This window comes from Phyllobates terribilis, unplaced genomic scaffold (assembly GCF_046119375.1).
Source record: "Phyllobates terribilis strain yellow unplaced genomic scaffold, ASM4611937v1 Scaffold_1__5_contigs__length_1240528914, whole genome shotgun sequence".
Taxonomy (NCBI): domain Eukaryota; kingdom Metazoa; phylum Chordata; class Amphibia; order Anura; family Dendrobatidae; genus Phyllobates; species Phyllobates terribilis.
This window is the reverse complement of record NW_027362761.1, coordinates 1,035,896,461-1,036,040,639: the sequence shown is the minus strand read 5'-3', so window position 1 is coordinate 1,036,040,639 and position 144,179 is coordinate 1,035,896,461. Positions and strand designations below refer to the sequence as shown.

The window sequence follows — 144,179 nt, the reverse complement described above, 5'->3', positions numbered from 1 at the left end:
TTCAGGTGATAAATGATGGATGAGGTAGTGGCAAAGGAGAAAGAGCAGGAGGAACAGGGACCATTCACATAAATATCAGGGCCGTCAACCACATATGTCTTGTAGGATATGTTTCTGTAACAAAAGGAGCGGTTTCGGCTACACAGTTATAGTTCATACAGTGAGTGCAATGCCTACCAAAAATTTTGAGGCACTCCAATGCCCCTTGGAAATGACATGGAGGTCAGAGGGCCTTAACTAAACCGTGATTTCCATTTATAGCAACTGAGTCTCCTGTACACTGTTGGCCTAAGCAGTGAATGGAAGGCTTTCCAAAAATTATGAGGAACTGCAATGACCTTTGAAACAGACGTGGATTACAGTGTACTAAAAACCTTCTACCCATTATTGGGGAGTGAGTCTCCTTTAGTTTTCGCCTTTGCGTTGAAAAAGCTGACTAAAATTAGGAGGAAATGCAATGCCCGTTGGAAGAGTCGTGGAGGTTAGAGGTAATTAAAAACAACATTTCAATGTCCCTTGGAAGAGCTGTGGAGTTCAGAGTGGTTTAACAAGATGTTTTTAATGCCCCTCAGAAGAGACGTGGAGGTCCCAGTAGCTTAACAAGACGGTTTTATTGCCCCTTGGAAAAGTGGTGGAGGTCCCAGTAGCTTAACAATACGGTTTGAATGCCCCTTGGAAGAGACGTGGAAGTCACAGTAGCTTAACAAGACGGTTTTAATGCCCCTCGGAAAAGTGGTGGAGGTCGCAGTAGCTTAACAAGATGGTTTTAATGCCCCTCAGAAGAGACGTGGAGGTCCCAGTAGCTTAACAAGACAGTTTTAATGCCCCTTGGAAGAGACGTGGAAGTCACAGTAGCTTAACAAGATGGTTTTAATGCCCCTTACAAGAGCCATACAGTACAGAATCTTAAAAACATTATTTCCATTATTGGGGAGTGTGTCTCCCATAGTCTTTGCGTATGCCTTCCAAGCAAAAGCTGCCAAAAACTAGGATGGAGGAACTTGCAATGCCCCTTGCAAGAGCCATGCGGTACAGCATATTACAAACATTATTCCCATTATTGGGGAGAGGGTCTCCCATAGTATTTGCTTATGCCTTCCAAGCAAAAGCTGCCAAAAATTAGGAGGAAATGCACTGCCCGTTCGAAGAGTCGTGGAGGTTAGAGTTAATTAAAAACAACATTTCAATGCCCCTTGGAAGAGCTGTGGAGTTCAGTGTGGTTTAACAAGACGCTTTTAATGCCCCTCAGAAGAGACGTGGAGGTCCCAGTAGCATAACAAGACGGTTTTAATGCCCCTTGGAAAAGTGGTGGAGGTTGCAGTAGCTTAGCAAGACAGTTTTAATGCCCCTTACAAGAGCCATACAGTACAGCATCTTAAAAATATTATTTCCATTATTGGGGAGTGGATCTCCCACAGTCTTTGCTTATGCCTTCCAAGCAAAAGCTGACAAAAATAAGGACGGAGGAACTTTCAATAATGGCAACATGGACCACGGTCACTCTGGTGGTATAGTGGTGGTGGAGGCTGAGGATAAGGAGAAGAACATAAAACAGCCGCAATGAGGAAGCGTATACCCATGTGTGGGTGTGAAGTGGTGCATGTGAATACACCTCCCGAAATAACACAGTGGATTTGACTTTATGTTACTCTGCTGTCATTTGGTGGTGATGGGAAGTCTGGCCCAATCCAGCCCTTGTTCATTTTGATAATGGTCAGCTTGTCAGCATTGTCAGTTGACAGGCGAGTGCGCTTATCAGTTATAATTCCCCCGGCACTAAAAACACGCTCCGATAACACACTAGCGGCAGGGCAGGCCAGGACCTCCAAGGCGTACAGAGCGAGTTCATTCTAAGTGTACAGCTTGGATACCCAATAATTAAAAGGCACAGAGGAATCACGGAGGACGCTGGTACGGTCGGCATGCTACTCCCTCACCATCTTTTGAAACTTTCCACTCCTTGTGAGGGTACCCCACGCCTCAGGGTCTGTCCGAAGGGAGGGTCTGAGAAAACTGACCAAGAACGTTGACAATGTTCCCCTGCATCTGCTGGATTGGAGTTGTGTCTCTCTCGCACTGTGACCTCTGCCGCTAGCGTGTTCAGATGGGAATTTTTTTAAGAGTTCTGCAGCAAGGGCCTTCTGATACTGCCCCACTTTTCTAGACCTCTCCACCTCAGGAATAAGAGAGTGAAAGTTCTCCTTGTAGCGGGGGTTTAAAAGTGTCACCAACCAGTATTGACTGTCACCCAACATTTTGACAACGCGAGGGTAACGGTTAAGGCAGCATAACATAAAGTCAGCCATGCGTGCCAGACTGGTAACGGGCAAGACTTCCGTGTCCTCACCAAGATGATAACTGACCACGCTGAACCTACGGTATGACAGTTGTATAGGTACTACCGTCTACAGCGCATGATACAAGCTCCTGTTCTTCCTCCTCCTCCTCTCCCTCATTGTCCCCCAATGCACGTTGGGATGAGATGAGGCTGGGCTGTGTGTAATTGACCGCTACAGCTTCTTGATCCATCTCATCATACTCTGGCTGCAATTCCTCCTCTTTAATTCTCTGCAGAGAGCATTGCAAAAGACAGACAAGTGGAATGCTGACGCTAATGATGGCGTTATCGCCTCTCACCATCTGGGTGGACTCCTCAAAGTTTGTCAAGATGGTACATGTGTCAGACATCCAGGTCCACTCCTGAGGTCTTATGTGTGGAGTCTGACCTGAATATCGACGGCCTTGTAGCAGCTGGTACTCCACAACTGCTCTCTTCTGCTCACAAATCCTTTGCAACATGTGGAGGGTAGAGCTCCAACGTGTGGGGACATCACACACCAGTCGGTGTGATGGAAGCTGCAAATGCTGCTGCCACACAGCAAGGGCGGCGAAAGCTGTAGCCGACTTGCGAAAATGAGCTGACAGGCGGCGTACTTTGATGAGCACATCTGGCAACTCGGGGTACGATTTAAGAAACCGCTGAACCACGAGGTTAAGCACATGAGCCAGGCATGGTAGGTATGTGATCTCGCCTCGCCTCAGAGCCACCACCAGGTTACGGCCATTGTCACACACGACCATGCCTGGATGTAGGTTCAGTGGTGTCAGCCACAGATCTGCCTGCTCTTTCACAGCTGTCCACAACTCACAAGCAGTGTGAGGTTTATCACCTAAGCTTATGAGTTTCAGCACAGCCTGTTGCCGCTTGGCGGAGACAGTACTGCAGTGCTTCTGACGCGCCCCTGGGCCTGTGTCGCGCTGCGTTGCGCACGCGGGAGCCTACCCGGAGCCGGATCAGTGGAGGGTTGTAGTCTCGTGGCGGTGACCCGGTCCGTGCCCAGGGAGTCAAACTAGACGGCAGTCTATTAGTAGTAAATAGTTCATGACTACACCACCCGTTGAGTGCAGCCAGGAAGCTGCTGCTGCAGGGCAGACCGCTGAGGCCGGTGGTAGGATTGTGCAGCGTGATAGTATAACCCCCAACGGGAGGGGTATGGCCTCAGGGCAGCCGACGTGGATGATGGGGGTAGCAGGAACCACTCAGAGACGGTACGGTGTAGTTCAGGGTCTTTACTGGTAACAACGACAGACCCTCCCGGAGTACTTGCTAGCAAACGGGGCCTGGTCAGTCTTTGAGCAGATGGGATCTCCCCTGGCCAGGCGTAGTTGTAGGCCTCCCAAACTGACTGTACTCTTCTGGCTACCTTGCTAGAAGCTGATGTAAGTAGCCCACGTCCCTGAGTGTACCGTGTGGTGCTCACCCGTATGGCCGGTGACTCGGGGCCTTCTAATGGCTTCCGCTCCACGATGGCGGTGCTGGTCCCACGCGTGTGACCGTGCCTTCGGGCTTCTGGGCCAGAGGACCTGAAATCCCCTGCCTGACGGATTCTGCTGCTGGGTAGGAGTTAGTCCCCACAGCCTCGGACTCCGGGTCCGGTAAAGAATCTTCTTAGTCAGGGCGAGCTCTGCAGCTGCCAGCCCCTGACTCCTTGTAACTCTGCTGTTTCCTATGCTGCTTCTTGTCTCCACTCTCCTTGTCTCCAGGCTCAGGCCCCTGGACAGGGCCTGCCTGTGGAGCAGAGCCCATAGAGCAGCTCTGCTCCCTGTCTTCTCCTCTCAGAACTCTCTACCCTGCCTCAGCCCCAGGTTTATATAGGGGAAGTCCTTCCCCTCCCACGACTGGGCAGGAGGTGTGGCATGCACAGGATCCCTGACCAAAGGACCTCCCACCTGCTCTCAGACGTAATATCTCTATCACTGTGGCAACCAGACCCCTGGGGTGTCACATTCCCCCCTAGTGAAATTTAGTACTCCGGGACTAAACATATTTTTTTCGAAAAACATAACAAGGTATAACAATAACAATACAATAAGAAAAACACATAAGATGGTTACGGCGTGTCCGCAACCGGGTGCAGTTTTGAAAAGCAAGGTGTCCATTTCACCAAAACAGGGAGACGTAACCAGGTAGCGGTCTGTCCTACCCCGAGTCCTTAACAGTCTTTTAGTCCATCCTGGGTTACGCTCCACTAACTGTACAAAGGATTCCCGGTAAATCCACCAAGGACTCCTATAAATAACTGGAAACACATAATATTTACAAGATATGGCCGCTCTCAGTCCTCGGCCAGTGGGGATAAGGATTGGCTGCTCACAGTCCTCAGCCTGTGGGGAGATGGGATGGCTGCTCACAGTCCTCAGCCTGGTTAAGGATAGGGGACACACGGGAACAGTTCACACTTGTCCCAACGGGGACCATATTTTAATTAGCAACACAAGTACCCCTACGGGTAACTATGTACAGTTCCACTTTACCGTACTTCAGTAACGGCATCCTCCTGCTCCTTCTTGTGTGTAGGCTTCAGACCCGTCCGTGTCCTCTTGGCTTTCCTCGTATTGGTAGTACTGCAGCTCCTCCTTGGTTAACGTGGAGGGCGTACAGTCCTTTTGCACCTGGGGAGTTCAGGCCTTGCGACCAGGCGTGGAGAGGGTCGCCGTTGATGACGCCCGGGGTCAGAGGGTGCAACTTTGGGCCTGGGCGCGGGCTGGTGGTGGTAGTGCCCAGGGCTGGAGGGCTTGGCCGCAGGGCTTGTTGCGGGGGCTGGAGCAGGTCGGTGTCTGCAGCGCCCGGAATCGGCGGCTCCACCAGGGGGCCCAGGAGCAGGCTGACGCTGGCAGCGTCCGGGACAGGGAGACTCCTCTTACCTGCTCCCGCGACCGCTCCTGCGTCACGCGTCTTCTCCCGGCACTGGTCGGGGCCGGCGACGACTGGGGCACTGCCGATGCTGGGCAGCTTAGTCTGCTGCCGGTCCGCCATCTTGCTGTCCGTTCCTGGTGTCCTCCTCCCCCCTAGTGGACCGTGGCCTACCTTCCGGAGATCCTCTTCCGTAGGCCGCGGCTCCGCAGTCAATCGTCGGGGTAGAGGACCTGGCGTCGCGCTCCTGTGACGTCGGCGTCTGCTGGGCTCCTTCCAGGACCTTACGCAACGTCCGGACGTGAGGCGGGGCTTCAGTTCTCGCGCGCTTTCGGAGTCCACGCCCCTCTTCTTCCCGCGCGGCGTCTCCAAGATGGCGCCGGATGGCGGGAAAACTCCCCGGATGGCGGGAAGAAGGCAGAAGATGGCGCCGGATGGCGGGAACACTCCACGGATGGCGGGAATCTTCACAGATGGCGGGAATCTTCACCACTGGTAAGTTTGAAAAGTCTCTTTTTCAGGCACGCAGTACCCGGTGGTTGCGGGCACGAGATCCTGCCGACTACGCCAAAGTTGACGCGCCCCTGGGCCTGTGTCGCGCTGCGTTGCGCACGCGGGAGCCTACCCGGAGCCGGATCAGTGGAGGGTTGTAGTCTCGTGGCGGTGACCCGGTCCGTGCCCAGGGAGTCAAACTAGACGGCAGTCTATTAGTAGTAAATAGTTCATGACTACGCCACCCGTTGAGTGCAGCCAGGAAGCTGCTGCTGCAGGGCAGACCGCTGAGGCCGGTGGTAGGATTGTGCAGCGTGATAGTATAACCCCCAACGGGAGGGGTATGGCCTCAGGGCAGCCGACGTGGATGATGGGGGTAGCAGGAACCACTCAGAGACGGTTCGGTGTAGTTCAGGGTCTTTACTGGTAACAACGACAGACCCTCCCGGAGTACTTGCTAGCAAACGGGGCCTGGTCAGTCTTTGAGCAGATGGGATCTCCCCTGGCCAGGCGTAGTTGTAGGCCTCCCAAACTGACTGTACTCTTCTGGCTACCTTGCTAGAAGCTGATGTAAGTAGCCCACGTCCCTGAGTGTACCGTGTGGTGCTCACCCGTATGGCCGGTGACTCGGGGCCTTCTAATGGCTTCCGCTCCACGATGGCGGTGCTGGTCCCACGCGTGTGACCGTGCCTTCGGGCTTCTGGGCCAGAGGACCTGAAATCCCCTGCCTGACGGATTCTGCTGCTGGGTAGGAGTTAGTCCCCACAGCCTCGGACTCCGGGTCCGGTAAAGAATCTTCTTAGTCAGGGCGAGCTCTGCAGCTGCCAGCCCCTGACTCCTTGTAACTCTGCTGTTTCCTATGCTGCTTCTTGTCTCCACTCTCCTTGTCTCCAGGCTCAGGCCCCTGGACAGGGCCTGCCTGTGGAGCAGAGCCCATAGAGCAGCTCTGCTCCCTGTCTTCTCCTCTCAGAACTCTCTACCCTGCCTCAGCCCCAGGTTTATATAGGGGAAGTCCTTCCCCTCCCAAGACTGGGCAGGAGGTGTGGCATGCACAGGATCCCTGACCAAAGGACCTCCCACCTGCTCTCAGACGTAATATCTCTATCACTGTGGCAACCAGACCCCTGGGGTGTCACACTTCCAGCTTGTAACTGAAGTGGTGATATCTGAGATGGAGGCTGAACATGAGGAGGAGGATGATGCGCAGGAGCTGTACAATGTGGGGGCAACTCTGGCTGACATAGGGCCCGCAATCCTCGGTGTGGGAAGGATGTGTTCCGTCCCAAGGTCTGACTGGGTCCCGGCTTCCACTATGTTTACCCAGTGTGCCGTCAGGGAGATGTACCGTCCCTGGCCACGAGCACTTGTCCACGTGTCCGTTGTCAGGTGGACTCTCCCAGTAACTGCGTTGTTGAGGGCACGGCAGATGTTTTGGGACAAGTGCTTGTGTAGTGCAGGGATGGCACACCGGGCAAAATAGTGTCGGCTGGGGACCGAGTACCAAGGGACGGCCACCGCCATAAGGTTGCGGAAGGATTTCGTCTCCACCAGCCTAAAAGGCAGCATTTCCAACGCAAGCAGTCGTGAAATGTGCAAATTTAGGACTGTGGCCTGTGGGGCGTTAGCTGTGAATTTCCGATTTCGATCAAAGGTCTGGGATATGGACAATTGAACGCTGCGGTGGGACGTGGACGTGGACGTTGATGCTGTTTCTTGAGAAACTGCCATAACAAGTGAAGACTGAGAGGAGGGGGCATCTTTGCATGCAGTATGGACAGGGGATTGCCTTGCACACACAACAGGGGGTTCTATTGCACGCACAACAGTGGAAGAAACAGTGGTGACACCCGCTGACACTGGTCGTGGACCCTGGGGTTCACCCCACAAAGTCAGGTGCTTTGCTGCCATGTGCCTGATCATGCTGGTGGTGGTCAGGCTGGTAGTTTTGTCACCCCTGCTGATGCTGGCATGGCAGGTGGTACAAATGGCCTTTTTGGGGTTATCAGCAGAGTCTTTAAAAAAATTCCAGACTCTGGAAGACCTACAGGTTGTACTGGCAACATCCCACGTGTTGGTGTTATGGGAACTGTTGCCCGCCTTCTGTGTGCGGCCATCACACTGCTTCTTCCTGCCTTTTGGGGTATTCTGCCTCCCTCACCCTGTGTGCTGCTGGCCTCGCTCTGCATGTCCTCCTGCCACGTTCGGTCAGTTACTAGATCATCCACCACCTCCTCCTCTTCAACTTGCGCACCATGATCCTCCTCCTCACTTCCTGGCAATTGTGTCTCGTCATTGTCCACCTCTTGTGACAAATTGCCAGCGTCGACTTCCTGTGGCCGTGGCTGTTCAAATATTTGGGCATCGCTACATGGGATCTCCTCTTCCACCACTTCAAGCGGAGCAGGCGAGGGGCACAAATCTGGAAATGGACCAGTGAACAGCTCTTCAGTGTGTCCAAGTGTGGGATCGGTTGCTGTCTGACGACACTCGGCATCAGGGTGAGGAGGAGTATGCGGTCGAGACTCACGGCTACTAAGAGTTGACCGTGTGGAAGACAGACCGGAGGTGGTGGTGCCCAGGTAACTGGAAGTATTATCTGCTATCCAATTAATAACCTGTTCACACTGATCAGTTCGCAATACTGGTGTTGTTCTGTGCTTCCCTAGTAATTCGGTCAAGAAGTGGGAGCGAGAAGATGTGGCTGTTGGTTGTGGCACATTTTCACCTTGGCTACGGCCCTGTCCTCTGCACGCACCATCACCAGAACGTCCAGTTCCACGTCCCTTGCCACGCGCCTTGCACATTGCAAAGGAAGTAAAATAGCTTACACTCGCACTATCAATGGAAAAAGGGTAATAAAAAGTAGATTAGAACCGTGGAAGAGGAAAACCACAGTTGTATTTCTCTGGCCTACACTCTTTTAAACAATCTGAACAATCAGGGAGAAACTATTACTGTTTTTCTTTATGGAAAAAAATAGCAAAAGCGGGATAATAGAGATTTTTTACCGTGGAACAGCAAAACCACAGTTATAATTTACTGGTGTGTATACCAGACCGTTTTAAATATATATATTTGCAGCTGAACAGTGAGCGACACACTCAAACTGTTTATTTTTAGATACAAACAGCCCAAGAGTGGATAATACAGAGGTTTGACCCGTGGAACTGCAAAGCCACACTTGTATTTCTCGGGCCTACACCAGACTATTTTCAACAGATATATTTGTGTCTGAACAATCAGGAGACACTACTGTTTTTCTTTACGGCAAAAAATGCCAAAAGAATGATAATTCAGAGATTTGACCCATGGAACTGCAAAACCACAGTTCTAGTAATCTGGCCTACACCAGACTATTTTCAACAGATATACAGTTAGGTCCATATATATTTGGACAGACAACATTTTTCTAATTTTGGTTCTAGACATTACCACAATGAATTTTAAACAAAACAATACATATGCAGTTGAAGTTCAGACTTTCAGCTTTCATTTGAGGGTATCCACATTAAAATTGGATGAAGGGTTTATGAGTTTCAACTCCTTAACATGTGCCACCCTGTTTTTAAAGGGACCAAAAGTAATTGGACAATTGACTCCAAGGCTATTTCATGGACAGGTGTGGGCAATCCCTTCGTTATGTCATTCTCAATTAAGCATATAAAAGGCCTGGAGTTGATTTGAGGTGTGGTGCTTGCATTTGCAAGGTTTTGCTGTGAAGTAAACATGCGGTCAAAGGAGCTCTCCATGCAGGTGAAACAAGCCATCCTTAAGCTGCAAAAACAGAAAAAACCCATCCGAGAAATTGCTACAATATTAGGAGTGGCAAAATCTACAGTTTGGTACATCCTGAGAAAGAAAGAAAGCACTGGTGAACGCATCAATGCAAAAAGACCTGGGCGCCCATGGAAGACAACAGTGGTGGATAATCGCAGAATAATCTCCATGGTGAAGAGAAACCCTTTCACAACAGCCAACCAAGTGAACAACACTCTCCAGGAGGTAGGCGTATCAATATCCAAATCTACCATAAAGAGAAGACTGCATGAAAGTAAATACAGAGGGTTCACTGCACTGTGCAAGCCACTCATAAGCATCAAGAATAAAAAGACTAGACTGGACTTTGCTAAAAAATATCTAAAAAAGCCAGCACAGTTATGGAAGAACATTCTTTGGACAGATGAAATCAAGATCAACCTCTACCAGAATGATGGAAAGAGAAAAGTATGGAGAAGGCATGGTACAGCTCATGATCCAAAGCATACCACATCATCTGTAAAACACGGCGGAGGCAGTGTGATGGCTTGGGCATGCATGGCTGCTAGTGGCACTGGGTCACTAGTGTTTATTGATGATGTGACACAGGACAGAAGCAGCCGAATTAATTCTGATTTATTCAGAGCCATACTGTGTGCTCAGATCCAGCCAAATGCAGCCAAACTGATTGGTCGTCGTTTCATGCTACAGATGGACAATGACCCAAAACATAAAGCCAAAGCATCCCAGGAGTTTATTAAAGCAAAGAAGTGGAATATTCTTGAATGGCCAAGTCAGTCACCTGATCTCAACCCAATTGAGTATGCATTTCACTTGTAAAAGACTAAACTTCAGACAGAAAGGCCCACAAACAAACAGCAACTGAAAACCACCGCAGTGAAGGCCTGGCAGAGCATCAAAAACGAGGAAACACAGCGTCTGGTGATGTCCATGAGTTCAAGACTTCAGGCAGTCATTGCCAACAAAGGGTTTTCAACCAAGTACTAGAAATGAACATTTTATTTACAATTATTTAATCTGTCCAATTACTTTTGGTCCCTTTAAAAACGGGGTGGCACATGTTAAGGAGCTGAAACTCCTAAACCCTTCATCCAATTTTAATGTGGATACCCTCAAATGAAAGCTGAAAGTCTGAACTTCAACTGTATCTGAATTGTTTTGTTTAAAATTCATTGTGGTAATGTCTAGAACCAAACTTAGAAAAAAGTTGTCTCTGTCCAAATATATATGGACCTAACTGTATTTGTGTCTGAAAAATCAGGGAGACACTATTAGTTTTTTTTTTACGGCAAAAAATGCCAAAAGCAGGATAATAGAGATTTTTTACCGTGGAACAGCAAAACCACAGTTATAATTTACTGGTGTATACCAGACTTTTTTAAATATATATATTTGCGGCTGAACAGTGAGCGACACACTCAAACTGGTTGGTTTTAGATACAAACGGCCCAAAAGTGGGTAATACAGAGGTTTGAACCGTGGAACTGCAAAACCACCCTTCTGTTTCTCTAGCCTACACCAGACTATTTTCAACAGATATATTTGTGTCTGAAAAATCAGAGACACACTTTTTTTTTTTTTTTGGGGGGTGGGCGGACACCAAAAGGTTAATAAGACGGGTATTTGTACAGTGTGAAGGAGGAAAAAAAAATTGGATTTAGATGAAGAAAAAGGATTTTTCCTGGCCCCCGAGACCCGGAGCTAAGTCCAGCAATTTCAGCAACAGGAGCACACAGGACTGTAATGCAACATTTGCTGGTATAACCACTGCGTCTCCTATACAGCCTGCCTGCCTGCCTGATATCTGGGATGGATATTAGTCCTGAGAAGGACTGTTTGTTTGATCTGGCAACCTTTACAGACCCTACATTAACTATTTCGCAGGATATATCTCTCCCTAAATCAGCAGCGCTGTCCCTACACTGTCTGATCCGGAGCGACTGTGTCCAAGATGGCGGCGCCCGGTTTTAAATACTCGAGGTGACGCTGTGCGGCCAGCCAATCACTGTAATGCCCACAAACAACATGGCTGCGGCATTACAGTGACTGGCTGGCAATCCCTGCATGTTCATTGGCTCTGTAAAGAGCACCAAACATGCAGGGCAGAGACCCGAGCTCCCGCCCGAGTAACCCGGAAATGCTCGGTGCTCGCCGAACATCCCGAGTAGCGTAATGCTCGGGCGAGTACCGAGCAGTCTTGAGCATGTTCGCTCAACACTAGTTAGGAGATGACATGGTGCTTTATGTCACAAATCGACATTATACCATATGCGTAAGCAAGCCTACCCATTCGCTTTGCATAATAAAGAATAAGAAATAATCATCAGTAAATCAAGTCATTTAAAATTGTATTTAACAATTCTTTTGTTACTTTTAATACTGAGGATATTATTAGAAAAACAATGTAGCTGCCACGAGCACAGTGATGGGCAATATATTTTTTATATTCAGGAAGGATTCAACAGGATCACAAGTCACATTCCAAAATCCATCTACCCACCCTCCCAACCTAAGGGAGAGAGGGGGGAAAAGAATAATTACCAATTACAACGAACGTGTTCGCCAGATTTTCAGGAAAACTTTTCTCTTTATTCCTATACACCACGTGCATTTTTATTTCTGTTAATCGCCATTTTTTTCGTTCTGCTATTACAGGTCCTTTATTAACAGTCCATTTCTTAACTATGCAGCTTGAAATAAGGTTCTTAACAGAAGTGTCTCCTTATAGTGATGTACCGGTCACACCAAGCTTAACAGACAGTACCGCTCTGGCACCCGAACCAAAGCCGCAACTACAGAGGCAGAGAGAAGCTGAGTGCCCTAGAGAGTATATACTGTATAATATGAATATTTACTAACCAGTTAATAAAAACAAAGGAATGGATGGTAGGTAAACAGTGTATAAATAACAAATACAATGACAGCAGTTACTCTATAAATAATACCAACTAAGAGTATACACAGGTACACGTAACAGAATAAATAGTTATATGCAAGCAAAATACACCCGATTAACCCTTTCTATGCATAAATCTTCAAAACGACACTGTTGAGCCAGTGCTGTAGTAATCACCTACTCTACGCAGTCTTTGAAGTATCTCTTACAGAAGAGGCCTTTTCGCCTAACTAACTAGACCTCTATAAAGTTATTGATATCTGAGCATATATATTCAGTTGTAAGATGGTAACAGTATGTCCTGAGTAGTGTTGAGCCACCCCCGTAGTGTTCGAGTTCGGTTCGGTTCGTCGAACTGTTTGATGAACACCTTCGAACACCATTAAAACCAATGGCAGGCAAACAATAACACATAGCAACACATAGAAAACACATAGAAAACACTTCAAAGGTATCCAAAAGCTGACAAACTGCTCAGAAGACACAACTAACACATGGAAAAGTGACAAGTACATATAGTCATGCGAAAAGAAAAGAGGTGGAGGAGTAAAAGGAGGGAGAGACACAGATATAGGCATGTCATGCCCTTCTAAAACCAAAAAAGTGCGAAGCTGACACGGCCACTCCTTTCCTGCCCGTGCCACCTCCGTGTCGCCGGGTTTGTGCCAGAGCCGCGGTGGACCCTGACGGCCAGCCCCCCACTCCCAATACTGGTGCCTGTCTGCTGGTGGGTCGAGCCCCCCCGCGGTAGGGGGGGGAGTAACATCTGCAGAAGAAAGACCATCTTCCAGCCAAACTAAGATGTCTACTTCTTTTCGTGGACAATGTGATACGATCCCTTTCTTACGGACACGCGCATCGCTACAAATTCCAGATGAGGCACAAAAACATCAGGTGCTTCAACGGATATCCAGTGCTCCTTCAAGTGGGCTCTCCTCCACCTCAACTTCAACATCACAAATACTCCAGTCCTCAGAGGTGTCACCCCAATCGCACTTGCTTCCTCACAGCTCCCAAGTCTCCAGCTGCCCGTCTGAGTATGGGGTAACACAGATGGTTGAGTCTGCAGAGCTGTTTACTCATACTATAGCCTGGGAAACGGAGGTCTGCTCCAGAGCTTCTGTTAATCCAGACGAGGAAATGATCTGCACTGATGCCCAGAATCTTTATAAGTCGGATCCAGGACCAGATGAAGAAGGTTCTGAGCATAATATAGACCCTCGTTCCCAAACTGTAACTCCTGTTGGTGGAGACAATGATGAAGACGATGATGAGACTCAAATACCTGATTGGAGCGACAACTTGACTTTTCGGTCTGGGCAGGAAGAGGTTGTCTCTGAGGACGACGGGTGTGAGAACACACAGGGTGATGATGACGAGGTTGGAGATCCCACTTACTGTCAACCCACAGTCAGCCAGTCGATGAGGTCGGCAGAGGAGGTGGAGGAGGATGTGACTAGCCCAGGGGATGGGGATAACTCGGTACCCGGGCCTTTGCCTGGTCTTGGGGATGTCGCGGTGGTCGGCTCCCTGGCCCGTACCCTGGGGTCACTCTTTAAAAGGGTGGATAATTGTTAATTTTATAAGAGTTTGTGACGCCACCTGTGGTATCTGGTGAGAAGCACCAGCGCTGCAGCAGTCCACTGAGGCCGGTGATAAGGCAGCTCGATGGTATAGCTCCCCACAAGTGGAGCTAGGCCTCAGGGCAGCGTATGCAGGGGGAATGCAGGACAGGCGAGACCCAGCTGGGTCAGAGCAAGAACGGAAATGGACACAGTAGTCACTTCAGTACCTTTTACTGGTGGAAATTCAGGCACATCCCGGAGCACTGTAGGGTGAAGGGTGCATATCAGGATCCTCCCCAATGAGCGGGTGTAGGACCTCCTGTTTCTTGCCTCTGCGTAGTAAGTTTCTGACCTGCCTGGAGCTAGGCCTAACTTTGTCTCTGTCCTGCGCTGGCTGACCTTGTGGTAGGGCCTTGTTTTGGAGTTCATGCTCCCAGTATGCAGGGCCTAAACGTCTCCTGGCTCTGTTACGTATCAGCACCTTAGCGTTCCTGGGACTTGTAGTTCTCCAGGGATTCCGGTTATGCCTTACTGGGTCATAGAGATCCCAGTAATTTCGGATCCGGTGTCCGGTAAAAGCTTCAGGGTGAGCTGGTTAAGCTCCTCTGCCCCTTATGTACTAACTCGCCACTCGGCTTCGGCCTACTCGGACCCTCACTAGGCTATACACACTAACGGCAGCTTGCCGCGCTTCACCGATCTTATGGCGCCGGCACACCTTAAGCTCTAATTGGGCTCCCTGAATCTAGCTAGCAGGAGCCTCGTGCTCCACTGCTAAACTATTAACTGAGTTCTCTAGACTAGACTGAGCTCCCATGCAGACTGACCTCTCTTAGGCTTCTCTACTGCAGGAACTCCTCAAAGGAACTGAACTGCCTAGCTCCATCTTCCCTATTTATATCCCTAACGGGCTCCCTCTGCTTGGTCTGAGGTGGAAGGTGGAGATGTGTGAATGTTTATGGGGGCCTCTTGTGGAGGATTCCATCAATGCACTCTTCTAGGATCTGTGATACCAAGCGCAGCGGGGCATCACAGATGCTATTGACGATGAGGTTAGGTTGCGCCTTCCTGGACAGAGACGGAGTACTGGAAGCACGTCAACAACTGCATTCTCAACCACAACTCTGCCTCTGACCACAAGTCGTAGTGGCTCTTCAGGTCGCATGGGCTCTAAGCCTTGCATAGCCTGGGCATTTTTTCAGATCGATAAGGATGACCCAACTCGTGTTATCTGTAATATTTGTCAACAAAAGCTAAGAGGCCAAAAAATCCATAGTTTCAGTACTTCATGCATGAACCGTCACATGGATATGAAGCATAAGTTGCAGTGGGAAGCTCACTGTGCTACAATGCGGCCTAGCGGGCCGGGCCAACCACCGTCTGCCCCATCTTGTGCATCCGCGGCCTCTTCATCCTCTGTGACTGGGGGGACAGCAGTCACACATGTTTTTGGACGCAGACTTGCCACGTCTTTACCCGCAACAGCCAGTGTGATTGGCAGGTCGTCAGTTCATTTGGAAGTGGAAACACCTGCTGGTGTTGAGCGCTCTCCGACATCGAGAGCACCACCTTTGGATCAAGGCAACCTAACTTGTCCGCCTGCATCTTCCTCACAGACCGGCAGTTTGCCGGGGACACCCTACTCAACCCCGTCTAAGCACAATAGCCAGCCCTCGGTCCCTCAGATGTGGACAAGTAAAAGACCATTTCCTCCTAGCCATGAGAAAGCTAAGAGGTTGAATTTCACCATCTGCAAGCTCTTGGCTACAGAAATGCTGCCTTTCCGCCTGGTGGACACAGAGGATTTTCGAGACCTTATGTCCGTCGCAGTGCCCCAGTACCAGATGCCCAGTCGGCACTACTTCTCAAAGAAAGGTGTGCCTGCGCTCCACCAGCATGTCGCACACAACATCACCGCTTCTTTGAGAAACGCTGTGTGTGACAGGGAGCATTTCACCACAGACACTTGGACGAGTAGGCATGGACAGGGGCATTACACGTCGCTGACTGGGCACTGGGTAACTATGGTGACAGCAGGACAAGGGGCTGCTGTCCAAGTCATACCATCCCCACGAGTTGTGCGTCAATCCTCTTTATTTCGAAGTTCCTCCATTGCTTCTGCCTCCTCAACTTGCTCTCGGTCCTCCACCTGCACCCAAAGTCTGTCTGGTAATGCCACCTGCTTTCTAACTGCACAGAAGGAATCCTGCACACCTCCTTACTATGCTGGCAGCAGGGCTCAATGGCATCAGTGTTTACTTTGAAATGTCTGGTAAATGTGAGTCACACAGCTGAGGAGTTGTGGTCAGCTCTGGAGACCCAGTTTCATGAATGGTTGTCTCCACTGGACCTGCAACCAGGGAAGGCAGTGTGCGACAATGCTGCAAACCTGGGTGCGGCCCTTCGCCGGGGCAATGTCACACACGTGCCTTGTATGGCTCACGTGTTGAACCTGGTTGTCCATCAATTTTTAGCCCACTATCCCGGACTAGATGGCCTTTTTGCAGAGGGCACGGTCGCTGTGTGCTCACTTCCACCATTCGCATCCCGCAGCTCAACGACTTACATCTCTACAGAAGTCGTTAGGCCTGCCAGTTCACCGGCTCAAATGCAATGTACCGACACGGTGGAATTCAATGCTGCACATGTTGCAGCGACTGTAGCAGCACCGGCAAGCCCTGGTGCAATACGTTCTGACGTATAGCCTGGGCCAACGAGATCCAGAGGTGGGGCATATCACGCTACAGGAGTGGTCTCAGATCAGGGACCTATGAAGTTGACGCGTCCCCTGGGCCGTGGGGTACCCGGAGCCAGGCCGGTAGACGCTGGGGGTTGTAGTCACTGTGGCGGCGACCTGGTCCGTGACCCAGGGCGGTCAATCCAAGGGTAATTTGTATATATGGGTTTTATAATGTTCGACTACGCAACCTGTGGAGTGCGGCCAAAGGGGCCGCCGCTGCGGAACAGTCCTCTGAAGCTGGTGGTTTTGCAGCAATGGTATTATTACTCCCCACAGGAAGAGTGTAGCTTTAGGGCAGTGTGGGTGGATGATGGTGGTTGTAGTGCAGGGAGTCAGTAATGAACACAGAGTCCGTGTGATGCAGTCCCAAGATCTTTACTCACAGTTGTTGCAGTCCAGATTACAGGTACCAGAGCAATCTCCCCCGTCGTGCTGTGCGTACTCAGTGAGGGGCTCAGTCCACCCCCAGATAGCTCCGGAGTACTTAGCAGGACCCCCTTATGTGTGTCCTTTCTCTGGCCTTCTCCCTGCACCTCACACCCAGTGACACTTCTATCCGGTATCCTCGGGCCTTGGTGGGCGTCGTGTGTTCCATCCCCTGGGTCCTATGTGGCTACCTTCTTAGTGAGACTGGTGTGGACTTTGGCCTGCAGTACATGAAATGCTGCAGCCTCCGGTTTCTAGTTGAGCCTTGCTGTTTCTCTGCTAGCTGAGGGACCGGTTCCCCTTATCTGGCCTGACCCCTCTACCTCCTGGTAGCAGCGGGCGTACGGGTGGCCTTCTGCACGGCCCGTACCCCTAGGGTCCCTTCGGTTCCTGGAGCCTTCCTGCTCCCACTCCTCTCTTCTTTCCTTCAGTCCTGGGCCTCCCAGGCTAGGCCCACCTCCGGAGCAGAGCTCATGCAGAGCCTCTGCTCCTGTCACTTCTCCTCCTCTGACTGGCTTGCTCTTTCTAAGATGGCTTCCTATTTATACTCTCCCTGTCATGTGCTCCCCTAAGCTGCTCCTCTAAGCACCCACTACATAGGACCCTCCCGCCAGCTAGGGACCTGGGACTGTGCTCTCCCTTAGGAGCAATCTCGCCCTACCCCCACTGCTGGTATGTGTTGGATGCAGGTGTTACGGTCCCGAGCCATACTCCTTCCTTACCTGAGGGTGAGATACCACACCTCTGGGTGAGATGCAGTAACTCTGTGGCGACTGAACCCTCAGGGGCGCCACACACCCTTCTGCACAGTTTTGAAATGGCGACGAAGATGTTTAGTGCTGACGACGATGCCATTATCAGCATGACTATTCCTGTGATTTACATGCTGGAGCACACATTAAACAGAATTCAGAGTCAGGTGGTGGGACAAGAGGAGGTGGAGGAAGTAGAAGAGGAGTCGTATGCGTAAGGGATAACATCTCCAAGGTCCACACGGTCGGCAGCACCAAGGCGGCAGGCATGGGAGGGTGGGGGAGAGGGATTAACCAGGGCGCATGGTAGCAGCCAAACTGTTGAGGAAGGTGCAGGAGCCGAGGAAGAAGTGGAGGACGAACTGGTGATGGGCATGGAAGACTCATCAGATGAGGGAGACCTTGATCACATTTCTGTTGTGCGAAGTTGGGGGGAGAGGGCAGAGGAAGGAAGTATGATTCTTACCTCGCCACCAACACAACAAGGACTTGGTCATCCTTGATGCGCAAGACACATGAGTGCCTTCTTGCTGCACTACCTGCAACATGACCCTCGGATTGTCAGAATTCGAAGTAATCCTGACTACTGGGTTGTCACACTCTTAGATCCCCGGTACAAAAGTAAATTTGCCGAAATAATTCCTGCCATAGAAAGGGATTCACGCATGCAGGAGTATCTGCAGACGCTGTTGCAGAATCTTACATGTGCTTTTCCACAAAACACCAGTGGTGCACGTAGTGAATCTCACAGTTCTAACTTGCCAACCGTGGGACTGTCGAGTCTTCATCACTCAAACCGTAACAGTAACACAGTATCTGCTGGTAACAGCAATTTTGTGGAATCATTTCACCACTTTTTTAGACCATCCTTTGCAAGGCCACAGGAGACAAGAAGTCTGACACATAGTCAACGCCTAGAGAGGATGGTACAGGAGTATCTCCAAGTGAACATCGAAGCCATGACTGTGTCACTGGACCCTTGCTCATTTTGGGATTCCAATCTGAAAAAATGTCCGGAGCTCGCCACTCACGCCTTGGAGATCTTGTCATGCCCTGCAGCCAGCGTTCTCTCTGAACGTGTGTTCAGCGCTGCTGGTGGTGTGCTGACAGATAAGCGCACGCGGCTGTCCACTGAGAATGTAGACAGACTCACGTTCATAAAGATGAACAAATCAAGGATTCGCAAGGACTTTTCTACCCCTGTGTCATCCTGGGGAGACTAAAAGCTTGACGATTTGGTAAAATCACCTCACCAACCGTTTTAAGCAACTGTGGGGCAATTGATGCCACTTAATCCTAGAACGCATGACCATAAAAATCTACACTTTCACATACATGGGGCCTTTTAGGCCCGTGTGCAAATAACATGGAATAACTCAAACTCAAATGACAAACAACTATATACATGAAGAATACCTAGAGTTTCAAAATTCTAACTAAAGTAATCTTGCAGAAAATAGAAAACAATTAACAGGGCGGGCCTGCGAGGCCACAAGTATGCGTTCTAGGGTTAAGTGGTGTCTGTGCCACAATTTTGGGAAAAAATGGAGACTCTTTTTGGAGTCCCCTTACTGTGTCTTACGTGACGTTGGCATCGTCAATTCCATGTGGGTTGGGTCGCTCCCCCCCCCCTTTTAACTGTAAGAAACTACATACACTATGGCTTGGGGTAACACAGATGGTTGAGTCTGAAGAGCTGTTTTCTCCGAGGTCTGCTCCAAAGCTTCAGTGTATGCTAGTCAGCGTAGAATTTTTAACTGCATCTAGCCTAGGCAATACTTTGGGCGTAGTAGCCCAGCTGCGAAGCAAGCTGCACCGCCTGTGTATCTAATAAGAATTTTTAAATGCATCTAGCCTAGGCAGACTGTGGGGACCACCAACCAAACCCAGACGCTCAGCCCCCCTACCGCCCCCCTTTCCTTGACAATACAATAATGTAACTCTTACAACTGGATGGGTAAGGATCGGTCACAGCTTTATTAACTCTTTATACTGATTCCATTAGAAAGGCATTTTATTTCTAAAATAATTCAGCTTGTAGCAGCATGCCCTGGGTCTCCACTCTGGCAAGTTGGCCAACAAGTGTAACTCTCCAACATGTCCTTTCTATTTCCATGCCACGGAGGATCCTGCGTACTCGTATGCAGGACTCTGACCCCCACCCATCACTCTTAATGCTTGTTCCACTCCGTCCTGGAGTCCTGACAGGAATATGTCCAGTCCAATATCCATTAAGTGAACACCGTCGGGCCGTATGAGGCCTGCTTTATCTCCTTCCAGTTGTCGGTGTCGTATCACTACACCGCCTCTGTCTCTTCTAAATTTTGCCATCCGAATATTTATTACCCGCCTTGTCCGTTCGATGGCCGTGATGTCTCGCGCACCTTGCCATACAGCTATCGGCACAATCTCTGACCATACTATAGTTAGTTTTGTGAAAAATTCTCTGAAGCGCTCAGTGTCTAGTTTCATTATTGCCATTAGTTATGCGCTCTTGTGATGACCTAGGTTGTTTCCCCCGGCCTGTATAACTAAGATGACCAGACCTCTTGCCTCTCTCCCTACCTTGATTACCTCCATTAGTACCTGGGGCCATAGCAGGCCTCTAATACCTCTCCAGTTGAAATATGTGTTATGAAACTCTAATTTCCTCCTGCCTGAGCGGACTTTCGCCCTTTTTTCTGCCCAATACATATACGAGTGGCCTATCACCCACACTGTTGGCTTAGCGTCACCTGTAAAAGAAACAAACCACGTTAGGATAACAAGTCCGGTCTTATGTATCTCGCCTAACACGTGGATCGCCATCTCCCTATCCTCTGAACTTCCGTTTCTGACAGTCCTGCTCTTGCTGCTTCCGTGGCCGCGCCTATGCGGAATGAGTGTGTCCCGTAATCTTTGGGGTGGTTCCCTGCTGATGTTATGCATTTATTAAATATAGCTTGGAACTGGTATCTTGATAATGGCGTTCCATCAATGTGTGATAGGAAGAAATTACTTTGTGATCTGATGGTTAGATATGGTTTTACGATTGTTACCCGACTCAGTGTACCGTTTGTGGGTTGTAGAAGTACCCAAGTGCCCCTGCCCACTGGAACCGTTTTCGATTGGCGTATGCGTAGACGTATTGCATTATTGGCTATGACTACATCCTGGTGTAATAAGCCTCCACTGGTGGTAATTTTGGATTGAGGGACTAATTCGCTTATGCATAGCGCCCCGAAGAAGGTGATCGCAAATGCAGTAGACAGTAGTGTTGCTTCAAATTTTGAGTGTCATGTTAATGGTGTTAGGGATATTATGTGAGAAATCAGTTTTAGTGACACGGGACGGGACGTCTACACTCCTGACTTGGCTGACTCCTTTTCCACCCTTTTATGGATTGTCTGATGATGAATCTTTGTCACATCTCCCCAATTCAGTAGTTGGAAGTGAAATGCTACTCCGGTCAGACACCGCTGCGCTGACGCCCCTGATATGCCCCTCATCATTAGCTGGTGGAAAAATTCTATGGTGACTTGTGATCTGGCTTGTTCACATTGGTCAACCCGTCTGCCTGCTACTAGTCGTGTCCACTCTTCCCATGCCTTACCGTATGCTTGCCACGTCGACGGGGCAACTGACGCTCTGATTAATTGCATCAACTATTCGCCACTAGATCCCATAGGGAGGGTGGGCAACTGTTGCCCGATGGGTGGGCGTTGGGGAAGAGCTCTGTGAAAATCTGCCAATTGAATTGTGATAAAGCGTTAGCAGCTTTAGACCCCTCAGCATCGTGGCTAGCGCGGACCCATACATTGTGTTTTAGGCACAGGAATGCTAGCCGGCGTAGTAGGCCTAGCACTGGGAGAGACTATGATGCCATCTTATTAATGCAGTGCGCTAGGCTGCTGTTTTTTGTTATGAAGCGTATATTTTTGTTAGCCAGGCGCGCGCCCCATATTTCTATTGCTACCACTATTGGGAAGAAAAATTATTTTCAGGGCTAGATGCAGCTAAAAATTATTATTAATTTCAAAGCTGGTGGAGCTTGATATAGATGACCTAATACAATGAGTACCACACACTGCTACAAGCCCAAATATTTTTTCAGAGCTAGATCCAATATTTTTTCAGAGCTAGATCCAGGAACCAGTACCAGGCTCTCACGCAGGAGAACCATGAAGAAATACAGCAAGATAAAACTTTGCCAGCAATGAATAACCTTGTAAGCCCTCAGAATCCTCCTGGATGGAGACAGAAGAATGTTGTGAAGAAAAAACGGAGAGTGGTGGTCATGGGGGATTCCCTGTTAAGAGGAACAGAGGCCGCTATCTGCCGACCAGACATAACCTCAAGAGAAATGTGCTGTCTTCCTGGAGCAAAAATTAAAGATGTGTCTGACAGGATATCAAGACTCTTCAGACCTACAGATCACTACCCATTCCTGCTAATACATGTGGGGACAAATGACACCGCAAGAAAGGACCTGGAAACCATCTGCAGTGACTTTGAAGACTTAGGCAAGAAAGTGAAAGAATTGGGAGCGCAGGTGGTCTTCTCATCCATCCTCCCAGTGGATGACCATGGAACAATGAGGTGGAATAAGATTCTACAGGTGAACAACTGGCTACGTCGATGGTGCCGTCAACAAGGATTTGGATTTCTGGATCACGGAATGAATTACCTATACGATGGACTACTTGCTAGAGATGGGGTGCACCTTACGAAGACTGGAAAACATGTATTTGGAAGTCGCCTTGCTACACTCATCAGGAGAGCTTTAAACTAGAACAATGTGGGAAGGGAAGCAAAAGGCCAGAAAAAGCCATACAGCTGCCAAATACTATTGAGATCTCTGCTACTGGAAGTGGAAAGAAAGAACAAAGACAAAAAAATCTAAATAAAAATATGGGAGGAAGAGAAACCAATCACAAACTAAAATGTTTTTATACAAATGCACAAAGCATGGGCAACAAACAAGGAGAATTGGAACTACTAATGCAGGAAAAGAAATATGATGTAATTGGAATCACTGAAACTTGGTGGGACGATACACATGATTGGAATAAAAGGCTAAAAGGATACAACTTATTTGCAAGAAACAGACTTGATAAACGAGGAGGAGGTGTCTCATTGTATGTTAGAAAAGCGTATATCTGCACAGAGATTGAAGCTTCAGAGACTGGGAGTTCTGTGGAAACTGTTTGGGTAAGAATACAAGGAGAGAACAACGGAAAGGACACCATTGTAGGCATTTACTACAGGCCACCTGGGCAAGCTGAAGATATGGATGAACTCTTTATGTATCAAATGACCAAGTTCTCCAAAAAATATGACGTAGTGGTCATGGGAGATTTCAACTATCCAGACATTTGTTGGGAATCTCTCTCAAGTAAAACTAACAGGTCAAGCAAATTCTTATCCTCTCTTGCTGACAACTTTATCTTCCAAAAGGTAGGGGAGAAAACAAGGGGATCTGCAACTTTGGATCTAATCCTTATAAACAGGGAGGAAATGGTTGAGGAGGTAAAGGTGGCTGGGACCCTAGGAGGCAGCGATCATGCTATTATAGAATTTTGGATAACTAGAGGAGGAAGACATGTGAAGACTCAAACTTCAAGGTTAGATTTTAGAAAGGCAGATTTTAAGAGACTCAGAAAGAGAATAGGAGGGATCCAATGGCTGGATGTCCTTAAGGACAAAAATGTCCAGGAAGGATGGGAAATTTTTAAAAATGAGATTCTCAAAGCACAATCGTTAACAATCCCGAAAAGTAGGAAGAATGGGAAGCATTTAAGGAAACCAGGATGGATGAACACAGAACTTAAACACATGCTAAAAAGAAAGAAAGAAATGTTTATTAAATGGAAAGAGGGAGGCATATCTAAAGAAGATTATAATGCAGTCTGCAGATCCTGCAGGGCACGTATCAGGTTAGCTAAAGCTGACAATGAATTAGGCTTGCAAGAGATGTCAAAAGCAATAAAAAAGGATTTTGGGGGTATGTCAAAAGTAAAAGAAAAGTCAAAGATGCTATAGGATTTTTACAGGATGAAAATGGAGAAATGGTAAGAGAGGATGTTGAGAAGGCCGAACTTTTTAATTCCTATTTTGCATCTGTTTTCTCTCAGAAAGAAAATGTAACATCAACTGATCTTCACTGTCCTTTTAAAGGAATAGAAGAATCCAAGTTATCTGTAAGCAGAAAGATTGTGAGGGAATATTTAGCTAACATAAATGAGTTCAAGTCTCCAGGTCCAGATGAATTACACCCCAGAGTACTGAAGGAGATCGTAGAAGAAATTTTAGAACCACTCTCCATAATCTTTGAAAATTCTTGGAGAACAGGAGAAGTCCCAGAAGACTGGAGAAGAGCAAATGTTGTTCCTATCTTCAAAAAGGGGAAGAAGGTGGACCCAGGGAACTATAGGCCGGTGAGTCTGACTTCTATACCAGGAAAGATCTTTGAACAAATTATTAAACAACATGTATGTACGTACATGGATAAGAATGAAGTGATTAACCAGAGTCAGCATGGGTTTGTAACTAACAAGTCATGTCAGACTAACTTAATTTCCTTCTATGACAGAATCACTGACTGGGTGGATCAGGGAAATGCTGTAGATATAGTATATCTTGACTTCAGCAAAGCATTTGACAAAGTATCTCACACCATCCTTATTGAAAAAATGACCAAGTATGCAATGGACCAGGCAACTGTTAGGTGGATTCATAACTGGCTTAGTGATCGGACTCAAAGGGTGGTTGTAAATGGCTTCACATCCAGCTGGATGAATGTCTCAAGTGGGGTACCACAGGGCTCTGTCCTGGGACCTGTATTGTTCAACATCTTCATCAATGATTTAGATGAAGGAATTGAGGGTAAACTGATTAAATTTGCTGATGACACAAAGCTAGGAGGGATAGCTAATACTAGAGAAGAGAGAGAGAGGATTCAAAAAGACCTAAATAAACTGGAGCAGTGGGCTGCAACCAACAGAATGGTTTTTAACAGGGAAAAATGCAAAGTACTACATCTGGGCAATAAAAATGAAAAAAGCATATACAGAATGGGAGGAATAGAGCTAAGCAACAGTACATGTGAAAAAGACTTAGGTATACTAATAGATCATAGACTGAACATGAGTCAACAGTGTGATGCAGCAGCAAAAAAGGCAAATACAATTCTGGGATGTATTAACAGAAGCATACAGTCTAGATCACGTGAAGTCATTATCGGTCTTTACTCCTCTTTGGTCAGACCTCATCTGGAATACTGTGTACAGTTTTGGGCACCACATTTTAAAAAAGACATAGACAAACTGGAACAAGTTCAGAGAAGAGCGACCAGAATGGTGACTGGTGTGCAAACCATGTCCTATGACGAACGGTTGCAGGATTTGGGAATGTTTAGCTTGCGAAAAAGACTGAGAGGAGACTTAATAGCTGTCTACAAATATGTCAAGGGCTGTCACATTGTAGAAGGATCATCTTTATTCTCATTTGCACAAGGAAAGACTAGAAGCAATGGGATGAAACTAAATGGGAGGAGACATAGATTAGATATTAGAAAAAACTTTTTGACAGTTAGGGTGATTAATGAGTGGAACAGGCTGCCACGAGAGGTGGTGAGTTCCCCTTCAATGGACGTCTTCAAACAGAGGCTGGACAGACATCTGTCTGAGATCAATTAGTGAATCCTGCTTTGAGCAGGGGGTTGGACCATATGACCCAGGAGGTCCCTTCCAACTCTACCATTCTATGATTCTATGATTCTATGCAGATAAAAATTAATTTTAATTTGTAACCTGGTGGAGGTTAGTATAGATGGACTAATAGACCAAGTCCCACACACTGCTACAAGCCCAAATGTTTTTTCAGAGCTAGATGCAGATAAAAATTATATTGAATTTGCAACCTGGTGGAGGTTAGTGTAGATGGACTAATAGAACAAGTCCCACACACTGATACAAGCCAAATATTTTTTCAGAGCTAGATGCAGATAAAAATTATATTGAATTTGCAACCTGGTGGAGGTTAGTATAGATGGACTAATAGAATGATGCTATGCCCAAAAGGTTTTACTTCACTAGGTGCAGTAAAAAAATTGGTATTCTATACACAGGTGGTGTAGCTTGCAACACAGATAGGCTACTCCACTGACTAACACACACTGCAAGAGGCCAAAAAGGATTTGCTTTGCTAGATTTAGCCAAATGCTGTGAAAAAAACTTGCACAGCACTAAAACAGACCTGCCTGGCAAAAGTGATAGGAACTGATGTAACCTAGCCCTTAAAAGGACTGCAATTACAATTAGTCTTTACTCCCAACCGATCTATTTAAGAGCACAGACCTGCCTGATAAAAGTGATAGGAACTGATGTAACCTAGCCCTGAAAAGGACTGCAATTACAATTAGTCTTTACTCCCAACCGATCTATTTAAGAGCACAGACATGCCTGATAAAAGTCGTAGGAAATGATGTAACCTAGTCCTTAAAAGGACTGCAATCACAACTATTCCCTACTCCCAAGCTATCTGTAGATTTGTGCAAAAATTGGCTTGAAATTAACAAAGTATAGCGCACACAGCAACAGCGGTGCCATCTAAGACGCAGCTGCAGCAGTGAGAAAATGGTGGCGACGGGGAAAATGGCTGGGTCTTATAGGGCATGGACATGTGACATACACTGCCAATGACACATGCCCTTGCTTGTGTGAAAAAAAGCAGTTCGCTCCGTGTGTGCGCTGCTGATAGGCTGACAGATTGCACCTCCCCACTGTAAATGCGGGAAAGAGAAAAAAAAATGGAGATCTTCATTATTTATGCAGAGATCCATCCCCTGACCCTCCCCCCCGCCCCGCTGTACACTCAAACTGCGTATTAACATTAATTTTCAGCATTACTGAGAAAAAATCCAGTTATGATTTTGGTGCACGAACAGTTATCGAACATAACCTCGAACAGCCGAATTTTTTTCAAATCGTTCGTGTTCGCCGAACGGCTCGAACACCGCCCAAAACAGCTCGAATTTGAGATTGGCGAACAGTTCGATTCGAACACCGCTCATCTCCAGTCCTGAGACTGAAGTTGAAGATTCCTAGCTGGGCTGAGTCCCGAATAATCAGAAACACTGACTTGATCACACACCTATGACTGAAAAGGAGCAGGTAGGGTATAAGTAATAAAATGTTATAGAATCATTATAATACCATCAATTTTCATGATAAAAGCTGGTTAGTGATGCAATGTGCATCACTAACAACGCTATGGTGGCAGTGTAGATAGTAGATAGGACGGTTCCCTTTAAGCCTATACATCACTATAAGGAGACACTTCTGTTAAGAACCTTATTTCAAGCTACACAGTTAAGAATTTGAATGCTGATTGCCGCTGTACTTCTCGTGCTAGGCCGTCCCTCGTGCCCGTTTCAGTGATACAACTTAATACTATTCCTGATTCCTAGTAGACACAGTCAAGCAACCAAATTCGTATTTCAGCCCATATTTTTATTAATTCAGCCAATCACTTCAGTTCAGTATTTGAATAGTTTAGGACATCTAAAGAACCTAAGGAACCAACCTGTGTCCCAACCACCACATCTTGGGCAATTTGTTGAACCTTTAACACTAATATTGGATAGGAACATGGGGTATAATGTATCTGATGGAAAAAATAAAACTGGGAATCATTATGAAAGGCTTTCAGAAAGACACATTTTATATCCTTAGTATTTACAAATATTTTACACTTTGCACCAAAGCCAGTTTTCACCTTCCTCACCGAGCCAAATATTAAATTCTTATGTGTCACTTTATGTGGTATGAGGCAGTGATGGGAGCTATAGACGAGGGTCGTTACCTATCCACCAGGATGTGTCTGGAAACATACTGAACCCGCTGGAGAGTGTTGTAATCAAAGCTGTGGTTACAATGAAAAACAAAAGTAAGCGTGGACTAGGTTAAGTTATTTGACCAAGTCAGACTTTGGAAAACCTGATATGGGCTTTTATTTTAGGAAAGATCTGTATGAAGGTAGTGGGACAGATCTTCCCTCTGGCTCGGGTCTTGCAGGTGGCCCACGGCAACGAACCGGATATGGACGATCCGGCTGCGAACCGGATGATAAAGCTTTGAGTTTATTTTGTAAGTTGGCAAATAAAGCCCTTTATGTTGAACTTGCTTGGGTCACTGCCTCGCTATCATACTGGTGTGAAAGCCTTTGCCTTACAGTAGTAATAAGGCAGCATTCCCACAATGCGGATTTAATGCATTTCAGCGGCTGCATTTCCGCCGCGAAAACGCATTAAAAACGCTTGTTAAGTTGTTTGCCATGTTTCCCAATGATAATCCGCATGTGCTGTGCACATGCTGCGGAAGTTTCCGCTGCGGATTATGATTGCGCAAAAATCTGCAGCGCAACCATTTCTTGTACGTAATCGCGGCGAAATCGCAGCCATTCACTTGCATTGAACCGCATAACATCCGCATGTATACATGCGGATGTTATGCGGTTCAATGCACGGATGGTACCCGGGTCTGGAGAAGAGGAGACTCTCATCTGACCCGGGTGCCATTAGTAAAAAAAGAATTAAAACATAAAAAACATAAAAATTAAAAAAAAACAATATACTTACCTCTCCGGTGGTCCCCGGTCTCCTCTCCGGTGGCGTCCTCTGTCCTCGGCGTCCAGCGGTGTTCTCAAAGGACCTGCAGTGATGTCATTTCGTCATGTGATGGTCACGCGACCACTGAGCACGCCAGAGGAGACCGGGGGCCGCCGGATAGGTAAGTATAATGTTTTGTTTTATTTTTTTTTGTTTTAATTCTTTTTTGTACTATTCATGCTGCATTTAAAGCAGCATAAGTTGGTCACACAATATAAATCCATGCCAGTTGTATGTATTTATATTGTGTGACCAAGTTGTCAAGCACTTTTCCAAATGATGCTCAAAATAGCTGGGAAAAGCGCTTGGAAAAACGAATGCGGAAACACAGGGTTACAGTCTGTTTAGAAGGGATCGAAGAAGTCGGAAAGGGGGTGGAGTCTGTCTATATGTAAAGACGTGTCTAAAGCCTACAATACGGGAGGATGTAAGGGAGGGAAATGAGGAGGTCGAGTCCTTATAGGTGGAAATACATGGGGCAAAAAACAATAATAAAATTATCATAGGAGTCTGTTATAAACCACCAAATATAGCAGAAGCCACGGAAAGTCTATTAATGAGACAAATAGACGAAGTAGCAAAAAATAACGAGGTGATTATTATGGGGGACTTCAACTACCCCGATATAGACTGGGAAACCGAAAGCTGTAGATCTCAGAAAGGAAACAGGTTTCTGTCAATTATCAAAGACAATTATTTGTCACAACTTGTGCAGGAACCAACTAGAGGGACGGCCCTTTTAGACTTAATATTAACTAACAGGCCAGACAGAATAACTGAGGTGCAGGTCGGGGGGCACCTGGGAAATAGTGACCACAACATTATACAATTCCACATGTGCTTCAGTAGGGTGCCCAGCAAGGGAGTCACAAAAACACTGAACTTCAGGAGGGCAAAGTTTGATCAGCTAAGAGATGCCCTTCACCTTATAGACTGGGATAGTATCTTCAGTAATAGGAGCACGGATAGAAAATGGGAAATTTTCAAAACAGTCCTACATAGTCACTGTAGAAGGTACATACCTTATGGGAATAAAAGGGCTAGGAATAGGAGAAAGCCAATATGGCTAAATAAGGAAGTAAAGAGGGCAATGAAAAACAAAAAAAGGGCTTTTGGTAAACTTAAACAAGAAGGCAGCGAGGAAGCGCTAATATCTTATAGGGAAAAAAACAAAATCTGTAAGAAACAAATAAGAATAGCAAAAGAGGAGACAGAGAGACTAATTGCCAAGGAAAGTAAAACGAATCCCAAACTGTTCTTTAACTATATAAACAGTAAAAGGATTAAAACTGATGGAGTTGGCCCATTGAAAAATAACCTGGGTAAAATCATAGAGGGCGATGAGGGTAAAGCAAACCTACTCAATAGCTTCTTCTCCACTGTTTTCACAAAAGAAAACAATTAATCGGAGGAAATGCAGAGTGATAAAGTAAACCCTCCGCTAAATATCACCCACCTAACCCAGGAGGAAGTTCAGAAACGCCTAAATAATATCAAAATAGACAAGTCACCAGGCCCAGATGGCATACACCCCCGGGTACTAAAAGAATTAAGTAATGTGATAGACAGGCCGCTGTATCTTATATTCAAGCACTCTTTATGGACAGGGACTGTCCCACTAGACTGGCGCCAAGCAAATGTGGTACCAATATTCAAAAAGGGGTCTAAAAGTGACCCTGGGAACTATAGACCAGTCAGCTTAACGTCTGTTGTGGGTAAATTGTTTGAAGGATTTCTTAGAGATGCTATTGTAGAATATCTTAATGATAATAACTGTCTAACTCCATATCAACATGGATTCATGAGGGATCGCTCCTGCCAAACAAACCTGATCGCCTTCTACGAGGAGGTGAGCTCACAGCTGGACCGGGGAGAGTCAGTGGATGTTGTATACCTTGACTTCTCCAAAGCGTTTGATACCGTGCCACACAAAAGGTTGGTTTATAAAATGAGAATGCTTGGTCTGGGGGATAATGTGTGCAAGTGGGTAAATAGCTGGCTGAGTGATAGAAAGCAGAGGGTGGTTATCAATGGAGTAAGCTCAGGGTGTGTCAGGGTTACTAGCGGGGTGCCTCAAGGGTCTGTCTTGGGCCCTATATTATTTAATATATTTATTAATGATCTAGTGGAAGGGTTGCATAGTAAAATAGCAATATTTGCAGATGATACTAAACTTTGTAAAGTAGTTAATACAGATGAGGATAGGGCACAGCTACAGGAGGATTTAGATAAATTGGGGAGTTGGGCCAAAGAATGGCAAATGGGGTTCAATGCCGATAAATGTAAGGTCATGCACATGGGAAAGAAAAACAGCAGTCACCCATACATATTAAATGGGAAACCGTTGGGGAAATCTGACATGGAGAAGGACCTGGGCATCTTGGTTAATAGCAAATTAAATTGGAGTGCCCAGTGTCAGGCAGCAGCTGCGAAGGCAAATAGAGTCATGGCATGCATCAGAAGAGGAATAGGGGCATATGATGAGAACATTGTTCTTCCTCTGTATAAAGCGCTGGTAAGGCCGCACTTAGAATATTGTGCACAGTTCTGGGCTCCGGTGCTCAGGAAAGACATATTGGAGCTAGAGAGGGTACAAAGGAGGGCGACTAAGGTAATAAAGGGAATGGAGGGACTAGAATACCCAGAGAGGTTGTCAAAATTAGGCCTATTTACGTTGGAAAAGAGAAGGCTTAGGGGAGACCTCATAAACATGTATAAATACATCAGGGGGCAGTACAGAGATCTCTCCCATGACCTGTTTATACCAAGGATGGTGACAAAGACGAGGGGGCACACTATGCGTTTGGAGGAAAGGAGGTTCCTGCACCAGCATAGAAGGGGATTCTTTACGGTCAGAGCCGTGAGACTCTGGAACTCTCTGGGAGAGGAAGTGGTGATGTCCAACTCACTTAACGAGTTCAAGAGAGGCCTGGACGCCTTTCTTGAGAACAATAAAATTACATCTTATGCTTAGTTAATTAATCCAGGGATTTAATCTGACTGCCAGATTGGTCGTGAAGTGAATTTTTCCTCAATGATGTAAATTGGCCTATACCGCATGGGGTTTTTTTGCCTTCCCCTGGATCAACGCTGCGGAATAGCTGCAGTGCACAAGAAATAGGCTGAACTGGATGGACGCTTGTCTTTTTTCAGCCTTATAAACTATGTAACTATGTAACATCCAAAAACGCTTACAAAAACGCTTCTCCCTGGCAGAAAAAACACATGTAAAATCCGCAAAAACGCTCTGCATCAAATCTGCATCGTGGGCACATAGCCTAAGTCTGGAATGCTTCTACACATCCCAATGATTCTAAGAATAATTTTTGTGACACATTATCCTTTATGAAAAAGGGTAAATTTAGGTTGATAAAGTTAGTTTTTGTGAAAATATCGGAAATTTGGTGAAGATTTGGAAAAATTCGCAATTTTCAAGCTTTGAATTTGTATTTCATGAAAATAGATAGTTATACCAAATAATAAATAACAGTTACCATATGTCTACTTTTTATCATTCTTGAAGCGTGTTCTTTTCATTAAGATGTTAAAAGGCTTTGAAAGTTTAGCAGCAATTTTTTCTTGAAATTTACAAAACCTGTAATTTTAGGAAACCCTTTAATTTTTGAAGTGAGTTTGAAAGGCTTATGTGTTGGAAAACTCACAAACAATACCCTATTTTAAAAACTGCACCCCTCAATGTATTTAAAACTGCATTCAGAAAATGTGTTAACTTTTAAGGTACTTTACAAAAATAACACAAAGATGAAAGAAAAAAATGAAGAATTATATATTTTTTCTAAAATGTTGCTTTAGCACCACATTTTTTATTTTTACAAAGATAGTAGGAGAAAATGAATCCCTCAATGTGTAATGTGATTTCACCTTAGTATGCCAAAACCTCACATGTGGTCAGAAACAAATGGGCACGCATAAATGCTTAGAAGGAGCAGAACTTTGGCTATAAAAAGTCGCATTTGCAGGTGCCCAGACATGCAAAACAGCAGAAACCCCTCATAAATAACCACATTTTAGAAAATACAATCCTCAAGAAATTCATTTATGGGAGTGATGAACATAATAAAACCACAGGATCTTTACAGAATGTTATAAAAATGGGGCATAAAAAAATGAAAAATTACATTTTTTTTCACAAAAAATTCTATTTTCACAAGGATAACAAGAAAAAAAGAGGGCTGTATAATTTATTCTGCAATTTCACGTGAGTATTCTCATACTCCATATGTGCTCAGAATCTACTGTTTTTGCACATGACAGGGCTCAGAAGGAAAGGAGCGCTATTTGAGTTTCATAGCGATATTTTTGCTCAAACAGATTGCATACGCACACATACATTTGAAGAGCCTTTAAAGTTCGAAAACAGCAGAAATCCTTATAAATTACCACATTTTCAAAACTCTACCCCTTTAGTAATTCATCTAGTGGTGTAGTGAATTTTATTTTGAAACCACAGATGAGTTACAGAATTTTAGTGGGTGGTAAAAATGCAAAATTATGTTGTTTTTAATTTCCACAGGAGTAATAAGAGAAAATACACCCCCTTATTTGTTAAGCAATTTATTCTGATCCCAGCAGTTCCCATATGTAGTATGAAACTACTGTTTGGACACACGGCAGAACTTGGAAGATGAGATGCTATGTCAGTGTAAAGCCTCATTCAGATGTCTGTGACACGTGATTACTGCTGCAGCAGCATTGCGCATCAGAAACTATGACTTTGTCACTTACTAATGTGCCTTGTATACTGAAGTTGTATGTGACGAGCACTGAAGCCAGTGACAAAGTCATCTCTTCTGATGCGCTTTGCAGACGCAGTAGTAAAGTCTCATTCAAACGTAACTGAATGAGGCTTTACATTAATATAGCAGAGCTCAATCAGTGTTAAGAGCACAGGAGCATGATGATTATATTGCTGAGTTTTGAACACCGAGGCAGTGAGATCATATTGGCAGCGAGCGTGGTATTGTACTTCTAATGCCAGGCTACTGACCTGTTCTCACTGCTGGAACACGTCACAGCTGCAGCACTGCTCTCAACATTCAGAGCAGAACTGTGGCAGTGACTTCTTCTAATGGTAAGAGCAGGTCAGTAGCCTGGCATTATGAAGACAATACCAGGCTTCCAACATATTCTCACAGCTGTAAGTAGCCATGGCAGGGGGGAACTTTTTAGCTCAATGCACAGCACTGAGCTACTATAAAATGGCGCCTGGCTCCCCACACAGATGTTAACTGGACAGCCTAGAGGACATCCACAGCTCACAGCTTAGGAAGCCAAAGTATAAGAGATACGGCTGGACACCAACCAAGGTCTCCTATGACCCGTGGTTGCCGTATTTGTGGTGTATAAGTGTCATGCTCTGACATGTACACACCAGTATACAAAAATGTCAGCCCCCAACCACTGGAAAAACAAATGTTAATATAGTATAGCAAATTTTATTTTGTTTTAAAAATACATGTTTATATAAATAATCATTAATAGAAAAAAAATATAATACATTCAGTTTAGTCACTGCAGCCATAGATTAATTCATTGAGAGGTAGATTTTCTAAAATAGGGTAACTTTTTAGATTTTTTTTTCTGCTGTTCTGTCATCTTAGGGGCTCCACAAATGTTGCCTGCAAATTATCCCAGCAAAATCTCTGCTCCAAAAGCCACATAGTGCTCCTTCCTGCTCAGCCCTGACTTGTGGTCAAACAGTAGTTTCTTAGGACATATAGGGTATAACCGCATTCGGGAGAAATTGTGCAACAAATTGTGGGGTCCACTTTCATCTATTAACCCTTGTGTAATTGACAAGTTTGCAGCTAATCAAAAATTACATTTTTAGTATTAAAATGTTATATTTCCTTGACTAAATGTTATAAAATTCTGTAAGGCACCTGTGGGTTCAGAATACTATCACCCTAGATGAATTCCATATTACTTTATCACTAAAGTTTAAAAAATGCAGTCACTTGTGCTTTTTTGTGTTCTGGCACCTCAAGGGCTTTCCTAATGGCACCCACAATCTGTTCAAGCAAAATCTGTATTCCAGAAGCCAAATGGCACTCCTTCTCATCCTATCCCAGCATGCTCAAACAGTAGTGTACAACCACATAGGAGATACTGCTGTGACACGCAGAGCGCAGGGAATCCAGTACACTGGGCAAGGGTCGGTTGCTTTGGGTCATCGGTGATGGTAGCCGTGCCTGGCACCTGGCGCTCCAGTGCAGTAAAAACCACGCATGGCAATGGATGTGCGAGGGTTAACACCGGCATTTTACTATTCCCTCACAACTAGGTTATAGTGGCGTTCCCCATGATGTAATGCGGTGGAAGAAACAGGAGAGAGTCAGCAGGTAGGAATTGCAGTAAAACAGATGTAAAACTTTACTAAACAGCAGCAGATGGTAACAGCAAGTTATGGTACATTTTCTTAAAGGCAGTTTCCATGATACAGGCTGTCAGCAGCAGATATAGAAACCAGGTGTACTGAGGAGCGCATTACAGCAAGTCCATCCAGCGTCTAGAGCTGGCGTCCAGTACTGACACTATGGATGTTATCTACCCTTCTAGGGCCCTGAACCCCAGTTGGCAATTTTCAAACTTTTAATTCTTATGCCAGACAATTATGTCACAGAAAATAGTTAATAAATAACATTCACCACATGTCTACTTTACATCCATCTGCATAATTTTTGAAACATAATTTAGAAGATAGAAGGGTTAAAAGTTGATCAGCAATTTCTCATTTTTCCAACAAAATTTACAAAACCATTTTTTTAGGGATCACATCTGAAGTGACTTTAGGGGGCTTATATGACAGGAAATACCCAAAAGTGACCCCATTATTAAAACTGCACCCCTCAAAGTACCACATTCAAGAAGGTTATTAACCTTTCAGGTGCTTCACATGAATTAATGCAGTGTGGAAGGAAATAATGAACATTTTTTTCACAAAAATTTTACTTTAGCCCCATTTCATTTATTTTCACAAGGGTAGCAGGATAAATGGACCACAAAATTTGTTGTGTCATTTCTCCTGAGTAGGTCAATACCCAATATGTGGGGGAAAACTACTGTTTGGGTGCACGGCATTGCTTGGAAGGGAAGGAGCACCATTTGACTTTTTGAACGCAAAAAATGGCTGGAATCGAGAGCATTTGAAGAGCCCCTGATGTGCCTAAACAGTGGAAACTCCCCACAAGTGACACCCATTTTAGAAACTAGGCCCCTCTTTTTGGAAAATAGGCCCTTCAAGGAATGTATTGAGATGCTTGGTGAGCACCTTGAACCCCAAGGTTCTTTTAGCCCCAATTTTTTTCTTTTCACAAGGGTAACAGGAGAAAATGGACCATACAATTTGTTGAGTGGCGGAAAACTATTGTTTGGGCACATGGAAGGGCTTGGAAGGGAGGGAGCGCCATTTGACTTTTGGAGTGAAAAATGGTCTGGAATCAATAGTGGACACCATTTCGCATTTGGAGAGCCCCTGATGTGCCTAAGTTACCCCATTTTGAAAACTACACCTCTTGAAGAACTCCTCTATGGGTATAGTGAGCATGTTAAACCCACAGGTATTTCACATAATTGTATAACATTGGACTGTGAAAATGAAAAGTTACATATTTTGCACAAAAATGTAGTTTTAGCCCTAACTTTTGTAGCGCTGGCTTCTCTGCCTCCTGCCGGGCAGAGACGCCATTCCCCTCACCGCCGAGGTCCTGGTCCGGCGTCCTCCAGCTCACCTGCTGCTGTTGCGTGCACCGTTCGCAGCTTCCCGGGCACTGTGCTTAGGGCGTGTGCGTGCTCCCTCCGTCTTAAAGGGGCCGCGCGCTCCGTCCTAAAGAGTCCCTGGCCAATGGCCGGAGGACCACTCCTATTTAAAGCACCTCCTCCAAAATGGAGGTGCCTGTGCAAGGTTGTTGTTTGCGTGCTAACACTCTCCTCAGCCCTCAGGTTCCAGTGCCCGCCAGTCTGTCTATCAACCGTTCCTGCCGACTTGCCTACCCGGATCACCTGTCAGGTTACCTGCTGTGCCCGTCTGCTTGTCTACACGGATCACCTGTCTGGCTTCCTGCCGTGTCCACCTGCTAGCCTACCCGGATCACCTGTCTGGCTACCTGCCGTGCCCACCTACTTGCCTACCTGGATCACTCCTTGGTTCACGGAGTCGATTAAGCCGCCGTGTGACCAGGGTCGATCCGAGTTGGCACTTAGTTACGCCCCTCTGGTCCCTCCTTGCATCTCAGCACAGAGGTTCCACCGCCCAGATCAGTAACAACTTTTAAATTTTCAAAAGGGTTAATAGGAGAAAATGGATCAGAAAACTATTTTTTAGGCACAGTGTAAAGCTCAGAATTGAAGGAGTGCCATATTGGAGTACAGATTTTTGTGGAATAATTTGCGAGTGCCATGTCACTGTGTTCATATACTCATCTGCGAGAAAAGCGTGATTCCCTGCTCATCTGTGATTTTTTTTCTTACATCAGAAGGAGAAAAAAATCTCAGCATGCTGCATTTGGCTGTGTATATGGGGCGAGCCTCACTAATGCAAGTTAATGGGTGCGAGAAAAAAATCGCACGGCACCTCGGGCCATGCGAGTGCCTTCCGATTTTTAAGCATCCATCTCATAAAAAACCCGAGATTTCATCAGCAGTGTACAGTAAATTCAGAGCGTGAAGCAGCACAATAGAATAGATATATAGGTAGAAGAAAAAAGTGACGAGAGGTCCCCCGAATTTTCATTAATCAGATGAGGGAAATTCAACAGCTGGGGGCTGATGTTTATAGCTTGGGAAGGGGGTAATACACATGGAGCTTCCCATGCTATTAAGATAATCTCCCAGCTATATACTTAGCCTTTACTGGTTATTAAAATGGGAGATCCCCCCAAAAATGATGTGGGGTATCCCCTATTTTAACAACCAGCAAAGGATAGGCAGACAGCTGCTGGCTAATATTAAGGATGGGGCCATGGATATTGGCCCCATCCATAAGATGCGCCAAATCTAGCGTTTAGCCTCTGCTCTTCCCACTTGCCCTGGAGCGGTGACAAGTGAGGTAATAGTATTGGGGTTGATGTCAGCTTTGTATTGGCAGCTGACATCAAGCCTAGGGGTTAGTAATGGCGAGGCATCTATAAGACGCCCCCATTACTAACCCCATAGTCAAATTGTAAATAATACACAGCCTGAATAAAGTCCTTTAATAGAAATAGAGACACTGACACCTTTATTTGAAATAAACACCCTCCCCCCATCTCTTCTACCCATTTATTATGGAAAAATGAAAAATAATAAACCATCATATTCCTCACCTGTCCAATAAGAAGATAATCCATTTGTCCAATGACAGAAATCTATCTCTGCTATCTGGATACTTTGCTGAACAGTGGCATGAGCATTTGGATTTGGGAGTGTAGATTTTGCTGTATTTCTTTTAGTGGGAGCCACTTTTCCAGAGCCTTTGTGCTACCAGTAATATGGACAGTAATATGGACACCCCCTTATTTTTTGTGGGTTGAGTAGAATCTTTTATAGGTCGCATTTTGGGGTACAGAACATTTTGTATCATATTTATCCTGTGCTCTACAATGAGCACTTACATCGGGGTTTCCATCTAAATCTACATTGGTATCTAAGAAGTAACGTTTCTCCTTGCGGAGAGCAACATGCTAAGCACGTCAAGGTGAGGAGACTTTTCAAGCCGCAATGCTCCTCTGGGAAATATGCAAATTGTCTCTTGAAAAAGAAAGAAAACTAGAACCCTAGTGCCACCTACTGGAAGTAGCAATCCTAAAAGTCAATTCTGACCCTTTAACAAGCCTTGTCACATGACTTAGGATAAAAACCAAGGTGTTGCAGGTGTTTTTTGTTAATTATTGTAATCTACTGAGATAATGACTTTTGTGTTTTCATTGGCTGTAAGCCATAATCGTCAACATTAACAGAAATAAACACTTGAAATAGATCACTCTGTTTGTAATGACTCTATATAATATATGAGTTTCACTTTTTGTATTGAAGAACTGAAATAAATTAACTTTTTCATGATATTTGTAGAGCCGGCGTCTCTGCCTCCTGCGGGGCAGAGATGCCATTCCCCTCACCGCCGTGGTCCTGGTCCAGCATCCTCCAGCTCCCCTGCTGCTGTTGCGCGCACCCTGCGCAGCTTCCTGGGCACTGTGCTTAGGGTGCGCGTGCCCTCCCTCCCTCTTAAACAGGCTGCGTGCGCCGTCCTAAAGAGTCCCCGGCCAATTGCCGGAGGACCACTCACATTTATAGCAGCTCCTCCAAAATGGAGGTGCCTGTGCAAGGTTGTTGTTTGTGTGCTAATACTCTCCTCAGCCCTCAGGTTCCAGTGCCCGCCTGCCTGTCTATCAGCCATGCCCGCCTGCCAGTCTATCAGCCGTGCCCGCCAGCCTGTCTATCAGCCGTGCCCGCCTGCCTATTTATTAGCCGTGCCCGCCAGCCTGTTTACCTGCCGTGCCTGCCGGCTTGCCTACCCGGACCACCTGTCAGGTTACCTGCTGTGCCCGTCTGCTTGCCTACCTGGATCACCTGTCTGGCGACCTGCTGTGCCCGCCTGCTTGCCTACCTGGATCACCTGTCTGGCTACCTGCCGTGCCCGCCTGCTTGCCTACCCGGATCACTCGTTAGGCTACTTGCCGTGCTCATCCGCTGTACCTGTGACCCGTGGGAGTCGCCTGCTGTCACACAAGTTCGGTCCCAGAGTGGCACCTGATCCACCTGCCCGGTCCCTCCCTGGTTCACGGAGTTGACTAAGCCGCCGTGTGGCCAGGGTCGGTTCGAGTTGGCACTTAGTTATGCCACTCTGGTCCCTCCTTGCATCTCAGCACAAAGGTTCCACCCCACCCGGATTCGTAACAGTTTGCACAGGCCATGGAACCCGGTGGCTCCCAGGCTCCTTTGCTCTCCGACCTGTACCAAGAGGTCTCTCGCCAGAGATCAAAACAGGATACCATCCTGTCCTATCTGCGGACAGTCAACTCCCGCTTGGACGCGCTGTCCATCCTGACTGTGTCCGCCTTTAACCGAGCGGCACCCGCTCCGGCGGCACCTCAACCTACTGGCGCTGTGTCATCCGGCTTTGTACCCAGCCTTTCTGCTCCTCCACGTTTTGGTGGTGACCCTGTCCTATGTCGGGGCTTCATAAATCAATGCACGCTGCACTTTTAACTCCTGGCACACCAGTTCACGTCCGACTGGGCCAAAGTGGTATTCGTCATGTCTCACCTCACCAGAGAGGCGTTGGCGTGGCTTAACCCTCTGTGGGAGAGAAGGGATCCTCTTGGATCCGATCTCCAGGCTTTCCTCGCGGCTTTCCGGAAGGTGCTCGATGAGCCCGGACGAAAATCTTCTACTGCCTCCTCACTTCTCCGACTCCGCCAAGGGAGTCTCTCTGTGGGCCAGTATGCTGTGTGCTTCCGAACCCTCGCATCTGAACTTGCCTGGAACAATGAGGCCTTGGTGTCCCACCTTTTGTGAGGGCCTTTCCGGACGGATCAAGGATAAGCTAGCCGGTCGCGACATACCTCCCTCCCTGGATGACTTGGTGTCATTAGCTACCCTGATTGACATCTGTTTTATGGAACGCGCTAAGGAGATGACCCGTCAGAGGAAACCTCTGCTCCTCGCTCCTGTCCTCCAAAGTCCAGTCTCACAACCTGCACTCCCCCGGGTGTCTTCTCCAGAGCCTATGCAAATTGACCAAGTAAAGATGGTCAAGTCTCGCCAGGAGACCCGTCGTGCCGAGGGGAGTTGCTTCTATTGTGGCAATATAGAGCATTAGATCCGCTCTTGCCCGGTGAGACCGGGAAACTCCAGTGTCTAGGACCGCTCGGAGAGGTCGTCCTAAGCAAGAGTTCTTCCTCTCCGCCCTTGACTCTGTCCATTTCTGTTACCAGTGTTGAGACCCGCTTCTTCGAGACTGCCCATCTGGATTCCGGAGCCACAGGGAATCTCATCCAACAGGCCGTTGTGGAGCGTTTTCAGATTCCTACCATACGTCTGGCGGATCCTTTAGCGGTTTCCTCTGTGTATGGAAAGCTTCTCCCTGAAACCATCTTGTTGGTCACTGAGCCGGTAACTCTTCAGGTGGGAATGCTGCACTCGGAGAAGATCTCCTTTTTCATACTGTCCGGTCTCTCTCATCCCCTCTTGCTTGGCCTGCCTTGGTTACAGAGACATGAGCCCGTCCTGAATTGGAACTCGGGTGAGGTTCTCCGTTGGGGTCAGGAATGCCATAAGACCTGTCTGGTTCTTGTTCGTCCTGCTCGACCCCTGTCTACTCTGACTAAACTATCTAGCCTGCCAGCACCATACTGGTCCTATTTGGACGTCTTCAATAAAAAGGAGGCAGAGACACTACCACCTCAAAGGCCGTATGATTGCCCCATCGACCTAATACCGGGTGCTTCACCTCCTCGTGGGTGAATCTACACCTTGTCGCTGGCCGAGACCCGTGCCATGTCTGAATATATTGAAGAAAATCTTGCTAGGGAATTTATCCAGAAATCCACCTCTCCAGCAGGAGCAGGATTCTTCTTTGTCAAAAAGAAAGACGGCTCTCTTCGTCCTTGTATCGACTATAGGGGCCTAAACCAGATTACTATCAAGAATAAGTACCCCCTGCCTCTCATCTCGGAGCTGTTTGATCGCCTAAAAGGCGCTAAGATCTTTGCTAAGCTCGACCTGCGTGGCGAGTACAATCTGGTCCGGATTCGCCAAGGAGAAGAGTGGAAGACGGCATTCAACACTCGGGATGGTCACTACAAGTACCGTGTGATGCCCTTCGGTCTCTGTAATGCTCCAGCCGTCTTCCAGGAGTTAGTAAACAATATATTTCGAGATCTCCTGTATTCCTGCGTGGTGGTGTACCTAGATGATATCTTGGTGTTCTCCCCTGATCTGCCCTCTCACCGGAGGGATATTCGTCAGGTCCTGCTGAGGCTCCGGAAGAATCGCCTGCATGCTAAGTTTGAGAACTGCCTCTTTGAGCAGACCTCCCTGCCGTTTCTGGGGTTTATCATCTCTGAGACTGGACTCCGGATGGATTCCGAGAAGGTGTCTGCCATCTTAAAGTGGCCCCTACCAGAGGGGTTGAAGGCTATTCAGCAGTTTCTGGGATTCGCTAACTATTACCGCCTCTTCATTCCTCATTTCTCCTCCCGGACAGCCCCCATCTCTCCTCTTACCCGTAAGGGAGCAAACCCCTTGAGTGGTTTTCCGAGGCAGAGAATGCCTTTATCTCTCTTAAACAAGCCTTCTCCTCCACTCCTGTGCTACACCGTCAGGATTGCAATAAACAGTTCTTCCTGGAGGTTGATGACTCTTCCTCCGGAGCTGGAGCAGTGCTTACCCAGAAATCCTGGTCCGGACGTATGGTGACCTGTGGCTTCTTTTCCAAACTCTTCTCTCCGTCCGAGCGCAATTACTCCATAGGGGATCGAGAACTGCTGGCCATCAAATTAGCACTGGAAGAGTGGCGCTACTTGCTTGTGGGGGCTCTGCACCCAGTGGTCATCTACACTGACCATAAAAACCTTGCTTATTTGCAGACCGTCCAAAGACTAAACCCGTGTCAGGCTAGATGATCTTTGTTCTTTGCTCGATTCTGCTTCAATCTCCATTACCGTCCGGCAGACAAGAACATTAAAACAAACGCTCTATCCCACTCTCTTCTGTCTTCCGACTTGGAGGAGGAGCCTCTACACATCATTGATCCCTCCAGAATTATGACTGTTGCTCCATTTGACCTGTCACGTCTACCTCCTGGTAAGACCTTTGTAGCGGCTCAGGATCGAAAGAGGGTCTTACTCTGGGGCCATTCGTCCAAACTGGCTGGCCATCCCGGCCAGAGGAAGTCACTTCTGCTCATTGCCCGGCACTATTGGTGTCCCACCCTGTGCAAGGATGTTGCGGATTTTGTCGCGACTTGTTCCTCTTGTGCCCGTAACAAGATACCTAGGCACCTTCCAGCGGTCGCCTCTTTCCTCTTCCCGTGCCTTCCGCTCCGTGGCAACTTATTGCAATGGATTTCATCACGGATCTTCCTGTATTGGCTGGTTGTACTGTCATTTGGGTGGTCGCCGACCGCTTCTCCAAGATGGCTCACTTCATCCCTCTGCCTGGTCTTCTGTCTGCACCTGTGCTTGCTAAGGACTTCATCCGTCACATCTTTCGTCTCCACGGCTTACCCCTCCACATTGTCTCTGACCGAGGAGTTTAGTTCACTTCTCGCTTTTGGAGAGCCACGTGCAAGCTGCTGGATGTCTCTTTGGATTTTTCTTTGGCCTATCATCCTCAGTCCAATGGTCAAGTGGAATGTATCAATCAGATCCTTACCAGTTTTCTTCGGAACTTTGTCAACGTTCACCATAGCGATTGGGTTGAGCTCCTGCCCTGGGCTGAGTTTTCCTATAACAACCATGTGAGTGAGTCTTCTGCTAAGTCTCCGTTTTTGTGGTCTACGGTCAACACCCACGGATTCCGTTTCCTGTCTCCTCTTCAGTGGACAATCCTGCCGCGGAGTCTCTCGTCAGTGAATTTTCTGCTATTTGGGAAGACACTAGATCTGCTCTCCTTCAGTCCTTCGAGCGGATGAAGAAGCATGCTGATAAGAGACGTCTGGATCCGCCTCATTTCCATCCGGGAGACAAGGTCTAGCTTTGCTCCAAATATGTCCGCCTCAAGATACCATCTTACAAGTTGGGTCTGCGGTTCATCGGTCCGTTCAAGATTCTGAACCAAATAAATCCAGTGGCTTACAAACTGAAACTCCCGGCCTCCTTACGGATCCCCAACTCCTTTCACGTGTCTCTCCTCAAACCGGTTGTCCTTAATTCTTTCTCTGACGATCCAGGTACCACTCCAGCTCCAGTCTCTGCTGAGGACGTCTTTGAGGTAGAAAACATTTTAGCCATCAAGAGGGTAAGAGGAAAGACTTTCTTTCTTGTGGATTGGAACGGGTTTGGTCCTTAGGAGAGATCTTAGGAGCCCAGGAAGAACATTCATGCCTCTCGTCTTCTAGAAAGATTTCTTGCGGACCTAAAGAAGAGGGGGCGTAAAAGAGTGGGTACTGTAGCGCCGGTGTCTCTGCCTCCTGCTGGGCAGAGACTCCATTCCCCTCACCGCCGCGGTCCTGGTTCGGCGTCCTCCAGCTCCCCCGCTGTTGTTGCGCGCACCGCGCGCAGCTTCCCGGGCACTGTGCTTTGGGCATGCGTGCGCTCCCTCCCTCTTAAAGGGGCCGCGCACGCCGTCCTAAAGAGTCCCTGGCCAATGCCCGGAGGACCACTCCTATTTAAAGCACATCCTCCAAAATTGAGGTGCCTGTGCAAGGTTGTTGTTTGTGCGCTAACACTCTCCTCAGGCAGACTGGCGGGCACTGGAACCTATCAGCCGTGCCCGCCTGCCTATCTATCAGCCGTGCCCGCCTGCCTATCTATCAGCCGTGCCCGCCAGCCTGTCTACCGGCCGTGCCTGACGGCTTGCCTACCCGGACCACCTGTCAAGTTACCTGCTGTGCCCGCCTGCTTGCCTACCCGGATCACCTGTCTGGCTACCTGCTGTGTCCGCCTGCTTGCCTACCCGGATCACCTGTCTGGCTACCTGCCGTGCCCGCCTGCTTGCCTACCAGGATCACCCGTCAGGCTACCTGCCGTGCTCATCCGCTGTACCTGTCAGCTTCAGCCATCTGACCCGTGGGAGTCGCCTGCTCTCACACAAGGTCGGTCCCAGAGTGGCACCTGGTCCACCTGCCTGGTCCCTCCATGGTTCACGAAGTCGACTAAGCCGCCGTGTGGCCAGGGTCGGTCCGAGTTGGCACTTAATTACGCCCCTCTGGTCCCTCCTTGCATCTCAGCACAGAGGTTCCACTGCCCGGATCCGTAACAATATTCTAATATAGTGAGATGCACGTGTGTGTGTATATGTATGTATGTATGTATGTATGCATGTATGTATGTGTATATATATATATATATATATATATATATATATATATATATATATATATATATACAGTGCCTACAAGTAGTATTCAACCCCCTGCAGATTTAGCTGGTTGACACATGCGGAATTAACTTGGCATTGTGACATTTGTACTGTAGATCAGCCTGGAAGTGGGAAATGCACTGCAGCAAATTTTTTTTTTTTTTTTTTTTTTTTTAAAAAACGTTAAAAGTTAATTCAGAGTGTCATTTATTATTCAACCCCTCAAACCACAAGAATTCTGTTTGGTCCCCCTAAAGTATTAAGAAGTAGTTCAGGCACCAAGAATAATGAGCTTCACATGTGTGGATTAAAGATCTCTTTTGCCAGCCTTTTCTGACTATTTAAGACCCTCCCCAAACTTGTGAACAGCACTCAGACATGGTCAACATGGGAAAGACAAAGGAGCATTCCAAGGCCATCAGAGACAAGATCGTGGAGGGTCACAAGGCTCGCAAGGGGTACAAAACCCTTTCCAAGGAGTTGGGCCTACCTGTCTCCACTGTTGGGAGCATCATCCGTAAGTGGAAGGCTTATGGAACTACTGTTAGCCTTCCACGGCCTGGACAGCCTTTGAAAGTGTCCTCCCGTGCCGAGGCCAGGCTTGTCCGAAGAGTCAAGGCTAACCCAAGGACAACAAGGAAGGAGCTCCGGGAAGATCTCATGGCAGTGGGGACATTGGTTTCAGTCAATACCATAAGTAACGTACTCCACCGCAATGGTCTCCGTTCCAGACGAGCCTGTATGGTACCTTTACTTTCAAAGCGTCATGTCAAGGCTCATCTACAGTTTGCTCATGATCACTTGGAGGACTCTGAGACAGACTGGTTCAAGGTTCTATGGTCTAATGAGACCAAGATCGAGATCTTTGGTGCCAACCACACACGTGACGTTTGGAGACTGGATGGCACTGCATACGACCCCAAGAATACCATCCCTACAGTCAAGCATGGTGGTGGCAGCATCATGCTGTGGGGCTGTTTCTCAGCCAAGGGGCCTGGCCATCTGGTCCGCATCCATGGGAAGATGGATAGCACGGCCTACCTGGAGATTTTGGCCAAGAACCTCCGCTCCTCCATCAAGGATCTTAAGATGGGTCGTAATTTCATCTTCCAACAAGACAACGACCCAAAGCACACAGCCAAGAAAACCAAGGCCTGGTTCAAGAGGGAAAAAGTCAAGGTGTTGGAGTGGCCTAGTCAGTCTCCTGACCTTAACCCAATTGAAAACTTGTGGAAGGAGCTCAAGAATAAAATCCACATGAGACACCCAAAGAACCTAGATAACTTGGAGAAGATCTGCATGGAGGAGTGGGCCAAGATAACTCCACAGACCTGTGCCGGCCTGATCAGGTCTTATAAAAGACGATTATTAGCTGTAATTGCAAACAAGGGTTATTCCACAAAATATTAAACATAGGGGTTGTATAATAATTGACCCACACTTTTATGTTTAAAATTTAATAAAATTCAACTGAGCAACATAACTTTTTGGTTTGTAAGATTTATGCTTCTGTTCATAAAACCTACTCTCGTTTGCAGTTTGAAGGCTCTAACTTATTTGCATCATATCAAACCAGCTAAATCTGCAGGGGGTTGAATACTACTTGTAGGCACTGTATGTATGTATGTATGTATATATATAATATTTATTATTTTGTGATTATTTTTATATTACATTTTTACAATTTTTTTTTTACTTTTATTTTTACTTTTTTTCTTAGTCCCTCTGTGGGACTTTCACTTTTTTTTACTCTAATCACTGGTGTAAAGCATTGCAATGCACCAGCTTTATACCTGTCAGTGCTGCACTGACAGAAGCATCTTAGACCACATGCTCTGAGCAACTTTCTGTAGCTTGGTGACCTGGGAGTCGTCTTGATGACCCTGGGTCCCCATGGCAGAGATCAGGCCCCCGCGATGACGTCACGGGAGCGCCAATCTGAAGGGAGCCCCCTCACTTCTAAATGCTGCAATCGTTATTATTCGCAGCATTTAGGTGGTTAAACAGCCAAGGGCAGTGCGGGGACTGCTAGAATGGGTCCCCGCACCTCCTCTCCTGCCGGTCAGCTGTCACTGATAGCTGTCGGCACAGAACTATTACTGTGTCTTTACACTAAGTGACCGTTTTAAATTATGACGGGCATAGTACGTCATGATGCGCGAACTGACACCTACTCATGATGTGGTATGTCCGTCATTGGTCGTAAAGGGGTTAATGGCCCAATCATATAAAAATTCTGTGATGTAGTTTGTGGTTTAAAAATGATCAACACACCAATAGATAAATTCCGTATAGGGTTTAGTTTCCAAAATGGGGTCACTTATGGGTGTTTCTGGTTTTGGGCACCTCAGGGGTTCTGTAAATGCAACATGTTCAAATTTGCGCTCCAAAAATTAAATAGCACTGTTTTTTTCTGAGCCATGTTGTTTGCCCAAACATTTGTTTTTCACCACATCTACGCATTTGGGAGAAATTGCACTACAAATTATGGGGTCTATTTTCTCCTATTACTCATCATAAAAAGTATAAACTGGTGCTAAAACACGTATTTTATGTAAAAAAATATATTTTTTTTTTATTTTCACAACCTGAGAGGTCTGTTTCCAAGATGGTGTCATTGGTGGGGGGGTTTCTGCTGTTTGGTCATGTCCAGTAGATTGTGAATGCTATGTCACATTTGCAGAGCTGGAGATAAATTTGCGCGTCAGCAATCAAATAGCGCTCTTTCCTTTCCGAGCTTTGCCATGTGCTGAAACATTCATTTTTGACCACATATAAGGTCTCACCGTTCTCAGGAGAAATTGCGTAAAAATGTATGGGGTTTATTTTCTTTTATTATCCATTGTGAAAATTACAAACTTGGAGCTAAAACAACAATTTAGAGGAAAAAATGCAATTTTTGTTTACACATCCAAATTTTAAAAAGTTCTGTGAAGCACCGGTGGGTTAAAAATGTTCACCACACCCTTAGATGTATTTCTTAATGGGTGTGGTTTCCAAAATGGGGTCACTTGTCGGGGGTTTCTGCTATTGTGGCATGATATGGTCTCTGGAAATGCGATATGGCGACCGGAATATATTCTAGCCAAATATGAGCTCCAAAAATCAAATAGAACTCTTTCCTTTCTAAGCTGTGCCATGTGCCGAAACATTAGTTCATGACCATATAATGTGGCTCGGGGCAGTAGCCATGGGTGAGATACTCGTCTTCCTTGCCCCGTCAGGCTACATGAAGATGGGAGTCCTGGCTGGGTGTGTGGCCTTGGTTACGGGGGCGCTACACTCTTGCAGGCTGCATGATGCCGGACAGGACCAGATGGAGTAAAGTTCAATGAGGGAGACCATCAACCAAACCTAAACAGTCTTTTACTTGACAGTAAGTTGGTGGGAACTATGTACAATAGATATCTTCATGAACGTTTCTTTCACAAAACGGAGCATCTTCACACACAGTCTCTTTACCTCTTCAAGTTTACTTGTTCCTGTCTCATGTTTCTCTGTCTTCACCACTACCCAGCACACTACTACAGTCCAGTTTCTGAGAGTCCGCATCCTCTTCCCGCTTAAGAGAACTAGTTTTCCAATATGGCCTGTACTTAGCTTCTCAACTTGCTGACACCTTGGAACTCCTGCCCGGTTTACTCTCTTGGTCTCACAATCTCTGTTCTGTCCTAGCCCTTTACCTTTTTAAGTTATAAAATCACGGCCATACTGCTAGGCGTCCTGTCCCAGCACCCATCTCTGGTAAATCATTCTGTCCTTCTATTGCTTTTCCTTTCTCTGCTCAGGATCACGCTATCCACTGCCTCGGTCTCCATTCACTTTGGGGACACCCAACTCATGAGGCTCTGTAGAGTACTCAGACCAAAGGTCTGCTCTAGCTAGGAGCTAGGCTCTGTCTGACTTACCAACAGGAGATTGTCTCTGTCCCTGCACTTTAGCCCTTCCCACTCCGGGCCAGTCCCGAACATTAACTCTAACTCTGCCTACTGTCAGACAGAACATAACACCAACACTAATAACACGTGTCACAATTCACATTATACACCATAACAGTACTCGTGCCTTCAAGGGTGAACATGGGCAGTGTGTCCATCTCCTTAAAACCACATATGGGGCATGACTACGTTTGGGAAAAAATTGCATAACAAATTATGGGGTCCATTTTCTCCTATTATCCCTTGCGAAAATTACAAACTTGGGGCCAACAACAACATTTTACATTTTACAGGAAAATGTAATTTTTTTCGTTTTCACACTCAAATGTTATAAACTTCTGTGAAGCACTTGTGAGTTAAAAATGCTCAACATAGCCTTAGATAAATTCCTTGAGGGGTCCAGTTTCTAAAATGGGGTCACATGTGGGGGTTTCTGCTGTTTTGGTACATTAGAGACAACACATTTAATAATTGCGAGACATGAATGCCACTGTGAGTTCTTAGGAGCCAGGATAGATACTACCAAACAGAAAGGCCATGTTCACACAACCGTATTTGCGTCTGAGTTCTGTCCATGAGAAAACCTGACAGCATTCAGAGCAATGTAATTCAATAGGGCAGTTTAGATGACCATTTTTTGTTTTAGGACTGAATGTTCGCGTGAAAAAAAATCGCAGCTTGCACTAGTCTTCTCATATTTCAGATGACTCAACAATTCAAATCTATGGATGCACAAAAAATAATCAGATGCCATAGGAAGGAACCGTGCAGCATCCAAGTTGCAATCCTTTAACCCAGGAAACTCTATTAGATCTTGTAAATTTTATTTACTGCTGTTGTAGAACAACGGATGACATACGGATGACAATGCAGATGAAAAATTGTGGTTTTTTTTTCAGGATTAAAATCAGATGATTTTTTTTTTTTTTTTAATACTCTGGTGTGAACCTAGCCTTACTGTCATATAGTGCCAGCCCTGGGACTTCAAAGAACTGAGCTGGCTTAAGCAAACATCCAAAAAGAGAGGTTAGCACCCACATGGAGAACTGTTCTGTTTCCCAGAATTAGTCTTCAGAGGGAGGGAGAGAGGGAGGAGATAAGGAAAGAGGGACTCTGCTTCCCCTGCTCCAGGTCAGCTGAGACTCTGCAAGAAGAGGGTACATGTGACAGAAGAAGCAGATCTGTTCTGCAGGAGGGAGCAGAGACAGCGCTATCAGCAGAGACAGTGCTGGGGGCTGAGGCAGTGCTGGGAGCAGAGGCAGCGCTGGGAGCAGAGGCAGCGCTGGGAGCAGAGGTAGTGCTGGCAGCAGAGGCAGTGCTGGCAGCAGAGGGAGGAGATAAGGAAAGAGGGACTCTGCTTCCCCTGCTCCAGGTCAGCTGAGACTCTGCAAGAAGAGGGTACATGTGACAGAAGAAGCAGATCTGTTCTGCAGGAGGGAGCAGAGACAGCGCTATCAGCAGAGACAGTGCTGGGGGCTGAGGCAGCGCTGGGAGCAGAGGCAGCGCTGGGAGCAGAGGCAGCGCTGGGAGCAGAGGCAGTGCTGGGGGCAGAGGCAGCGCTGGGAGCAGAGGCAGTGCTGGCAGCAGAGGCAGTGCTGGCAGCAGAGGGAGGAGATAAGGAAAGAGGGACTCTGCTTCCCCTGCTCCAGGTCAGCTGAGACTCTGCAAGAAGAGGGTACATGTGACAGAAGAAGCAGATCTGTTCTGCAGGAGGGAGCAGAGACAGCGCTATCAGCAGAGACAGTGCTGGGGGCTGAGGCAGTGCTGGGAGCAGAGGCAGCGCTGGGAGCAGAGGCAGCGCTGGGAGCAGAGGCAGCGCTGGGAGCAGAGGCAGCGCTGGGGGCAGAGGCAGTGCTGGGAGCAGAGGCAGCGCTGGGAGCAGAGGCAGTGCTGGCACCAGAGCAGGAACCTCTCGGCAGCAGCTGGTCACACACAGATCAGGCAGGCATCAGACAAGCAGCTGAGGACTCTTGAGCCCGGGATACAGCCCATGGCGAGCGGGCAGGAGGGAGGAGGGCAGCAGTGGCAGCTGGGCGACCCTGTGTCAGATGTGCACATGCTCCACCTCCACCGATGAACAGATAGCACCTGAACCCGGGGAGGAGCGCACAGGAGCCGGCAGCATGTTCTGCACCAAGCTCAAAGACTTGAAGCTGTCCGGAGAATGCCCCTTCTCCATGCTGACCCAGAGCCGGGGATCAGAGGAGGCAGACGAGGAGGTGTCGGCCAGTGCCGCAGCTGCTGCGGCACCGCCTGTCTGTACTGACGCCGCTGTCCGGCAGAGGAGACTAGAGGAGCCGCCGCAGAGGAAGAGCAGCCGCACCAGGGTCTACCTGCACACTTTAGCGGAGAGCATCGGCAAGTTAATCTTCCCTGAGGTAATGCCGCACAGTATGTATGGTGCATGAATAACAGCCCTCTGCGCTTCAGTTCTGGTCAAATGGCGCAACTTTGTGCCTGTGCCAGATATGTCGCACATAAGCTACAAGCAGCTGACATATCGCACGATAGCTATCTGCTGTCTGCGCACTTTTGTGTACTCGTAATGTCGCAGATTGCCACTTCTTGTCAGGTGTCAGAAGAGCCACAAATGTGTCTGATGCCATTATGTATGTGATCCAGATGATTACAGAATGTGGGGGGCATAAAGCTGCCCCCTTCACTGGCACCGCCGCAGGCACCAAGCGTTAATATGCAGTCATGTGTGAACAGTCTCTATGCACTGGACATTTATCAAAACTAGTGTAGAAAGTGGAGCAGTTGTTCATAGCAACCAGGCAGCTTCCATGTAAGAAGTGACATCTGAATAATGAGCGCTGGTTGGTCTAATGCCAACTGCTCCACTTTGCATTTGTGCCAGTTTTAATAAATATATATATTATGTATTTCCTGTATACCGTATGATGACTTAACCACGTACCTGATTTCTTAAAAAGGACTATGATAAAAAATGTTGTAATTTTATCATTTTTTTATCATTCTTGTTAGGAAGGGGTGTAGCTTATAAGTTGCAACCTGGAAGACTAATAACATACTAATAATAACCATAGGATAATTGTACTGTGTCTGCAATAACTGAGCAACAGTTCAAAGAATAAGAGACAAAAAACAAATTTAAATTTGTATATATATGTATTCTTCTGACATCTGTTTCCAAAACCAGAAGGAACCCCAAACCCTATGGCAGTCTGTGTGATGTTACTTTATTACTAGGGCCCTCGCCCCTATAGCTGCCGCTCTGCAGACAACCTGCTATACGGAAGCTTGGCGTCGTCTTCTTGTCGTGGTTGGGATGTGAATGTCTCCGCATTGTAGATAAAGTGACAGCTGACAGCCACCCGGTGTAGATGTGACATGGAGACTGCTCTGTTTGGGTGACATTTTATTTACATTTCATGTTTCTATGTGAAGAACATAATAAGAAATGTATCACTGATGTGACCATAACAGTGCAGGATCACGCAGACAGAAATACCAGGACTGACGCAACAAGTGACGCACGGCTGTTGACATACCGTACTTGGTTTTTGATGTCACTTTGCAGTCCTGCAGTTTTGTAATTAGCATTTTTATGGGGGGACAACAGCTTGTGTGTGTATGTAGCACAGAAACAAAGCTTCTGATTTCCATTGCAGATCCGGTATATGTAGGGTGTATCATTGGTATCTCATCCAGCAGGTCGTTTACTGTCCATGTATACCTACTCAGCTACACTTCTTTCTTGACATACTTGTTTAAGTCCCTCAATGTTATATCTTGTATTTGTATGACATACACATTGATAGTATATATATATATACTGTATATATTTGTTGTGTTTTTCTGTTATTGTTGCTTTTATTCGCTGTTCTGTATGTTGCCATGCAGTCGTCACCTATCTGCAGAGGTTATAATCCTAGAGGGAAGGGAAGGAGTCACACAGGTCTGGCAGATTGGCAGCTTCAAATAAGAAATGTTAATGGGATCAATTATAAATGGCAGCTAGTTAGGAGATGACATGGTGCTTTAGGTCACAAATTGACATTATACCATATGAGTAAGCAAGCCTACCCATTCAATTTGCATAATAATCATCAGCAAGTCAAGTCATTTCAAATCATATTCACCAATATGTTTGGTTTTGTATTTGGGATATGGATAAATTCGATGTGGCTGCTGTGAGCACAATGATGGACAATGTATTTTTTATTTTTCTGAAAGTCCTGTCTGCCTATTTAGGAAGTCATATCACCGGATTCTAGATTGCTACATGGTTGATTTGTTCATCGGGAATCTGGAAAAGCAACACTGTAATCTTCACCTAACATTTCCATTAGCAGCTATGACAAATAAACTGATGAATATTTTTTAATAACTCTGCAAACTTGTCCAGTTGTCATCCATTTGTAATGGACGCTGTATTAAAAAACTGGATCCGTTACAAATGTAGCAAATACAGACACAAAATGGAAACCATTGGTTTGAATTAATTTTCAATGTTAAAAAGAGCATAAAAAGGAACATCCAGTTGCTATTCATTTGTTTTTGGCTAGACAAAAAAGTTGGGCAGACTTTTTTGATGCAGCTAAGAACAGATGCCAGGAAGGTACTGGAGAGACATTTTTTATGACACATTCATTCCCGTTCATATTAATTGATCATATACTTGACCGTTTTATTTCCATTTTACGGTCCGAAAATATATCCGAAAATGGAAATGGCTACTGGATATATGACAGACAAGCAAAAATGTTCTTCTATTATAATATAGATGTAGTGTAAAGTGGATGTGATTAAATACTTAACAATGTCTTCACCAGCTTCCAGCGACTTTTCAATAATTTTCTGAACCCCACGACCACAATTCACAAATTTTTGCGCTGAAGCTTAGAAGTCAATGTAAGTACGGTATAGGAGAGCCTTCATGAATTCAAGTAGGCTTACATTGGGAAAGCAACTACTGGTCCACAAAGGAAACATTGTGTGAGACAGGTGAGCTGATGCATGATGCAGGAAAGGAGTGGAAAGTTTGTGGGAACTTGAAGAAGACAGCAATTATTTAAATAGATACACACTCTGATACAGTGCTGCTCACCATTATTGACACCCCTTCATTTTTTTCATAGACTGTACAATATCTTCAGAAATAAATGTATATGTACCAAAGTTATATCCTCAGGCTTTTTTAATTAGCGGTCCAAAGTAATACAAATACAAAACATTGTTTTTCATCTTCCATGTTGCAATGTCAAAGAAGAAACAGAATAAACAACATGTGCAGCAATAAAGGCACCCCTAATTAATACTTGGTTGCACGCTCTTTGGTGACAGCCTCCAAACGTTTCTTGTAGCCTTCTATAAGCTTCTTGCACTTCTCAGCTGGAATTTTCTCCCACCCTTCCTTTGCAGTCTGTTCAAGCTCTTGAATATTTGCAGGGTTATTTTTCCCAATGGCAGATTTCAGCTCACCCCAAAGATTTTCAATGGGATTGAGGTCAGGACTCATTGCTGGCCATTTTAAAACAGTCCATTTTATCTTTTTCAACCATTCCTGTGTACTTTTGGATGTGTGCTTTGGGTCATTGTCTTGCTGGAGGACTCATGATCTTCGACTCAAACCAAGTTTTCTTTCACTGGATAGGACATTTCACTCTAAAATCTCTTGATAATTCTCTGATTTCATGATTCCTGTTATACTGTCAAGGCCTACAGTACCAAACGCAGCAAAACAACCCCACAGCATTATGGATCCTTCACCATGCTTAACTGTTGGTAAGGTGTTCTTTTCCTTATAAGCTTCATTGCGCTGTCTGTAAGCATTGCCAAAAAGCTCTATTTTTGTTTTATCTGTCCACAGAATATTTTCCCAGAAGGATTGAGGTTTTTCAAGGTACTCTTTGGCAAAGATCAGTCGTTCCTTTTTATGTCTTTTCTTCAGCAATGGTTTCTTTGCTGGCCTTCACCCATAAAGCTCTGATGTGCTTTAGTGTGCGGCATATGGTACTTGTTGAAACCATGACCCCAGACTGTTCCAGGTTGGCCTCCAGGTCTTTGGATGTTTGACGTGGTGTTTTTTCCACCATTCGCACCAAACTTCAAAGACATCTCTTGCCAATTTTCCTCTTTACCCCACGTCCAGGAAGGTTCTTGACAGTTCCATGCTTGGCAAACTTTTTAATAACATTGCGTACTCCTAAAACTGGGATGTCAAGGTCTTTGAAGATGGCCTTATACCCTTTGGAAGTCTTGTGTTTGCTAATAATAGCAGTTCTTCTGTCCTCAGACAGCTCCTTTGTCTTCACCATTGTGACAAAGGAACAAGGCCTACCATGTGGCTTTTTACAACACTGAAGTCATCATTCTTTGGCTAATTCATGTCAAATGGGCACTGACAATTAATCACATGTGAATCTCTTTTGTGATTTACCACAGGCGAGTCAAAATGTATTTCCATACTACGTTAATGTAAAGGGTGCCAATACCAGTGTCACAGCAAGCTTTAGGTTTTTCTATTTTTCCCTCCCATTGTTTTTTGTTTTAAATTATTGTTTATCATTTGCTCTTTTCTATTTAACATGAGTGCTCTATACAAGAAAACTTTCACTTGATTCATTTTTTTGAGGAGATATTCCACATTATGTAGTTAAACTTCATGGGTGCCAATAATGATGAGCAGGACTGTACATATCGAATTATAGAGGATGAGGAAATAAAATGTTTCTTTTTAACAAAAGAATATTCAAGGACAGAGAAATGCTTTTTTTATATCATAGTTTCTTCTAAAATTCCGCTTTCAGAACCCACCTGATGTTATAGTACCAGTGAATTCCAGACATCCTCATTACATTATTTGAGCTAATGTTGCTGTATTTGACAGAACATTGGGAACATACAATATATGTGGTGTGTAGTTCTAACTAATGGACCTGTCACTTTGTCACAAATACCCTGCTACAGCCACAGTTTCCTTCCTTGGTGTGTTTCTGATCCGTGTGACAGCTGAAGGAAGACCTTTAGATAACCTGCCATCTCTTTTTTTTAGATATAACATGTAGCAGAGCTCAGAAAGCCAACCTTGCCCACATCAGACTCATGTGCATTGTCTATGGACAATGAGCTGCTTATCAGAGGAGGGGTGTGGTCAGACCAGTTCTCACATGAGCTGTAGTCCAAAGCTGTGATAATCTCCTGATGATAAAACATTAATTGTATTAAAATAACAGCACACAGCTTAATAAGTGATCCCTACTAGTGTTGAGCGAGTATGTTCTATTAACCCTTTCGCCGAGTATGCTTGGGCCGAGCTCCGAGTATTTACAGCTGCTCGGTGATAAGGTTAAATCGCTCCCTTGTGCATGATTTGCAACTGTTTGACAGCTTTATTACATGGGAGGAATGTCTATTTCTTACACATTCCTCCCATGTAATAAAGCTGTCAAACAGTTGCAAATCATGCACAAGGGAGCGATTCAACCATATCACCGAGCAGCTATAAATACTCTGAGCTCGGCCCGAGCATACTCGGACAGAACATACTCGCTCAACCCTAATCCTTACATATCCCTGAAATTAGTGTCTCAGCCCTTACCACATGCTGCCCTCAGATTACATAGCAAAAACCTGTTGACAGATTCCATTTGTGACTTGTGACTCGTATGCCAGTCATAATAATGGGCATGCAGGAATAAGATGAGCCCAATTCATTAAGCGGTGTATGCCATTAAATTAATTATAGATAGGAGGATAGACATTAGAGATGACCGCACTTCTGCAGGAGGTAAAAAGGTTCCATATATTTATCTATAGAACTACGGTACATACTCTTCCTGTCCCAGTACTGTATTGTGATACATACGCCATTTTTTATATACACTACCGTTCAAAAGTTTGGGGTCACCCAGACAATTTTGTGTTTTCCATGAAAACTCATACTTTTATTTATCAAATGAGTTGCAAAATGATTAGAAAATATAGTCTAGACATTGACAAGGTTAGAAATATTGATTTTTATTAGAAAGAATAATTTTCTCCTTAAAACTTTGCTTTCGTCAAAGAATGCTCCCATTGCAGCACTTACAGCATTGCAGACCTTTGGCATTCTAGCTGTTAATTTGCTGAGGTAATCTTGAGAAATTTCACCCCATGCTTCCTGAAGCCCATTGCACAAGTTGGATTGGCTTGATGGGCACTTTTTGCGTACCATACGGTCAAGCTGCTCCCACAACAGCTCAATGGGGTTGAGATCTGGTGACTGCGGTGGCCACTCCATTATAGATAGAATACCAGCTGCCTGCTTCTTATCTAAATAGTTCATGCTTAATTTGGAGGTGTGATTTGGGTCATTGTCCTGTTGTAGGATGAAATTGGCTCCAATCAAGTGCTGTCCACAGGGTATGGCATGGCGTTGCAAAATGAAGTGATAGCCTTCCTTATTCAAAATCCCATTTAGCTTGTACAAATCTCCCACTTTACCAGCACCAAAGCAACCCCAGACCATCACATTACCTCCACCATGCTTGACAGATGGCGTCAGGCACTCTTCCAGCATCTTTTCAGTTCTGCGTCTCACAAATGTTCTTCTGTGTGATCCAAACACCTCAAACTTTGATTCCTCTGTCCATAAAACTTTTTTCCAATTTTCCTCTGTCCAATGTCTGTGTTCTTTTGCCCATATTAATCTTTTCCTTTTATTAGCCAGTCTCACATATGGCTTTTTCTTTGCCACTTTGCCCTGAAGGCCAGCATCCCGGAGTCGCCTCTTCACTGTAGATGTTGACACTGGCATTTTGCGTGTACTATTTAATGAAGGTGCAGTTGAGGAGCTGTGAGGTGTCGATTTCTCAAACTAGAGACTCTAATGTACTTGTCTTGTTGCTCAGTTGTGCAGCGGGGCCTCCTACTTGTCTTTCTACTCTGATTAGAGACTGTTTGTGCTCTCCTCTGAAGGGAGTAGTACACACCGTTCTAGGAAATCTTCAGTTTCTTGGCAATTTCTCGCATGGAATAGCCTTCATTTCTAAGAACAAGAATAGACTGAAATAGAAGTTCTCTTTTTCTGGCCATTTTAAGAGTTTCATAGAACAAAGAAATGTAATGCTCCAGATTCTCAACTAGCTCAAAGGAAGGTCAATATAATAGCTTCTCAAATCAGCCAAACCATTTTCAGCTGGGCTAACATACTTGTGCAAGGGTTTTCTTAACATCCATTAGCCTTCTTACACAGTTAGCAAACACAATGTACCATTAAAACCCTGGAGTAGTGGTTGTTGGAAATGGGCCTCTATCCACCTATGTAGATATTGCAATAAAAACAAGACGTTTGCAGCTAGAATAGTCATTTACCACATTATCAATGTATAGAGTGTATTTCTGATTCATTTAATGTTGGCTTCATTGAAAAAAAATGTGCCTTTCTTTCAAAAATAATGAAATTTCTAAATGACCCCAGACTTTTGAATGGTAGTGTATATACTATATATTTGAGCATCTGGCACAGGTGCTCGGGAGGATCCAATGGGCACGCTTGACCATTAAGCCGGAAAAGTGCCAGCTGGGTATGAGTGAGGTCCACTACCTGGGACACCGGGTAGGTGGGGAAGCTCTAAAGCCAGAGCCCGGGAAGGTGGATGCCATCGCATCCTGGCCCACCCCCAGGACCAAGAAACAGCTGAGGTCCTTCCTGGACACTGCCGGGTACTATAGAAGGTTTTTCCCTCACTATAGTAGCCTGGTGAAGCCCTTGACGGACCTCACCAAGAAGAAGCTGCCCTCCGCAGTCGATTGGACAAACGACTGTGAGACGGCCTTCCCGTCTCTGAAGGCCGTCCTTTCTATCTCCCTGGTACTACAGGCAGCCGACTTTACGCGTCCGTTTGTAGTACAGACCGAGTCTCACTTTCCAGCTGTACCACTTCGCCATTCGCTACAAAAAGGGCTGCGTACATGGCAATGCAGATGGCTTATCCCGACAAGGGGAAGTTACGGACGGGCGCACGGGGTAACACCGGGTGGTGCTGCCCCCTAGCGCCCTCTAAAGGGGGGAGGTGTGAAGAATATTAAAAACATAATCCCATGTTAATCATTGTGCTCTGTTTGGCGGGGGATTATACAGATCACAGTGTACAGCTGTAACCGGACACTCTGCAAGGGAGGAGGCCGAGAGACAGGGAGTGACAAATACCTCACAACAGCTGTAGAGCTGCACAGGAAGGCCCCCTGTGGCTTCCAAGCCATGCGGCATGTTCTTTGTATCAGACAGTTCTACTTCAACACTGAGTTATGGGAATACGATACATCCCAGTGATACACAAAATAGATTTTTGGAACCACCCGAACATGAAAAATGTCACCCTAGCAGGGATAGGGAGATACACGGCACAGCCTTTCAGAAACATCTAGGGCCACTGTGTTTGGTCTCTATGCATAGCAGGGGCCAAGCTGGATCCGATGACACCAGAACCGGCTCCCTAGGACCGTCCATTAAGGAAGTATAGCCCATTTTAGTTTTTGAAGTTTGTAGCTGAGAGAGACCAGGGGTAGAGATTTACGTCCAGCCAGGGGGCAGGAAGGGGAGTGACCAACAGGGGTTAGGAGCTCCAGCAGCCCAAGCTTAGTGTCTTTTTTCCTGGGAGATCACGACGACACATGGTGTGGGAAAAGTCCCTTCAACTAAGGGGACCACAAGCCTCCCATGTGGCAACCCCTCCCCCACAAGCCAGGCCTTCCACCTGACTGGTAACTGACTCTCAATAACTGCTTATATTTTTTGTACCACTACTATTGTGTTTGCATCTCTGACCATTAGGTATGTATAACCCTTATGTATATAGTGTATTGTCTAGTGTGCCCCTAAGGCGATTAAATATATAATTTAACCTTGGGCTGCTTTTTTATCTCGATCCACAAACCCACACGTTCGTTGTTCGGCTTAAACCTCATGCTACCGGGGTGGGTTTCTGGCCTAATATAATTCTTGTTAATGGACCAGGGACTTATATCTAATAGAAACTGGTGGCAGCTATACCAGGCTGATAAGGTGCTGCTTCACTGGAGCCAGTGAAGGGGCCTCTCAGCCTGTCAGGGGTGTGAGTGAGCGTGGTGCCACGTCAGTGACTGAATGGGCCACCTTTTCTCTCACCCGGTGCCTTCCTGTACCCGTGTGGACAAGGGGTGTCTGTGTAGAACTGTACCAATCACTGTACCGCACCTTATGCGTCCCTGAGGGGGTGCGGAACGTCACGTTGCATGCAAAGGGCAGATCCGTATCTTGTGTTCCATCTGATGTAATTGTGACGTCAGAATGGGTGGCGAGGTGTGGCTCCATCCCAAGTGGAGGCAGCGGTGTGATTCTGCGGGATCTCTCTGCTGCCATTCATCACAAGTGGTAACGGCGGTGGGATTCTGTGGGATCTCTCTGGTGTCATTCTTCACAAGTGGTGGCGACAGTGTGATTCTGTGGGATCTCTCTGGTGCCATTCTTCACAAGTGATGGCAGCGGTGGGATTCTGTGGGATCTCTTTGGTGCCATTCTTCACAAGTAGTGGCAGCGGTGGGATTCTGCGGGATCTCTCTGGTGCCATTCGTCACAGCCCCTAATTTTTTATTATTAGTCTTGCTTATATAGCACCTTCATATTTATCAATGTCCTCATTTTGTTCTCAATCTAAATTCCTTCGTAGTATGTTTTTGGAGTGTCTTTCTTTTTCGTCTTGTGACACTCATAACCATGTTTTGCATCAAATTGTTCCAAATGTGACACACGGGTTGATAAATGTTGCACAAAAACAAAGATTTTCTTTTTTTTTGTATTAAACATTTTCGGAGCAAAAAGTCACATAATCCTTTAAAATGTCACACGTTCATCTTCAACTGTGCAAACATAAAATGAAATAGATTTTGTACTCCCATTAGGGAACTAGGTACAATTGTGGATATTATGTGTGTCAAATAGACATTTCAAATAGACATTTCATCAGGCTGACGCACGTTTCAACAGTAGTCTGAAGAAGGCTTATGCTGAATTGCGCCTCGGGCTTAGCGCCATTTCACCAGGAGCAGATTGACATGGGTATCTTCTACTACTACCTTCTCAATTCACTTTGAAATATCTATGTGACACTTTTATGATGGAATGATTTATTGTACCTTGCATCCTTATTATGTGCTGCTATTTACTGTATGATCAGCATATAATTGCATGCAAATTCATCTTTTCTCCTATATCTGTCTCTGCCACCCTCTAATTTGTTTTTAGCACCTGTGGGGGTTCCCACTCTCAGGTAAGCCTTAGGTATCGTTCACACAGGCAATGCTGTTTTGTTCCAAACACGTGCAGTTTTTATTGCTTTCCACAGGTTGCCCAGCTCCAAAAAAAACTCATAAACATAAATCCCTAGCCTTGTCCAGGTGATAACTAAACAGAACAGACCCTGACTACTGAGACATGGCTGAGCTAGCCCCAGCTCGGTCTAACAAAACAACTATTGTCCATAGCAACAACTGATACTTGCGGTTCTCTGCACACGGCCTGTGCATTTAATCATGATCACATACGTCAGTGCGGGCTCACCCGAACAGGTTACAGTTCTTTCTTCTGAACACAGAGAGGCAAAGTCCCATCAGTCTCGGTATCCCCTTCAGCCCGAGCTCCAGCAGCCTCCAGCACCAAACAGAAGTATTCAACTCCAGACACAGTTAACACTGAACAGGATGCAGCTTTCACACGTTTCTCTGCAGCTCCAACACACAGACATCTCAGCTTTCCTAGCTGACCCATGCAGTCTCCATTCAGAGAGAGACTCTGGACTGCCTTCCAGCTGCAGCTCACATTTTGGCTGGCACTCACCAACAGCACACTCTACTTCATTCAGCAAAATGACACTTCATGAAGTGGCTACCTGGTTTTTAGCAAAACCCTACAGGTACATCTAATCAATACCCTGCAGAGCTGGGATTAACCCTGTCCTTCCCTGCTTTGCTACACAACTCATTATGTGTGATACAAAATACTAATAAAGTTAGTATTTTTTACGACTAGTACTTGTGGCTGTATACCATTTTTGTATAGGTTATTGATCTCTTATGAAGCTTAGCCACAGGTTGGGCTTTATAAATTTACAAATATGGTGGTAATGAGGCCCCCACATGTATGGAGGATCTCAGGAAGAAGTTAGCAAAGACCTTGCAGTCATTATAACATTTCTGTTTTTGTAAATGATTTTATTCTAAATTTTAAAAAAAATTCTGGAACTTCTTTTATTATAACTTTGCATTGCACTATTCCTATTTTCCAGCCCGCCCGATAACTCGTTTGCTGAAGCAATTTCAGATTATTTAGCAATTCTTTCTCTCTTTCTCTTTTTCTTTGTTTCTTAAATAGCTTGCAGCCCCACCCAGACCACACAACAGGGAGCAAACACTGACAGAAGTTAACTCTTTTTCTCCCAGCCTGGACTACAAATACAGGTCCCAGAGGACACAACTAAAACTGTCGCACCACATCGCATGCAAAGAGAGCGCAGATCCGCCCCAACAACAGAAGCCGAGGCAGGAAGGGCAGGCACCAATGCAGATGTCACATCATCATGCTGTAGGGGGAGCTGTGGGATGATCATACTATGTAGGGAGTCAGGGCAGGATACTATACTGTGTGGAGTACTGTGAGGGCAATTGTATTGTGTTGGACATTATTCTGTGTGTGGGGGTGGCTGTGCAGTCCATCCATGTGTGAGAGGGTTACTGTAGAGGCCATCATACTGTGTGGGGGGCCATAATATTGTGCGGAGGACTTCATATCGTGAGAGGGGCATCACTCTTTGTGTGGGAGAAGTTGTGGGGGCAATCGCACTGTGTCAGGAGCTGTGGGGGCAAGCGCTCTTTCGGGGGCATCATACTGTGGCGGATTGCCTTATTCCAAAAGTCCATCACTTCTCCAATTGAGTTACTCATCCATCTCCGACAAAAATGTAAACAATTATGTGATTTATCAGAAATGGATGCTCATGTGCCAAGGGTAGGCATTATTGGCAGTGGAAACGTGTCAGTGCATGCACTCAGCGACTGCACAGCCCCACACTCAGCAAGTTGCATTGCGCTGTATTCTGCCACCTTTCTATCATTGTCAGCCATTAGCATTAAAGGGGTTTTTCACTTTTTTTGTAACATTTGGATAACAGCAGTTACTGTGAAAACATAATAAAATAACCATCAATTTCTTAAAATCCCAATAACTCCTTAAACTTTTTATTTATTATTTGTGCTGTAGTATCATGACATGCTGGTTCTTGAGCAGATAAGTCATTGGTTTTAATGTCATGGCTGATCTATGTATATAAAATTGTCTGCTTAGGTAAATCTTTCTTGATTTCAAAATACTAATTAACAAGCTCTTGTTTGCTTCAATTTTCTTCTGATGTTAAACAGTAAAGTCACCTCACAGCAAATTATGCAGTTTGGTAATTACTTTGCCTCTCTCGTTAAGAAAGTAATGATGTTAATATTTACATGTACAGTATTATCCTTCTGAGCTATATGTTTGACTGTAATGGTTTGGCAAAACAATATTATTCATTAGTGTACTATAATATGATTGTGTTCTTTATTAGCAACTAATTCCAAGTTTAAAAATGAGTCATATTATCGTAAGTCTTGTTCTTATGTCCATTTTTCATCTCCGTGTTCTATCTATATTTCTCACGGCTAGAACACGTACTCATTATAGTCTATGGGGCTGGCCGAATTGTAAACTGAAGCAAGGAGTCAATGTTAATTTTTTTGCAATAGGATCTCATTAAAAATGTTGGACTGTGAGTTGATGAGTTTTTTGTGTGTTTATTGTCGCTGGGTATCCTCACTGCTCAAAAAACGCAGTGCCTTACAGTTCCAGCAAAGTGGATGGAATCTATAGAAATATGCGAGTACACTAAGTTTTATGTGCAAATTTTCCCCATAGAATTCTATTAGATGCAGAAAATCAAATTAAAAGGTAAAAAATTCATACATGTTTTTAGAGCATTTTCCACATTAACATGACCACATAAAAGTGCAACTTCCAACTGGTTATAAATCAGCATAGTAAACCATTTAGAAATAGAGATATAAGGCATACACAGCCTGCTATCAGAACAAGCTCAATGACAGATTTTTGTCTGCTATGTAAGACATAGGGTCCAATTGATCAAGACCGGTATTGCTCATGCCGGTCTTGATGAGGGGGTGTGCTGGAGTCAGACATTCCAGATTCATGAAGAGTTGCATGCCTCTCCATTAAATCCGGAGAATCTGACGCGTGACATGCGCTTCTGGGCGCTACGCCAGAAATCTCATTCCAGTCAGGTACAGGAGTGGGATTTCTGATGCACGCAATGACATAGATCGTCTTGAATCTAACAGATGAGCTATGGCATCACACCCCCGATGCTCTCCTGTCCCTCTTCAATCTATTTCGCGGAGACACCAAAAGTCTCAAAATTTCGGCGCAACTCTGAGTTGCATCTAAATTTTGTTACTTTTCAAAGCTTTTACTCGATAATTCTCGCCTGAAATCTTTGAAGAATCGGGCCCATAGTCTGTAAAAGAGACAAATGGTTAAATTTAGTTTATAGAATCCTATTGCTACAATGCATTTAAGTAAAAAAAAGATTTCTAAGCTGTCCATATCCTTTAAAGAAGCACTCCTCCTCCTCCCATCAAAGTTTTTATCCTCTTAATATATTGCAGTCATCATATTATATAGCACCGTGTACTTACAATTGCTCATTTTGCCCTCCTACCCAGTTAATTCTTCTGATTTCCATTAGGTCTATGACATCACATGTTTGAAAACTGACTAGATGAATCCTTCTAACTCTATGTAGAAACAGGAGGTCAATTTTCCCAGCATGAGTCATGAGTCACTGCAAAAGTGCCACACAGGGGGAGGAGCGAGGCAGAACCTTCCCGGGGACAAGACAGCTCTGATCAGCCGTCATGTGGTCGGCGCTCTTAGCAAATGAGCATTTCTGCTGCACACAGGCGATCAGATGACCGCTTCTTCTAGTCTCCCATGGACACAATTGAAGCATGTAAAAAGTAAAAAATCACCCCCTTTCGCCACATTCAAAATAAAACAATAAAAAAATCAAATATATACATATTTGGAATTGCCACGTTTAGAATTGCCAAATCTATCAATATATAAACAGAATTAATCTGATCGGTAAGTGGCGTAATGAGAAAAAAAATCAAAACGCCACAATTATGTTTTTTTGATTGCTGCAACATTGCAATAAAATGCAATATCGGGCGATCAAAACATTGTATCTACCCCAAAATAGTATCAATAAAAATGTCAGCTCAGTGCGCAAAAAATAAGTCCTAACCCGGCCCCAAATTTCAAAAAATGTAAACGCTACGGGTCTTGTAAAATGGCGACTTTTTTTTTTTAACAAAACTTTGGATTTTTTTTTCACCACTTAAATAAAAAAGAACCTATACATGTTTGGTATCTACAAACTAGTAATGACCTGGGGAACTATTATGGTAGGTCAGTTTTAGCATTTAGTGAACATGGTAAAAAAAAAAAAAAAAAAAACCAACTGTGGAATTGCACTTTTTTGCAACTTCACCGTACTTGGAATTTTTTTCCTGTTTTCCAGTACACAATATGGTAAAACCAATGGTGTCGTTCAAAAATACACCTTGCCCCGCAAAAAATAAGCCCTCACGTGGCCATATTGACAAAAAATAAAAAAGTTATGGCTCTGGGAAGAAGGGGAGCAAAAATCAAAAGCGCAAAAATGGAAAATGGCCCGGAGTTGAAGGGGTTAAAGTATAACCAGTGAGCGACTTTGTAGCAGAAGCCACCTGAAGATTGATCATTCTACTTCTTTTAATCGCTTCATTGTTTCCGAACCCTGAATCCGTTAAAAAAGGTGAAGAAAGACTAAATGTGCATAGCAATGTCACTTTTACATTGCTGTGCTTTATGCTCATTTTTTGTAGCGGCTTTGTGCCACTTTTTGGAAGGATTCTAGGCGAAATTTGCATAAAAAAGACGTTGTGTGCACATACCCTTAGGGTGCTTGTAAATAATGTTACAAACACGCCCCTGCTTAAATTATCGACTTTACTATGATGGAGTAAAAAGAGTCATAAAACACCATGTGCAATATGAAAAACTCTTACCAGTAATCATCTGGGTGGTGCTGGAAGGATGTGGAGTCACGATGGGTTGGCTATAAGCGCATCCAATAGGACTGAGTTGACATCCTGTACAGCACATTGAGTGCCAACAACAGAGCTATGTCAGTCATATTTAGAACATTATTAACAAGCACTACAACATTATGTGGCTATTTTGCACTCTAGTGACAGGTTCCCTTTAATTCAACTCAGTCAGGTTTTTTAAGATCCTCATTTCCCTCTTACTTTTTTTGTGTAGGTGTTTTTAATTTATTTTATATGTTGTACACCAATCTATTTTTCCATAAGTTGTTATACTGTTGGTGATACTAAATATGACTACATTATATGGTTTATATTTATTTACCTCTAATATTAAAAAAAAGTTATTTATTTCTACACTTTTTGTTAAACCACTCCTTGACAACTCCTATTTCATTACTCTTTCATATTCAGTTATCCATCCCGACGGGGGCGTTTTTAGAGAGCTGCAGGCATTCAGTGTCTGCTTATCATTCTCAGTGTTTTCCTTTCGTCCATGCCTCTTTTTTTCCAATTGGACGAAATGTGAATGCTGCAGCCATTCAATGGCCACTGATTGGCTGCAGTGCTCACTTGAGGCTCCCGTCGCATGTTGATGCTAGGGAGCTTGCAGGAACACAGTACTGAGTACAGAGGAGTGATAAAAGTCTGGTAGGTGAGTATTTTTTTTTTTTACCTACCTGGTCCCACTAAAATAAACCTATCATGCTGAAAATGATATCTGATCTGCAGGCAGGATGTTATTGAACAGGAGGTGCTGAAAACTTTCATTTTGTTCAATAAAATCCCTGTTGATTGTATGCATATAAGTTTGATGGGTGGTCCTACTCGTTGATTAACAGCCTTCCTTGTGTGACTGTGCATGCAGAGGTAGCTGTCAATAACTAGTAGGACCTTCTACTGAACTCCTGTGCATATAAACACCAGGGTTTCAATGAATAAAATACAAGTTATACAGAATCTTTACAACAAACCTGTATGGGTATGTGCACACGATCCGGACAAGCAGCGCTTCGGACGCAGTATACTTTATGCTGCGTCAAAGAACGCAGGTGTGTTCATTGAACTGTGCGAATTCACCGCATTCATTACATTGTACTGATCAGATTTCTCTTGTGGAGACTAGCGACTCCCTAAGAGAAATTGACATGCTGCGGTCTTGAAAGACGTGCCGCATGTCCGTGTCCGCTGGTGATCCGCAGGCACAGATGAACGCATAGTAGACATGGGATTTCTACAAATCCCATCCACTATGCTGTAACATCTGGCTGCTGCGGCTTTGACGCTGCATAAGCACGCATGCATTTGTTAAAGGATGACTGCCCTTCAAGCAAGCAATATCGGCAGCTCTGGAGTACTTTATTTGACTGTGCCTGTCCATGTAAAGGATGAACACCAATCATGTCTTAGGGATTGTTGCAACAAGGTGGGTACTTAAAGGGGTTTTCCCACAAACAAAAGTTAATTTTAATCAATAAATCTTGGAATAATAATAATTTCCACAATTGGATGTGTATAAATAAAATGTTCCTGTGCTGAGATAATCTTATAAATGTGCCCCTGCTGTGTACTGTGTAATGGCTGTGTCTGACCGTGCAGGAACATGGTCTGATCATACCACATCTCCTGGGCAGGGGAGGGAGCAAAAGAGTATATAGACATTGCTGCAGGGGATCACAAATGATTGATTCTTTGAGGTAAAACAATGTTTAAAAACAGGCAGGGAAATGTTTTACCTCACAGAAAGAATCAGCTGTGATCCCCTGCTGTAATGTCTGTTTACTCTTTTGCTTCCTCCCCTGCCCAGGAGCTGTGGTATGATCAGACCACGTCACTGTACAGTCAGACACGGCCATTACACAGTACACAGCAGGGGCACATTTATAAGATTATCTCAGCACAGGAACATTTTATTTAAACACATCCAGTTGTGGAAATTATTATTATTCCACGATGTGTTGATTGAAATTAACTTTTGCTTCTAGGTACAACCCCTTTAAGGTGTCCATACAACTTAGATAACTGTCAGTCAAATTAACTTGTTCTGCAGTCACCTATTTCCCTACCATATACACACAGAGTGCATGTGTTTCCAGTGGGGAGAGTGGAGTAAACTGGTGCCAAACTGGTGCCGGCTTATCTATTGAGAAAACAAAAGTCATTAAAATTCCTCAATTCACCCATCAGAAGGTCCCCTACACACCGTATGATCAGCTGGTCTCAGCAAAATCCGCTGGTTTGGCCACTGCCCTTGTATACATGTTATGCTTTGATGGTGGCAACAAGGGGTTATCAGCAAAGAGCTGACTCTTCTCTTACCTTCGATATGTTCTTTTGCAGTGAATATGTAGTAAAATAAGAAGAGCATTAAAATGTGTTGGTCCCGGTATATTTATGAGTCCCGGTATATTTATGGGTCCCGGTATATGCCATTTACAGTCATATACCGTAACTCGTTCTGTTTGTGGCTGTAAAATTGTCCATTATACAGCAAATAGTACAACAATTTGTGCAAATAAAAAGGAAAAATATGACAGCAAAAATGTTCTACATTTTTATTTACTTTTATTTATTTTGATTGATAATTATTGCCATCACTATTATGTTGCTTATGTGCACTATTTGGCTTGTTTTGCAGTTTGAGAGGCTGAATCTTGCTCTTCAAAGAACAATTGCAAGACACAAGACAAAATATACAACCAACAGGTAAGCTACAATTTCTTATAGTTGTTTTCAATATCGATTTCATATAGTACTAAAGGAATTTTAGGCATTAGTGTCAATGTTCAGGCCTTCGCCGTGCATCTGCTGTTCTCTACTGTTTTTGTCCCAGGCAGCCGGGATAAAAATAGTCCTGTGTAAGTCCTCTTAATTCTCCGAATGATGACCTGTCTTTAAAACCCATCTGAGCTAAAACTAATCATATTAAAAAGAGGCCAGCATGTTGAGTGCTTGCAATATTTTGCAGCTGCTTCAACCATTCGCTGTTCTCTATGAGCATTATTGTGGCTCTAATGAAATGAACAATGGAATTTTTTGTACTTCTGTAACAAAGAGTTTATTGCTGTATATGAAGAGGGAAAACCATCTTTTTGCTTCCTTTTCTCTGTGTCTCTGTGTGTGTATATTATATATATATATATATATATATATATATATATACATATATATACAGTACAGACCAAAAGTTGGGACACACCTTCTCATTTAAAGATTTTCTGTATTTTCATGACTATGAAATTTGTACATTCACACTGAAGGCATCAAAACTATGAATTAACACATGTGGAATTATATACTTAACAAAAAAGTGTGAAACAACTGAAAATATGTCTTATATTCTAGGTTCTTCAAAGTAGCCACCTTTTGCTTTGATGACTGCTTTGCACACTCTTGGCATTCTCTTGATGAGCTTCAAGAGGTAGTCACTGGAAATGGTCTTCACTTCACAGGTGTGCCCTTGTCAGGTTTAATAAGTGGGATTTCTTGCCTTATAAATGGGTTTGGGACCATCAGTTGTGTTGTGCAGAAGTCTGGTGGATACACAGCTGATAGTCCTACTGAATAGACTGTTAGAATTTGTATTATAGCAAGAAAAAAGCAGCTAAGTAAAGAAAAACGAGTGGCCATCATTACGTTAAGAAATGAAGGTCAGTCAGTGCGAAAAATTGGGAAAACGTTGAAAGTGTCCCCAAGTGCAGTTGCAAAAACCATCAAGCGCTACAAAGAAACTGGCTCACATGAGGACCTCCCCAGGAAAGGAAGACCAAGAGTCACCTCTGCTTCTGAGGATAAGTTTATCCGAGTCACCAGCCTCAGAAATCGCAGGTTAACAGCAGCTCAGATTAGAGACCAGGTCAATGCCAGACAGAGTTCTAGCAGCAGACACATCTCTACAACAACTGTTAAGAGGAGACTTTGTGCAGCAGGCCTTCATGGTAAAATAGCTGCTGGGAAACCACTGCTAAGGACAGGCAACAAGCAGAAGAGACTTGTTTGGGCTAAAGAACCCAAGGAATGGACATTAGACCTGTGTAAATTTGTGCTTTGGTCTGATGAGTCCAAATTTGAGATTTTTGGTTCCAACCAACGTGTCTTTGTGCGACGCAGAAAAGGTGAACGGATGGACTCTACATGCCTGGTTCCCACCGTGAAGCATGGAGGAGGAGGTGTGATGGTGTGGGGGTGCTTTGCTCGTGACACTGTTGGGGATTTATTCAAAATTGAAAGCATACTGAACCAGCATGGCTACCACAGCATCTGCAGCGGCATGCTATTCCATCCGGTTGGCGTTTAGTTGGACCATCATTTATTTTTCAACAGGACAATGACCCCAAACACAACACCAGGCTGTGTAAGGGCTATTTGACCAAGAGGGAGAGTGATGGGGTGCTACGCCAGATGACCTGGCCTCCACAGTCACCAGACCTGAACCCAATCGAGATGGTTTGGGGTGAGCTGGACCGCAGAGTGAAGGCAAAAGGGCCAACAAGTGCTAAGCATCTCTGGGAACTCCTTCAAGATTGTTGGAAGACCATTTCCGGTGACTACCTCTTGAAGCTCATCAAGAGAATGCCAAGAGTGTGCAAAGCAGTCATCAAAGCAAAAGGTGGTAACTTTGAAGAACCTAGAATATAAGACATATTTTCAGTTGTTTCACACTTTTTTGTTAAGTATATAATTCCACATGTGTTAATTCATAGTTTTGATGCCTTCAGTGTGAATGTACAATTTTCATAGTCATGAAAATACAGAAAAATCTTTAAATGAGAAGGTGTGTCCAAACTTTTGGTCTGTACTGTATATATATACGTATATATTGATATACAGTACAGACCAAAAGTTTGGACACACCTTCCCATTTAAAGATTTTTCTGTATTTTCATGACTATGAAAATTGTACATTCACACTGAAGGCATCAAAACTATGAATTAACACATGTGGAATTATATACTTAACAAAAACGTGTGAAACAACTGAAAATATGTCTTATATTCTAGGTTCTTCAAAGTAGCCACCTTTTGCTTTGATGACTGCTTTGCACACTCTTGGCATTCTCTTGATGAGCTACAAGAGGTAGTCACCGGAAATGGTTTTCACTTCACAGGTGTGCCCTGTCAGGTTTAATAAGTGGGATTTCTTGCCTTATAAATGGGGTTGGGACCATCAGTTGTGTTGTGCAGAAGTCAGGTGGATACACAGCTGATAGTCCTACTGAATAGACTGTTAGAATTTTGTATTATGGCAAGAAAAAAGCAGCTAAGTAAAGAAAAACGAGTGGCCGTCATTACTAAGAAATGAAGGTCAGTCAGCCCGAAAAATTGGGCAAACTTTGAAAGTATCCCCAAGTGCAGTTGCAAAAACCATCAAGCGCTACAAAGAAACTGGCTCACATGAGGACCGCCCCAGGAAAGGAAGACCAACAGTCACCTCTGCTTCTGAGGATAAGTTTATCTGAGTCACCAGCCTCAGAAATCACAGGTTAACAACAAGAGACTTTGTGCAGCAGGCCTTCATGGTAAAATAGCTGCTAGGAAACCACTGCTAAGGACAGGCAACAAGCAGAAGAGACTTGTTTGGGCTATAGAACACAATGAATGGACATTAGACCAGTGGAAATCTGTGCTTTGGTCTGATGAGTCCAAATTTGAGATTTTTGGTTCCAATCACCGTGTCTTTGTGCGACGCAGAAAAGGTGAACGGATGGACTCTACATGCCTGGTTCCCACCGTGAAGCATGGAGGAGGAGATGTGATGGTGTGGGGGTGCTTTTCTGGTGACACTGTTGGGGATTTATTAAAAATTGAAGGCATACTGAACCAGTATGGCTACCACAGCATCTTGCAGCGGCATGCTATTCCATCCGGTTTGCGTTTAGTTGGACCATCATTTATTTTTCAACAGGACAATGACCCCAAACACACCTCCAAGCTGTGTAAGGGCTATTTCACCAAGAAGGAGAGTGATGGGGTGCTACGCCAGATGACCTGGCCTTCACAGTCACCAGACCTGAACTCAATCGAGATGGTTTGGGGTGAGCTGGACCGCAGAGTGAAGGCAAAAGGGCCAACAAGTGCTAAGCATCTCTGGGAACTCCTTCAAGATTGTTGGAAGACCATTTCCGGTGACTACCTCTTGAAGCTCATCAAGAGAATGCCAAGAGTGTGCAAAGCAGTCATCAAAGCAAAAGGTGGCTACTTTGAAGAACCTAGAATATAAGACATATTTTCAGTTGTTTCACACTTTTTTGTTAAGTATATAATTCCACATGTGTTAATTCATAGTTTTGATGCCTTCAGTGTGAATGTACAATTTTCATAGTCATGAAAATACAGAAAAATCTTTAAATGAGAAGGTGTGTCCAAACTTTTGGTCTGTACTGTATATATATATATATATATATATATATATATATATATATATATATATATATATATATATATATATATATATATATATATATATATATATATATATATATATATATATACATATTGCATAGAATACACATATAGTGTTTCAGACTAAGGTTTCAAGTGCCCACCAGTGACTTTGATTCTGAGGGACCAAGGTTCAGCTCCGTGCCATATTAGCCGACCCTTGCTCACAAATTTACTTATGCTTCTATCTAATAATACATTTGGTAGTTTGCTAAATGATTTATGAGATGCTGTCTTTGAACAGTGGGGAAAAAAAGTATTTAGTCAGCCACCAATTGTGCAAGTTCTCCCACTTAAAGATGAGAGAGGCCTGTAATTGACATCATAGGTAGACCTCAACTATGAGAGACAAAATGAGAAAACAAATCCTGAAATGTCTGATTTGGAAAGAATTTTTTTTCAAATTTTGGTGGAAAATAAGAATTTGGTCAATTACAAACAAGCAAGATTTCTGGCTCTCACAGACCTGTAACTTCTTTAAGAGGCTCTTCTGTCCTCCACTCATTACCTGTAGTACTGGCACCTGTTTGAACTTGTTAGCAGTATAAAAGACACCTATCCGCAACCTCAAACAGTCACACTCCAAACTCCACTATGGTGAAGACCAAAGAGCAGTCGAACGACACCAGAAATAAAATTGTAGCCCTGCACCAGACTGGGAAGACTGGATCTGCAATAGGCAAGCAGCTTGTTGTGAAGAAATCAACTGTGGGAGCAATAATTAGAAAATGGAAGACATACAAGACCACTGATAATCTCCCTCAATCTGGGGCTCCACACAAGATCTCACCCCGTGGAGTCAAAATGATCTCAAGAACGGTGAGAAAAAATCCCAGAACCACACGGGGGGATCTAGTGAATGACCTGCAGAGAGCTGGTACTAACGTTACACAGGCTACCATCAGTAACACACTACGCCGCCAGGGACTCAGATCCTGCAGTGCCAGATGTGTCCCCCTGCTTAAGCCAATACATGTCCGAGCCTGTCAGAAGTTTGCTAGAGAGCATTTGGATGTTCCAGAAGAGTATTGGGAGAATGTCATATGGTCAGATGAAACCAAAGTAGAACTCTTTGGTAGAAATACAACTCGTCGTGTTTGGAGGAGAAAGAAAGCTGAGTTGCATCCAAAGAACACCATACCTACTGTGAAGCATAGGGGTGGCAACATCATGCTTTGGGGCTGTTGCTCTGCCAAGGGACCAGGACGACTGATCCGTGCACATGAAAGAATGAATGGGACCATGTATCATGAGATTTTGAGTGCAAACCTCCTCTCATCAGCAAGGGCATTGAAGATGAAACGTGGCTAGGTCTTTAAGCATGACAATGATCACAAGCACACCACCAGGGCTATGAAGGAGTGGCTTCATAAGAAGCATTTCAAGGTCCTGGAGTGGCCTATCCAGTCTCCAGATCTAAACCCTATAGAAAACCTTTGGAGGGAGTTGAAAGTCCATGTTGCCCAGCGACAGCCCCAAAACATCACTGCTCTAGAGGAGATCTGCATGGAGGAATGGGCCAACATACCAGCAACAGTGTGTGCCAACCTTGTGAAGACTTACAGAAAACGTTTGACCTCTGTCATTGCCAACAAAGTATATATAACAAAATATTGAGATGAACTTTTGTAATTGACCAAATACTTATTTTCCACCAAAATTTGAAAAAAAAATATTTCCCAATCAGACAATGTGATTTTCAGGATTTGTTTTCTCATTTTGTCTCTCATAGTTGAGGTCTACCTATGATGTCAATTACAGGCCTCTCTCATCTTTTTAAGTGGGAGAACTTGCACAATTGGTGTTTGACTAAATACCTTTTTTCCACACTGTACAGTACGTACACAATGAATCAAGTGAATTGTGCCAACTACTGCTCATATAGGAGGGTGGGGGCTCACTCCTGCACAGGGGCCCACTGGGGAAGTCACTTATTCCCCTGTGGGCCAGTTTGAGGCTATGTACGTAATTACAGTGCTCAGCAAAAAATAGTACACCCCCTTTAAAAAGTAAGATTTTAATCAATATCTCACTGAACATAAGACCATTTCCCCAATTTTGACACCACTGAGTTTCATAGAATATTGTTTTAACCCATAACATGAAAGTAAGGTTAATAATATAACTTTCATTGTAAAATCTTCAGTTTTACTCAAATTAGTTGATGCAAAAAATGAGTACACCTCACAACAAAAACAACTATATATAGTATTTTGTATAACGTCCATGATTATTAAGGACAACACCAAGTCTTCTAGCCATGGTTTGAAAAAGTTGGTGACGTATTGCAGCATCTTTTTCCATTCTTCAAGTACAACCTATTTTAGAGACTAGATGCTGGATGGAGAGTGATCCTCAACTTGTGTCTTCAGAATTCTCATTGATGTTCTGGTTTGGGTTCAGATCAGGAGACGTACTTGGCCACTGAATCACTTTGACTCTGTTCTTCTTCAGAAATACAGTACAACAGTGGCCTTAGTTGTGTTTTGGATCATTTTCATTTTGGAAAAGTGCACACCTACCAAGGGCAAGGAGTGATGGTAGCATCTTCTCTTTCAATGTAGAGCAGTACATCTGTGAATTCATGATGCCATCAGTGAAATGTAGCTCCCCGACACCAGCAGCACTCATGCAGTTACACATACGGACATTGCCATTACCATTTTTCACTGTAAGCAGCATGCATTTTACTTTGTACTGCTCACTTCTACAACACAGAACAGTTTTGAAGCTAACAGTCCCAAAAACATTTATCTTGGTCTCATCATACCAGAGTATATTTTTCAGGGTGGGCCCTTGCAAATTGTAGGCGGGCTTATTTGTGCATGAGCTTTATGAGAGGCTTCCTTCATGGACGACGCCCATGCATGCCATTCCTCTTCAATGTACGGCATATTGTATCACGAGAAACACTCACTCTGGTTTTGCCTTCTACTTCTTCTACTAACAGCAGTAAATTTGCATGTTGATTTTGTTCATCCCTTCTCATGAGAAGATGCTCCTATTTAGGTGTTAACTTCCATGGTCAGTCTGCACATCTCGGAGAGATGGTTGCAGTTGCATGTTTGTTTCATTTTTATATCATTTTTGCTACAATATTCTGACTGATAAGTAAAGCTTTGCCGATCTTCTGCTAGCCTTCACCTTTCTTGTGTAAAGAAATTATTTTCCTTCTCGGGTCTGGTGACATTTCTCTCCCATGTGGTGCCATTGCTAACAGCATGAAAATAGAAAAGGCTCTCTTTCATAAGTAGTGACCTTTTATAGAAAACTGTCTGCTTGACACCTAATGAATAATTAGACTGACCTATGGTTACATTTGTGTTAATTAGAACTTTGTAACATAAACTTTAGCCTTGTTGCTAAGACTTTCATTAACCTCTTAACAACATTTGACGTACTAATACGCGTCTGTGCCCTGGGACTTAAGAGCCAGACCCATATTAGTACGTCATGGCGATCACGCGCGCACACAGGCTGTGCGGGCGCGATCACCGCCGGGTGTCAGCTGATTGTCACAGCTGACACCCGGTACTATGTGCAGGGAGCGGTCACGCACCGCTCCCAGCACATTACCCCCCGCGATGCTGCGATCGAAGTCGATTGCAGCATTGCGGAGGCAAGGGGAGGTGATCGCAGATACTCACCTCCTCTTCCGGCTTCCAGCGCTGTCTGCCGTGGCTTCCAGGATGTTGCCATGACGACGCGATGTCGTCATGACAACATCCGGGTCACCAGACAGCAGGAAGATTTTTTGGACATGCACAGTGTGACGCGCCCCTGGGCCTGTGTCGCGCTGCGTTGCGCACGCGGGGGCTTACCCGGAGCCGGATCTCTTTAGGGTTGTAGTCTCGTGGCGGTGATCCGGTCCGTGCCCAGGGAGTCAGACTAAGTGGCGCTGTATTAGCGGTAGATGTTGGACGACTACGCCACCCGTTGAGTACAGCTAAGGAGCTGCTGCTGCAGGGCAGACCGCTGAGGCCGGTGGTAGGATTGTGCAGCGTGATAGTATAACCTCCAACGGGAGGGGTATGGCCTCAGGGCAGCCGACGTGGATGATGGGGGTAGCAGGAACCACTCGGAGACGGTACGGTGTAGTTCAGGGTCTTTACTGGTGACAAAGATAGACCCTCCCGGAGTACTGGCTAGCGATTGGGGCCTGGTCAGTCCTTGAGCAGATGGGATCTCCCCTGGCCAGGCGGAGTTGTAGGCCTCCCAAACTAACGATACTCTTCCGGCTACCTTGCTAGAGACGGGTATAAGTAGCCCACGTCCCTGAGTGTACCGTGTGGTGCTCACCCGTATGGCCGGTGACTCGGGGCCTTCTAGTAGCTTCCGCTCCACGACGGCGGTGCTGGTCCCACGCGTGTGACCGTGCCTTCGGGTTTCTGGGCCAGAGGACCTGCAATCCCCTGCCGGTCGGTTTCTGCTGCTGGATAGGAGTTAGTCCCCACAGCCTCGGACTCCGGGTCCGGTGATAACTTCTCAGTCAGGACGAGCTCTGCAGCTGCCAGCCCCTGACTCCTTGTAGCACTGCTCCCACAGAGCTCTTGATGTTCTTTTCCTATATCTGCTTCTCTGTCTCTACTTCTTCTCTACTCACTAACCCTGCCTCAGCCCTAGGTTTATATAGGGGAAGTTCTTCCCCTCCCAGGACTGGGCAGAAGGTGTGGCATGCATAGGATCCCTGACCAAGAGACCTCCCACCTGCTCTCAGACATAACATTGCTTTTACTGTGGAAACCAGACCCCTGGGGTGCCACATTCCCCCCTAGTGAAATTTAGTACTCCGGGACTAAACATATTTTTAGAAAAACATAACAAGGTATAAACAATAATAATACAATAAGAAAAACACATAAAGATGGTTACGGCGTGTCCGCAACCGGGTGCAGTTTTGAAGAAAAGCAAGGTGTCCATTTCACCAAAACAGGGAGACGTAACCAGGTAGGGGTCTGTCCTGCCCCGAGTCCTTAACAGTCTTTAGTCCATCCTAGGTTACGCTCCAACCAATTGTACAAGGATTCCCGGTAAATCCACCAAGGACTCCTAAAAATAACTAGAAACACATAATTATTTACAAGTAACAAGAAAAACAGGTAACCATAAATAAAACAACTTATACACTTCAAATCCTCCAACGTGCGGGTAACTGGCCTCTAGTGGCCCTAGTGGACCTACGGAGCTGACTGTCTAGCCCCGAACTACAGGGTGTAGGAACTGTCAAGGGTAAACTGGGCAGCTGTCCACGGGCCCTTTGGCTCACTAGAGGCATGGCAGGTTCACTATAAGCAGAGGGTTGATCCTCCTGGTCTGCTGGTGTGGGGTCTTCTGCCTCCTGGACCGGCTGTTCTTCCAGCTCTACCTGTTGCTCCGTAGGTGCTTGGGATGCTGGTTGGAGGAAGGTGAGTACGGGTACCACAACTGCGCCATTGACTTGAGTCCAAGACCGAGGGAAGTCTCCGAGCACAGTACTAACCATATTTTCCCTTTCCTCTACGGGTCGAGGGTCTTCTTGTTCCTCTTCAGGGTTCCGTAGCTGTTCGGGACACTTCTTCAGGTGATCCCGGGATACAATGGTTGTGGTTTCCCCTCCGTCTTTACTGATGGTACAGACCTTTGGGTTGTCGTGGCTTGAGGGCAGTACGATGTACGGGTCCTTCTCCCACTGGTCGTCCAACTTGTGGAGCCGCCTTTTCCTCTTCAAGACCTGCTCTCCGGGTACCAGGGGAACAGCGGGAGCATACTGGTTGTAAGTTTTCTCTTGTCTTTCCCTAGCTTGACAGAGACTTCGCTCCACGCTCTCCTGTACTTTCCGGTACTGCTGCTGCCTCTCTGTGTCCCAGTCTGCTTCTGGTGAAGTGTCCTCGGGTGTCAGGACTCCCATCTCCAGGTCAACAGGTAGCTTACCAGGTCTTGCCCTCATCAGGTAAGCCGGGGTACAGTTGGTGGAACCTACCGGGATGTGGTTGTATAGGTCCACTAGGTCGGGCAGCCTCTCAGGCCACAGACTGCGTTCTTCCAGGGGCAATGTTTTCAGAAGATCTATCACCACCTGGTTCATTTTCTCACAAAGTCCATTAGTTTGCGGATGATAGGGTGTCGTCCTTATCTTCCGGCAGCCATACAGAGTGCAGAATTCTTGGAAGACCTCCGCTTCAAAGGCAGGTCCCTGGTCTGTCAACACTTGGTCCGGGTACCCGTGTGGACGGCAGAAATGCTGCTGGAAGGCTCTAGCTGCTGTTCGAGCGGTTAAGTCCTTGACGGGGACGACAACCAAGAACCGGGAGTAGTGATCCACGATGGTTAGTGCGTAGACGTAGCCACTTCTGCTTGGGGTCAGTTTTACATGATCCAAGGCTACCAGTTCCAACGGCTGCCGGGTGACGATGGACTGCAGGGGAGTCTTCTGGCTGGCACGGTCCTTCCTTCTTAGGTTGCACGGGCCACAGTCTCTGCACCACCTCTCGATGGTTCCCCTCATGCCTACCCAGTGGAACCGCCCGCGCAGCAGGAACTCCAGCTTCTTCCATCCGAAGTGTCCAGCCCCGTCGTGGTATGCCTCCATCACCACGGCTGCGTCTCTTCGTGGCACCACTACTTGCCAGATTAGTTCATGCGTCCGGGAGTTAACCATTCGGCGGCACAACTTCCCCTTATAAAGGAACAGTCGACTCTTCTCAGCCCACAGTTGCTTGGCTTCCTCCGGAGCGTCTGGGTCAAGGCGAGCCTCTGGCCGAGTCAGCATCTCCTTCACCAGTCGGACGGCAGGGTCACTGTCTTGCGTTTCCTCCCAGTTGTAGTGAGGCAAGGGGTTAAACGTAGCGGCTTGCTTACTCCTTACCTGATGGGAATACTGGATAGTCCCATGACGGTGGAACGCGGGGAGTTCGACTTCTTCCAGTCCCTCTGGATCTTCTCCTACGTCCGGTAGGTTTGGCATCCTGGACAGGGCGTCCGCGTTGGTATTGGAGCGTCCTGCCCGGTATTTGATTGTGAACTCGTAGTTGGACAGACGGGCCATCCATCTCTGCTCTAGGGCACCGAGTCTTGCCGTGTCCAGGTGTGTCAACGGGTTGTTATCCGTGTACACGGTGAACCGGGAAGAAGCGAGGTAGTGCTTAAAGCGTTCGGTGACTGCCCACACCACTGCCAGGAACTCTAGCTTAAATGAGCTGTAATTCTCAGGGTTTCTCTCGGTGGGTCGCAGTTTTCGGCTGGCGTAAGCGATTACTCGTTCTTTCCCCTGCTGGATCTGGGACAGCACGGCTCCTAGCCCGATGTTACTTGCGTCGGTGTAGAGGATAAAGGGCAGGCTGTAATCAGGGTACGCCAGGATTTCATCCCCCGTGAGGGCCATCTTCAGCTGGCGGAAGGACTCTTCTTCTAACTTCTCCCATCTGAAGGGTGGCTTCTGGTTCTTGGCCTTCCGGGACTGGCTTATCAGGAGGTCCTGCATAGGAGCTGCCTTTTTGGTGAAACCGGGGATGAATCTGCGGTAATAGCCTACCAACCCGAGGAACTGCCGCACTTCCTTTACACTGGAGGGACTTGGCCATTCCTTAATTGCGGTGATCTTATCAGGGTCGGGAGCCACTCCATCAGCGCTCACCACGTGTCCCAGGTACTGCACCTTTGGTTTCAGGAGGTGACACTTGGAGGGTTTCACCTTTAGGCCGTAGCTTGCCAGAGCTTCGAACACTTCCACCAGGTGTTTCAGGTGGTCCTCATACGTCTTGGAATATACGATGACATCGTCCAGGTACAGCAGGACCGTCTCGAAGTTTCTGTGGCCCAGACAGCACTCCATTAATCGTTGGAAGGTTCCTGGTGCGTTGCAGAGTCCGAACGGCATGCAGGTAAACTCGCTAAGTCCCATCGGGGTGGTGAATGCGGTCTTCTCCCGGTCCGCCTCTGCTACAGGAACCTGCCAGTACCCACTAGTGAGATCCAAGGTAGAGAAGAAGTTAGCAGATCTTAAAGCAGCCAAAGACTCCTCTATCCTTGGTAAGGGGTACGCATCCTTGTGTGTGATACGGTTGATTTTCCGGTAATCTACACACATCCTCATGGTGTTGTCTTTCTTTTTGACTAAGACTAGTGGAGCTGCCCAGGGGCTACAGCTATCCCTGATCACCCCAGCCTCCTTCATGTCTCTAAGCATCCCCTTGGCGTGTTGGTAGTGTGCAGGGGGTACGGGTCGATACCTCTCTTTTATGGGAGGATGGTCTCCCATGGGGATGTGGTGTTCTACCCCCTTGACTCGCCCGAAGTCTAACGGGTGCTTACTAAATACTCTCTCGTACTCTTGAACCACCCGATAGACTCCCTGTTTCTGGTATGAGGGAGTGGAGTCAGTACCCAAATGTAATTGCTGACACCAGTACTCCATTGTTTTCTGAGAGCCGTTACCTTCCTCCGGGGAAGATGGAGGCAAGGGTTCTACGGACTGTATGGAATCTTGATTGATGGTATACAATTTGGCTAGCGTGGCATACCGGGGCAGGTACACTTCCCTCTTCCCGATATTTATTATGCGAACGGGCACCCTCCCATGGCGTACATTGACCACCCCCCGTGCTGTCAAAATGGTGGGCCTACTGTCTGAGTAAACTGGTTCTACCATTGCCTGGTAATCTCTACCTCTCAGACCAATAGCTGCCCGGCACCAAATCATCATTTCACTTTTCGGGGGCATGGCAATAGGGAAAGGGTCACACATTCGCACGCTACCAATCTCACCACCGGAGAGTTCTAGCTGTTGCCGTCGCATCAGTGCCCGGATCTCTTTCTGGAGCACTCGCTGCTGGCCGGAGCTGGCGTTCTTGGCAACCTGCTGTAAAAGGAAAATCACTTCTGCAAGACAATTTTCAATTACATTAGTTCCTAGAGTTATCTTTGGGTGACTCTCGTGTTTGTCAATGTCTACAATGATCAGTCCCTGTGCTGCCAGTTCGACTCTACCAATTTTAATGGTCACCTCTTTAAATCCAATCTGTGGCACGGGCTGACCATTGCTGGCGATGATACTCAAGTCGTCGTCAGGGTAGCGGGTGATATCCGAGTCATTCCAGTACTGCTTGAAGAGCACGTACGGGATGGTGGTGACCTGTGACCCGGTGTCCAGTAGGGCACTCATAGGAATGCCATCCAGTACCACGGGTAAGACTGGACGTCCTCCCACATATTTGTCGCGCCAGTTCGATGGGCCTGGTGATCTTTTTCCTGGGGGTTGGCCCTCTACCCCAGGTTGTGCCAGTTTAAAGGACAGTACCTTGCCATATGTCCGGGTTGATTGCAGCGGCGGCAGATGGGTCGTGCGTCCTCGTTGTATCGGTCGCTGGGTCTCCCTCTGGCCGGTGGGGTCCTCCTTGGTCGACGCCACGGGATGTCCTCCGGTCCGGATGCCAGCTGGATCTTCCCTGGAGTGGAAACCTGTAAAGACTGCACAGTTCGGGTTAGCGCAGCAACGCTTTTAGCTAGCTCTTGGACCTGATGGTGCAGGTCTGGAGCCAGGTCATTGTTCAAAGCCTGCGCACCAGCTCCCACAGGCCCTGCCGACAAGGGCGCCGCCTCCTGGTGGTAAGTGGTAGTGGGGCGTCTGGGGGTCACAACGCCACCTGGTGCCGGTTCTCGAAGCACCCGGATGGCTCTGTCCTTGAACTGTGCAAATCCCAGATGAGGGTCCTGTAAGGCCATTGCCCGCAACTGGGTTCGGTGGGCATTGCAATATAAACCCTCTATAAATTGTTCAGTCAACAGCCTGTCCTCGTCTCCCACGCCGTCAGGGTCGGTCTGCTTAATGGCTCTCAGGGCCTCTTGTAGGTTCAGGGCATAGTCCCTTATACTCTCATGTGCCCGCTGTTTGCACCCGTAGAATCTAAGCTTGATCTCGGCTGAGGTGCGGGTATCAAAGGTGTCCCTCAGCCGGGTTAGTACCCCTGCGACAGTCCTCCCCCCAGGTGGCCAGGACTTTACCTCCCTTTGGGCTGCCCCGGTTAATTGGGCCACCAGGATGCTCACTTTTTGCTCCTCTGTGAGGGGGTACACCTGGAAGAGGCTATCCAGCTTTTCTCTAAAGTCATGCAGGGTATGTGACTCCCCTGAGTACTGGGGTAGCCAGGCTGCCCCCGGGATATAGGGCATGGTGAAAGGCATGACCGCAACAGCGGTGGCGCTGGCGGGGGTTGAAGCGGTGAAGCTCTCCTCCGTATCCGACATCCTTCTCCCCCCTAGTGGACCGTGGCCTACCTTGCGATGATCCTCTTCCGTAGGCCGCGGCTCCGCAGTGGATCGTCAGGGTTGAGGACCTTCCGTCGCGCTCCTTTGACGTCGGCGTCTGCTGGGCTCCTTCCAGGACCTTACGCAACGTCCGGACGTGAGGCGGGGCTTCAGTTCTCGCGCGCTTTCGGAGTCCACGCCCCTCTTCTTCCCGCGCGGCGTCCTCAAGATGGCGTCCAATGGCGGGAAAACTCCACGTATGGCGGGAAGAAGGCCGAAGATGGCGCCGGATGGCGGGAAAACTCCACCGATGGCTGGAAGGAAGCGGAAGATGGCGCCGGATGGCGGGAATCTTCACCACAGGTAAGTTTGAACAGTCTTTTTCAGGCACGCAGTACTCGGTGGTTGCGGGCACGAAATCCTGCCGACTACGCCAAAAGTTGACGCGCCCCTGGGCCTGTGTCGCGCTGCGTTGCGCACGCGGGGGCTTACCCGGAGCCGGATCTCTTTAGGGTTGTAGTCTCGTGGCGGTGATCCGGTCCGTGCCCAGGGAGTCAGACTAAGTGGCGCTGTATTAGCGGTAGATGTTGGACGACTACGCCACCCGTTGAGTACAGCTAAGGAGCTGCTGCTGCAGGGCAGACCGCTGAGGCCGGTGGTAGGATTGTGCAGCGTGATAGTATAACCCCCAACGGGAGGGGTATGGCCTCAGGGCAGCCGACGTGGATGATGGGGGTAGCAGGAACCACTCGGAGACGGTACGGTGTAGTTCAGGATCTTTACTGGTGACAAAGATAGACCCTCCCGGAGTACTGGCTAGCGATTGGGGCCTGGTCAGTCCTTGAGCAGATGGGATCTCCCCTGGCCAGGCGGAGTTGTAGGCCTCCCAAACTAACGATACTCTTCTGGCTACCTTGCTAGAGGCGGGTATAAGTAGCCCACATCCCTGAGTGTACCGTGTGGTGCTCACCCGTATGGCCGGTGACTCGGGGCCTTCTAGTAGCTTCCGCTCCACGACAGCGGTGCTGGTCCCACGCGTGTGACCGTGCCTTCGGGTTTCTGGGCCAGAGCACCTGCAATCCCCTGCCGGTCGGTTTCTGCTGCTGGATAGGAGTTAGTCCCCACAGCCTCGGACTCCGGGTCCGGTGATAACTTCTCAGTCAGGGCGAGCTCTGCAGCTGCCAGCCCCTGACTCCTTGTAGCACTGCTCCCACAGAGCTCCTGATGTTCTTTTCCTATTTCTGCTTCTCTGTCTCTACTTCTTCTCTACTCACTAACCCTGCCTCAGCCCTAGGTTTATATAGGGGAAGTTCTTCCCCTCCCAGGACTGGGCAGGAGGTGTGGCATGCATAGGATCCCTGACCAAGAGACCTCCCACCTGCTCTCAGACATAACATTGCTGTTACTGTGGAAACCAGACCCCTGGGGTGCCACACAGTGCATCTCCAAACAATCTTCTCCCTGTCCAGCGCTGACAGCCTGCATGACACAGGGATGGTGCTGCATTCCTGTGCCATGCAGGCGATCAGAGAAAAAAAAGTGAAAGTCCCATAGTGGGACAAAGTAATAAAGTATAAAAACTATCAGAAAGTGAAAAAAAAAAAAAAAATTGTAAAAATATTTAAAAAAAAATTAAAAAAATAATCCACCAAAAATAAAAATATAATGTACCCATCAATAAATATTATTATTAAAAAAAAACAAAAAAAAACAATAAAAGTACACATATTTGGTATCGCCGCGTCCGGAACAACCTGACCTATAAAACTGTCCCACTAATTAACCCCTTCAGTGAACACGGTAAAAAAAAAAAAAACGAAGCAAAAAACAATGCTTTATCACCATGCAGCCAAACAAAAAATGGAATAACACGCGATCAAAAAGACAAATATAAATATAAATGGTACCGCTGAAAACGTCATCTCGTTCCGCAAAAAACAAGCCACCATACAGCTCCATCAGCCGAAAAATAAAAAAGTTATAGCTCTCAGAATAAAGCTATGCTAAAAAATAATTTTTTCTATAAAATTGCTTTTATTATGTAAAAGTGCAAAACATAGAAATACGATATAAATGTGGTACCGCTGTAAACGTACTGACCCGAAGAATAAAGCTGCCTTATCAATTTTACCACACACGGAACAGAATAAATAAAAAAAAAAAAACAATTCCTGAATTGTTGGTTTTTGTTTATTCTGCCTCCCAAAAATCGGAATAGAAAGCGATCAAAAAATGTCACGTGCATGAAAATGGCACCAATAACAACGTCAACTCATCCCGCAAAAAAAAAGCCGTCAAATGACTGTCTGCCAAAATCTGGAAAAATTATAGCTCTCAAAATATGGTGATGCAAAAACTAGATTTTACAAAAAATGCGTCTTTTAGTGTGTGACAGCTGTCAGTCATAAAAACCCCATATGATTCTGGTATCGCTGTAGTCTCACCGACCCGAAGAATAAGGTCGTCTAATCACTTATACCGCATGAGGAACGGCGTAAAAAATAAACTCTCAGGTTAGGGTTGTGCTAGGGTTAGGGTTGTGCTAGGGTTAGGATTGTGCTAGGGTTAGGATTGTGCTAGGGTTAGGGTTGTGCTAGGGTTAGGGTTGTGCTAGGGTTAGGGTTGTGCTACGGTTAGGGTTGTGTTAGGGTTAGGGCTGGGGTTGGGGTTAGGGTTGGGGTTAGGGTTGTGATGGGGTTGGGATTTTTTTCAAAAGTAAGAAAAAAAGATGACGATATGGCGACTAGTGTTGAGCGCAAGTGCTCGCTACTTGAGTTTGCATCGGGTGATCTGGTATGCATTGAGTACCATGGGTGTTTGAGTGACATGCTCGAGTCTCGCCCCATATGCTTCACGGCCCAAAAAACTTTGCGGGGATTGCCTGCCATGGACGAGCGATCCCCGCATGCTTTTTTTTGGGTGTCTAATAACCGTGAAACATCCGGGCGGGGACTCGAGCATGTCACTTGAGCACACGCAGTACATGGTGCATACCTGAGTACCTGATGCAAACTCAAGTAGCGAGCACTTGCGCTCAAGACTAATGACAATTTATTCAATATGATGGCCTAATGTTATCAAATTCTGTGTCGTACCTCTGGGTTCAAAATGTTCACTATACACCTTAATAAAATCCTTGAGGGGTATAGTTTCCAAAATGGGGTCACTTGTGGGGGAGCTCCACTGTTTAGGCACATCAGGGGCTCTCCAAATGCAACATGGTGTCCGCTAACAAATTGAATGGAAAATCGGCTCAAATTGTTAGCGGACGCCATGTTGCGTTTGGAGATCCCCTGCGTGCCTAAACTATGGAGCTCCCCCACAAGTGACCCCATTTTGGAAACTAGACCACCCAAGGCACCTATCTAGATGCATAGCGAGCACTTGGAACCCTTAGGTGCTTCACAAATTGATTCGTAAAAATGGAAAAGTATTTTTTTTCCACTTTTTCATTTTTACGAATCAATTTGTGAAGCACCTGGGGGTTCCAACTGCTCACTATGCATCTAGATAGGTGCCTTGGGGGGTCTAGTTTCCAAAATGGGGTCACTTGTGGGGGAGCTCCAATGTTTGGGCACACAGGGACTCTCCAAATGCAACATGGTGTCCGCTAACAAATTGTCAGCTCAAATTGTTAGCGGACACCATGTTGCGTTTGGAGAGCCCCTGTGTGCCCAAACATTGGAGCTCCCCCACAAGTGACCCCATTTTGGAAACTAGACCCCCCAAGGCACCTATCTAGATGCATAGTGAGCACTTGGAACCCCCAGGTGCTTCACAAATTGATTTGTAAAAATGAAAAAGTGTTTTTTTTTTCACTTTTTCATTTTTACGAATCAATTTGTGAAGCACCTGGGGGTTCCAAGTGCTCACTATGCATCTAGATAGGTGCCTTGGGGGAGTCTAGTTTCCAAAATGGGGTCACTTGTGGGGGAGCTCCAATGTTTGGGCACACAGGGGCTCTCCAAACGCAACATGGCGTCCGCTAATTATTCAAGCAAATTTTACAATCAAAAAGTCAAATGGCGCTCCTTCACTTCCGAGCCCTGCCGTGTGCCCGAACAGTGTTTTTTCCCCACATATGGGGTATCTGCGTGCCCAGGGGAAATTGCACAACAAATTTTGGGGTCCATTTTTTCTTGTTACCCCTGTGAAAATAAAAAAAATTGGGTCTAAAGTAACATTTTTGTGAAAAAAGTTAAATGTTCATTTTTTTCTTTCACATTCCAAAAATTCCTGTGAAGCACCTGAAGGGTTAATAAACTTATTGAATGTGGTTTTGAGCACCTTGAGGGGTGCAGTTTTTAGAATGGTGTCACTTTTGGGTATTTTCTGTCATAAAGACCTCTCAAAGTGACTTCAAATGTGATGTGGTCCCTAAAAAAATGGTTTTGTAAATTTTGTTGGAAAAATGAGAAATCGCTGGTCAACTTTTAACCCTTATAGCTCCCTAACAAAATAAAATTTTGGTTCCAAAATTGTGCTGATGTAAAGTAGATATGTGGGAAATGTTATTTATTAACACTTTTGTGTGATATATCTCTCTGATTTAAGGGCATAAAAATTCAAATTTTGAAAATTGCTAAATTTTCAAAATTTTCGCCAAATTTCCATTTTTTTCACAAATAAACGCAAGTGATATCGAAGAAATTTTACCACAATCATGAAGTACAATATGTCACGAAAAAGCAGTCTCAGAATCAGGGGAATCCGTTGAAGCGTTCCAGAGTAATTACCTCATAAAGTGACAGTGGTCAGAATTGTAAAAATTGGCCTGGTCATTAACGTGCAAACCACCCTCGGGGGTTAAGGGGTTAAAGTGTGCTGCTTGATTTTGAATGAATTTATTAGGAAATAACTTTTTTTGGATGTACAAAATATGCATGTATCCTATAGAAAATGTTGATTCTAAAAGGAAACTAAAGCTTTTTATACAAATCTGTTGGGGAGTTCTCATTAATGCTGAGCACGGTAATATCTATCTGTCTGTCTATCTTATATATATGCATATGTACCATATTTTTCAGACCATAAGATGCACTTTTTTTCCCCCAAATTTGGTAGAAAAATGGGGGATGCGTCTTATGGTCCGAAAGTAACTTACCGGCGGTGACGGAGTTGGATTGCAGGGGCATCAGGAATGTGGCGGCGGTGGCCGCAGCAGGTGGAGGCAGCAGAAGAGGAGGAGGTGAGGCGGGCCGGTATCTGCCTGGCGGCCGGGGCCTTGCCGGGTGCCAGGGCCGGTGTCTTGTTGTGAGCGGCATGAGCGGCTTCCGGTGCATGCGGCCATCTTTCTGAAGCTGTGATCTACAGGAAAATGGACCCCGTAGCCAGCGCATGTGCTCTGCCACACCGGCGGCCATTTTCCTGTAGATCACAGCTTCAGAAAGATGGCCGCGTGCACCGGAAGCTGCTCAAGCCACTCTGCCACGCCAGCAAGACACTGGCCCTGGTACCAGGCCCCCAGCCCACCAGTGCCAGGCACCCAGGCCCCAATTCCCCAGCGCCAGCCTCAGGCCACCAGTGCCAGGCACCCAGGCCCCAAGTGCCAGCCACCAGGGCCCCTGTGCCAGCCACCAGGCCTCCAGTGGCAGGCCACCAGCCCACCAGTGTCAGGCCCCCAGGGCCAGCCACCAGGCAACCAAACCCCAGGCCACCAGTGCCAGGTACCCAGGCCCCAAGCCACCAGGCCCCCGGCCCCAGGCCCCCAGTGCCAGCCACCAGGCTCGCAGGCCACCAGCGCCACGCCTGGCTTCCTGAAGGACCCTGCCTCCTGTGACCCCCGCTCCACTGCCCCCCCAGTTAAGATACCTATTCAGACTATAAGACAGACCCCCATTTTATAAAAAAAAATGTTTTTCCTATTTGCCACCTCAAAATTTGGGGTGCGTCTTATGGTCTGATGCATCTTATAGTCCGAAAAATACGGTATATGTGTATATATAAATATATTTATATATATACTTACACACACATATACTGTATACTGTTGTACTGTTGAAGTCTCCCTTTTCCATTTTATGTGACACATGAGAAAATTAAAAAGCCTAGTAGTCCTGTTTTTCTATTAGGTGACTAACAAAGTAGTCTGCCTGCAGTTTCACACCGATGGCCACATCTTTGACGTTATCACACAAGCAAAATAAAGGTGCCAGGAAAAACTGATGCAAGATGTTGATTTAGTTAGCTGACAGAATTAGAGCACTGTTCAGAGATCGAGATACATAAGTGTCAGTTTCTTGAAGAATACCTTGATCATTTTATGGATAAATGTTGGGATAAAAGCAATCGAACTTGACAACAAAGGCAATATAAATAGCATGCGTGCGTCTTTGCTGTACTTGAGACAAGCATTAGAAAGAAATGTCCAGTTTCTTTAGAATTATTTCATCAGATAGCCACCTGCATACACTTTTATCAGGGTTTTTATTTCTTTATATTGAGATGCTGGTATTTATGCCTAGAATGTCTGAAGTAAATATTCTTAGATATATCTAATCAAATATAAAATATAAGCTCACCTTTATAAAAAGTGGCATTGTTTTAGTTTAAATTACAGCTAATTTATTGAGATTATTTCTAGTTTTTTAATTTACCGATATGATAAATTTGTCAGTATACCGTACATCACTGCCTTTATCTTCACACTGGCTGGTGGTCCTGTGTCCCGGACAGGGTCCATGCGGAGCACAAATTCAACCATTTTTTTCTTATCTCATAACATAATAGCATGGAGGCGCGTTATGGCTTACTCGCACGTCCTTGTTTCACGTACATGTGCTGTCCATTTTTTAATGGATTGCACATGGACATATTATAGTCTATTGATGTTTTCACACACACTTTTTTGCGGGCTGATGACATTCACTGCATTAGAATTGATTAAAATATTTCCCATGGGAGACAATTATTGATAGACTGACACTTCAAAGAGAAAGTAGTTGGATATTTACTCACCCTGCAGTGCCACAGGGATCAAATGAATATCTCTGATTTTCTACATTATCTGTGACATTTCTACAGTAGGTGTCCTTTAAAAGGAATCTGTCATTTCCCCTGTCTCCAACTGCTACTATAGTAGAATGCAGGATTGCCAAATTGTCTTTTTATTTTTTCTGGACAGCTTGTCAAAAAATCACAGACTATATTATTTATGGACACATTGTAAAACCATAATAAATCATAAAGATTATATGGGGTAATTGTCTACAGCCCATAAAAGTCTGATATGAGATATCAGCTGCATTTACTTTGAAATGTAAAATGATGTTAATTACAGTCAAGATAATCTGTATAACTTTCTTCAGCCTCAAAACAAATCACGGACGCTTTAATTTTTTTTTTATGGACAGAGCAGAAAAGTGCCCTAATTTTATGAACTGTCCTGGAATTTCTGGACGCTGCATTAGTCCTGCATCAGACCTTCTATTCACGCTTCCTTGCGTGATTAACAGCCTATACAATGGCTGCTAGTTACACCCAACTAGGGCTGATTAGAAGGGTAGACAGGACTAGTCCAGGGAAATAGATTCCTCACTGGACTAGTCCTGCTTCATTTTCAATGTAATATGGAATTTTTTTTAATATATGCATTCCTATTAGTGGTAATTAGATTTTAAAGCTGGGAGTACTTTTGTTCTCAGTCTGGTGAATTGAAATTTAACTTTTCCATCTCTGTACCTTCTATTTTGATACTTTATGACTAAAATGACCTTACTTCAATAAGGTATATCCAAAACGTGTCATCTGCTGCACAGATCCCTATCATGTTCTTTTCCATTATACCTATATAAAAATACAATCATTGGATCTTGTCATAACTGGGTAATGAAAACAAAAATGTTCAGTTCTTGCATGAAGCTACAAAGCCGTCCAGAGTCTGTCTCCATATAGCGCTGAACTAATCTCCCGTCATCTTTCTATACGTAATCTCTGGTCCTCCCAAGAGCTCCTTCTCTCCTCCATAGTCTTAAAGGGATTGTGTGGTCCAAATCAATAACATTTTGGATCACATTTATCCTGTGCTCTACGATGAGCACTTACATCGGGGTTTCCATCCGAATCTCAGAGTGACTTGATTAAGATGAAACCACCCAAAGGTCCATTCACTATAATGCAGAGTTACTATGGACTCTTTCTGGTCTCTGTTCAATGGATTCCTTCCTATCACTTTTCAGAGGTGCACAAAACTGTGGCCGACTGTACTTTTATGCACGCCTAAAAAGACGGTCACCGCCGGATCATCGGCCAGACTGTGTCCACAGTGTCTCCATCTGCCTCATTATAGGGAATCTTACGCCGGGGGTAACAGACAAATCATTGCTGGCTAGCATAAATTAGGGTAGTATACTTATAAATAATGTGCATCATTAATATACACTGTTTCCAAAAAAGGATAACAAACACATGGTTACTGGCGAGTATTAGTTATGGTAAGTATACTTACAGGAAATGATGCAAATGAGCTTAATGTATAAGATGCCCAGTATACAAGTGTCCAAGGTGGATCAGACAAAGTTATACATGATATAGAGGTACTTGTTACCTAAATGATAGGAGTACTGATCAAGTCCACCAGACGGATAATGCTACGTCCCTCCACCCAATTTATGCTAGCCAGCAATGGTTTGTCTATTACCCTGTGTTTTGCCCATAATGGCTCTATTGCTGCGTCTCCTCTTGGCTTGAGACACTGTATTTCGCAATATAAATAACACCACAAAAAAAAACAATGCAAGTTTGATATTGCTTGAATTGCACTAACCAGGAGGTTATTTTTGCCGCACTATCAACGCCTTAAAAACAAAACCAAAATCGCATCATTTTCTCCATTTTCATCCCATATGGATTTTTTTTTTCTCTTTTTTTTCAGTATAACTAAAACTTATTACAAAAAAAAAACCTCAAATAGGCTATGTTGCTGGAAAAATAAAAATGTTATGGCTCTTGGAAGAGTGGAGAGAAAATACAAAAGTGCAAAAATTCACTCAGTTGGGAATGGGTTAATTAGACTATAAATGGCAGCTTGATGTTTCAAATGCCAGTTTTATGTATTGCCCTTATTATTTTCATATTATTTATTGCCTTAAATAACAAGAAAAAATACCACAAAAGCATAGCATTTTTTTTTTCAAAAGATGAGTGAAAAAAAGTACAAGTATGCGGCACAAAGAGTTACAGTATCAGCCAAGAGTTGATTACACAATATAACTGAACAATTCCTAGCTAAATATCAATTACTGTTACTTGTGGAACAATACAATAGAATCGCTTGACGCAGTGATGTTTAGATTTGTCATATGTTCATTATACTGAATGTAATTACATCTTATTGTTCTGTCTGCAGATCTACTTGTGTTTCTTTCAAGCTGCCTGCTTTACCAGTGTGTGCAAAAGCTGGTGAGAGAGAGGATTTTGAGAAAATTGTTATAGACCAATCAAGTGCTGCAGGTATTATTATTTTTTATTCACTTTCTGAACACAAAATATAACTATAGCCTTTAGACATTACACTGTGAGTAATGAGGGACCAGGGTTGAGGGATGTAGCAACTAGCATAGTTGCTTGAATTTTCTCAACTTTACTAACTGGAGCTTGTTCTGGCCACACATTTCCCTCTAATTTGCATTCATTTTCATAGATAAGCTCCATTGTGCATTGTTAAATTTCATAGAAGAACATTAATAATTCAACACATGCCCCTGTATCTGATGCTATTTAGGAGTTTGTTTTATGAAGACAATTCATGACCATTATAGAGGCTTTTCTCCCTCATGGGTTCCCCAACTAATAGCCAGAATTAACTAACTTTGATCGAGTGGCTCCCATTCTAGCTGATTTAAGCTGTCTTCATATTAGGCCTTCATTCATTCAGATGTTTCATGTATACAAATAAAAAAATTCAAATCTGTGTTTTTCATTAGATTTCATCAGTATTTGGTCCGTTTGTCGCTTTTTATCATCAGTGTTTAGTCCGTTTGTCAGTCTTCAGCATCAGTGTTTGGTCCGTGTATCACTTTTTACCATCAGTGTTTCATCCGTGATTTTCATGTATGAAAAAATAAAAAAATGAAAAAACTTCTATTCATTGTACTGTTAATAATGGACTGCACTCGGATGGCACACTGACACCATCCGTCAGTTGTCCTTGAATTTCATGGAACTGTAGACTTGTATGGGTAAGTTTGATCAGAGAAGTCAATCAAAAAGAGACATGAATGCGTGATTTTTTTTTTTGTGGACATGCTGTTTGCAAAAGAACACAGACATGTAAAAATCTCCAAGAATATTGTCTATCTGTGATAACCATAGCTAGAACACATACATGAACAATTAATGCCCGAATGATGCCTTTCATATATGGATAGTTATCTAAATAACTGCCATATGATATACCAGGGGTGGGCAATTAATTTTCCCTCGGGGCCACATGAGAGACCGTGACTGTTGAGGAGGGCCAAACTAGTAGGCTGAAATGAATTCTGCTCAATATTAATATTACTATATTAATTATAATTATTTTATATTCATATTAATTGTATCACTTAATATGGAGCAGAATTATTTATGGTGACATCCCCCTATATACGGTATGAGCCTGCACACAGCCCCCTGGATAACGTATGAGCCCATACAGAGTCTCATATATACCGTAAGAGCCAACAAACAGCCACCTATATACTGTAAGAGCCTCCACGTAGCCTCCTATATACAGTATGAGCCCCCACATAGCCTCCTATATACAGTATGAGCCCCCACATAGCCACCTATATCCAGTTTGAGACCCCCACATAGCCCCTATATACAGTATGCACCCTCATATAGCCTATATACTGAATGAGCCTTCACATAGCCTCCTATATGCAGCATCAGCCCCACATAGCCTCCCTATAAACAGCATGAGCACCCACACAGCCGCTTTATATGCTGTGTTAGCCCAACATAGCCTCCCTATATACAGCATGAGCCCCCACATGGCCTCCCATATACAGCATGAGCCCCACATAGATTCCTACATAGCATATGAGCCCCATAAAGCCTTCTATATACAGCATGAGCCCCACATTATCTCCCATATACAGCATGAGCTCCACATTTCTCCTATATACCATATGAACCCCATAAAGGCTTCTATATACAGCATGAGCCCCACATTACCTCCCATATACAGCATGAGCCACACATAGCCTCTGATATACAGTTTAAGCCCAACATAGCCTCCCATATATAACATGAGCCCACAGAGCCTCCCTATATAAAGCATGAGCCCCACATAGCCTCCTATATACGGCATGAACTTCACATAGCCTCCCATATACAACATGAGCCCACAGAGCCTCCCTATATAAAGCATGAGCCCCACATAGCCTCCTATATACGGCATGAACTTCACATAACCTCCCTCTATACAGCATGAGCCCAACATAGCCTCGGATATACAGCATGAGACCCACATAGCCTCCTATGTGCATAAAAACATCCCATACACATGAAAAAAAAACAACACATACTCACGTCAATCCCATTCCCCCAGCACTCTGCTCCTGTCTCCGGCGCACTGACTCTCCGCAGTGCACAGCTGACGCAATGAAATGACGTCAACGCGTCTGCTGTCTCACACGCTGATTGGGGGTTGAAGGGGCCAGTGGCCCCTCCTACACCAATGTATTCACTGTTGTCTGCATCCCGAGGATGCGGATAGCGGTGAGAGCGGGCGGTGGATGGATGGCAGGGGAGGGCAGGGCATGGCCCGTGGGCCGCTGTTTCAACCCTTTGGGTGTCTTGGTCCACGGACTGGAACAGCCAGATGGCCGGATGTGGCCCGCCGGCCGCACTTTGCCCAGGTTTATAATTTATCAAGAAAATACCAGGCTGGCTGTTACTTTGTCAGGCAAACCACGGTAGGGGTTACATTCTGAAAAGGGTTTGTCTCTGATTGCTACTTGTTTATTGGAAGGCATCCAAAAATTTTAACCACTTTGACTTTTCTCTGATTCAATCTAAATGTCCTGTTTGTTGACGTTTGCTAGTGTGCCTAGGCTCTATGCCGACACACTGGAGCTAAGGAACTAAAAGCAAAAGAAAAAAACTGACAGTTGACTAGGCTGAAGGTGCATTTACACTGAAAGATTATCATTAATGAACATTTTTAAGAATGCTCATTTCACAGTTATCTTTCAGTGTAAACAAGTTACGGAAAACCTGATGGATGAGCGAAACACACTTTCATTGTTTAAAATTATCTCTTGTTCTGCTCAAAAGATCATCTGTCTTGGCACTGACCAGCACTTCTGTCCATACAATGGCTGCTAGTGGAGGATGATGGGACCAGACCGTCCTCCAATTGTAAACACCTCACATGGAAAAGCTGTTTTTCTATTGGAGGATGGTGATGGACAGGACGGGTCAAACGCTCCTTCACAAGCAGCCATTGTATGAACAGAAGTGCTGGTCAGTGTGTGAGGAAAGCTGCAATAACAAGAAAAAGTGGCGACTAGTGTTGAGCGAGCAATAAAATGCTCGGGTGCTCGAAGCTCGGGCCGAACTCACCGTGATACTCGGGTGCTCGACCCGAGCAACGAGCCCAATGTTAGTCTATGGGAGACCCGAGCATTTTTGCGGCGGCACCCCCGGCAGTCTGTAGAAAGCCTAAAAAGTGCCCAAAACGATAGTGACAGTGCTCAAATGACATGGGGACAGCATGGGCATCGCGCCAGGAAAAATTTCTGACCCCCAGGTCACTGCTTTCAACACCGTGGTCAGAGGTATTAAGCCACTTTTACGGGCTCACAATAAAACGTTCAAAAACGAAACTGAAACGGTTTTCCTGTGAAATATGTTAACCCCTTAATGACCTTGGGTCTTTCTGTTTTTGTGTTTTAATTTTTTGCTCCCCTTGTTCCCAGAGCCATAGTGTTTTTTTTTTTTGGTCAATATGGCCATGTCAGGGCTTATCTTTTATTGCATTTTATTGCAATGTTGCAGCGACCAAAAAAACGTAATTCTGGCGCTTAGAATTTTTTTTCTCGTTACGCCGTTTAATGATTAGATTAATTCTTTTTTTATATTGATAGATCGGGCGATTCTGAGCTCGGCGATCCCAAATATGTGTGTGTGGGTTTTTTTTTTAATTATTTTATTTTGAATGGGGCAAAAGGGGGGTGATTTAAACTTTTATATTTTTTTTATTTTTAATTTTTAATATTTTTAAAAACATTTTTTTTAACACTTACTACATGCTTCAATAGTCTCCATAGGAGACTAAAAGCAGCAGTTGTCTGATTGCCTGTATGCAGTAGAAATGCTCCTGTGCTACGAGCACCGACCACTATGTGGAGCTCATAGCTAGCGAGACATGACAACCACAGGGGTCTGCTGCAGACCCTGGGTTGTCATGCCAACCCATCAGTGACCCGCAATCACGTGACGGGGTCACCGATGGGCGGGGCCTAGGACGCACTTCCCGTAAGCGCGAGTTAAATGCCGCTGTCAGAGATTGACAGCGGCATCTAACTAGTTAACAGCCGTGGGTGGACCACGATTCCACCCGCCGCTGTTGCGGGCACATGTCAGCTGTAAGAATCAGCTGACATGTGCTCGGTTCAGTGCGGGCTCAGCGCCAGAGCCCCCCCTGAACCGGCCTTTCCGACCTGGTGCGTACTATTACTGACCAGGTCGGAAAGGGGTTAAGGAACATCCTTTCCAGGGTAAAGACTTGTGTATAAGGTAAAATAAATAACCAAAAGCAAAAATACTCCTCCACACCTTGGCCTATGTTCACAAGTAGGGTTTTTCATACGTTTTTGCACTTTTGTATTGCTTTCAACCGTGACAAATGCATTCACCGGGAAATGTTATTTTAACATTTTACAACCTTATCTGGCCATGTGCTGTGTGACACATGCATACAGTGCTGAAAAGACATGGGAACAGCATGGGGAAGACCCCTGGAAGCATCTCTGACTCCCAGGTCACTGCCTAAAAGTGTGCCCATCAGAAGTGATCCTTGCCGCATCAGAAGATGCAGACTTGCAACTATCCCCGTGCAAGTCCTTGTCCCAGGGCAGTGTTCAATTGTACCTCCCCCATTCCTTACAATGCAAGCGCAAATATGCATCCAACCACCCATCCACCCGCAGACTGCAATACCATACTGCTAGCTTTCACTTGAAATGGGGCCTTTTAGTTTGAAGGAGGCCGAAGCTGGCCACTACCTCATGGCTGCTTCGGCAGCGAGGTATCCATACTCAGTCCCCAGCCGCCCGGCGGCCGGGTATCCACGCTCGGTCTCCAGCCGCCAGGGGGCGGCCGGGTGTCCATACTCGGACCCCAGCCACCCCTATTTCTCCTGTCACCTTCCCACACACTTTTCTTAGCCTAGCCTGCTTTAGGGCAGCATTGAACGAGCCCACCAGAGAACCAGAATCCTACTGTGGGCCCTGGCTTCTCCATCAGGGGAGTTGAGAGTGCCAAGGTGAGGAGCATGATGATGATGATAGAAGTTAGCATCTGCTTTGTTTTCTTGGAATGCAAGCGCATGTATGTAGTAGCGGCTAGGCCTGAGGTGGTCAGAGTTTTGGCGCATATCCTACCTCCTCCGAGGATTGCTGGATGTTTTCCTGCTACTATCCCAGTTCTATGACTCCCGTTAAAACAAAGCTTCAGGTGATAATGATGGATGAAGTGGTGGCAAAGGAGAAAGAGCAGGAGGAACAGGGACCATTCACATCAATATCAGGCCAGTCAACCACACATGTCTTATAGGATATGTTTCTGTACCAAAAGGAACGGTTCGGCTACACAGTTAGAGGGCATACAGTGAGTGCAATGCATACCAAAAATTTTGAGGCACTCCAATGCCCCTTGGAAGTGACATGGAGGTCAGAGGGCCTTAACTAAACCATTTTTTCCATTTATAGCAACTGGGTCTCCTGTGCACTGTTGGCCTAAGCAGTGAATGGAAGGCTTTCCAAAAATTATGAGGAACTGCAATGCCCCTTGAAACAGACGTGGATTACAGCGTACTAAAAACCTTCTACCCATTATTGGGGAGTGGGTCTCCCTTAGTGTTCGCCTATGCATTGAAAAGCAAAAGCTGACTAAAATTAGGAGCAAATGCAATGCCCGTTGGAAGAGTCGTGGAGGTCGCAGTAGCTTAACAAGACGGTTTTAATGCCTCTTGGAAAAGTGGTGGAGGTCACAGTAGCTTAACAAGACGGTTTGAATGCCCCTTGGAAAAGTGGTGGAGGTCACAGTAGCTTAACAAGATGGTTTTAATGCCCCTCGGAAGAGACGTGGAGGTCGCAGTAGCTTAACAAGACGGTTTTAAATCCCCTTGGAAAAGTGGTGGAGGTCACAGTAGCTTAACAAGATGGTTTGAATGCTCCTTGGAAAAGTGGTGGAGGTCGCAGTAGCTTAACAAGACGGTTTTAATGCGTCTTACAAGAGCCATACGGTACAGCATCTTAAAAACATTATTCCCATTATTGGGGAGTGGGTCTCACATAGTCTTTGCTTATGCCTTCCAAGCAAAAGCTGCCAAAAATTTGGACGGAGAAACTTGCAATGCCCCTTACAAGAGCCATGCAGTACAGCATATTACAAACATTATTCCCATTATTGGGGAGTGGGTCTCCCATAGTCTTTGCTTAAGCCTTCCAAGCAAAAGCTGACAAAAATAAGGACGGCAACACGGACCACGGTCACCCTGGTGGTATAGTGGTGCTGGAGGCTGAGGATAAGGAGAAGAACATAAAACAGCTGAAATGAGGAAACATATACCCATGTGTGGGTGTGAAGTGGTGCATGTGAATACACCTCCCGAAATAACACAGTGGATTTGACTTTGTAACGGGTCTGGGAGGCGGAACCTCTGAGCTACTATACAAGGGGGCGGTCCTTGTAAGGGAGCGGGTGGCGACCAGGGAAGACGGGCAGGCAGTCACAGCAGGTGACCGGGACAGTCTCTGAGTGAACGGGCTGGAGGTCACGGCAAGTGACCGGGGCAGTCTCTGGATGAACGGGCAGGAGGTCACGGCAAGTGAACGGGGCAGTCTCTGGATGAACGGGCAGGAGGTCGCGGCAAGTGACCGGGGCAGTCTCTGGATGAACGGGCAGGAGGTCACGGCAAGTGACCGGGGCAGTCTCTGGGTAAAGGGTAGGTACGACCTGTGATGGCAGAGCCTCCAGGTAGGCTAGCAGGCAGATGGTTGATGTGTGCTCCCAGGTGAGCAAGCGAGAGTCTCTGGAATGGCAGGTGGTCACAGCACGTGACGGCGGAGCCTCCAGGTAGGCTAGCAGGAAGGTAACAGGTGTGCGCTCCCAGGTGAGCGGGCAGGAGTCTCTGGAATGGAAGGTGGTCACAGCACGTGACGGCGGAGCCTCCAGGTAGGCTAGCAGGCAGGTAACAGGTGTGCGCTCCCAGGTGAGCGGGCAGGAGTCTCTGGAATGGCAGGTGGTCACAGCACGTGACGGCGGAGCCTCCAGGTAGGCTAGCAGGCAGGTGGCTGATGTGCGCTCCCAGGTGAGCGGGCAAGCTGGTCCATAGACAGACTGACAGGAGTTGGAGGGCAGACCGTCGGACCTCAGGCTAGCAGGCAGGTAGCAGAGGAGCGCTCCCAGGTGAGCGGGCAAGCTGGTCCTTAGACAGACTGACAGGAGTCGGTAGGCAGACCGTCGGACCTCAGGCTAGCAGGCAGGTAAGTAGAATATCGGGCAGGAATCAGACAGCAAACTGGCAGGAATCTGGCAGGTAACTGGCAACGGGACCTGAGGGCTGAAGCAGAGTAGTGAACAGTGCAACAACATTGCTCGGGCACCTCCATTTTGGAGGAGGTGCCTTATATATGGTGAAGTCCTCCGTCCATTGGCCGGGGACTCCTTAGGACGGCGCGCGCGGCCCCTTTAAGAGGGAGGGAGCGCGCGCGCGCGCCCTAAGCACAGTGGCCGGGAAGGAGCGCGCGCTGCCAGCAGAGCTGGAGGAGGACGCCGGGCTCGGAGCAGAGAGGTGAGGGGAACAGCGTCCCTGCCTAGCAGAGGGCAGGGACGCCGGCGCTATAGTACCCCCCCCTTTAGGCCCCCCCTTTTTTAGGCCAGACAGAAATTTAGCTAGGATGAGAGGGGCATGGATGTTCTCCCGGGGCTCCCACGTTCTCTCCTCAGGACCAAACCCCTTCCAATCTACTAGAAAAAAGGTCTTTCCTCTTACCCTTTTGGTGGCAAGAATGTTCTCTACCTCAAACTCGTCCTCAGCAGAAACCGGAGCAGGAGGCATACCTGTAGACTTGGAAAAAGAGTTAAGTACCACAGGTTTGAGGAGAGATACATGGAAGGAGTTAGGGATCCGTAAGTTGGCCGGGAGTTTCAATTTATAGGCCACCGGGTTGATCTGACTGATGACCTCCAGAGGACCGATGAACCGAGGCCCTAACTTGTAAGAAGGTATCTTGAGTCGGACATATTTAGATGAGAGCCAGACTTTATCTCCAGGACGAAATTGTGGAGGATCCAGGCGTTTTTTGTCAGCGTGTCTTTTCATCCGTTCGGACGACTGAAGGAGTGCGGATCGGGTACTCTCCCAAATGGAGGAAAATTTGCTAACGAGAGATTCCGCAGCCGGGTTGTCCACAGAGGTGGAGACAGGAAAAGGAATCCGAGGATGCTGACCGAAGACTACAAAAAACGGGGATTTGTAGGAGGATTCACTCTCGTGATTGTTGTAAGAGAACTCGGCCCATGGTAGGAGATCCACCCAGTCTGAATGATGGGCATTAACGAAGTGCCGGAGGTAACTGGTCAGGTTCTGATTGATCCGCTCCACTTGACCATTGGACTGTGGGTGGTAAGCGGAAGAGAAGTCCAGGGTGACGTCTAGCAGTTTACAAGTGGCTCTCCAGAAGCGTGAGGTGAACTGTACCCCACGATCCGACACGATGTGGAGGGGCAGGCCATGAAGACGAAAGATGTGACGAATAAAGTCTTTAGCTAGCTCGGGTGCAGACGGGAGGCCTGGCAGGGGAACGAAATGAGCCATCTTGGAGAAGCGGTCAGCGACCACCCAAATGACCGTACAACCGGCAGAGACTGGGAGGTCAGTTATAAAGTCCATTGCTATATGCTGCCAGGGGGCAGCAGGTACAGAAAGCGGAAGGAGGCGACCGGCTGGCAGATGTCTCGGAACCTTGTTGCGGGCGCAGGACACACAGGCAGAAACAAAGTCTATTACCTCCTTGTGCAGGGTAGGCCACCAGTAGTGCCGGGTAATAAGCTGGAGGGTCTTTTTCTGACCGGCGTGGCCAGCCAGTTTAGACGAGTGACCCCAGTGAAGGATCTTCTCCCGATCAGGTACAGATACGAACGTCTTTCCGGGAGGGAGACGATTTAGACTCACGGGAGCCACCTGCATTACTCTGGCGGGATCGATGATGTGTTTCGGATCTTCCTCGAGATCAGACACCAGAAAGGATCGAGACAAGGCGTCCGCCTTGACGTTTTTGTCAGCCGGGCGAAAATGAAGAACAAAATCAAAGCGAGCAAAAAACAAGGACCACCAGGCTTGGCGCGGGTTAAGTCTTTGGGCATGCTGGAGGTAAGCCAAGTTCTTGTGGTCAGTGTAAATTATTACCGGGTGAAGAGCCCCCTCGAGCAGGTAACGCCACTCCTCCAATGCCAGTTTGATGGCCAATAACTCTCGGTCTCCTATGGAATAATTGCGCTCTGAGGAGGAGAAGAGTTTAGAGAAGAAGCCGCAAGTTACCATCCTCCCGGAAGATGATTTTTGAGTAAGTACCGCTCCGGCTCCAGAGGAGGAGGCGTCAACTTCCAGGAAGAACTGCTTGTTGCCGTCCGGGCGATGCAGCACCGGGGCGGAAGAGAAGGCCTGTTTTAAGGAAAGAAAGGCCTCCTCTGCTTCGGGCGGCCACTCTTTGGGATTAGTACCCTTACGGGTGAGCGCGGAAATTGGGGCAGTCCGGGAAGAGAAGTGTGGTATGAAGAGGCGGTAGTAGTTGGCGAAGCCCAGGAATCGCTGAATGGCTTTCAACCCCTCCGGTCGAGGCCATTTCTCGATGGCAGACAGTTTCTCTGGATCCATTCGTATGCCGGTCTGAGAAATAATGTAGCCCAAAAACGGAAGCGAGGTCTGCTCAAAGAGGCACTTCTCGTATTTAGCGAAGAGGTGATTCTGCCTGAGCCTGAGCAGGACCTGACGAACGTCCCTCCGGTGAGTCTGGAGATCCGGAGAGAAGACCAAGATGTCGTCCAGGTACACCACTACGCAGGAGTAGAGAAGGTCCCGGAAGATGTCATTGACCAACTCTTGAAAGACGGCAGGAGCGTTACAGAGACCAAAGGGCATTACCAGATATTCATAGTGGCCGTCCCGGGTGTTGAATGCCGTCTTCCATTCATCCCCCTGACGGATACGAACCAGGTTGTACGCCTCACGGAGGTCCAGTTTGGTGAAGATTCTAGCCCCCCTCAGACGATCAAATAACTCCGGAATGAGCGGAAGGGGGTACTTATTCTTCACCGTGATCTGGTTAAGGCCTCTATAGTCTATACAGGGACGGAGAGAGCCGTCCTTCTTTTTGACGAAAAAGAAGCCTGCTCCCGCCGGGGAGGTAGATTTCCGGATGAATCCCCTGGCCAGATTCTCCTCAATATATTCGGACATCGACCGGGTCTCAGCAGCGGATAATGGATAAATACGCCCACGGGGAGGAGTAGTACCGGGTAACAGGTCGATAGGGCAGTCGTATGGTCTATGAGGGGGCAGTGTCTCTGCCTCCTTTTTATTAAAGACATCAGCATAAGACCAATAAGGAATCGGAAGTCCAGGTAGATTAGCTGGGGTAGGAGAAGGACGGACGGGATGGACGGGAACCAGACAGGTCTTATGGCAGTCCTGTCCCCAGCGAAGGACTTCTCCAGTCTGCCAGTCAAGCACGGGTGCATGTCTCTGGAGCCAAGGTAGGCCTAGCAAGAGGGCGTGAGAGAGTCCAGGCAGAACATGAAAGGAGATACTCTCAGAATGCAGCATTCCCACCTGCAGAGTAATGGATTCGGTGATGAGTTGGATGGGGCGTGGTAAGAGACCCCCATCCACGGCAGCAACAGACAAGGGTACAGCCAGAGGTTTGGTGGGGATGCGGTATTTCTCTACCAGGGACTGTGAAATAAGATTCCCGGCTGCTCCAGAGTCAAATTGGGCTAGTTCGAAATAACGGTTCTCCCCGCAGACGATTGAGACTGACAACAGCAGAGATGGAGAGGATTTATTCTTGTCTAGGTCGACCTCTCTGAGCGAACCTAGACACAGGCGTTTCCCGACCTCTCCGGGCAGGCACGGATCCGGTGCTCCTTACTGCCACAGTAGAAGCAGCTCCCCTCGGCACGGCATAAGTCCTGATGGGTTTTGACCATCTTGGTCTGGTCGACCTGCATAGGCTCAGGAGAGTGTACCTGGGAAGAGACGGAGGGAGTGACGGGTCTCTGAAAAGTAGGAGCTAGACGTGGAAACCTCCTCTCACGGGTGACCTCTTTGGCACGCTCCTGGAACCGTAGGTCAATCCGGGTGGCAAGAGTTATTAGGTCATCGAGGGTGGTAGGAATGTCCCGACCGGCAAGTTCATCTTTAATACGGCCGGACAGACCCTCCCAGAAGACGGATACCAGAGCGTCGTTATCCCAGGCCAGCTCCGAGGCAAGGGTACGGAACCGTATGGCATATTGGCCCACGGTGAGACTTCCCTGACGGAGGCGTAGCAGTGATGATGAGGATGAGGTCCTCCGTCCGGGTTCGTCGAAGACTTTCCGGAAGGCCGTGAGAAAGGCAGGCAAGTCGGACACCAGGGGGTCTCCTCTCTCCCATAGAGGATTTAGCCAGGCCAGGGCCTCCCCGGTGAGATGGGACATGATGAAGGCAATTTTGGCCCGGTCGGAGTTAAACTGGTGGGACAGGAGTTCAAAGTGCAGGGTGCACTGATTTATGAAGCCCCGAGCCTGGGCGGAGTCGCCTCCGAAGCGAGGAGGTGCAGAAAGCCGGGGTCCGGGGTAGGATACCATAGTATTGGTGGGCAGCGGAGCTGCCGGATTGCGAGTCATGGCACTGGCGGAGGTTGCTGGCGGAGCAGTCAGAGTGTCCAGGCGAGAATTGACATTCCGCAGGTGACCCAGGATGGACTCCTGTTGGGACCTCTGACGGGACAGTTCATGACACAGGTCCGAGAGCGAGGGAGCTTGGGTGCCACCGGGTTCCATGGCCCGAGCAAACTGTAACGGGTCTGGGAGGCGGAACCTCTGAGCTACTATACAAGGGGGCGGTCCTTGTAAGGGAGCGGGTGGCGACCAGGGAAGACGGGCAGGCAGTCACAGCAGGTGACCGGGACAGTCTCTGAGTGAACGGGCTGGAGGTCACGGCAAGTGACCGGGGCAGTCTCTGGATGAACGGGCAGGAGGTCACGGCAAGTGACCGGGGCAGTCTCTGGATGAACGGGCAGGAGGTCACGGCAAGTGACCGGGGCAGTCTCTGGATGAACGGGCAGGAGGTCACGGCAAGTGACCGGGGCAGTCTCTGGGTAAAGGGTAGGTACGACCTGTGATGGCAGAGCCTCCAGGTAGGCTAGCAGGCAGATGGTTGATGTGTGCTCCCAGGTGAGCAAGCGAGAGTCTCTGGAATGGCAGGTGGTCACAGCACGTGACGGCGGAGCCTCCAGGTAGGCTAGCAGGCAGGTAACAGGTGTGCGCTCCCAGGTGAGCGGGCAGGAGTCTCTGGAATGGCAGGTGGTCACAGCACGTGATGGCGGAGCCTCCAGGTAGGCTAGCAGGCAGGTAACAGGTGTGCGCTCCCAGGTGAGCGGGCAGGAGTCTCTGGAATGGCAGGTGGTCACAGCACGTGACGGCGGAGCCTCCAGGTAGGCTAGCAGGCAGGTAGCTGATGTGCACTCCCAGGTGAGCGGGCAAGCTGGTCCATACACAGACTGACAGGAGTTGGAGGGCAGACCGTCGGACCTCAGGCTAGCACACAGGTAGCAGAGGAGCGCTCCCAGGTGAGCGGGCAAGCTGGTCCTTAGACAGACTGACAGGAGTCGGTAGGCAGACCGTCGGACCTCAGGCTAGCAGGCAGGTAAGTAGAATATCGGGCAGGAATCAGACAGCAAACTGGCAGGAATCTGGCAGGTAACTGGCAACGGGACCTGAGGGCTGAAGCAGAGTAGTGAACAGTGCAACAACATTACTCGGGCACCTCCATTTTGGAGGAGGTGCCTTATATATGGTGAAGTCCTCCGGCCATTGGCCGGGGACTCCTTAGGACGGCACACGCGGCCCCTTTAAGAGGGAGGGAGCGCGCGCGCGCGCCCTAAGCACAGTGGCCGGGAAGGAGCGCGCGCTGCCAGCAGAGCGGGAGGAGGACGCCGGGCTCGGAGCACAGAGGTGAGGGGAACAGCGTCCCTGCCTAGCAGAGGGCAGGGACGCCGGCGCTACAGACTTTATGTTACTCTGCTGTCATTTGGTGGTGATGAGAAGTCTGGCCCAATCCAGTCCTTGTTCATTTTGATAAAGGTCAGCTTGTCAGCATTGTCAGTTGACAGGCAAGTGCGCTTATCAGTTATAATTCCCCCAGTGGCACTAAAAACACGCTCCGATAACACGCTAGCGGCAGGGCAGGCCAGGACCTCCAAGGCGTACAGAGCGAGTTCATTCCAAGTGTCCAGCTTGGATACCCAATAATTAAAAGGCACAGAGGAATCACGGAGGACGCTGGTACGGTTGGCAAGGTACTCCCTCACCATCTTTTCAAACTTTCCACTCCTTGTGAGAGTACCCCGCGCCTTAGGGTCTGTCCGAAGGGAGGGTCTGAGAAAACTGTCCCAGAACGTTGAAAGTGTTCCCCTGCCTCTGCTGGATTGGAGTTGCGTCTGTCTCGCATGTACGCCTTGGTTGGGCAACGAACTGTGACCTCTGCCGCTAGCGTGTTCAGATGGGAATTTTTTTAACAGTTCTGCAGCAAGGGCCTTCTGGTACTGCCCCATTTTTGTAGACCTCTCCACCTCAGGAATAAGAGAGTGAAAGTTCTCCTTGTAGCGGGGTTCTAAAAGTGTCACCAACCAGTAATGACTGTCACCCAACATTTTGACAACGCGAGGGTCACGGTTAAGGCAGCGTAACATAAAGTCAGCCATGCGTGCCAGACTGGTAACGGGCAAGACTTCCGTGTCCTCACCAAGATGACGACTGACTATGCTCTCCTCCTCCTCCTCCTCCCCCCCCCCCTGTCCTCAGGCCACCCACGATGAACAGATGGTATGACAGTTGTACAGGTACTACTGTCTACAGCGCATGATACAAGCTCCTGTTCTTCCTCCTCCTCCTCCTCTCCCTCATTGTCCCCCAATGCACGTTGGGATGAGATGAGGCTGGGCTGTGTGTAATCGACCGCTACGGCTTCTTGATCCATCTCATCATACTCTGGCTGCAATGCCTCCTCTTTAATTCTCTGCAGAGAGCATTGCAAAAGACAGACAAGTGGAATGCTGACGCTAATGATAGCGTCATCGCCACTCACCATCTTGGTGGACTCCTCAAAGTTTGTCAAGATGGTACATATGTCAGACATCCAGGTCCACTCCTGAGGTCTTATGTGTGGAGTCTGACCTGAATATTGACGGCCTTGTTGCAGCTGGTACTCCACAACTGCTCTCTTCTGCTCACAAATCCTTTGCAACATGTGGAGAGTAGAGTTGCAACGTGTGGGGACATCACACACCAGTCAGTGTGACGGAAGCAGCAAACGCTGCTGCAACACAGCAAGGGCGGCGGAAGCTGTAGCCGACTTGCGAAAATGAGCTTACAGGCAGCGTACTTTGACGAGCAGATCTGGCAACTCAGGGTACGATTTTAGAAACCGCTGAACCACGAGGTTAAGCATATGAGCCAGGCATGGTACGTGTGTGATCTCGCCTCGCCTCAGAGCCGCCACCAGGTTACGGCCATTGTCACATACGACCATGCCTGGATGTAGGTTCAGCGGTCTCTGCCACAGATCTGCCTGCTCTTTCACAGCTGTCCACAACTCACAAGCAGTGTGAGGTTTCACACCTAAGCTTATGAGTTTCAGCACAGCCTGTTGCCGCTTGGCAGAGGCAGTACTGCAGTGCTTACAGCTTGTAACTGATGTGGTGATATCTGAGATGGAGGCTGAACATGAGGAGGAGGAGGAGGATGATGCGCAGGAGCTGTGCCCTGTGGGGGCAACTCTGACTGACATAGTGCCCGCAATCCTCTGTGTGGGGAGGATGTGTTCCGTCCCAAGGTCCCACTGGGTCCCGGCTTCCACTGTGTCTACCCAGTGTGCCGTCAGGGAGATGTACCGTCCCTGGCCACAAGCACTTGTCCAGGTGTCCGTTGTCAGGTGGACTCTCCCAGTAACTGCGTTGTTGAGGGCACGGCAGATGTTTTGGGACACGTGCTTGTTTAGTGCGGGGATGGCACACCGGGCAAAATAGTGTCGGCTGGGGACCGAGTACTGAGAGACGGCCACCGCCATAAGGTTGCGGAAAGAATCCGTCTCCACCAGCCTAAAAGGCAGCATTTCCAACGCAAGCAGTCTTGAAATGTGCGAATTTAGGACTGTGGCCTGTGGGGCATTGGCTGCGAATTTCCGCATTCGTTCAAAGGTCTGGGATATGGACAATTGAACGCTGCGGTGGGACGTGGACGTGGACGTTGATGCTGTTTCTTGAGAAACTGCCATAACAAGTGAAGACTGAGAGGAGGGGGCATCTTTGCATGCAGTATGGACAGGGGATTGCCTTGCACACACAACAGGGGGTTCTATTGCACGCGCAACAGCGGAAGAAGCAGTGGTGACACCCGCTGACACTGGTCGTGGACCCTGCGGTTCACCCCACAAAGTCGGGTGCTTTGCTGCCATGTGCCTGATCATGCTGGTGGTGGTCAGGCTGGTAGTTTTGTCACCCCTGCTCATGCTGGCATGGCAGGTGGTACAAATGGCCTTTTTGGGGTTATCAGCAGAGTCTTTAAAAAAATTCCAGACTCTGGAAGACCTACAGGTTGTACTGGCAACGTCCCTCGTGTTGGTGTTACGGGGAACTGTTGCCTGCCTTGTGTGCGGCCACCACACTGCTTCTTCCTGCCTGTTGGGGTACTCTGCCTCCCTCACCCTGTGTGCTGCTGGCCTCGCTTTGCATGTCCTCCTGCCACATTGGGTCAGTTACTAGATCATCCACCACCTCGTCCTCTTCCACTTGTGCACCACGATCCTCCTCCTCACTTCCTGGCAATTGTGTCTCGTCATCGTCCACCTCTTGTGACAAATTGCCAGCGTCGACTTCCTGTGGCCGTGGCTGTTCAAATATTTGGGCATCGCTACATGGGATCTCCTCTTCCACCACTTTAAGCGGAGCAGGCGAGGAGCACAAATCTGGAAATGGACCAGTAAACAGGTCTTCAGAGTGTCCAAGTGTGTTGTCTGACGACATTCGGCATGGTGGGAGGAAGGCGCATCAGGGTGAGGAGGAGTATGCGGTCGAGACTCACGGCTACTAAGATTTGACCGTGTGGAAGACAGACCGGAGGTGGTGGTGCCCAGGTAACTGGAAGTATTATCTGCTATCCAATTAATAACCTGTTCACACTGATCAGTTCGCAATACTTGTGTTGTTCTGTGCTTCCCTAGTAATTCAGTCAAGAAGTGGGAGCGAGAAGATGTGGCTGTTGGTTGTGGCACATTTTCACTTTGGCCACGGCCCCATCCTCTGCACACACCATCACCAGAACGTCCAGTTCCACGTCCCTTGCCACGCGCCTTGCCCATTGTAAAGAAAGTAAAATAGCTTACACTCGCACTATCAATGGAAAAAGGGTAATAAAAAGTAGATTAGAACCGTGGAAGTAGCGTGATGCTCGGGCGAGTACCGAGCAGTGTTGAGCATGTTCGCTCAACACTAGTGGCGACCTCTTTGCCTGGGAATCTGTCATTCAGCTCGTTCTGACAGTTCAACGGTAAAGTTTGTTATCTCTTCTTATATCTGTATTTTTCTGAGCTCCTCTCAGCTGATTTATAACCATAAACACATGAAAATTGAATGTGCAGGGAAACAAACAGCCTGCGAAAGCAAAACAATGCATTATTTGTAATGAAACTCGATTGCAAAATAAATTTTTAGCCTAAAATACATGTATTTAAGTAAAATGTAAAAAATTATCCCCAAAAGGTGGTCATCCCCTTTAAATTCGCAAGTCTTATTTTTGTACGAGATTAACCATTCTGGATGAATGGATTGGATTTTTCAATGGACAACCTTTTTCTGTATGTCTAATTATGAATTTGATAGGTCGCACTTGCTATAGAATACCACATTCGGAAATGTAAGATAGCCAAATTATCTTACCCCAACAGTTTGACAAGCCAAAAATGTGGTTTTATCTGATGTCCCGGATAACTTCATTACACTAAGGAGTGGATTATTTTAGTCATGTCCATCTTTTCTCATTGTTTCCACATATTAAAGGGGTTGTCCAGTCTACAACTACAAGTCTGCATACTCCCAGCCACATTCCGACTAGACTGTATCCGGCTTCCCTCAATACACTTGCATTGAGCAAGGCAGTGCCCATCTAGTAGGCATGTGACCTCATGTATGCAAAGCGCATACTGGCAGTCACTCTCCCGGCATCAGAGAATCCTCACACCGTATGGTGTATGTAATGTGAGGATTCATATGTCTGCAGTCACATAGAGTGCCTGTAGACTTCTAGCTTTGGAACAGATAACTCCTTTAAGGTTACAGTCCTATTAATGATACATTGTTCTCATTTTAGGTATCCCTATAGACGATATAAAAGCATCTCTAGGTGAAGAGCTCTTTAAAATATGTTACGAAGAGGACGAGCATGTTTTGGAAGTTGTTGGAGGGACGTTAAAAGACTTTTTGAACAGTTTTAGCACTCACCTGAAACAGTGCGGACTGTCCCGACCACATGAAAATGATGGTGGTTTGCAAGAAGGATCAATTCTGTGCCTTGAAAAAGATCCAGATTTCCTAAATGTATATTACTTTTTTCCTAACAACATCACTACACTAATTCTACCTGGAATAATAAAGGCAGCAGCATATACGTTATATGAAGCTGAGGTGGACGTGAAGTTGGTCCCACAACGGGTCAATGACGGGAATGACTTTATTAAGGAGCCTTATATATTGTATTCTGTTCAGGTTAACAACACAAAACCTTCTCTATCCCCGTGCAAACCACAATCATACGTTGTTATTTCAGCCTCCATCTTTTGCAAGACCTTTCCTTTTCATTTCATGTTTGATACAGACATGAATATGTTACAGGTTGGTGATGGAGTCAAGAAACTACTCAACAGAAAGGAAATTCCTGGAAAATCTAATTTTGAGGAATACTTTGAAATCCTTTCCCCAAAGATCAGCAGTACCTTCAGCGGGATAATGACTATGTTGAATATGCAGTTCACTATAAGAGTTAAACGATGGGACAACGCAATTGAGAGTTCATCAAAGGTGAGAAGCATAGTTATATTTCACAATATTCTCTTAATGTTAAATACGTTTTTATCTATTTGAAAAGAGTTTAGCAATTATAGCAGAACCTAATCTATATAATAAGGTTTAGCTTAAATAGTAGATAATTTAAAGTAGCTTTTATCATTATTTTCATGATATGTCTATTCATATGGTATTTATGGGATAGTATACTTTTAAAGGGAATTTGTCACTAGGTTTTTACTACCCCATCTGGGGCAGAGATCCTGATTCCAGCAATGTATCATTTACTGGTTGCTGCAGTTTTGATTAAAAACTGTTTTATCTGCTGCATATGTACCAGTGATCAGAATGCTGAGCTCTGTATAATCCCTCACACACCACTGATTTCTGTGTACCCTGTGCATAGGCAGAAAGCTGCCAATCAGTGGAAGAGGTGGGGTTGGACTACCTAGCAGCAAGCCCAGTAGTTCTGTAAGGATATTCTCCTGTTGATATACACAGTGCTGTTATCAAAACTACACTTAGCCGACCAGTAATAATAATAATAATAATAATAATAATTTTTATTTATATAGCGCCAACATATTCCGCAGCACTTTACAATTAAGCGGGGACATGTACAAACAATAAATTCAATACGGGTGAGACACTTTAACAGTAACATCAGGAGTGAGGTCCCTGCTCGCAAGCTTACATTCTACAAGGAAATGGGGGGACACAATAGGTGGAAAGTGCTTGTTATATCAGGTCAGGCAATTATAATAAGTCGGGATTGTCATATAAAGCTGTATGATCTGGTCATCAGCCTGTATGTTTAAGTGCAGTACTCAATTACTGGGTGCAGTTATGTGCGTGGAGGGCATAGAGAAGGATGAACAGTGGGGGGCGGATTTTGAATAGTATTTAGCAGGGAACAGGGGAAAGTTAGTTTACTGGGTATTTGAGGTGGTAAGCTTGTATAAAGAGATGGGTTTTTAAAGCGCGCTTGAAGACATCAGGGCTAGGCATCAATCGGATAGTCTGGGGTAGAGCATTCCAGGGAACTGGCGCTGCACGAGAGAAGTCTTGGACCAGTAAGTGACACATCGCTGGAATCATTATACTCCTCTCCAATTAGGTATCAAGAACCTGGTGACAGATTCCCTTTATGTAGCTTTCAGTTAGCCTTTTTTTAATATCAAACACAATAAAAAACATTTCATGTTGTGCTTGACAGGCTCTCTTGAGCAGCCAATTATAAGTGACAATGTATGTTCTTCTTGTTTGTAACCAAATACGCTCCTCTCTCTGTTCATGGACACCACTGCCTCTGTACAAGGAAATAGTAAAAAACAATAGTACAATAACAAAGCAGTCAGGAGTAAATTCACACAGGTTTATCATCCTAAAGCTAGAAATCCTCTGTGCTAGTCTGAAGAGTGTATGTGGATATCACCTCAGCAGGTGGCACTCTCTCTAATATTGTCCTTTCAAAAATGGAGCTGTAGGTTCCTGTGTGACATCACATCATCTATGGTGCGTAGCATACACCAAAAATCCAGCGGGTTTCTGAGACGCTCACTCTCCTTCGTCAGGGAAATGTTGTGACGTCACACAGGGACCTACAGCTCCATTTTTGAAAGGACGATATTAATTGATTTGTGCCATTGTCCAGGGCACTAACTGCATACACCCCTCGGACTAGCACGGTGGATTACAAGCTTTAGATACTATCACCAACCCTGGTACATTTGGACACATATTGGCTTTGAACAAGTTGGCCAATCTTTTGTTTCATCAGTAATTCAATTAATTTGTATAAGATTATATTGGCTTTTACACAAATAGTTTTTTATTATTATTATTATGCAATTCTCTGGTGGAATAAGAATACTATTTTGCTGCAGTTCTTATAATTGTCTATTGTTGCAAATTATATATTTTTATCATTCTCACAAAGAGTAGATTAAAAACTTGCATATCACAACCATGGAAAATTTGCGTAAATCGGCTTCATCTGGGGCTGTGTGACACTATATTATACATTGATTGATTGGATTCTTTTTATTTTGTTGTGTTCTGAGCTGTAATCTTAGGGGTCACAGTTGTTTCTTGGAGTCCCATAGATGCGGTATGGAGAAGTAGCACGCGTATTCATTCTCTGATCCATTTATACTCACCACACAAATATCATATTTCCAGTTCAAATACCTCTATGAATTTCCTGGATTTTCCTCTGCACGGTTGATATTAATATATTCTAAACAATTCAAGAATATTTAGGGAAGGAAGTTTAAAAATAATTGGAATCCGCTTTTTTTTTGTGGGATGGTGGTTTCTATTTGTCTGCAATTTTGAGTATATTTTACCAAATTGTAGAACATTTGGTGTGCCCAAAGGGAAGAAATTACAAATTAAATATACTGAACAGATTATAATAACACAATAATAATAATACCCATTTAAAAAATTATAATTCTGCTCCCAAATAATGGTTATGTTGTTAGTACGGTAGTTGTGTACTTTTAAATCTTATAGTTGTAGAGAAGCTCAAAATCAGAGACCTCCAATTCTTGGCCTTTGGATGGCAAAACGTCCTCAGGTACCCTCCTACAACATCCGTGCCCCTAGTATTTTGCCCAAATCATGAGTAGATCTTGAAAGATCAGTTTTTGAAATTGTTTAGTCTGTTTTTAGCCAAGTAAAATCTATTGAGAAAATGTAATTAATTATATATGCCTACCTGATGTGCCGCTCATTAATAGCCACACCTATATGGAAGTCTGACAACTACAGTTCTAAACGCTATGTAGTTTTCTAAGAAAAGTAAGTGATATAGATATTTTTTTCTTAGGAAACTGTATTTTTATTTATCACTTTTCAATTAACAGTAAGAATACCCAGTTTTTAGCTACAAACACTTGTGTAGGATAAGCCCCTGGATAATATAAGTAATACATTGTATATTTGACAATTAAGAGGAAAATGTATTCCCTAATTCCATGGAAAAGTAATACGGCTGTGCTGACTTTCACGGTTCATTGCAGAACTTACCATTAAAATCATAATTCAGCTCCTCATTAGATTTGATACACAGCCTGTAATGAAATGTGACAGGTTTTTTATTTTTGAGCCGGAAAAGATTTTTTTTTTTTCCTCGTTTTTTTAAAGTATATGCAGATTTTAGTGAGGGATATACTTTATTAAATATATTTATAATTTTCCATGACTGAATATGCTAATATTTTACTCACTTGAAAATAAACTTTTTAGATTCGCATTCCTGTTTCTGACGGAACAGAATATTCCCCAGACAAGTGATTATTTGTCTCTCGGCAGGAATCCCTTCTGAAAAGCTGATGGCATTTCGCTTGACATGTTAAGATAGGCTATAATACAGCACCTGATGAAACTGGATGTCACATCATTAACTGCGCTGGCTTTACTATCCTTTACTTTTTATGGTTAAGGAAAAGCTCTGGTCAGAAACTCCCTCTCCCCAAAAAAATCACTTAGCGTTTGTATGTGTTCCCTTTGTGTTTCCTGTTATTGAAATGTTCCTAAATGATTGCAGCTAATGGCGAATATGTATATGCAAAAATCCTTTTTTGTGGCAAAAATTAAAGGTGATGTCTTCACGGGCTGTATAATATAGTGACCAACATGCTGATTTCTGCATTCTTTATTTTGCGTCAGCATCGGTATTCATGAGCGGCTAGCCCTCCCTGCCACCCCGCACTGATTGCCAACTTTTTCGCTGTTAGCCTAGGGTCACAAGACCTATTTTCTTTCATCTGAGAAAATCAGTCCAATGATGCTAATTCCACTCTGATCAGAGTTTGATCATATTGTGATCCGATTTTCTCGCATGTGGAGTTAAAAAAAAAGTTTTTTCATCTTCTACATTAAGTGTGTCCGTGAAAATCAGACCACTCTCAGATGTCTTTGGACATGCGCACTGTCTCATTGAATAACATGAGAATGAGTGCTTTCCGTCAAAACGACGGATAACACTCTTCCTATTTTTAGGACTTTTTCTTGCGACCGTTAAAATCAGACGAGTGCTATCCATCATTTTGATGAATAGCACTTGTCCCCATGTTATTCAATGAAGCAGTGCACATATCCTCAGCATGCAAAAGTTGCCTACGATAATCAGATTGCACTCGCAAATTCATACGTATGGGTCCGTGGAAAATATCGGACCACATTCAGATGACATCCAAGTCCTGTCCCATTTTTACGGACACACTGAGTAACGGAGTAGCTTTTTTTTTCTCCTTATCCAAGAAATTCTTATCATACTCTAATCAAACTCTGATTAGCAAAATCGAACCAATGAGAGAAAATCGGTTGCGTGACCCTAGCCTTACTGTTCATGTTGGGAAAACAGTAAATCAACAGCGATGGGATACCGACTATGAGACGCAGACATACTGTATATCAGACAGGTCAGACAACTCATGTCAGTCCAATGGGATTTTAAAATTGATAAACATTTTTGCTTAATAAAGGCTACAATAGAGTCCATAAAATATAAAAGCAAGAAAGAAAAACATCTAAATATAAACAAATGTTAATTCTACAGGTTTGAAACCATAACATCATAGGTATGGATGTCATCTGTTATCATTGTTTTAAAAAGTCCCATTCATTCTTAATATTTTTTCATGTTGCGCTAATATATTCTGCAATGCTGTACATCAATTGCTATCACTGACATAAATCCCTGTTTATATTGCAGCTCACAACCAAACTTTCTGTCATACCCACACACTTATGCCTTATTCACCTGTACTTGTTCAGTGTTTCATCCGCTTTGATAAGACAAAATCAGAATTAGAAAATCCAGAGAGACAAACTATTATTGAAAGGTTCACACATGTTTTGTGTTGTAAAGTTACTTCTGATTTTGGATTACACATACTGATGAAATATTGGTTTGTGAATAAAGTTAAGTGCACACGTAGCGTTTTTGATGCATTTCGCGGAAACGCAGTGAAAACACTTGGTAATGGGTCTGCCAGCTATTGCAATGGTAATCTTGAAGTGCTGTTCACATGATGAGGAAATTTCCGCTCAGGATTACTATTGCGGAAAAAAACGGAGCATGTCAATTGCGCGCAGCGATTCCGCAGCATTTCCTGCCAATTGATTTTAAAAGCATTTAACATGCTGCGGTCCTGAAAGACGTGCCGCTTGTCAGTGTCCACGGGTGATTCTCAGCCTCTGATGCACACATAGTGGACATGGGATTTCTAGAGATCCCATCCACTATGCTGTAACATCTGGACGCTGTATAAACACGCAGCGTCAAACCTGCAGTGGCTCCTGACCGTGGCCACGTAACCAAACTCACCCGCAGTATGTCAATTTCTTTAGCGGACACGCTAGTCTCCACTGCAGATTTTGACCGATTGAAGTGTCATTATATACGGTGGATTCACATGTACCGACAACAAACATGCGGCATTAGAACACCACGTTTTGGATGCAGCAAAAATACGCGAAACAGCTGTGAGCTGTTAATAATAGCCAGGGACCATGTTTGCCTAATGGCACCTTTCTAGGCTAAAAATAGCAGCTCACAATTGCCCCAGAAATTACATGAATGGAAATGCTAATTGAGATTGGGTGAATGGGATCAGCTGACAAGGTGTCAATCAGACCCTTTCATCACCAAAACTAATTAAAGAGTTAAATAAACACACAGACACAGAGTAAACACTTTATTTGAAATACAACCGACACATTCTTTAATAATTGAAATTAACCAATATACTCACCCCAGTTCTGATGGTAATCCAAGCGTTAAAGCAACGTCCCACCAAATAACTTTATTTAGCTCCAAAAAGGAGTCATTGATGTACAAAAACGCGGCAAAACCACACGTTTTTTCCACAGCGTTTTTCCTGCCAAGGAGATGCAGAAACACTGCAGAAATTTCTGCTTCAAATCCTGAACTTGCGCACATAGCCTTAGGGTATGTTCTGTTTTTGCAGTACTTTTTCTGTATTGAAAGTGCTGCCTCTTGTCCGGAAAAATGCAGCATACAATATACACATTTTGCTGTGTTTTTACTAGTGATAAGCGAGCACTAAAATGCTTGAGCACTCGGAACTCGAATTGACCAGGTCGGACGGGCTCGATTCGAGTAACGAGTATAATGGAAACTCAAGCATTTTTCCAGAAGACCCTACCCGGAGGGCTGGGGGGGGCAGGAAAATCGCTGAAATGGATGTAAACAGTGCTCAAATTGAATGGGAACAGCATGGGGAAGATGACTTTGATGCACCTCTGACTCCCAGAAAAATCTTTAAATGAGAAGGTGTGTCCAAACTTTTGGTCTGTACTGGACATGCTGCCATTATGTTAATTTTCTAGTTTAGCTCTAACTAATCTATTTTAACAGTTTCAGTTTCAAAATAGATGGCATGAAATATATATATGCATTATTAAAAAAAAAGGAATGTGAACTCCCCGACTCATTAAGCAGTTTGACTGTTTTGAAATGTCACTTTTTTTTTTTTTGCAAAACTGTTGTGATTTTTTTCTGTGTGTTTTTGAAAAGTCGGTGAAGCTTTGTCAGGAGGACAGCAAACAAATTCAGCATAATTTATGACCAAAAATGATGACAGAATTGTGCTCCAGCCCCTTCTGTAGGATTAGAGGAAAAGGGGAATTTACAGTAATTTATGCAGAGAAAAACTGACTGTTTTGTGCATCATAATGTGTGGGTATACAAAGTATTTTATATTTATATATACGTGTATGTGTGTGTATATGTATATATATATACATACATACATACATACATACATACATACATACATACATATATATATATACATATAAATGTATATTTATTTATTTTTTTTGAAGGACTTGACGTTTTTTATGTGCGTTGGGGAACTAAGTAAAATGTAGAGATACAGTTATTTACTATAAAAAGAAGTAATTTTTTTCTTTTTTCTCCCACCATCCTCCCTATTCATGTACCATTTTGTATCTATCCTCTTGCTGACTTCTCCCACCTTTTTTGTTATTTTATACAGTTCTAGTGTATCTTTATCTGTCTACTGGTCGTCTTCTGACTATTTGATTGTTTTTAAAAAGATTTTTTGTACTAATAAAGGAAACATAATTTTAACCTTTAAAACCCCAGTTGTTTATCTTGTTTATATATATATACAGTGCCTACAAGTAGTATTCAACCCCCTGCAGATTTAGCTGGTTGACACATGCGGAATTAACTTGGCATTGTGACATTTGTACTGTAGATCAGCCTGGAAGTGGGAAATGCACTGCAGCAAATTTTTTTTTTTTTTTTTTTTAAACGTTAAAAGTTAATTCAGAGTGTCATTTATTATTCAACCCCTCAAACCACAAGAATTCTGTTTGGTCCCCCTAAAGTATTAAGAAGTAGTTCAGGCACCAAGAATAATGAGCTTCACATGTGTGGATTAAAGATCTATTTTGCCAGCCTTTTCTGACTATTTAAGACCCTCCCCAAACTTGTGAACAGCACTCAGACATGGTCAACATGGGAAAGACAAAGGAGCATTCCAAGGCCATCAGAGACAAGATCGTGGAGGGTCACAAGGCTGGCAAGGGGTACAAAACCCTTTCCAAGGAGTTGGGCCTACCTGTCTCCACTGTTGGGAGCATCATCCATAAGTGGAAGGCTTATGGAACTACTGCTAGCCTTCCACGGCCAGGACAGCCTTTGAAAGTGTCCTCCCGTGCCGAGGCCAGGCTTGTCCGAAGAGTCAAGGCTAACCCAAGGACAACAAGGAAGGAGCTCCGGGAAGATCTCATGGCAGTGGGGACATTGGTTTCAGTCAATACCATAAGTAACGTACTCCACCGCAATGGTCTCCGTTCCAGACGAGCCCGTAAGGTACCTTTACTTTCAAAGCGTCATGTCAAGGCTCGTCTACAGTTTGCTCATGATCACTTGGAGGACTCTGAGACAGACTGGTTCAAGGTTCTATGGTCTGATGAGACCAAGATCGAGATCTTTGGTGCCAACCACACACGTGACGTTTGGAGACTGGATGGCACTGCATACGACCCCAAGAATACCATCCCTACAGTCAAGCATGGTGGTGGCAGCATCATGCTGTGGGGCTGTTTCTCTGCCAAGGGGCCTGGCCATCTGGTCCGCATCCATGGGAAGATGGATAGCACGGCCTACCTGGAGATTTTGGCCAAGAACCTCCGCTCCTCCATCAAGGATCTTAAGATGGGTCGTAATTTCATCTTCCAACAAGACAACGACCCAAAGCACACAGCCAAGAAAACCAAGGCCTGGTTCAAGAGGGAAAAAGTCAAGGTGTTGGAGTGGCCTAGTCAGTCTCCTGACCTTAACCCAATTGAAAACTTGTGGAAGGAGCTCAAGAATAAAATCCACATGAGACACCCAAAGAACCTAGATAACTTGGAGAAGATCTGCATGGAGGAGTGGGCCAAGATAACTCCACAGACCTGTGCCGGCCTGATCAGGTCTTATAAAAGACGATTATTAGCTGTAATTGCAAACAAGGGTTATTCCACAAAATATTAAACATAGGGGTTGTATAATAATTGACCCACACTTTTATGTTTAAAATTTAATAAAATTCAACTGAGCAACATAACTTTTTGGTTTGTAAGATTTATGCTTCTGTTCATAAAACCTACTCTCGTTTGCAGTTTGAAGGCTCTAACTTATTTGCATCTTATCAAACCAGCTAAATCTGCAGGGGGTTGAATACTACTTGTAGGCACTGTGTGTATATATATATATATATATATATATATATATATATATATATATATATATATATATACAGCTGTGGCAAAAATTAAGAGACCACTGCACAGTTTTCTAAAAATCCCCATCTCTACATGTCTGACAGCCATTCCATTCCAGTGTCAGTTGAATTCCAACCAAAGTACACCTCATTCTACTTAATTCTGATTAGGTGATCACCTGAACCAAATCTTATGTAATGAGGGAAAGTATAAAAACACTGCTGTGATCTTCACAATCCTCTTGCAATAGGTCAAGCTGGATGGCAAAACAAGTGCTAGGAATAGCCCATAAGTAATTTGAATGAAGAAATAATTTTTAACCATGCCAAAGGAGTTGAAAAGAAAACTCTTGAGTGAGGAAAAGAAGGGCTCAATTCTGGCTTTACTAGCAGAGGGATACAGTGAGCGTCATGTTGCCTCCATCCTTAAAATTTCAAAGACGGCAGTCCATTACAACAAGGTCAAACTGCAGACATTGGGGACAACAAAGCTACAGACCAGCTGAGGGCGAAAGCGACTCTCCGCTGACCGGGATGACCATCATCTTATTTGAATGTCACTCAGCAACCGCAGGATGACAACAAGTGACCTACAAAAGAAATGGCAAATGGCAGCTGGGGTGAAGTGCACAGCAAGAACAGTTGGTAACAGGCTCCTGTCCTAGAGGCAGGCCTCAAGTCATGTAAAGCTAGAAAAAAGCCTTTCATCAATGAGAAGCAAAGGAGAGCCAGGCTGAAGTTTGCCAAAGACTATAAGGATTGGACCATAGAGGACTGAAGTAAGGTAATCTTCTCTGAGGAGTCTAATTTTCAGCTTTGCCTAACATCTGGTCGTCTAATGGTTAGACGGAGAGCTGGAGAAACATACAAGCCACAGTGTCTTGCACCCACTGTGAAGTTTAGTGGAGGATCGGTGATGATCTGGGGATGCTTCAGCAAGGCTGGAATTGTGCAGGTTAATCTTTGCGAAGGATGTATGAATCAAGCCGCATACAAGGTTATCCTTGAAAAACACTTGCTTCCCTCTGCTCAGGCAATGTTCCCCAACTCTGAGGACTGTTTTTTTTCCAGCAGGACAATGCTCCATGCCACACAGCTAGGTCAATCAATGTGTGGATGAAGGGTGAACCACATCAAGACCCTGTCATGGCCAGCCCAATCTCCAGACCTGAACCCCATTGAAAACCTCTGTAATGTAACCAAGAGGAAGATGGATAGTCACAAGCCATCAAACAAAGAACTGCTTAAATTTTTGTGCCAGGAGTGGCATAAGGTCACCCAAAAGCAGTGTGAAACACTGGTGGAAAGCACTCTTCCTGCGTTAAAACATGAGTATTGTTGTTTCTAAATGAATAAGAACTTGTTTTCTTTGCATTATTTGAGGTCTGAGAGCACTATTTCTTTTTTTTTATTTTGACGATTTCTCATTTGCTGCAAATAAATACAAAATTTTTAGCTTTGAATTTCGGAGACATGTTGTCAGCAGTTTATAGAATAAAACAACAAAGTACATTTTACTCAAAAATATACCTATAAAGAGAAAAATCATAGAAAGTGAAAATTTTGCAGTGGTCTCTTAATTTTTACCAGAGCTGTATATATATATATATATATATATATATATATATATATATATATATATATATATATATATATATATATATATATATATATATTTGCTAGCGAACATATTACAGTTTTCTTGATATTTAGCCCATTAACCAATTTAACCAAGTGACAAATAGATATTTCTATAGGAAACCAGATATGGCAATTGGCTACTTTGTCATGTCTGGCCCCAATCAACTGTTAGCATTAGCATAGGAGCTGCTTTATAAGATAGCTTTCATATTTGCTTTTGAAGGATGGGGGTGGGTGGGGTCTTAAGCTTATTGCATCTCCTCTAAAGTAAAGAAAATTGGTGTTCAAACAGTAGATGTTTCGAGGTTGTGGTGGAATGGGGTGTGGAACCCCTGGTAAATGCAGAGAGAAATTTACCCCACACTATTTCAATGATGCAAAGAGAAACTTGTAAATAACTCATGAAATAATAAAGTTACGTTAAAACCAAACACACCATTGTTTTTCTTATGAAATTCTTAATAAGTTTGATGTGTCACATGACCCTCTTCCCATCATTGATAAAAATAAAGTTGGATCCAAAATGGCCAACTTCAAAATGGCCTCCATGGTCACCACTCATCTGGAAAAGTTTTCCCCCTCCCATATACTAAAGTGCCCCAAACAGGAAGTTGATATCACCAACCATTCCCATTTTATTTAGGTGTATCCATATAAATGGCCCACCCTGTAGTATAACTAAATAACAAGGGAGAACCTACATTTTACATAAAAACTCTGTAATAATCAGGTAAAACCTAGTACTTTAAAGGGTTTGTTTTTCTCTTTCGCAGTACCAGTCAATGAATCTGAAAGGCCAGATGATCTATGTTTTCGAATCAAGCTCTATTTTGTTCCTGGGCTCCCCCTGTGTAGATAGATTAGAAGATTTCACGGGACGAGGTCTGTACCTGTCAGATATTCCTATCCACAATGCTCTGAGAGATGTGGTGCTAATTGGAGAGCAGGCCAGAGCTCAAGATGGATTGAAAAAGAGATTAGGAAAGCTGAAGGCTACCCTAGAATGTGCACACCAAGCTTTAGAAGAGGAGAAAAAGAAAACTGTTGACCTTTTATTCTCAATCTTTCCTGGTGAAGTTGCTCAGCAGCTGTGGCAAGGACAGACTGTGAAAGCCAAGAAGTTTAACAATGTGACCATGCTTTTCTCTGATATTGTGGGTTTTACGGCAATATGTTCTCATTGTTCACCCATGCAAGTTATCACCATGCTGAATGAACTGTACACACTCTTCGATTTCCAATGTGGAGAACTGGACGTCTATAAGGTAACACTTTGAGCCTATTTTTACTGTGAAATAATTTTTAGTGTTGTGGTCAGTTTGACTTGAGATAGGTCTATTTTATTTTGTATTATTTGATCTTTTTAATGTCTGTTAATTTTTTTATGTATATTGTTTATGTACTGTATAAAAATAAGTAATACTATTATTTTAATACAGTGGGGAAAATAAGTATTTGATACACTGTTGATTTTGCAAGTTTTCCCACCTACAAAGAATGGAGAGGTCTGTAATTTTTATCATAGGTACACTTTAACTGTGAGTGATGGAATCTTAAAAAAAAATCCAAAAAATCACATTGTTTGATTTTTACATAATCAATTTGAATTTTATTGCATGAAATAAGTATTTGATACAATAGAAAAACAGAACTTAATATTTAGCACAGAAACCTTTGTTTGCAATTGCAAAGGTCAGACATTTCCTGTAGTTCTTGACCAAGTTTGCACACACCGCAGCAGGGATTTTGGCCCACTCCTCCATACAGATTATCTTCAGATCTTTCAGGTTTCGGGGCTGTCGCTGGGCAAGATTGAGTTTCAGCTCCCTGCAAAGATTTTCTATTGGGTTCAGGTCTGAAGACTCGCCAGACCACACCAAGACCTTGAAATGCTTCTTACGGAGCCACTCCTTAGTTGCCCTGGCTGTGTGTTTCAGGTCATTGTCATGCTGGAAGACCCAGCCACCACCCATCTTTAGTTCTCTTACTGAGGGAAGGAGGTTGTTGGCCAAAATCTCCTGATACATGACCCCATTCTTCCTCCTTTCAATACAGTGTAGTCATCCTGTCCGTTTTGCAGAAAAGCACCCCCAAAGTATGATGCTTCCCCCACCATGTTTCATGGTTGGGATGGCATTCTTGGGGTTATACTCATCCTTCTTCTTCCTCCAAAAAGTTCTATTTTGCTCTCATCTGACCACATTACCTTCTCCCATGCCTCTGAATCATCCAGATGGTCATTAGCAAACTTCAAACAGGCCTGGACATGTACTGGCGTGAGCAGGGGGACCTTGTGTGCCCTGCAGGGTTTTAATCCATGACAGCATAGTGTGTTACTAATTGTAATGTTTAAGACTGTGGTCCCAGCACTCTTCAGGTCATTGACGAGGTCCTCCTGTGTAGTTCTGGGCTGATTATTGACCTTTCCCAGAATCATCTTTACCCCATGAGGCGAGATCTTTCATGGAGCCTCAGACCAAGGAAGATTGACAGTCATGTTGTGTTTCTTCTATTTTCTAATAATTGTGCCAACAGTTGTTGCCTTCTCACCAAGCTGCTTGCCTATTGTCGTGTAGCCCATCCCAGCCTTATGCGACTCTACAATTTTGTCCCTTGTGTCCTTAGACAGCTCTTTGGTCTTGGCGGAGCTGTTGGAGTGTGATTGAGTGTGTGGACAGGTGTCTTTTATAAAGGTTACACATTCAAACAGATGCAATTAACACAGGTAATAAGTGCAGAACAGGAGGGCTTCTTAAAGAAAAACTATCAGGTGTGTGAGAGCCAGAATTTTTGCTGGTTGTTAGGTGATCAAATACTTATTTCATGCAATAAAATGCAAATTAATTATGTAAAAATCATGCAATGTGATTTTCTAGTTTTTATTTTTAGATTCTGTCTCTCACAGTTGAAGTGTACCTAAGATAAAAATTACAGACCTCTCCATTCTTTATAGGTGAGAAATTTGCAGTGTATCAAGTACTTATTTTCCCCACTGTATGTATATATATATATATATATACCCAAATCCATAGTCTGTTAATAGATGGCTACAAATGAAACTATGTGTAGCAAGGTTCAGATGGCCATATTTCATGGTGGGTATACTGAACGCAATGGATGATCTGTCTATGGGCCTGCCGACCCAAACTTTGAACCTCATAGGCATATATGAGGTTATTCTGTAAACGAACCATGAAATATGACCACAGTAACCCAGCCTAAGCCAGAGCAGAGAACTGCTATGTAAGAACTGCTCCCATTCTGTCGGCTCCACTGGCCTACTAGTACATGGTTGTGTATTAATTTTAAGTGCAGTACTTGAGTTGCTGTTAATGGAATCTGTTTTAATGAAAATATATTACCTTTATTTTTTACTAATTAAATATTTATTTTTACAATTTTGTTTATTCTGTTTTGGGGATTGTGGGGACAAGCATCTTGCTCATGCTGCTGTTAATATTATCATTAACAGCTATGCCTTGTAGCAATCAGTCCATAGAAACCTTTCGGGAGTTTAGGGAGCTTGTGTTTTTCGGTCCTCAGTGTTGATGAGCTTTGGCTCCCTCTGCTCTCCTTACATTGATTAAGAGAAGAGTTCTGTGCATACACAACCAAACACATCATTAGCATCGCTTTAGACTGGGCTGTGACCGCCACTCAGCAAATATTCTGCATGAATTCTTTTCTAACGAATAGGACCTTTGCATGATTATCAGTGGGTGCCAGGATGATTGTCTGGGCAACTGTGGGGCCCATCATGCAGTGGTGTCTCTCCCCGCCCAATGTCAGAAGAGTGGGATTTCCCACCTATGAATTTAAGCATGCTGTAATTGTTTTAGTTTTGTATTTGTTTTTTTAATAAATAGATAAAAAATTGTGCTCCAGTTACATGTCTGTATAACTGGAAAAGGGTGTTCAGACTGCCAGGAAACTAGTCTATTTATTACTAATTTTCTATGGTCTTTATCCAGTGGGTGCGACTCACAGGGCAATAAAGCACAATTGCCTAAAGATACGCCCCCAAAAATACCTTAGAAGCAACTCCCACTTGGAAAAGACCATAAAAATTATCACTAAATAAAAAGTCCCAGTTCTCTGAAACCATATATTGGATTTGTAAAGAAAAAAATGGAAATCTCAGGGAATAAAATAAGAGCAAAAACTGACCACTTCTGGAGTGGTAACAGGCCCTCTTTAATCTGATTTCCATGAGGCTAGAATTATCATTTATTATCATTTCCTAACAGTAAGTATACAAAGCAATATATGTAATAGAAATACATAACAATGTAGACACCTAGGATTTTACATCCAGTGATCTGCTGTACTATTCTATTTCAGAAAAAAAATCACTAAATGTGAAACTTAACGTGTTTAACAAAAGATAAAATGGATCATGCCATATCGTAATGAGTCTGTCATACCACTATTGATTTTGTAGAAATAGAAGCAAAGCCCTTATGGAAAGTAATCATATACAATACTGTATTTAGGGAATTACATAAAAGCAAACCTCCTAGAACATGATGTTCTGTGAAACCTGGTTTACCTAGACTGCAACATCTCCAATTTTATTTATTGAAACTTATGATCTTATGAATATTTATATATGGTGCATTAAAGCAAATCTTGACATTGAATTCCTTTATTTTTTAGGTGGAAACTATTGGAGACGCTTACTGTGTGGCTGGGGGACTCCATAAGGATAGTGAGACACATGCCTTTCAAGTTGCTCTGATGGCTTTAAAAATGATGGAGCTCTCAGATAAAGTCATGTCTCCTCATGGAGAACCCATAAAGGTCAGTTACCATGAAGACACTTATAAGTCATTGGGATGCCTATCTTTTGATTCCTTACTTATCTGTTATAAATTTCCTCTCGCCAAATAATTTGTTATATTTCATCCCTTAGTTTTTCACCTTCTTCGTCTCATGCTTAACTTTTGGCATTTTATACATTTATCAGTCCTGTCTTCTATATTTTGTTCATCTGTGGTGACACATGAAAGGTGGTTAACTAAAAGATGGACAGTATACAGTTGTGCTCAAAAGTTTACATACCCCGGCAGAATTTTTCCTTTCTTGGCCTTGTTTCAGAGAATATGAATGATAACAAAAAAACCTTTTTCTCCACTCATGGTTATTGGTTGGGTGAAGCCATTTATTGTCAAACTACTTTGTTTTCTCTTTGTAAATCTTAATGACAACCAAATACATCCAAATGACCTTGATCAAAAGTTCACATACCCTGGTGATTTTGGCCTGATAACATGCACAGAATTTGACACACATGAGTTTGAATGGCTAATAAAGGTAACATCTTCACCTGTGACCTGTTTGCTTGTAATCAGTGTGTGTGCATAAAAGCTGAGTGAGTTTATGGGATCCAGACAGACTCTTGCATCTTTCATCCAGCCACTGATGTTTCTGGATTGTGTGTCATCGGGAAAGCAAAAGATTGGTCAATGGATCTACGGGAAAAGGTAATTGAACTGTATAACACAGGAAAGGGATACACAAAAATATCCAAGGAATTGATAATGCCAGGCAGCAGCATTCAAACTGTGATTAACAAATGGAAAATCAGGGGCTCTGTAAAAACCAAGCCACGGTCAGGTAGATCAACAAAAATTTCTGCCACTACTGCCAGGAAAATTGTTCAGGATGCAAAGAAAAACCCACAAATAACATCAGCTGAAATTCAGGACTCTGAAAACTAGCGGTGTGGCTGTTTCAAGATGCACAATAAGGAGGCACTTGAAGAAAAATGGGCTGCCTCAAAACTTCTGGAACAAGGTAATTTGGAGTGATGAAACCAAAATTGAACTTTTTGGCCACAACTATAAACGTTACATTTGGAGAGAGGTCAACAAGGCCTATGATGAAAGGAACACCATTCCTACAGTAAAGCACGGAGGTGGATCGCTGATGTTTTGGGGATGTGTGAGCTATAAAGGCACAGGAAACTTGGTAAAGGTTGAAGGAAAGATGAATGCAGCACGTTATCAGCAAATACTGGAGGCAAATTTGCACTCATCAGCCCGGAAGCTGCGCATGGAACGTACTTGGACTTTCCAACATGACAACGATCCAAAACACAAGGCCAAATCAACCTGTCATTGGCTACAGCAGAACAAAGTGAAGGTTCTGGAGTGGCCATCTCAGTCTCCTGACCTCAATATCATTGAGCCACTCTGGGGAGATCTCAAGAGCGCAGTTCATGCTAGACAGCCCAGGAATTTACAGGAACTGGAGGCTTTTTGCCAAGAAGAATGAGCAGCTTTACCATCTGAGAAAATAAAGAACCTCATCCATAACTACCACAAAAGACTTCAAGCTGTCATTGATATTAGAGGGTGCAATACACGGTATTAAGAACTGGGGTATGTGAACTTTTGATCAGGGTCATTTGGATGTTTTTGGTTGTCATTAAGATTTAAAAAGAGAAAGCACAGTAGTTTGACAATAAATGGCTTCACCCAACCAATAACCATGAGTGGAGAAAAAGTTTTTTTGTTATCATTCATATTCTCTGAAACAAGGCCAAGAAAGCAAAAATTCTGCCGGGGTATGTCAACTTTTGAGCACAACTGTATACAGTATAATGCATCGTGGAACTTAAAATATGTCACAGGAAATCTGGTTTAGATAAACTTTTGGGGAGGTTTCACTTTAAATTTTTAGAAAACTATTTCTTAAAACAACATGTCTGAGATATACTGCTATGTTAAAACTAAATGTTATACAACTATGATATATAATAGTTTTCTTTGTGTTTCCTTTTTTTATAGATGCGTATAGGACTCCACTCTGGTTCAGTGTTTGCTGGTGTTGTCGGTGTAAGAATGCCTCGATACTGCCTTTTTGGAAATAATGTCACACTTGCCAATAAGTTTGAATCTTGCAGTATACCAAGGAACATAAACATCAGCCCTACGACATATAGGTGAGCTTTTTTGTGTGTCTGTAATTGAGTAAATGTCTGGATGCTGATAGTAGCCAGAGTACCAGATATTCTGGGTTGTCGGTTGGTCACAAGACCAAGGTAGAGAGACCCTTTGGGGAAAAAAAGAACAAAATAAAATCTCTCTTTTAAATATTTTTATTTTATAATTGTATTAATTTCCTCCTTGGTTCCACTGGTCAACATTAATGATGATCGAGCATGCTCTATTAACCCCTTCAGCGAGCACACTCGGGTGCTTGCCGAGTATTTTGGTGTGCTTGGCTTTTCTTTTAATGTCGTCGCGCCTGCAAGTGTCAGGGCTGTTTGACAGCTGTGACACAGGCAGAGATTGCCTGTCAGTCATGCTTGCCGAAGGACTTAATAGAACACGCTCCATCATCATTATTAATCAACATCCTAATAAATTTTGGGAGTGGGTCAATTGTAAGGGAAAGATCTCTTAGTAGTTCCATTCAAGCTCCTGATATAAGACCATCTGAAAGGGAAAAATCATGGGCCTGCCTGTAAGGCCACTAGCACTCTTTATTACACACCTGTAGTAAGATGGAGATATCAGATACTCCATCTTTACCCTGACACCCTCCCATTCTACATTCTCTAAATTGAGAAAAATACAGAGCTTTTTGGGTTGCCACTTTAAAAATATGAACTTATTACTATACACCACTTACTAGTATATTGTACTACAGTGGGTACGGAAAGTATTCAGACCCCTTTAAATTGTTCACTCTTTGTTTCATTGCAGCCATTTGGTAAATTCTAAAAAGTTCATTTTTTTTCTCATTAAAGTACATTCTGCACCCCATCTTGTCTGAAAAAAAACAGAAATGTAGAAATTTTTGCAAATTTTTAAAAAAAGAAAAACTGAAATATCACACGGTCATAAGTATTCAGACCCTTTGCTCAGACATTCGTATTTAAGTCACATGCTGTCCATTTCCTTGTGATCCTCCTTGAGATGGTTCTACTCCTTTATTGGAGTCCAGCTGTGTTTAATTAAACTGATAAGACTTGATTTGGAAAGGCACACACCTGTCTATATAAGACCTCACAGCTCACAGTGCATGTCAGACCAAATGAGAATCATGAGCTCAAAAGAACTGCCCAAGGAGCTCAGAGACAGAATTGTGGCAAGGCACAGATCTGGCCATGGTTACAAAGAATTTCTGCATTACTCAAGGTTCCTAAGAGCACAGTGGCTTCCATAATCCTTAAATGGAAGAAGTTTGGGACCACCAGAAGTCTTCCTAGACCGTCCAGCCAAACTGAGCAATCGTGGGAGAAGAGCCTTGGTGAGAGAGGTAAAGAAGAACCCCAAGATCACTGTGGCTGAGCTCCAGAGATGCAGTAGGGAGATGGGAGAATGTTCCACAAAGTCAACTATCACTGCAGCCCTCCACCAGTAGGGCCTTTATGGCAGAGTGTCCCAACGGAATCCTCTCCTCAGTGCAAGACATATGAAAGCGTTTGCTCAAAAACACATGAAGGACTTCCAGACTATGAGAAATAAGATTCTCTGGTCTGATGAGACGGAGATAGAACTTTTTGGTGATAATTCTAAGCTGTATGTGTGGAGAAAACCTGGCACTGCTCATCACCTGCCCAATACAGTCCCTACAGTGAAACATGGTGGTGGCAGCATCATGCTATGGGGGTGATTTTCAGCTGCAGGGAACAGGACGACTGGTTGCAATTGAAGGAAACATGAATTCGGCCAAGTACAGAAATATCCTGGATGAAAACCTCTTCCATAGTGCTCTGGACCTCAGACTTGGCCAAAGGTTCACCTTCCAACAAGACAATGACCCTAAGCACACAGCTAAAATAACAAAGGAGTGGCTTCAGAACAGCTCTCTAACCATTATTGACTGGCCCAACCAGAGCCGTGACCTAAACCCAATTGAGCATCTCTGGAGAGACCTGAAAATGGCTCTCCACCAACGTTCATCATCCAAGCTGATGGAACTGGAGAGGATCTGCAAGGAAGAATGGCAGAGGATCCCCAAATCCAGGTGTGAAAAACTTGTTGCATCATTTCCAAGACTCATGGCTGTGCTAGCTCAAAAGAGTGCTTTTACTCAATACTGAGCAAAGGGTCTGAATTCTTATGACCATGTGATATTTCAGTTTTTCTTTTTTAATAACTTTGTGAAAATTTCTACATTTCTGTTTTTTTTCAGTCAAGATGGCGTGCAGAGTGTACATTAATGAGAAAAAAAATGAACTTTTTAGAATTTACCAAATGGCTGCAATGAAACAAAGAGTGAAAAATTGAAAGAGTTCTGAATACTTTTCATACCCACTGTATATTTATATGTTGACAGCGTATGAATTGCATTCTATTTTATGATTCTTATAAAATATTCTTCCAGCTTGCTTAAAGATTTCAAAGGATTCAGGTTTATACCACGATCAAGGGAAGACCTTCCTCCAAACTTTCCAGCTGAAATTCCAGGAATATGTTATTTTCTAGAGGCTTCTGATCAAGAAATGTTGACCAAGACTTGGTGTCAAACAAAGCCTGTGGAAGATTCACTTTTCAGCAAAACAAAATAGACCAATTTTATTTTTTCATGTTTTGCACCTTGTGTAGCGGTATTTCTTTACATTATATTGTCTTCCTATATGACATTTTTAAGTAGCATCTCTTTTACAATGTGCTTGTAAATCACAATATTACTATGTAACTGCACACAGAAATGGGCTCTAGAGATCACATACAGAAACTCCCTTTTCTAAGCTAGGTATCCCTAATCAGTTTAGAAGTATTAATGTTCAATGTGGTTGTGTGCCAGCTAGACTTTGGTCAATTGTGGTGTATTTGCATTTTAAGTTTCAGAATTTTCAAAAACATTATTTTGTTCTATTTAGATGAAAAAAATGTCATTATTTAAACTTTTTTTTTCATAAGAGTAACAATGTTACAAATTATAATTTTGATCAGCCCTTTTTGTTTTAAATATTAAAAAATATCTTCTCCTGTTTCAGTTAACATAACATAATATAGTTTTCTAGTGCTTTAAATTATTGATGTTGTAAAGTAAATAGTTGTAAAATATAGGTAAAACTTCATTAATATGAGCCACTGCGTTGATCCTGACAAAGGCTGTAAAACTGTATCCATTGTGATCATATCAATCGGATATGAGTTTTGCGTTCTGAAAGTAAAAACATGAACATCATTGTATGCAGGGAATAACGTTAAATAGGTTGCCCCCTTTCAGAAAACTTGTGTTCTCATACTCAGTTCATTGTAAAATAACAAACTGTGCTTTACTTACTCTGCCTGGATTCAGCGCTGAGTCTGTGCCATTGCCCTGGTCTCTGCTACGTGACAGCAGCAGTGATATCACATCGACAAAGCTGCAGCCAATCACTAAGCTCAGCTGCTCTACCGATGTACACAGCACATGCCATTGAGCTCAGTGATTGGCTGCAGTGCTGTTGATATGACGTCACTGCTGCAGACAGACAACAGAGAGCAGGGCAGCGGCAGAGACAGAGCATTAGACCTGAGGAGAACATGTAAAGCCCAGTTTGTTATTTTAGTTTTCTGAAAGAGGACAACCCCTTAAATCCTATGAGCATACCGTACACACGGAGGACAATTTATAATCTATAAACTGCAGTACATCGCACAGTAGACCTAAACTCTAACGAAGAAAAAATTAAAACAGATCTCTTCTTTTCATGTGGAATATGTAGGGTCCTCAGGCAATCTCAGTAGTCAAGATAGTAGATATTATATAGTGCACTTATTTTTCACAAAAAAACTTTTAGTACTGTAGAAAAAACCTGACCATTTAATGTTGGCACCTGCCATATTTATCTTTAAATTGTTATATCCAATGCAGCCCTGTATAATAAAAAATGTTATATACACTGTAATTACCATGTTCTTATATTTTACAAATCACATTTGATAATAATGATTTTGTATTGGTATATATTTTCTTTTTTTATTATTTTTGTTAAACTTTTTTGTTACATTGTTCTGTGCATCCCAGGCCTTTGAAACGTTTTGTTCTGTGTTGTTACATTTCACTACCATCTCCTTACAGTATATGCTCTTTCTTAGTGGACAAAATACATACCACATGTTTTCATACTATACAGTGCACTTGATAGTAGAGATGCCCTTCGGGTTTTAGACCACAGTATAGAGGAGAAAAAAAAATTTCATGCTAGGTAAAGCTTCTCAGGTGGTATAGGGAACTGGACGGGTTCTGTCACTAAATGCTTTAAGGAATTGTCCCTTTTTTTGGTGGTTTAGGATAGATGAAGGGGCTGATTTTGTATTGTTATAATATTTTGAATAGTGGTAGTGCTGGTTGGGAGAGCTACAGCCAATACAGCCGAGAATCCAGTGCATGTAAAAGCTGACTCTGTCCTCTTAAACCAAATACTTAAGTAATAAGTACAAATGTGTAGGTTTAGAGGTGCCAAAATAAATAATTATTAGCATTAGATAATATAAAACATTCATTACATTTGTAAAATCCCATTTGCAGGGTATGAGGAACGCAGCTCAGTAGTATTTTAAACCATAATTCTGCTAAATGTGAGGCAGAAATGGGATAGTCAGAGTGCAGAGGAGCCATAAGGAAGAAGAAGGTGGGCATCAGGCATTCAAAGCACAGTAGAGCCATGAAGAGAGAGGAAGCAAGTAGACGGAGCGCAGAGAAGCCACAAAGAGGGAAAAGGTGGACATCAGGTAGTCGGTGCGCAGAGAAGACACGAAGAGGGAAGAGATGGACATCAGGTAGTCAGAGTGCAGAGAAGCCACAAAGAGGGAAGAGGTGGACATCAGGTAATCGGTGCGCAGAGAAGACTCGAAGAGGGAAGAGATGGACATCAGGTAGTCAGAGTGCAGAGAAGCCACAAAGAGGGAAGAGGTGGACATCAGGTAGTCGGAGTGCAGAGAAGCCACAAAGAGGGAAGAGGTGGACATCAGGTAGTCGGAGTGCAGAGAAGCCACAAAGAGGGAAGAGGTGGACATCAGGTAGTCGGTGCGCAGAGAAGACACGAAGAGGGAAGAGATGGACATCAGGTAGTCAGAGTACAGAGAAGCCACAAAGAGGGAAGAGTTGGACATCAGGTAGTCGGAGTGCAGAGAAGCCACAAAGAGGGAAGAGGTGGACATCAGGTAGTCGGAGTGCAGAGAAGCCACAAAGAGGGAAGAGGTGAACATCAGGTAGTCGAAGCACAGAGAAGCCAGTCAAGACAGATACGTATATCTGGGAGTCAGTGTTGTGAGCATCAGGTGAGGTAGCTGGGAAAAGCAAAACAGGTGCACTGCCAGTCCCCCTGGCTACAGAATGTAAGACACCAGGACTTTTTAGCAAGAGTGTTACTTGCTAAGAGAGGGTTTATTTTGGTCCCAAAGATAAAATACCTTGGTTGCAGAAGAAAAATAACCAAAGCGTCAGTCAGATACAAGTATATTCTGACTGTATTTTTCATAGATAGGACACTTACCCATTATAATCTCTATGGTTGTTCATGCGTTATGGAGACATGTCCATATTTGATCTGAGATCACAATTACTCATACAATTCTATAGGTACGAGAAGATCACAGACAGCACATGGATGGCATCAGCATGCTGTCCGTGATTAACTTTGCAATGGATAGGAAAGGCATTGCAACTTTTTCATATGTGTAAAACACTGATGGTAAGAACTGAAACATTGACCAAACACTGATCAAGCTCGGATGTAAAACAGTGATGAATAACAGTCCATTTTTTAAATACCAGAAAAATCACAAACATCTGAATAAGGGTGCAGTCAGACAGCCGTATAACACGGATGACAATTGCATCGCACTGCATGGACTGGCTGGCGGCTATCCTGACCCGAGCGTGACAGCTGCATAGAAATACATGCTGTCACGCTCGGGTCAGGAGAGACTCTGGCCAGTCCGATCATTGCGATGCGATCGTCATCCATATTATACGGCCCTAAGACTGCTCCCTAAGAGTAAGAAAGTCAGAGTAAAATTAGAGTAAGAAATCAGTTAAATCATTATCTTTACATGTCATTCAGGTTAACGTAGGGTTATATTAATTTTTTTTACATGTTATCCATCTGGTGCTACACACAACCAAAATGAATACATATTTCAGGATATGCTCAAGGCCTTTTGGACATCCAATGGTTCTGCTTGGTTTATAAAATGTAAGTTTATTTACAAGCCTAAGTCCACCCTGTATGCTACCTTATTGATATATTTAGAAATTACAGGATCTACTGAATAATTTAGTAAATATGATATTGCTTATTGTTTACTGATCCTGAGTTACAGCCTGTCTTATAGCCCAAAGCTGCTTTTTTCAGTTCTGCTGGTTATTAGAAACTGTCAAAAGGCTTGATGTCAAAAACACACTTCACAGCTATGCTGAACTGGGATAACTATGTAGTTCTTATATAGTGCTGGGAATAAAGACACTTTCCAGAATGCAGACCCCTCCCAGAACAAGCTTTATACAACTTTTAACAAGCAGAGAATATTTCCAATGTTCAGGCACCATTCCAGTAGTTTGTTTGTTTTTTTACCACTGGCGCCGCTCCAGTCGGTCTTCTGCCGGTTGAGACCTGCTGGTTCACTCCAGTGTTAGTTGAGCAATCTGGAAGTCAATACTCAATGTAAGTCTATGAGAGCCAGAATGAGTCACTCATAGACTTATATTGGGAGCTTGTGACCGTTACCTCTGATTTCCTCTCAATCAGAAGTTGTGGTCACAAGATGGCAGGGTGAGACCGGAGCGGCGCCGGGAACAGATGACTCTGGAGTGGTGCTTCAAAACTTATTTAATAATCTAAGTCTATTTAATATTTAGGTTCAATTCCAAAATGAGTAATTCGTGAGTTGTAGATGTTGCAGATTTTCTGCACCATTTCTGCACCTATTATGCGTTACTTCAATTGTGTTTTTGAGTGAGCTTTTTACGTGTGTTTTTATCGCATTTATTTTCTCTTTTAGGTGTATCATGTTTTAAATAATGCTACTTTTTTGGTACTTCCTGGTATTTGGCTTTGATAGTCATGTGCAGATTAAAGACGTCTTAGTACATTTTGCAGCGTAAACACATTAAAAATCCATGCCCGTTTTCTACCTGCAAACCGCAGGTAGAAAACGCGCATGGATTTTTAATGTGTTTACTAATTTCTAATGGAAATCTATGGGAAAAATCTGCACATAAAACTCAGCAGCAAAAATACATGGCATCAAAAATGCACCAAAAACTCAACCCTACAGTGTTTTGTATATGTGATATATCTTTTAATGTTCTGTAAGTTAGCACTGCGAGTTTGGGTCCTGAGACCTGCATCGCTCATTTAAAAGGCTATTGAATAGTGCAGCTCAGCAGGCGGAAGTGCTCAGCTATTGCATGAGCATGTACACAGAACAGTGTAGAAATCTATATAAAGTCTATGGGTCCGTACACCATCCTATGTGCATGCTCATGCAAGGACTGAGGGATTTCTGACCTCTGATCTGCACTTTTCTTTTTTTTCTTTACTTCCATATGATTGGTGCTGTCTCAGAACCCACACCACTACTGATTTACAACACGTTGAATATATATACAGTACAGACCAAAAGTTGTGCAAAGCAGTCATCAAAGCAAAAGGTGGCTACTTTGAAGAACCTAGAATATAAGACATATTTTCAGTTGTTTCACACTTTTTTGTTAAGTATATAATTCCACATGTGTTAATTCATAGTTTTGATGCCTTCAGTGAATGTACAATTTTCATAGTCATGAAAATACAGAAAAATCTTTAAATGAGAAGGTGTGTCCAAACTTTTGGTCTGTACTGTTTATATTAACAAAAAACTGTAAATGAGAGACTTTAGCTCCAAAGGCTGCAGAACTGTGGATGCAACTCTGGCCAGTTACAGACTGTAACTCTTGAAAAGATTAAAAAATGCCCACTTAAAAAATAAAGTGATACTTTTTGGGCCTTTGTTAGAAAAAATAAACTTATTTCAGCTGGTTGTTTGTTAGTGTAATATATTTTTGTGACTTAATATATATATATATTTATAATATTCAACACTTATGTCTATATATACCAATAAATACATACGAACTTGCATGCTAAAAAGAAAGTATATTTTATGTGTTTCTTATAAATACCTTTTCTAAAAGAATAATTTATAAATGTTAAGGTTGGTTAAATATTATCTATGTAGGTGTCTGAGATTATGCATATAGAAATTTTAACAAGGTCTTCCTGCTGGTGTTGCCAAAAACTGATGAAATAAGCGGCTTCCATAAAGAATATTTATTTTGGTTACTGTGTTCATATTGTTTCTTCATTTGTAGCGGTATTTAGTTGGGAAGTCTTTGAGCGATTATATAATTTATTTTAACACTGCAGATAACTCTGTAGATCTCGTCACCAGAAATTTGTCAGCTCTAATGTCAGCGCCAGAATGTGTTTTCACTTTTGTTCCTTGGAATGTACTTGTTACGAGACAAGCATAGGCTTACTGGATGTGAACATCAAGCAATATGTGCTTTGTAGGTTTATGAAACTTTGTTTTAAATTTCTTATTGTAAACTGTTAATGTCCTAGCAATAAATGTATTTTTATTCTACTCCTCCCTAGTTTTGTTTTTATTAGCATTGTATGTTTTGATATTTTAAGCATATCTTATGTGTATCACCCTAAAAATGTATCCACAAAATATTCATAAAAAATGCATATGTAAACTGTCGTAACCTCAAGAATAGAATCATAGAATCATAGAATCATAGAATGGTAGAGTTGGAAGGGACCTCCTGGGTCATCTGGTCCAACCCCCTGCTCAAAGCAGGATTCACTAGATCATCTCAGACAGATGTCTGTCCAGCCTCTGTTTGAAGACGTCCATTGAAGGGGAACTCACCACCTCTCGTGGCAGCCTGTTCCACTCATTAATCACCCTAACTGTCAAAAAGTTTTTTCTAATATCTAATCTGTGTCTCCTCCCATTTAGTTTCATCCCATTGCTTCTAGTCTTTCCTTGTGCAAATGAGAATAAAGATGATCCTTCTACAATGTGACAGCCCTTGACATATTTGTAGACAGCTATTAAGTCTCCTCTCAGTCTTCTTTTTTGCAAGCTAAACATTCCCAAATCCTGCAACCGTTCCTCATAGGACATGGTTTGCAGACCAGTCACCATTCTGGTCGCTCTTCTCTGAACTTGCTCCAGTTTGTCTATGTCTTTTTTAAAATGTGGTGCCCAAAACTGTACACAGTATTCCAGATGAGGTCTGACCAAAGAGGAGTAAAGACCGATAATGACTTCACGTGATCTAGACTGTATGCTTCTGTTAATACATCCCAGAATTGTATTTGCCTTTTTTGCTGCTGCATCACACTGTTGACTCATGTTCAGTCTATGATCTATTAGTATACCTAAGTCTTTTTCACATGTACTGTTGCTTAGCTCTATTCCTCCCATTCTGTATATGCTTTTTTCATTTTTATTGCCCAGATGTAGTACTTTGCATTTTTCCCTGTTAAAAACCATTCTGTTGGTTGCTGCCCACTGCTCCAGTTTATTTAGGTCTTTTTGAATCCTCTCTCTCTCTTCTCTAGTATTAGCTATCCCTCCTAGCTTTGTGTCATCAGCAAATTTAATCAGTTTACCCTCAATTCCTTCATCTAAATCATTGATAAAGATGTTGAACAATACAGGTCCCAGGACGGAGCCCTGTGGTACCCCACTTGAGACATTCATCCAGCTGGATGTGAAGCCATTTACAACCACCCTTTGAGTCCGATCACTAAGCCAGTTATGAATCCACCTAACAGTTGCCTGGTCCATTGCATACTTGGTCATTTTTTCAATAAGGATGATGTGAGATACTTTGTCAAATGCTTTGCTGAAGTCAAGATATACTATATCTACAGCATTTCCCTGATCCACCCAGTCAGTGATTCTGTCATAGAAGGAAATTAAGTTTCAAAGTCAAAATGTTTTTTTTGTCTTTTAACCATTTTTCATCCACTTTAAAGCGCAAAAAATCAGACGTTTAGAAAAATGGCACAAAAATAAGTGGTGTACATAAAATCACTCCAAAAGGGAACTGGGTTACATTTGCAACAACTTTTGCAACTTTGCAAAACAGTAAAAAACTCAGGCACAAATGTAATAATGAAGTCACACTAAGTCTCCATGGCAACACTGCAATGCATTTGACAGAAATTGGAGCAGAAAATGTCATCTAAATCTCTTCATAATCTAGACTGAGGATTTAGACCTGTAATTACAAGCAACAATATCTTAGTATAGAAGAAAAATATTAAAACTTGTTATTCACATATTTGCACACACTAAAGTATTTCTTTGCTCCAGTAGAGCAAACTTTTATTAAAAAGTAATGTGATTTATGTGATAAATCAATGCAAGAACAGACCAAATCTGTTTAGGACCAGACCAGAGCTTTTTAAAGAGTCTATAAAATTAAAGGGGTTGTCTGGTCTTAAAGGGAACTTGTCAGCAGGATTTTGCCTGATACATTCAACAATATTGAATAGCGTGCTTGGATGTGAACGGTAGACATTTTTAGCATTTGCTTTAAAACATCAGTTTCTCATGAACCAAGGTATGTACAGTCCAAATTTCAGTACAATACACCATCTCTTTTAGAAGTTACAGCAATTTTTCCAGGTTAAGTAGCGAGCGTGTCCCCTTGTACAAGCCTTAACCGTGTGCATCTATAATACTAGGTAACCACTCCACCCGTGGATAACAGATATGTGAGTGGTTGTTTCATCAGTATTTTGCACCTGTGAAGCCTCTGCCTTTATGATGGGATCATGTCTGCATCCTGCAGTATATTGTGGCCAGCTACTGGTAAGTATGGACCTTTATGTCTTTGAAGACTAATATTTCTACACCAATAAAGTAAACAAGGTGTGACAGACTCAAATAAGAAGACCTAAAACTTTTTTATTAGTTAAAGGAAAGCTGTCATGTCCCCAAATGGTATTAAACCGGCTATATAGTGTTAATTTGCAGGTTGATAGCATTACAATGCTACCGGGACCACAGCTACCTGAAAACACAGCTACCGGGACAAAATTAAATTCAGTACTCCTGGGAGCCACCAACTTTCAGTTATAGAGGCGAATATGTGCAGAGCAAGCTGTCAATCAAAGTGCCGGAGTGTGCTTACAGCCGCCGCTCACTGTGTACTGAGCGCTAACTGTAGCCATGCTGGTACACCTACTTCTTCCCTTGAGAAAGTAGGATACGCTCCACGCGAAACGTGCGTCGGGAAGCGGCACGGGTCTTACCCATCACCTTGGGCTTCAGTCTCTCCCAGGGTGAGCCTCTACACTATTTTGAGATTTTTTTCAGGTTTTCCCCTCAGAAATGTCTTCTCAATTCTAGACCGTTATTTTAGCCGTTACCTTTTTGGGCCATGGGATTTTTCTGAGCTGTTAGTTAACTCTCTGTGGTGTTTTTCTGTTTTATACTCATGGTATCTTACCTTATAACCCTCGAATGGGTTTTATAGGCTCCCTGGGTTGCTGATGTCCTGGCTGCTTTTATGTGATCGTTTGTTAGAACCCTCCTGTTTGTTATTTCCATCTTCTGTTTTGCGGTCACGTGACCATCTGCCTATATATTCCAGCTCCGCCCTTTTGGCTGTGCTGGACTTCAGTGTTGTTTGACTGTTTTGCTAGTCAGGTGCTTCTGTGCCTATCTTTCAGTTTGCTTGGTCCTTCTGGGACCTCTAGTACCTTTTTGTCAGTTTATCTTTTCGTGTTCTGCAACAACCTTCTCTGTTCAGGAGGTGTCCCATTTTTGTTCCAGTCCTTAGTTCTTTTAGGGACCCCTTCCTTTATGCTATAGGTCTTCGTTCAGACTAGCCGAGGACTAAGGCGGGTCTTTTCGCAAGGAACAGGCAGCCCGCTACATCGTAGGGATTCAGCTTAGTCTTACTGTAGGGATAGCTTTCCCCTTTCTTTCCTTAGTACTTGTTGCAGATCATAACATCGTTCATCCCAGTCCCCCTACACATGTCTGTTATTTATATACTGTACTTTTATGAATTTATATGTGATTAATAAAATTATTGATTGTATCTATCTTTCCAACAAAACTCAATTTTCTCTTTTGTCATTCTACATGACCGAAACCCAGCAGCTCCCAGGATAAACCCAGCAGAATAAAGTTAATTTTCTCCCGTAAGCCACACTTTCAGAAAGGCAGCCCAACAACATTGAACGCTATTAACCTACAGTTTAACACTAAATCTGCAGGTTAATAGTGTTTGGAGACATGACAGGTTCCCGTTAATCATATTTAAGAACTTAATTGACATACATGGGGAAAGGGAGCATGTAAAGCCTAATTACTGAAAGACATAAATATACTGTAAATATTTATACTGTATTATCATATAGAAAACCAGAAACCCAAGAATACATACAATATGTAACCATTTGTATATTTTCTTGAATATATGTTCATTTAACATAGTGTAAAAATTGTAAATAATACAAATCCAGAAGTGTTCACTCTTAAAAGTACCTATCATTTACATAGAATTTAATTTATATATATACTCTGAAATGCGCACATAGCAGTGTACAGGCCCAATTGTAAATCTATGGGTTCATACATCACTCTGTGCTAAGAGTGTTATACAGACCCTTCTAAATAGTAACATATAAGAAAAGCGGACAGCGTCAATTCCAGGGTGTTCAGTTCAAAAAATTGTGTTCATTTTGCCATCCCATAAACAACCTTTCGACCCGGTGTGGGACTTTATCAAGTAAAGTCCCACACCGAGTCGATATGTTGTTTATGGGATGGCGGAATGAACACGATTTTTGAACTGAACACCCTGGAATGGACTCTCTGCTTTTCTTATATGCTACAATACTTCCAAGTGGGTTCCTTGGAAATCTTGGTCCCTCACAGTGAGTGCTGCCAGCCATTTTCTTTCTTGGCTTTCTAAATACCAAGTCTATATATATATTTTTTTTTAACCATGGGAGTCTATGGTGGAGAGATGGTAAAAAAGTAGTCTAACCAATGGCATCCATTAAAAAAAGTATAAGTTTACTTTTAAACATGGGAGCCTGTAGATCAAGGAGGGCCAATTTGATGAGGCATCAGTAGAATTTAAATATTTTTTTTCCTTGTTTAACACCATATGTCACAAAGAACAGGATATTTCAGGTTTTGAAACAAGTTAGGAAGAACACGTCTGTTGTGTCTGTCACCACCTCAGGTTTTCAAATTATCATTTTCCTTCTTTTGAATGCATTACCTGAGAAAGCTCAGAATGTATACATTTAACAGAAGGCTGTGATAGATGCCGTACAGTGTTACTCCTCACCCATAGGTATCCATTGTGAAAATTTTTTTTTTTTTCTATTGAATACCACTGAGCGGAATAGTGCAGCATGTTGGGCTATTGTATACAGCCAAAAAGACTAATATATACTGCTAAACAAAGGCCAAATTGTCTTCTGCCTGGTGTATGAGTGTCTAGGGATTGGCTTATCATGTGCACTGAGAGATTTCCCAATACATACTATAAATAGCAATAAAAAACAGTGTGAAAAGAGCCTAATTGCCACCTACTGTAACGGGTGTATCAATTGTGACAGACAGTCTCTCTGGATCCGGCTGTAGAAGGTCACTATGCTTAGCATTGCAGACACCTTCTTGATTCTCTATCTCTGTAGTGTAGTGATATCTTTATCCCTTTAGGACCCAGCAGCGACCTTTACCTTCTGCTGCTAATTGACACACCCTTGCTTGGTAGTTAAAAAATCTCAGTGTCTCTAGAGAGTCGCCGGTGATAGTTCTATGTTTCTCTGTCCATGCCTGGAGTAATAATAATAATAATAATAATAATAATAATAGTTTATTTTTATAGCGCCAACATATTCCGCAGCACTTTACAAATTTTAGGGGGGACTTATACAGACAATACAGAATAAGCATATCTCATATCGAACGGAGTGAGGGCCCTGCTCGCGAGCTTACAGTCTATGAGGAAGTGGGGGAGACACAAAAGGTAAAAAGTACATATATTGTATAATGCAGCCTTGATATACTGAATAGGATAAATAATAATACATGGACTGGTCGCCAGCCAGTATGTGTGCAGTCCTGACAGAGGCTTTTATGTGCATGGTTGGTTTGAACCCGAAGTTGAAGAAGATTTTAATATGGGGGAAAGCTGGGATGGACAGAGTGTGTTTAGGTGATACGCCAGTCTAAAGAAATGTGTTTTTAGGGTTCGCTTGAAACTGTGGGTATTGGGAATTAATCGAACTGTCCTGGGTAGTGCATTCCAGAGAATTGGCGCAGCACGCGAGAAATCTTGGAGACGGGAGTGGGAAGTTCGGATTATGGAGGATTTTAGTTTCAAGTCATTTGCAGAACGGAGGGCACGTGTAGGGTGGTAGACTGAGACAAGGGAGGAGATGTAGGGGGGTACTGAAGCATGGAGCGCTTTGTGGGTAAGCGTGATAAGTTTAAAACAAACTCTATATTGGATGGGCAACCAATGCAATGACTGGCACAGGGAAGAGGCATCTGAGTAGCGGTTGGCGAGGAATATGATCCTGGCTGCTGCGTTCAGGACGGATTGGAGAGGGGAGAGTTTAGTAAGAGGGAGACCGATTAGTAGAGCGTTGCAATAGTCAAGACGAGAATGAATAAGAGCGACAGTAAGAGTTTTTGCCGAGTCAAAGGTGAGAAAAGTCCTGATTCTTGAGATGTTTTTGAGGTGTAGATGACATGAACGAGCGAGTGATTTGATGTGAGGAGTGAAAGAAAGATCTGAATCAAAAATGACCCCAAGACAGCGGGCTTGTAGCTGGGGAGTAATGGTTGAGCCACAAACGGAGATGGCAATATCGGGCACAGGTAGATTAATGGAGGGAGGAAAGACGAGTAGTTCAGTTTTTGACAGATTCAGTTTTAGGTAGAGGGAGGACATAATGTTAGACACAGCACTAGTACTAGTAGTTGGCTAGTTTTCTTCTCGGACTTCCCTTGGAGGACAGTTGGCGTTATCTCTCTGGTGTCTTCTCAAGCTAAGTGTATCCCTTTTGTTTGTTTACCTTGTCTTTAGTTACAGTGGGGCCTGACTAGTGTTCAACCTGTCTCCTCCCTACCTAGGGCCTAGCTCTAGGGACATTAAGGGAATAGGTTTCCTGCTCGGTAATAGGTGCGAACCTATATAGGGACGTTAGGGTTATCAGGGTGATATTAGATCTGCCTAGGGGTCTCCACTCCCCCTTTCCCTAGTTGGGCTCCCTTCCCCCACTTCCCGTCGTTGTACACTTGTTCCTTCCCTCACAATGCATGACACCTTCCTTGTCTGGATTTCAGATTATCAGTGGTTTCAAAGTTTTTTTTTTATTGGTTTATTTTAAAGTAATTTAGTTATATGTATTGAAAACATCCTATTTTCAATCACCCAGAATAATGGTCAGGAGCCCTCCTGTTTACAGCCGTCTTTGAATTCCCTATTAAAGAGGTTGTCCACTACTTTAGAGCTGATGATCTATCTTTAGGATAGGTCATTTCTGTTTGATCGATCGGGGTCCCACGCCTGTCACCCCCACCAATCAGCTGCCACTGGCCGGAAATACTCACTTGCAGAGCTGCTCCATCTTCTGATAGTGGCCGAAGCTTGGTACTACACATCAGCCTCCTATTCAAATCAATGCGAGGTGGATGTGTAGTACCCTGCGGTGGCCACTTCAGAAGATGGCTAGCTCCGCAAGTGAGAATTTCCGGCTGGTGGCTGCCGCCACTGACGCGCATAACAGCTGATCGGTGGGGGTGTTGGATGTCGGATCCCTACCGATCAGACATTGATGACCTATCCTAAGGATTGATCATCATTGCCAAAGTAGTGGACAACCTCTTTAATAATTAAATACACTGACATAAATAAAACCTTCAAATATTAGTAATTAAGCAATTATAAGTGAAAATCAAGATAGAAAAAAATACCTCAGAAAAACAACAGTGATCTGTGTACATCAGGCGAGGAGTCCGCAGTACTTGAAATAGGAAGTACAGACACTGGGTGTGCCCTTGGCGTGGCCGAACATCTGAGTGCACATCCCCACATACTTGTTTTTTATCTCTCTCTGCTATTTTCTGACTCTTGTAAAATGAGAGTTCATGAAGAAAGAGGGATGAGAGAGATGGAAAACAAGTAATGACATGTGACTGAAATATGCCAGGAAGCTTATTACGGAATCACTTTGAATGCAGTTCCAAGGTTTTTGTAATTTTGTTTAAGGTGACCTTACACTATGAATTAGGACATTTCCATTTCTTTATTTTTTTTCTCACACCTATAACAATTCATACATGTTTTTAACAAAAAAACACAATTTGCCTCTTCTAAAATGAAAGTGAATGCTTTAATCTTGGCAGTTTAGTGAGAATTCTAAATGTCATGAAGCAAACCTCAGACTAAAGAGAGTTTTCCAATAGGCCTTGTTCACATTGTGCAGTTGCTTGCGTTTTAGTGAGCCACAATCAGAATGGAATACTTAAAAGAGAACTATTAACAAAATAATTAAGGAATAAAAGATTGTATCGAGGCGCTGACTTTATGTGAAGGCGGAATTGACAAATCTAATGCAATACATTGCTTTTTTCCCTCTGATGTTTCTATAAAACAAATAAAACCTAAGATAAAAAACAAGGTTCTGCTTGTTAAATGGCCACAGTGTGAATGCGCAACTAAATATTGCACTTATACCAACATGTGCGCAGGCTCAAATTTTTTGGGTTTTGCAAAACATAAATACCGGAACTGATCTGATTGCTTTCTATAGCATGGCGGTATCTAATGCATGTATTAAATACATCTGCAAGGGTAAAATGATTTGAAAAGTAAGAGGTACAGTTTTTTCACAAACACTGACTCCATAGGCTATTTCTTGCACCATACTTTGACCTCGGTCCG

At 44.6% G+C, this 144,179-nt stretch overlaps 1 protein-coding gene across 1 annotated transcript; it reads left to right on the top strand.

The window, feature by feature from the left end:
- The first annotated feature begins 49,505 nt into the window (after positions 1-49,505).
- On the top strand, positions 49,506-130,973 carry GUCY1A1 (guanylate cyclase 1 soluble subunit alpha 1). Its single transcript, XM_073644983.1, has 9 exons — positions 49,506-49,742; positions 49,779-50,826; positions 68,268-68,335; positions 91,638-91,741; positions 109,133-109,839; positions 121,013-121,504; positions 124,896-125,039; positions 127,031-127,185; positions 129,579-130,973. Exons 2-9 carry the CDS (start codon positions 50,497-50,499, stop codon positions 129,760-129,762), a joined length of 2,184 nt encoding a protein of 727 aa, XP_073501084.1. The 5' UTR covers positions 49,506-49,742; positions 49,779-50,496; the 3' UTR covers positions 129,763-130,973.
- The last annotated feature ends 13,206 nt before the right edge of the window (positions 130,974-144,179 follow it).

Bases quoted from the DNA above. Each gene is read 5' to 3' on its own strand.
- GUCY1A1 (XM_073644983.1), top strand. From the start codon at position 50,497: ATGTGCACATGCTCCACCTCCACCGATGAACAGATAGCACCTGAACCC. The intron at 50,827-68,267 runs GTAATGCCGCAC...CTTGTTTTGCAG, and splicing joins GCAAGTTAATCTTCCCTGAG to TTTGAGAGGCTGAATCTTGC. The intron at 91,742-109,132 runs GTATTATTATTT...TTCTCATTTTAG, and splicing joins AGACCAATCAAGTGCTGCAG to GTATCCCTATAGACGATATA.